This window comes from Xiphophorus maculatus, chromosome 23 (assembly GCF_002775205.1).
Source record: "Xiphophorus maculatus strain JP 163 A chromosome 23, X_maculatus-5.0-male, whole genome shotgun sequence".
Taxonomy (NCBI): Eukaryota; Metazoa; Chordata; class Actinopteri; order Cyprinodontiformes; family Poeciliidae; genus Xiphophorus; species Xiphophorus maculatus.
In genome coordinates, this window is record NC_036465.1 from 15,296,278 (window position 1) to 15,421,884 (window position 125,607).

Consider the following 125,607-nt stretch of genomic DNA (forward strand, 5'->3'; position numbering starts at 1 on the left):
GATGTTCCTAGTGGCCATGTCATATGAACTTAAGTGCCCGTTTTTCTAACACCACCCATTGTGTTGCTTTCATTTAAGCTGATGTCAGAAACATCATACTATAATACCCAGATTTTTAACTTACTTTCAGAAATTACAGCTTCTCCCACAATTGTTAGGTATTCAAAGAAGAATACCTAACAATTTATTTTTTTGAATTGTTTTTCCCAGTTTGTCAGTAATAAAAAAACTGAAAAATAAACTAATAATACCACTTTTTGGAGATTTCCACTTCTTATCAAGGACAAATTATCATTTAAATTTTAGTCTCACAATAAATATAGACGCGTTTTTAATTCCAGGAGAAAGTCATCTGCTGGTGTTGGTCAGTTGTGCTGTATCAAATCCGTGACTTGCACCCTTTTCAGACTGCCCACAATATTAATACCTGCTTTCATGGCCAAAGAATCAAATTTGCTTAATTTACCACTGACCTGGAATCCATGAAGTACAGTCAACTCCCTCCTATTTGTGGATTTTTCCCTGGGACTTAGCTTCAAATTATTCACAAAAAAATCCATAATTTTTTGTAAAGAATAACTAAAATATTGAATGAAGCTAGGGTGACCTGAAATATTGAGTTGCAATTGACATGTTATTGGCTGGCGTTTGTAAAGCAGCCAATCCAAGAGGGTCATTTATTTTCATTGGCACTGATTGGCTGTACCCCCAGGAGTAGAAATAAGGAAGACTGTAGATATCACAAAGTACCTTAAAACACACAACATAAACATTTTATTGACAGCCCACTGTACTTGAAGACTTCCTTTAAATGAAATAAAGTGGCATCAGAGTTAAAGAACCCATTTTCCATGTCCCTCAAAGATGCTTCACACCTCATGTGGTCACACCTCGGCAAAGCCACGGCATGGGCTTCACGTTGCAGTGATGCAGTAATTCTGCTTGGGAGACTCACAGATTGAGGAAGCAGCAATTAGAAGGTTTTATTTGAAAGTGCTTTAGCGCTCGGATGCCAGTAGAAGACGTGCAGGCTGAGAATTGCCATCAGCTTGAATGGACAGTTTAGGGTCGGGATTAGGGTCTTTGTCCTGCCGGGGGCCCGGACACTGGTGGTGGAGTGGAAAGAAGAAGGGGAGGCTGAAGAAGCCTGGGAGGACGAGGGTGGAGACGGGTCGAAGCACGGCTGGGAAGCAGGTTGATCCATGGAAGATGAGTCTTATAGAGGGATTCTTGATCTACGATAGGCTGAGGTGGAGAGACGACCTGGTAATGGTGGTAGCAGCGGAGATGTGTAACGTAGTGATTGGATGATGCAGGTAAAGCTAAAGATTCTCCCAGTTTGAATTTACACCTTATCTTAATTTCATGCAAAAGAAATCCCGACCAATTGTTGAGTGCATATACTGTCTGGTACAGTATGTGAAAATATGTTTCAATAGGCCGACATTTTTATATTTAAAAACAAAACTTTAATAGATTCTGTGTAATTAATATTTCTAAAAAAACCGGACTTGTGGGTTTTCAATAATAAAAATGTACAAAAATTAACACTTCGAATATACACCTGTATAACTTTTAATAGTTACATTTTTTATCTGAATTGCTGAAACAAATAAAGTTGTTCATGGTGTTCTCATTTTCTGTCTGAGTAGTGTTCTGTTATATTTCCAGTTTTAAAGAGTATCTATGAGAAATAGGCATCATTTATTTTTATTAAAAGTTGCTTTACATGTAAACCTGTAAAACATGGAGTAACATATGAATTACAAAAAGCTTTAGCTTAATCTGGTTCGTTGGTATTTTTAGAGGCTCCCAATAATTTTTATGTTTCTAATAACAAATGTACTGAAATTTGAGATTGTGCAACTGTGCAATGAAGATTCATTTATTCTAAGATTTTTCACAGTTTCAAGAAATGAGTAGGGCACTGTATGTCATTTCCCATGTAAATAATTTTTCTAATTTTTATTGAAAAATGTACTCCTTATGTTATTCGTTTTATAGTTTTTATTTAAAATTACTTGAGCTTCTCTGGAAACTTTCCCAGCTCAAGTTTTCCCAGCCAGTTAGTTCACTCGAGTATTTATGTACACTTCCAGTTGTGGATAGAAAATTTCATGTTGTTCTTAGATGCAGTCACTCAACGGTTGTGCCAGATAACTGCTTCTCCTAATTTTAACCATATCTGAAATAACCCTCTCGCCGATCTCCTCTCTACACACTGGTGCTCTACGAGCAAACAGCGTGCAAGAGGCAGGAACAGAGGAAGTTGCCGCGCTGCTTTGTGGTAGACGAACAGGGTGTGGTACAGACGCTTGGACGTGTGCATGCTCATATTTAAAACCTACGGCTTTACAACGCTGCATATCAAGACAGCTTGGGGTTTGTTTTGTCCCCCCTCAAAAAAACACTGTGAGGATCTTCCACAAAAACAAGAGTGACTTCTTATGTGTATGCGGAAATGGAGCTTTATTGCTGTATGTACTTTGTGATAAAAGAGAGCAATTCCCAACATACAGTATGTAATATTAACTCGGAGAAGTGTAGTATTTCTTTAGAGTTTGAACTTTAACTGTTTTTTTTACAAAAGAATCATACATAAAAATAGTTATTGTTGAACTCCGATATCAAGGAGTGTGTTATATGATAGACTTATACCTGTGGTAACTTACAATCATTCTTTAACGCATAAGTTCAGATTTTGATGAGTGACTATTTTCCTAACTGTCCTTCTAATGCAAGTGCCTGCTGAGCTCTGAGCGTGTGTGACCCTTTATAAACTGAGATTAGGGCCCGCATCACTTTTGAAGACGGGTGTCACCTTTTTGCTTTCTGAACCAAAACTCCTGTGATGTCATGTAAACAGCAGGGTTCTCCTTAAAGCTGTTTTCCACTCAACAACTGTTCAACAGTGACTGTTTATGGTCCCATAATAGCCAAACAGTAAATGTGGCCTTTATGCTTGTAAATGCAGTTTTCCTTGACAACAAGTTCCTACACTGATATGAGGACAAATTTGATGGGAGCCTTTATTATTCATTTCCTTATCTGGATTAAATCTGAAGCAGGTTAGAGCGAGAACTGCTGGAAAACAACTCTAACAAAAGATTAAAGCAACTTTAATCTTTAAACTGCCTTACAGAAGTTATTCATACCGTAGCTCATTCACATTTTTTTTCTTTAGCAACCACAAATTTCAATTTATTTTAGTGTGATTGTGCTAGACCAAAACAAAGTTTTGCATAATGGTGAAAAAACAATGCATGGTTGTCACGGTTTTTGAAAACAAAAATCATACACGTGTGGCTTGCACATGTATGCACTAATTTTTATTGACTAAAATTTAGCTGGTTTTTGGTTATAAAACATCACAGGTTTTGAATGTCTCACTGAGACAATCTTCAATCCATCACCTGGAAATTGGTAGAACATGATCCAGCAGTAAACCTACCTAGACATGGCCTTCCACCTAATTTATCGGACCTGGGAACGAGAGCAACAATCAGGAGAGCAGCCAAAGCGGGCATGATAACTCTGAACGAGCTGCAGAGTCACAGATCACATGAGACAATCCGTTACCATGACAACTATTAGTCAGGCGCTTTAGAAATCTAGCCATTGTGGAAAAGTGACAGGAAAAAAATGTCTACTGGAAGATGTTTGCAGTTTGCCACACATAATTTATTAGGCAAAGCAAAACATAAAAGAAGATGAGACCAAGGTTTAAAGTTTTCACCTTAATGCAAAACACTACTGTATGCTTCGCAGAACAATAACACCACAAACAAACATGATGGTGGCAGTATCATGCTGTGGAGACCGAGAAGGGAATTAGAATTGGTTGGAATCTTAATTGACATAAACACATGGCAACAGTGGAAAAATAAAAAAAATGTTTCAGGAAGCAACAAACTTGCAGAGCAGAAGTTTACTTTCAAGTACCACAGCAACCCTAAATATAGAGTCAGAGCTATGATCGAAAGATTTAGATCAAAGCTTATTTGTATGGCCCAATGCTATTCTAAGCTGCTGTGATGAACCCGCATAAAGATCACAACATATCTTATATCTGTTCCATTCTGAAGGCTGTATAAGAGATGCTATATTTGGCAGAAAAGTAGCACTGAACTGCAACCTGGACACAATCCCCTCCATAAAACACGATGCATTAGGAATACTTTTTTGTAATAATGACCAAGCTGTCGGAACAATGGATGGAGATAAATGCAGGGCAATTCTCAGGAAAAACATTAAATATTAGAGGCTGCAAAAGTTGTGAAACTGGGGAGGATGTTTCCTTTTCACCAGAACGATGGATTTAGTATGCAGCTAGAGCTACAATGAGATGACTAAGATGAAAATACATTAATATTCATGCAAAGTCCTGAATTAAATTCAATTAAGAATCTGTCGCAAGACTTGATAATTACTGTTACTAAATACTTTTCATCCAGTCTGACTAAGCTTGAGCTTAGTCAGAAGAGGTTGGACTTTTCAATCCGTAAATGTGCTGAGCTGGCACAGACACACCCCAAAAGACTTGCTGCTGTAATTGTAATGGAAAAGTGGTTCTGCAAAGTATTAACACAGAAAGACTAAGTGCAAATGCACACCACACTTTTCAGATTTTTTACTGTTATTTTTTTTCTATTGAAATGCATTTTTATCTTACACTTCATAATTGTGCACTACTTTGTGTTGTCGCATTATTTAAAATCCCACTAACATACTTTGAAGTACGAAGTCGCAACATTATAAAGTTTAAGGTGTAATAACCCCTTTTCAAGGCATTGTATGGGAAATAAAGTGCACCATTAAGGACATAAATTGATTTTTTTGCATGTTTTTATAACCAAATCCTCTCTGTCACTGCTTTGTGGCTTATAGCTCCGGCTGGGTAAAAGGATATGTGGGAATGGGTGTGTTTCCTAGCCTTAGGTGTGGCAGCCAGTGAGAACAGACGCGAGATGAGTCACAGCCCATAACAACAATGAAAACATGGCAACTCAAACTGCAGTAAGGCCTAAAATCAGAGGATTAAACGGGGATGGACCGTTGGAGGTATGACTGGTGGCGTGCATGCGCAAGAGTATGATTATTGTCTCCCGCAGGATAAAGGAAGTTGCATCTCTGTGGCCTGAGCAAAGCAGAGACTTGGCACAGCACCTGGACCTGATGACTATTTTGATTTGATCAAAACTCCTTAAGCAACAGTTTGGCATTTCCTGTAGGTGCAGCACATACGGATATGGGCTGACACATTAGATTGTGAAAAGCAAGTTAATTAATACACGAAGAACTGATTCAATCTGGTGTGGTGGAATCGGCTTCTAGGCTTTAACCACTTAAATTAGAAATAATAAGTAGTTGACTGTTTGTATGTATGAGAAAAAATTATCTTGTGTTATAAAATGTCACAATCTTCAACTAAAATTCCTTCCTAAATTCAGACAATGAAAGCAGTGTACTGAGCTAAAAGGCTTGCTTGTGTGAGTCACTGAGATAATTTGAAAGAACACGAGATCCAGTGGAAGAATTTATTTCAAAACATATTTAAGAAAGTAAGTCAATAGTAGATCCTCCTTTTTTTTTCTTCTTTCTTATTTTTTCATGATCTCTCTGTATGTTTGAGATATGTTTCTGGGTGAACTGATGACATCTGTAAAAACTTGTCTCATAAATTTGGAATGATAAACTGACACATGTCTTTGCCACCTCTCCTCAAAAATGAATGCAATGCAGAGACTGAAAAAAACTGTCACTGGCTTCCCTTTTATTCTGTCTGCAGCACATATTACTGTGTCGTTAAGATATACAGCAAAAATGAAAGAGGAGAAAGTGCTTTAAAAGATACTGAGAGCATTCCTCAACACTGGATACGTTTGCAGTTTTAGACATTCCATTAAATATTGAAATAGACTTTTCTTCTAGAAAAAAAACATTTATAATGCTTCTCCGTGTGTTTCTTTTTTACATTGTGTAACATTGTTTATTTTATGTTGAGTGTTTGTCAGGCCAATGTGGAGGACAGTCAAAGAGGCCTTGTTGTGTTGAAGAAATGTCAAAGGGTATTTTCTACAGTAGCTCTCATGTGTTTGATTAATGAATGGACTATTGTGGTTTTTTTAAAGCCACAGATCAAGTACTAATCCATTTCTGTATATGGTCTTGCTACTTTTTCCAATGCAAATAACACTAAATGTAGTTTTTATTATTTTTCCTTTTATCACTGTTAGTGCCTATTGAGTTTCCATTTTGCACTGCATTGTGTTCCCTGAGGACACGGCTCATGAAAGCAAGAAATGAAAACCACAAAAGGAAATGGTCTCCACATTTATGGGCTGTGGACTGTGAAAAAACAGAAGTATATTTTAGAAGAATGTTGTAAATTTTCATGTTTCCCCCCCCCCTATGTGTTTTAAACTGTTAATCTCATCAAATAACTAACTAAACAGATTGTTGTTTTCCTCTACAGAACTCCATCTGTTTCTGTTTTATATCATGTCCTGAAATGACTTTCGTTGCAAATTGGCACCAAATAAATAAACTGAATTGAAACTAGATGTAACTGCTCAAGCTAAAACTTTTTTTTGTTTTGTTTTCAGTGTGACTGTGTAGCTTCAGTATAGCGTATTACATTGTTTATGCACATATAAAATTATTACTTTTACCTGGCATCATTGTGCAGGAAACTACATAGTTTTGTACTGTTGTCAGTGTACAAGGAGCATAATCTGTGGTGGATTTATGGTGTAATATTTTCAAACATAAAGCTACGAAGCTCATGACTGCTGATTTATACATTATATTGACTTTACAATTTGTGAAAACTCTCTGTAGAACCTGGACAAGTCACCAATTCTTCACAGTGGAACATAGAACAGCCAACCATGCTCAGACACTCACACCTAAGAGCAATTTGTAGTGACCAATTAATTTAACAGGCTTGTAATGGGACTGTGAGAGAAACAAGAGTACCCAGTGAGCAAACCCAAAAAAGACCTCAGGCAGAATTAGAACCTTGGGAATAGCACAAAAAAAAATCCACCATGAAGAGCAAAATTGTGGCGTTTTACAGCAATTTAGTTTTGTCTTAAAGGAAAGAGGGGAGACTCAGACAAATTGACATAATGATTTTCTTTAAGTATGTTACGTCATTAAAAAAAATAGACTTTGCCCTCTTCCTGCTGACATCAAAACAATAATTCATTTGTTTTCACAGTCACTAAAAAGATAGTTAAGGTAAATCAAAAAGAAGAACTGGCCTGTTCTGTGACATTCTTATACTGAAACCTGGAAGATATATATAATTATAAAACAACAGTAAGATAATAACAAAGCTCTTATTTCTGCATAGTGAACATCCATGTCACCTGATGTCATATGGGTTCATATGGACCGAGGCTATGTGACAAGAATAGTAACAAACAACTGGGTGGAGCACAAACATGAACATTTTAAAGTGATTTGTTTCTTTTTAAAAACACTATGAACATGATGAGTTTGTTGTTATGAATTTTGTACATGACTAAGTCAATCTGTGAGATTATTATGATGATGATCAGACTTGTCTAAGCTGCAAGAAGTTCAGCTTAATCATTTCTACTTGAGAATATAATTGATTATCCTTAAACCATTATGGATGAAAACACAGATACCGAGGATGAAGCAAACGATGAGGATAACGATCCTAAACTGGTACAAATTTGTTTAGATTCATTTTGTCTAAGTTCTGTGCATGCTACATGTTTCAGTCTGTGTGGTGATCTTTTTGGCAGTTGTAACAGATGATGCATCAGTTTTGCAAGCAGGATTATATAATTTGTACTTAAAAATGTAATCAAATAACTCCAGGTTGCCCTCGACTTCCATCATGGGGTTTCACTCCATACAGCTCAAGAGTTTTGCAGCAACAGTTCAGAATAGAAGTAAACCTACTGAAGAACAAACAAAAATGAATGAAACACAAAACACAAAGAGTAGAACTTTTGTGTTTTGCTGTTTGCAAACACAAAAGTTCACAAACAGTGCAAAAACACATAATGCATACATCTAAAAAGTGCAACACCTTAACACCTCTGTGATGTCCAGTGACGTAGAAATACAGATGTCAGTGTGTTGGATGGGTAAACTCTACACATTAGTTAAATATTGACAATTCAATAAAATTAAAGACTGACTCTGGTATTTTCTATTGTGGTTGAACTACAAAAGCAAGAAATTTACGTCTTCTTAAAAAAAAAGACAATCGTTTTGACATATAATCAAACTAAATGTTTCCTGTTTGAAGTCAAATAGGATTTTTTAAAATTATATTTGCTAAATGTCAGAAAGGAAAAGACAATGTTGTCTTTCTTTAACCACGACACTCAGAAGGAGTGCAGCAAATATTGCGGTCAGACAGCTGGGACGCGGGGGGTTGTCCTGTTAAACTGTCAGTTTCTGATACCAAACAAAAAGGAATGTGTAAAAGTGCATGCCGGATGTTCACAGAGTAAAAATCTTGTGGGGTTCAAACGACCCCCATGTCTTAAGATTGCGGGAGGGTTAAAAATTTAATTTAACTTGGGCTCCCAAGCTCCTAGCAAAACTTTGCTAGAATTTTGTCCCATTCCTCCTGACAGAACCGGTTTATAGGGAACCCACAGTTTTTTTTCTCAAATGTAATGATGATCCCTGCAAAATATTTTAACAGTACTTTTATCAACCTACAGAACATGTCCTTAAAAATTAAGGTATTTGTGCCTAAGTGCATTTGAAACTATGATATATTGTTTTATGTTGCTTTTGAAGTATTGGTTTCTTTTTCACCGTTTGTCATTTCACCTCATGTCAGCGCAGATCTCTTTTCGCTGTGGATAACAAGAGTCTCTTAGTTGCTATAACCAACATCTTTCGCTCCAAGACATGTGCAGCTCTAGGCCAACCTCACAGTGTTTAGCTGCATGGAATTGTTTAAACAGATGAACGTTACACCTTCAAGCATCTGGCAATTTTATGTTCCAGAACCGGATTAACGAGACTTGTGGTGATCAACAATTCATTTCCTGATACCTTGACATTTATTTTGTTTGAAGAGTGCCTTAAAATGCATCGTTGAGTGCAGCTCAATTTAACTTAGATAATGGTAATGATTGCATAGAAAGCTTACAATGGCATGACATCATCTTGACTCTTGACCAAATTGTTTATAGGCGTAGTAATAATAGTTTATGTAAACTTATGACTTTTGTTATCTAAATTAAGATAAATTATGTCTGATTTAACGTGATGAGGGATAAATTATTGTTTCATTTTTGCAGTTTAGGTCAATATCTGCTTTGAATTGAATGCAAAGTTTGTTTGACTTTAAAGCTAAATGTGACATATAAGTTTAAAGTATAACTCATTTTCCTGTCTAAATATATGTTGTTGTTTTTGTCCCAGTTTGATGCATCTTTACATCCATCCACCCTTTACGGAATCGCATTAAGCACTCTGGACAGGCTGCCAGTCTATCACAGGGCTCCTGATTTAATTTAACTAAATCTAATTAGCACTAATAAGTGAATTTTCTTCTTGTCAAATTAGGTAAACCATGTGGTAATGTCTCATGATCACCACATTAAAAAAAAAAAAATCCTGAAACATTTTTAACATTTTATCCCACATCATTTACAAGACTTCACACAACTCATGCCTCTGATTTTGTCAGAGTCCAGCACTGGAAGCTAGTGAGTAAGCAGACCACAAGCTGGAACTTGTCAAAACAAAGTGGACCTAAAGTAACCACCCAGAGCAGAGGGTATCCATGGTGAGATTACAACTCCAAAGCAACCCCAGGCTGTTAATGACAGCATGCAGTACTCAAGATACACTATCTCGCAACACACGGGTCACACTGCCTCATATTTGCCATCCCCATAGTAACTCGAATTTGTTTATCTGTGGAATTCCCCAGAGAACACGCTCCCTCGCATACTCATACACATGTATACAGAGTATGCGTGAACATATGCTTATGATTCAGAGAGGCAGGCTGTTCCTTTGGTACTTGAAAGAATGTGAGCGAAAAAAACGGGAATGAGAGGCAGATTGCATTGTGGTTTCCCCTTCAACTTGTGAGTCAAGCACACGAGGAAGGAACAGAAAAAGAGACTATTCTGGGATGGCTGCTATAGTAACATAATAAGCAAGAGGGCATGAATGTTTCCATAGCAAAGGGTTGCGTGCGTATGGATAAATATCACATGCCTCAAAGCAGTTTATAATAATGTAAAGAACCCTGCTCTGCTTTGTAGAGTTTGTAACTGTTTCAGGAAAGGATGATCTTCTCTTCTTACCGTGTTTTTATTCCCCCGTTAGATCTGATCAGTCATTTTGTGTCAGCACATAGCGATGGATGCAGGAACACCTTGCACAGGTTAGATCTTGCCATCAATACCACACTGTGTAGTCAGACTACTTTACTTATGGTTTTGTTAGCCAATCAGTATTGGATGTCATATAACAGTGTAATGATAACACATCATGTTTTAACTTGTGTTTTAGTAGCTTGTTTTGTCTTGCTCTCTTGCATGTAGTTTTTATTTTAATAATTAAAGATCAACTCCAATCAGATTTCTTTTTGGATGCTAAACAACTGTGCTCCCAGGGACAATATTCCTGAGCTGCTATTCTATATTGGTAATTTGCCCTGCAAACATCTAACAATAACTTAAGCTTTTTCCCATTTTGTCACGTTTCAACCACAAAAACGTCCTGTTTTGCTTTATTAAGATTTTGTGTGACAGACCAACACAAACTATAACATATTAATACCGTGGGAAGATATACTGTAGATGTATGGTTTTCAAATTGTTTAATAAATACATGCATGTATGTATTAATTGATGTGTGCATGCATACATGTCTGTAAACATACAGTATGTGACTCATTGAGATTAAAAAGCTCTTTCAGGAGAGACCTGACCAAAAATAAAAACCTCAAAAAGTGATGTGTGTTTGTATTTAACTTTTTCTTCTCAGACCCCTATATAAAACCCAGCACAATTATCTGTAGCCACTGTAGCCATTAACTGTATCAACTTAATTAGTAAATAGAGTCCATTAGTATGTGATTGGTGTGTGATTTAATTACAGGACAAATAGTTTTTCTGTGAAAGCTTCAGAGACTTATTGGGAAATATTAGTGACCATCGTGAATGATACAAGCAATACGTAATACAAGTCAGGGACAGGACTGTTTAAACGTGTAAAACAGGGTTAGGTTGCAAAATAGCAGCTTACAAAGCAGTGTTCAATTTGTCATCTGAAAGAAAAGGAAGATTGTAAATCTAGTAAGAGAGAAATTGAAAGTTCAGGCAAGGACAGCATTAATCAGAGAAGCAGCCCAGAGATTCACGGTAACTCTGGAGGAGCTGCAAAAACCTAAGATCAGGTGGGAGAATCTTTTGAAAGCAAAACTGTTAGCTGTGGACTCTGGCTAAGAGGAAGAAGTTGCAAAAAGAAAACATTTATTGAAAGAAAAATGTAAAAATGTTGCTTGCCAATGTAGGAGACACAGCAAAGAAGAATAATATAGCCAGATTCAGTCGAACACCTTGGTTTCTGTGGTAGAGCCTGATGAAAAGACCAATTGAGAATTTGTGGAAAGAATGTCATATTTCTGCTGATAGACCCTCCTTACCTAATCTGAATGAGACTGTGCTATTTTGCAAAAAGAATACAGGCAAACCCAAAAGGAATTGCAGATGTCATTGTGGCTAGATAAATTAACAAAGCATCAATATGAAAGTTGAATAAAAGTATACACATAATTTTTCAATTAATGCTTTTCCTTCTCAATCACAGTAGTTTGAGTTAGTTTGTCTCAAAAAACCAACCAGCATATTTGTTGCAATGTGATAACATGTGAAAAAGTTTGAGGAGTATGAATACTTTTGAAAGGCACAGTTTAAATTTGACATGTTTTCCTTCAGGAAAAAAATTCTACTGATCTGACAAGTAACAGATATAGATGTGTTTATGTTAGTGATTTCCTCACAGTCCATAGTTGTACTAACCTATTGATCAAAATGGGGGCGCTCATTCTTCTTGTGACCTTTCATCTGCTACACTTTGACTTAGGCAACTGTGTTCCTCAATTGCACATTCCAGTCATATTTAAAAATGTCTCAACACTGCCATTCTCTTGATGGGTGGGATGTAAAAGAGCAGCAAGTCAACACATGAAGTCAGGCTGGGGTACCTGTTTGCTCAGAAATGTCCTCCAGGTCTAAACTGCTTTTTCTCTGGAGCGATGCAGTGAGACATGGGTTTAAAGTCTAGCAGGGAAGGGAACCACCCCAGGTTTACCTGCGCTGCTTATGCTTTATAAAAAACAAAGGATTAACTTGTGTTGTAAAAGATATTTTAGATCAGACCACACCCAAACCACAACTGTGGACATTTAGGGATTCTTCGTTTAGTGTTTACCAATCCCACACTCGTGCATGCACATGTTGATGAATCATTTTTCTAATATATACGTTCACAGTTTTTCGGACAATCATCAACATTTCTTTTCTTTGGGTACGTCAGTGCATTTCTACAGTTTTGCTTTAGTTTGACAACATGCCCCACCTCTGGATTGTGGTAACATGAGCCAAATTCAACTCTGGGGTTTCAAGCCCAGCAGTGCAGGGGCTGTCTGTTTTCCCTCTGTGTTCCTCTCTTCCCTCATGTCACGCACTTTCCCCTCCACTCTTACAGTTGCAGTACTCTTCCAGCTGCAGGGAAATGGGAACTCTCAAGTAAATAACTTTTCAAGAAACAATTTTGATCGCAAAGACTGCCTCAGCTGATGCGCTTCACTTTTAGGTGTTATTGTAAAGCCGCTTGCTTTAAAGTTGCTTGTTGATAGTGCGCCATCCTCCTTTTCCCTGCCTTCTTCAGCTATTTCCCCTCTGTGGACTCACCTCTGACCTCCTTCATTCCATTCCAGTACCAAATTACTGTGCTATGTTTCTGAGCCATAGAAATATGAGCGCTCACACCCTTTAAATACACGGGAGGGAAGAAGCAGTCAAGGTCATTTTTCTTACAGTGCACGCAATGATGCATTTGTACTGACATTAATGTAGCATTCAAGTGGATGGCTTTATCTAGAATTCAATAAACTATGTAAAGTTTACATTATAAACATCTGTTCTGCTTATGGTTGCATCCTAGACATACTTTATGGATTCCCGTAAAGGCCTAGGTTGGGACTGTAAATGGGTTTCATGCTGTCTGATAGAGCAGGGGTAACCCAAGGTGCAGCCCAGGATACCCCTTCTTACAATAAAAATTGTAAGGTAAAACACAACGTAGCTCAATTTAGCTTTTAACAGAAACATTTTTTAATTTTTCTTTACTTTCATATTAAACACATCTATCCAGTGACATTTGCTCAGAAGTAGACTTTGGCACACCCAAATCTGCATTTCATTACTTTATTAAACTTTGCTAAAACAGCAAGCAAGAAAGAGTGACCTAAATCCTGTTCTTATTAGACTTTTTTATTGAGCCCAAAAAACTTTGCAAGCTGGATGTCTTTCTTTTAATGAGTCAAACATGCAAGATGCTAAGTTTTGTATCTTCAGCAATTTAATCAACCTTTTCCCATAAAAAACTGACTGTTTTATTTGTTTAATTAAAATATTGCTTACTTTGTTGTTGAGCAAGTAAAAAAAAACAGATTTTTTATTTCAATTATTTTTTACTTTTTCAGCAAATTTCAACCAAAACACAGATAGTGTCTCATACTCTCCTTTGTGCCTACTTTTTAAAAGAGCTCTGTCTCCTGTGGTTAATCTGCAATCCTGTCATTCCTATCAGGAAGATGCCCTGCGTTTTTGAAATAATTTAGCGCAAGTATGTTGAACTTTTGCAAAACATGTCAGAGTATGACTAAGCGGACTAGACGAGAACCGAGACTGGAAAACATAGTGGACTAACCCAGCTTGATATCCATGTTATAGCATTGAACTGTGCCTTCCAATCCCTTTCATGCCTCGTACATTTTCTCTTTTTGCTGTTGCGACTCATACACTTCAGTAGATTACTGGGATTTTATAGACCAACACAAAATTATGTTTAATTGGTCATTTGAAAACCACAGAATTGCAACCCCCTTTGCTCAGACACCCTTAAATAAAATCTACTGCAACTTCTAATTGTCTTCAGACATCCCCTAATAGTCAGTCTAGCTGTATCACTGTAAACATTTAAATCCAGCTTTTCTTTGAGGTTTGTTAGAGGAAACATAGTGAATAAACAGGACGACCATAAAGACAAAAGGAACACATCAGACATGTAATGGGTAAAGCAGTGGAGAAGTTTAAAGCAGGTTTAAATGTTAAAACAATATTCTATCTTTGGGAATCCCATCAAGTACTGTTTAGTCTGTCATCTGAAAATGGAAAGGGTATGGCACATCTGCAAATCTATCAAGACATTGCTGTCCACCTACGTGAATAGGCCGGGTAGGGAGAGCATTAATTAGATAAGCAGCCAGAAGGCCTGTGGCAACTCTGGACAACCTGCAGAGGCCCACAGCTCAGTTTGTCAACAACGATTACCTGTGCATCTCAAAACTAGGTGAGAGGGAAAAACAAAGCCAGAAGAAATCCCCTTTGTTAATTACCACATGCCATGCAGGGTACACAGCACAACAGAACCAAGATTGCACATTTTGGTCTACATGCAAAATGTGATTTATTGAGGAAAACAAATATTATCTGTGACCCAGAGCACACCAACCTACCAGTCAAAGATGGCAATGGCAGCATCTTGCTGTCACAATATTCGTCTTCAGATTTCCCCTTCCAGCAAATGTTCAGTGCTGAATACAAAGGCTTGCTATACTTTTCAATTTATTTTTATTACTGTTTAAAAGTCACGTGCTTTTCTTTCCACCTCATATTATATATTACTTTGTTTTGGTGTATTGCTAAAAGGTCTCAATATGAGAAAAAGGAACATGAGAACTTTCTGGTTCTGTATCTGATGACTGGCTAGACAAGAGTCAAATTGGCACATTCAACTCTTTATACATATTACGTTATAAAATGTAGAACACCTTTTTGTAGTTTTACCAAACTACAGGGTTCTTCTGGACTGTTAGATTTCAGCATCTGACAACCCAGTATTTCACCTCCCTGTCCCATCGGCTTCCTCCCCCTTTTCCAGATGCGTTTTTTACTAGCAGATGCTCAGCACATGCATACCATGCCTAAAGCTCCTACTGAGGACCGACAACCACACAGGGTCCTTGTGTGGTAAAACAATACAGCCTCTCTCTGTGTTCAGCACTCCTCACTGCTTCAACTACTTTTAAGAGCCCCCCCTTCCCTCCACCGTCTCTCCCATCTCTCCCTTCTTCATGAAAGAACGCAAAAAAGAAAAAAAAAAGTCCAGATCATAGTGGAAGGGTGTGCGGCTAGGAGAGAAACAAGCTCAGGGAAGGACGGCTGGCAGGAGTGGAAGAGAAAATGTTGCTGTTGGCAAAGGATTGTTTTATTGTTCTCGTGTTAGGCTTTCGTTCAGCCTTTTTAACTCCGAAGATCCTAAGTGCAAACAACCGCTGTAATCTCGAATGGACTTTATGTCTAGATTTAAAACGAAGCTTTAAAGTACATTGTTTCAGCTTTCATCAATTTCAAATCTAATTCACAATAAAAATGTTTCATAACAAAGACCCACGAGCAGATGAAGGGTTACCCAGCTCCATTGTTGTAACTGCTGCAATACTCTGCTTCAAGACAAAGTTATTTGCTCAAGTTACAGCCCTGCTCCATTCTGATCCACAGGATGGGTGAGTCATGTGTTCAAGGACTTGGGCGCTTCACTGTTGTGGGAACATTTCCATTTTCTGATTTCCATGAAGCCACAGAACAAACTAAAATGGCCTCCCTGACTCAATATTGCAGAGGGAGATGGTTGCGCTGCTAAAATACGCTTAGTAAGTTGGAAAAAATGACATCTGACTCACTCGAAGATGAGAGTCCTCCCTTGGGCATCTGGGGTGTGTGTGTGTGTGTGTGTGTGTGTGTGTGGATAATGTGAATCAGGCTGAAAGCCCCCAAACCCACCCAAAGGTTTAAAAGCTTTGTAATTTAACGCATGATAGACTAAATTACTACTGGTTGTCTTCTGTTTCAAAGAACATTTCAAAACAGTCGTTGCAAATATCAAATGGCCTCTAAAGTGAAGTTCATTGTTTATCCTCTTCCAGGTGCTCCATTTTACCTGCGGCTATGTACGACAAACAAAGAGGCACCATACAGAAGTACACAGCAGGTGTGGGAACGGAAACCGGCACATTATCAAAACTTTTATTTGTTTCTTGGGTGTGTCTAATGAAGCCAAGTACTTTTCGTGACCAGTAATAACTGACTGACAACATTCATATGCATCTGGAAGCTTTACAAAAGATAAAAAACAACTTATGGTTTAAGTTTTGCATTCATGCTCTGAAACAAACTGTATTTATGGAAAACGAATTGGGCATGATCTTACCCCCTTTAGAGGTAGTGCCTCTTCCTCTTATGAGGCCCCAGCTTGCAGAAGTAGGTTCTGAAACAATATATTTCAACATTTTAATAAGGGTGTGGTCAATGTTTTTTTTTTTTTCATATTTGACTTTCAAATAAAAAAAACCTTCTGAAACAAGCTATTGAATCTACTTATCAATTTTTAAAGATATTGTAAAGTGGAACCTTTACTACAATGTCTCAGATGTCTTTGTTTAGGTCTACTAGACGCTTATTGACTAGAGATGGTTTTAATTTACTCCTACTTTTACTGTTACACCATGTACAAATGTCTTGTGCAAAAATAATTGTGGGCATCTGACTAAACTAGTGTAAAACTGTGGTCCCAGTAAGTCCTTAACTTGTTTATCACTTCTAAAACCTAATAAAGAACCGGTTTAAAGTAGAATACGTGACCTCATTACAAGCATTTTCTGTTGATCTCATTGGAACAGGTTCTAAATTTCAGCCTTTGTCTGCCCTCTAGAGGCTTGAAAAAAAAGTACAGTACAAAATTTTGTACTGTAATTTTGTACTAAATTTGTAATTTTGTACAAAATTACAGAACAAAAAGCAAAATTTTTAAAAGGTCTGTTATACTTATTACAGATTTGATTTAAAATGGACAACAGTTGTAATTCTTTTGTTCTTAATTTAATTTTGTATGCGTTTGTGTGGCATCTTTGGGATACAGAAGTTTAAAAATGAACGTTTCATAAAGCCCTGAGGCTTTTTTGAGAAATACTTGAAGTTTATGCAAACTGTCTAAATTAACATGGTCAAAAATTATTTTTGTTCTGGATTAGGTAAAGATCTGAGAAGGGTCCTGGGCATTAAAAGTGTGCTTGTTTTCATTATTATGCCACATATATTTCTGACCTGGTGCTCCATCTCAGTGGGAAAAAAAACCCCCTTATCACTAAGTTTCTCCTAAAACACTGGGTATAGCTGCTCTTGGATAATGTTTTCTTCTCTTTCTTTACATGTTTTTTTATGCAAAACTGAGAGCAAACAAGAGGTGTCAGAATGCACCACTATCACCTTGACACAGGACTGATGCTAGTGCTCAAGGAGAAATATTCTTCTCCAAATACTCAACGCCTTGCCACCCTGACCTCAGTTACAGTCAGTCAAACGTGTTTTAAATTTTCTGAACCTGGAAGAAGTCTGCTCTTGTGAAATGACCATCAATCCAAATGGCACATTAGTTTACCCTTTTATTAACTGGCAGAATATTTGTTTTAATTCAGAAAGTAATTGCTTTAGTACTTGGTATCTGGGCTAAACATTTTAAGTGCATTTCCAGTGTTTCTCAATACGTTGTAACTTTGGCCCAAACAGAAGTGGTGTAATCAGACTTTTTCAACTCTACCTACATTTGGATAAGAATTGTCCAACACCACAAAAAAACAACAAAAAAACAAAGTGCTTAATTTTGCCAGAAACAAGCTAGAAGAACGCATGACTTCTTGCATCGCTGGGACAGTGAATACATTTTCTGTTCTTGCAAAGCATTATATCAGTGAGTAAAACGTTACCAGACACCTAAATATCTGCTAAAAATAAAAACATAAAATGAGTTTCAAATGAAGCCATAATATGCAGGTTAAAGGTTGACACACATTATGAATGACAACTAAATACAAATAGCTACAGCAATTTATTTCTGCTTAACTGTCAGCACAGGTGACCAACTCTATAAGTCATAACAAATTCAGTTTCTGAATTAATGAGTAAAAAAAGAAATACCTTTCCACCTTAAGTTTATTGGCACCATGATGCTTTTCTTTGAAGAAACTTTGCTGCTCCAAGTTCCTGATTCTGTAAATACCTTGAAGTGGCAAAATTATACATATATCTGCATTTTTGTAGACATGTCTTATTTCCTTTGCAAATTCATGCATGCAAGTTTACCACATAGTGCAAGAAGCAAGTTGACTCAAAGGGTCAATCAACATGAGTGAAAACCAGAGAGCAAGAATGGTTCAAGGAGGTGCCAGTTTATATTATTGTGTTTCTATGCATCAAGTTTTCCGTCACTGACAGGGGCCGAGTTTATCCCCTTTGTTCTTTTCTTTCCTGGATTTGTGTGTGTGGTTAACTGTGAAGCATATAAAGGATTATGTACAACTTTATTCCAGGGCTCTGCTTCTCTGATTTCCAGAGTCAGAGCCTTCAAATAAAGCCTTTTATAAGACAAAGATTGATCTTTCATTTCTTAAGTTTCTCTACCCTTTGTTAAAGACGTTTTCCACGATAGGTTTATGTGGGCTCAACCTTGACTAACAGCAGTCAAGTAGGATTTAAGAAAAAATAAAAAAATGTTTGTCCTGTTAAGGAAAGATTGGTTAAAATACAGGCCTGAAGTATGCTCTGCGCCCCAGAGCTAAAACTGCAAAAATGTTCAGATAATTACACAATAACTGCATTTTTTTAAGCCCTCTTCATAGAGGCCAATACTCAATATAAATTGCTACAAACAAAAGCTAACGCGATAGTGTTACTGAAAAAGTTTTATCATTTGGGCTTGACAGCTCTAAATATTTCCTAATCAGTGAAGTAATATCCAATTATTTTTTTAACATGGGTAACAGATCACTGCACAGGTATGTTTATGGATTAATTAAACACTCCTCTAAAATGTATCAAAATGTAAACACCAAACCAAAAATCCAAATTTTAGTAGTGAAGTTGTAAATCACAGAAGTCAAATTCTCCACGACATTGAGGAAAATGCTTTATTTTGCAAGTCAAAACAACAGAAAAACCAGTTTGGGGGCCATTGAGAATTCACTCGTCTTCAAACACTGTCATTTTGCAGCAAAGTAAGCACATGTGGCTGAAAGTCCATTATTTTTAAGTGTTGAGAGCAGGAGCACAAAGTGCTTTAGTTCCACTGCCTCCATGTCCTTTTACTTGAAGATCTTGCCCTGGTTGAAAGCTTTACCCACATGCTTGAAATCTCCTTCCCAGGCAAAGTACTCCTTAACCATGGTCTTACACTCCTCACTTTCTGGATCCAACTTCCTCCAGTCATATGATTCATAGTCAATTTGCCAGTCTGGACACAGCTAAGAGAAAAAGGAAAAAAAGTTAAAGTAGGAACTCTTGGGTTGTACAAGATAAGCCTTTCTGAAAAAAGAAAAGCAAAACCACTTTATATTCACGTATGAAACATTTAAAACAAAAACAGGTTTTTGCAGTCCAACACAATTGGTACACAGTATAGGCAAAAACTCTGCTGCGGTGGCACAAGAGACGCAATGATCAGGCTTTTAGCCAAACCATTAAAATTTGGACAGATTAAATTATTTTGAGCAAGATTATATTATGTTATACATTATAAATAAAACAATCATGAAGGCTAGTACTGTTGAATCTTTGTGTAATAAAATTTGGTGCATCAATGAGTTTATTAGTGACGATAAGGAAGATGGCAAAGAATAATTACGTATGAAGAGCAACGCTCTCAAAACTGTTGAAAGGGCTTTTAAACTAAAGTGATGACATTTTATTAACTAAAGTCCATTTCTAAACTGTTTAAAACTTTAAACTTCAGTCAAGCTGGTCCAGAAGCTGGCTAAGATAAAAGCATATCTACACTCAGGGGTCAAACAACCTTTACAATTCAAACCATTTCTACCCAGGATATAACCATTTCCATAATAGCACTTTTTAAAAAGCTAAAATTTCACTCCTATTGTTTGTAAAAAGAAATTTGACTTTTGGAAAGAATTAATTTCTTTTTAAATGGAAGATCCCGTATTGATAGAAAATGGCCTGCAATCAAATAAGGTCTTCTATCATTGATGTCATTTCTATGACGATTTAACACGAAAAACTCTCCTATTGATTAGAGGATGTGACCACAGCATGAACCAGCCTTTCACTCACTGATCAGAGTCGACTGGGATGAATATGGTCTTTATTTTATTTTCCCCTGTCAGATTAAGACTTGGTGCCATGACAGGACACTGCCTTGCCCATTGGCAGGGGAATTTTTTTTAAAAACTAAATGTGACATTTACAGGGAAGCACAGTAGAGAATAGGAGTATTTTATTACATTAAGTATGAGCTTATAACATGCCTTTGAGTGTTTATTCAAGTTACTTTTGAAAAGTCTGATTTCACCAAAGATCAGTGGTATTTTCCTCTGTTCATAAGCTTCTGTGGTTACCAAGCATTTTTGTTTTGTTTTTCTGTTTACATGCATTTGGAAAATGTCCATTCCAAGCAAGCTCAACATTGCGTTACCAAGTTAAGCATTAAAACTAAAGAGCAACAAAAATCAGTAGCCAAGACGAGATTGATATGCTGAGATAAATTATAAAAAGTTAAGTTTTTGTTGAAACTCTAACTGAAGCATTAAGAAATGAAAGTTTATGTTTATTATACTTACAGTGAAGGCCAGTTCTTGGCCTCTGAAGACCCAGATGCCAGAGATACTGCTGTCGTTGTTGGTGCCGAACAAAATAACGCTGGCAAAGGCATTCTTTCTCAGTTTGTCCAGGCGTTGGAACATGCCTGGAAAAGCCAGAGAGGCATTTGTAACATGCAAGGTGTTTTATCACAACATTGTTTAGTCTTTGCTACAAAGAGATGAAATCTGTCCATCTGCCTGATTAAAGACCATAAGGAACAAGACTGACTACTTGTTGGAAAATCCAATCCAGTTAAACTTCTGCCAGCCTAGATTTGGTTACAACTAAAGCGTCTTTGTTAATCCCAATAGAACGCAGTGTAAGGTGTGGTTCGCTGTGACCACAGCATGAACCAGCCTTTCACTCACTGATCAGAGTAGACTGGGATGAATATGGTCTTTGCTTTATATTCCCCTGTCAGATTAAGACTTGATGCCATGATAGGGCACTGCCTTGCCCAATGACAGGGGTGGGGAAGCTTTTAGCTCCCGTTACTGAAGTTTCTGTTCATTTCGCATCTGAATTCCTACAACTATTTATCCTTGTCCTGTTTGTTTCAGTTATCTAGGCCAGATGACGACTATGCAAAATCTCAAAACCACCTCGGATGAACTGCACAATCTAAAATTCCATCATGGGAATTTTCTTTAAAAACCATCTTCATAAAGCCATTATACTAAATTTCAGGTTTTCTTTATCATGGTTGATCACTGCAAAACAATCAATCTGGAAGCATGTAGAAAGCTGCAGTCTAGAACTTGTTGCACAGCATGCTGAAGGTGGGGAATGAGCATTTTACATTTAAAAACTAAATGGGGAAAAAAAACCTATATCACTTAGTTCCATGGTTTTTCAGCAACGTCTCAAAAAAATTATATTGTACTTCTAATTCAATGACACCAGTAGAAAAAAAAAACAATCCAGTGGTTTAACAGGACTTTGCTGCAAAGTGTTGACAGTCTTAACTATAGACATTTTTCAGAGTCCAACATTCTTCCACTTGATAGGCAAGTAGCGGCTCTGCAAGTCAAACCATAACATGCAATGACATTCAGTCATTGCTAAAACTACATTTAAAAATTAAGAATATGAAAAAAAAACATGAAATAAAATAAAATCCAATATCTATAACTTCTAGACTCTTACATTCACAGCAGTTATTTACAAAGTCAACAAAAGCGTTCTTCCAAATGAGATGGCAAACATTCAAAAACAATCCTTTGAAATGAGCCACTCCTGCTGAGTCTCACCTGTGATAAGATTGCAGCTCTTGAAGGTAAGTGTCAGCTCCTCGGGGTATTTGTACTGAGCATGCCAGATTGAGTAGCCCTCTCTGTCAAAGTTCTCCCAGAAGTGAGGAAGCGCTACCGTCATGGTGTCCTCGTTGGAATACTTCCTCTTGAATTCGTCCATGACAAATGCGCTGCAAGAAAGACGACAGAAATTAGGTGTGCTTTCAGTGCACACAGCTGGAGGAAACAATGTTTTTTTTAATCAACAGTAGCAGAAAACAGTTCAGTCAGAACTAGAAAACACATTTAGGTATGAATGTATAAAAGCTGCTGTTTTCCCACTCCAAGATCTAAGCTTAAGTCAAGATGACTTCTCTGGGACGGTGGAACATTCTGAAACTAAACATTTTAAATCTACTGAAGACATTTTTATAGACTGGCTTTTAGTGCATGTTGACCTAAACATTTTTGGCTCAACAGCCTTAGTCACTTCAGCCATTTTATTGTCTTTTCTAAATCATCTTGTATTTTATTGCATCAGCAAGCACTATTCAAATAAACTTGCTTAACACAGAGGCTTTTGTTGTAAATGTATTCCGTAACTAAATACATTTATGTTTGACAGATATGGAAAATGTTTGCTGGCTGTAACAAACAACATAAGAGTATAAGTCCATAAGAGTAAACATGGACTCTTATTGTCTTGATTGTATATGTTTACAATCAAGTTGAAATTGAGATTCAAGGTCTTTGTGACCACAGCATGAACCAGCCTTTCACTCACTGATCAGAGATGACTGGGATGAATATGGTCTTTAGTTTATCTCCCCCTGTCAGATTAAGACTTGGTGCCATAGCAGGACACTGACTTGCCCAATGACAGGGGAGCAGCCATTTTCCCCATCTGGATTAATTACTCTTACTTCCATGAACCACTACAACTTCTTTCCAAAATCCTGACTTCACTTTATACGTTAAACACCGTGATTAAACCTTCAGTTTGCCAGCAAACATTCAGTTTGTCAGCTGTAACAAAATCCCCATTTTACGTGTCAACTGAGTCATTCCTCTGGATATCTACCTCTTTGGCAGGTGTGCGAAGGGGTCCTTGGCTTTGGGTTCGGCAGCCAAAACAGCATCACAGTCGTCCATTTCTTCTTCTGGAGCAGGCTTCTTCTCCTCCTTTTTCTTTTCTTTCTTCTCCTGGGGTTTGGCTGCCTCTTTTCCAGCCTTTTCTTTTTTGGCTGGGGTTTCTTTCTTGGGCTGCATCTCAGAAAACTTCTTGGCTAGAAGAAGAGAAAAATAGCTCCCAAGTCACATAAAAAAAAAAAAAAAAAAAAAACAATTCTCTGGCTGAATGTAGATGAACCTTGAAATGTTTATGAAAGTATTCATGCATTTCCCAGAGTGCTTGTGTTTGCAGATGTGTTTGATTTACATGGAGCATAAATCAAAATCTCCAGACAGTTAAACAAATGATGAATTTAACAAATGATATCTCATTGCTTTTTCTTAGGATCCCCTCTTGTCTCTTTGCTAACTCACCATCAAACTGGGCCATCTTTTCACACAGCTTGACTTCTCCGAGAACAGCCTTGAACTGAGGCTGGTTGACGCAGGTGACAAACCAGCGGGTCACGTTGGGATAAGGCTGACGGAAGGACGGCTCCAACACCTGCAGAGCACATGTAAAATTAAATTGGATCAATCAGGGTAGTAAGAAATGGCAACGACCCTAGTGTGTACTTATGGAAATCCGTGACAGGCTTGTGTATAGCAAACCTGCTTGAAGAGCCAAACCATGGAGCAGGCCACAGTAATGTCCGCCAGGCTCACTCTCTCTCCCACGAGGAAAGTGCGTGTGGTCAGGTGTTGGTTCAGCACCGTCAGGATCTTCTTCACGTCCTCCTTGGCCTGCTCTGTGGCCTGAACACACGTACGAAACATTTACTGTGCATGATCACAAGGTTCTATACCTACTAGGTACCAACAAACAACTAGGTCACTTCTTTGACCAATTTAATGTTGAGCTGCGCACCTGCTTGTTGAACTGCATGATTCCTAGAGTGGGGAAGACCCATGCACTGGCTGGAGGGATGATCTCTGAATCAGCAAAGCTCACCCACTGCAGAACCTGGGCAGCAGCCTGAGGAGTGGCGCCACGCAGGGCATCATTGCTCACTGCAATGACACGGCAAAACAATCATGTTCAAATTAAAGAGGCTCATGAATTATTTTAAATATTACTTTGTCTATTCTGGTCTTTCAACACATGAGCTCCTTAATGTAGGGCTTGTAAAGTTTAAACATATACAATACACAACTTGATTTAGTGGCAAAGTAAAGCTTGGTGTGGAGTGATAAAAGACATTATGATCATAAAAAGTAAAAGTTGTGGTTAATAATATCTACAAATGGTCAATTTCATGTCTTCCCAATATTGTGGAGCCACGTTTGTTGTATTTCTTCCTTTACTCTACTTTAGCTGCTAAGTGAATACTGTTTCAAATTTTATTAATGCAAACTAGAAATACTTAAGAAATTCTTTTTGCAATGTTTCAGTGCAACATCATATAACAATATTTAAATCCAAGTTAAAAGCATGACACTTACAGTAGTGAGCAATGGCATTACTCTCAAACAGACAGAAGCCGTCATCACCCTGGAAGGCAGGTACCTAAAGACAGAGACAATTTATTTTTGAAAATTAAATGGTTTTGAACATGTTATACATCACAACTGTAGTCAAGATTATTACAGCTACCTTGCCTTTATGGGGACAGCATGCCTCACCCAATTTCAATGATTTAATCAGCAAAAGTATGACCATGCAGTTAATGAAATGTCAAGAAGACATTGTGTGTGACATGTTTGAACACCAGAGGTCACGCCGACATAAAAGATGAAAAGGCATCAGCGAAATTCTTTCTACTAACTGGTTTTACTCACCTTGCCTAAAGGGAAGTTGTTGATGAAAGCAGGGGAACGGTTTGTCTGTCCAAAGGTGAAGGCAGGAGGGTTGCTGGCCACCTTGAGGCAAGCGCCACTGTACTGGGCAGCAATCTGGGCCTTGAATGCCCTCCAGTTGTCTGGGTATGTGTACAGAGTCTAAAAAAAGACCAGGATACAAGAACATTTATTTATACACAGAATTTAAAAGAAACATTTACACAAGTAATCCATTAACATTTATTTCTCCTAGAAAACAATTTAGCTTTGTATCATTTTCATTGCAAGCAATATATGGTCAGGCTCTATTATGCTTTAGCATTTAAAGTTCACTGATTAGAAGCTTTAGCAAAGAGGCTCAAATTGTCAACCAAAAACCAAGTGGTGAGCAGAAACCAAGCTGTTGGTGCCTTCACTCAATGAATGAAGGCATCCACTCTGTGAGCTCATCATTCATTTAAAGATGACAATGCAAAGAAACGCAGTTCAAATAGAAAACAGATTTTTAGGTGCTAAAATGAAAACCGGCAGTGAGTGTATTAAAAACTATAGATCAACTATCCATATTCAAGAGGCTTATAGCATAATTTAAACATTATCAACCTATACATTCCCCCATAAAAGCTAAACTCCCAGTTCACAAAATTCACGGGCCAAACATAGCACTGAATAGTTTCTGTACCAAACTTAAAGTAATTATCTGGAAACCCACAAACGCGATTCAAATGATCTCGAGCAGTTAAGGTAACGTGGCACAACCCAGGGCCAGCACTTTCAGTGCTTCGTTGGGGTAGCAAAAGCTAGCCACATACAGAAAACTGTATTAAACTCTTGGGAAATAAAACACTCATCACCAAGCAAATAGCGGCGTAACGTTGTTATCTGAAAAACATGCGCTGTAAACGCGACGATGGCTCCGATTTTGGTCTGATTGTGACAGTGAATTTTAAAGCCAGCTCCATTGCTAACAGCTCTCCATCTTACTCACCCCTGCCGCCATCTTCAGGACGAGAGAAAGAAAGAACGCCGGCGCGCTCCACCCACGTATTTACGGACACGAGACGTGCGCGCCCCTGAAAATTCCGCGTTCACACATCGAGCCATGTCACAGCATTGATTGATTGAAAATCCTATCTTTAAAGTTTGCCACGTTTACAAACGTTATCTTAACATGGGATACCTCCATCAAAATAGTTATTTTAAAAAAGAGCTAATATAGTGAGATGCAGACAATTATACAAAGATATAAGAATGAATAAAATACTTTATTGCAGTCCACATACAAAAAAACAAGATAAAACAATTTCTACATGAACTAAAGTAATCGTTTCCTGTGGGCTACTCTAACATTAATTAACAAGATGTGTTAATCTTGACAGCACTATCCGTTTGAGTTCTTACATGACTTATAATAAACAGCATATATAGGGTGCAAAGAGAAAACAAAAAACTGATTAGGGTGCTTCAACAGCTGTCACCATACATACAAGAGTAAAAATAAATATATACAAAAGAAGATTGATGCAGAAAAATATCCATATGACACACCACTCTGAAGCTGTAATCAGCTCACAAGACCTGAGAAGGAAGAAAAAAATGTTACCTTACTGTCTAAATGCAAAAAAACAAACAATTTCAAGTACAGAACTTTTCTTAAAATAATGGTTTGAAAACCAAATTAGCTTGAAAAAAATCTACATATACAAAATAAGACATATGTTTAATTCAAATGCATTTATTATGTGCACACTAATGAGCACACCGACAACTGGTCTGATCAAAACACTCACCCAGATAGTCATCCATGAGAGATCCAATTGCGAACTGAAAAACAAATGTATTTTTAAGCATCAATAAGACTGAAGCAGGACCGCATGACATTTCTTGTTTGATTTTTCATAAATGCCAAAAAACTAAATATGTCTAATGACAATAATGCGTAATGACGGGGCAGCAGCTTGGCTAAATAAAACAGTTTAATTGGCTGTGCAGAATAACAACCAAGTCACTTTGGTAAGATCATGAGCTATATGCAAATAACTGAACAGAGGCTGATCTAATATTTCCCTCATTCAACCTAAATAGGCCTTTAACAAACGTCTTGCACAGAATAATATTAACTATATGGATCACAACAAATTGGCCTTGTACTACAGCAGCCAAACTGAGCTGTAAAAATTAAAAGTTAAAGAATACATGGATAAATTGTTAATACAAATGTTACTTTATTGTGAAATAAAAAGGTAACGTTCTCAAATCCAACCACAGTTTCATAAATAAAAAAAACCACTTACAATGTCATTCTTGTCAACCCTTGTGCCCACAATTTTCAGCCGGATCTCATCATCTTGCTGAATTACAATGTCCTTTGAAAAAAGAGATTACAGTAGCTGTGTCAAAGAACAAAATAACACCAGATATTTGAAAGCAGAATTATCTTTTTTCTACTTAATTTTATTACTTTTTATGTAATTGCTATAAAAAACAAGAAAACTTTTTTTAAAATAATGGCAGGGATTCAGAAAAAGCAATAAAATTTAAAAATATTCCCACCTCATCAACAGTCTTATAGCAAGGAGGATTAGAATTGGGGTCAAACTCCATTTCCGAAGGAATGGACTGCAAAAGAGAAATTTATATTACATACATCTACCAAACAATACAAACTCTAAATTAGCATGTGTAAAGCAATAAATTAAGTACAGCAGGTTAAAACTGACTTACATGGCGAGAGATGAAGCAAGACATGGGACCAATTTCTGTGAATAGCCCAACCTGCAATAAACAGTAACACTCATCATTTAAAGGAAGGCTAATAAGAGTAAACAACAAAAGTAGTGATGGAGAAGTAATAGTAACATCTGACATTGACTTAGAACCTCATCTTACAGATAAAAATAATTACCAACCATTATTTTTATCTGTCAGAAACAATATACTATTGTTTATGACCAGTTAAATTAGCAAATAGAAAAAAGGTGGATTTAAAGATGCCACTGATATTTCAGTGGGAATCACTGTTTTGAGATACTTGGTACTGTTTAAGAGTTCAAAATGTGTCTACAAGCTACTACAGGAAACTTTTCGGTGGTTTCTGTGTGGTTGCAGCCAGACAAAAAAAAGGGCATTTCCTTTTAAAATAGCTTTAATCTGTTGCTTCATATATGCACAGCATCTCAAGTTCAAATTTGTCCCAAGGATTTCAGTCAAAGGCATGTGGGTTCCTAGAATAAAGAATAAACTATACATGTCCTGCCAAGCGTCACATGACTTCTAAATAGAGACAAATCTGACAAAAATATAAAGATCATGAATCACAAAATGTTCCAAAAATAAATTGTTACAGGTACAGAGTAATACATTCTCCACTTGGATAAAAGTCTAACATTAACAAATTAAATGTGTTATGGCTTTATGGTGATTAATTCTCTAACTATTATTTTTGTGCCATCTGGATGAGGTCGATCTTTTCGTTTTTCTGTTTTTTTTTCATCTAGTTTTTGAACATTGACTCGCATATATTATAGTTTTGCCCAACTCCTACTGTATTATATTTATTTAATATTTTAACTAAAAACAATAAAATCAGGACATAAACCTACACTAAACCTCACCTTGTTAACCTGAGTGACCACAGCATCCACCACTTCTCCCTTGAATGGACGGAAGACAATGGCCTTGTACTTCACGGGATACAGAACGAAGCCTCTGCTTGGCTGGATTACACCCGCCCCGATGTTGTCAATAGTGGTGACTGCAATGACAAAGCCATACCTGGAAGACACAACGAGGAAAAAAAAACAAAACAGATGTACAGCTTGTAAATGCAATCACAACTTGTCAATATTATCAACAATATTTCTGTCAGCAACATAATACATCAATCGTCTATACCTGCTTATGTGTCTGCACTATGTAGTCAGAAACATTGTCTCTATGCTGTTTTACATTGAATAAATATTTTAAGAAAGATTTACACCCACATTTTGTTGAGTCATTTTGTGCCTGTGTATGTGCAAACTTGCAGTTGATCAAAAAAAACTTACATTAAACCTGTTTAATGTCCAAATTGAGTTCCACTAATGACAATGACTGAACAATTTAATATTCATTCTTGTTTATTTCTAAATACATAAATACAATAATAATCTTTATTCACTTATCTTTCAGGAGATAGCACTTTTTATACATAATTCATATCATAAAGTGATTATATTTGTTTACATTTTATTTTGAGATAAACAATAAGTGACCATAAAAAGTTCAAAATTTGTCGGTGAATTAGAAAATGTATCGACAGATTAACCATAATAAAACTCATTATAAGGAAAAATACGCTACTACTTAGTAAAATATCTAAATAAAAAGGTGGGAAAAAAATCAAAAACAAATAAATATGTAATTTTGTTGTACATTAAAAAGACCAACACAAAGCCACACATGAATGCAGGATAATAACCAGAGATACCTTAATAAAATTAGGCGGTTAAATGTTACGGACAGATCTGAATTCACTCACTTGCCAGTACATGTTCCCTCCACTTCAGTAAAAAGTTTCTGCTTCACAGTGTTCAGCAGGTTGGGTCCAAAATACCTCGGGTGTAGTAAGATTTCATGTTCCAAAGAAATCTGTAAGCACCAACACAAACGTGAGTCGCGACCAGAAAAAAAAAAGTTGAAGTTTGAGGATGCAAACCGTCATGGCCACGTTCGTAAAACGATGCAAAACAAAACACTAATAAACCAGTCCAACCTACTTCCTAAGAATAACATAGACATACTTACATGGTAAAACATGTCTGTATTAATGTCTGCCTTAATACAGACAATACCTTTTATTGGCCGAACCGCTTCTCCTGAACAGTACTGAATGGAGCGGAAAATCTCCACAGTAAAGTCACTTCCGGGTCAATGACAAACGAGTCATGAGCGCCGCAGTAGTAATGTCAGCTCGGGCCATAGCCTGCCACCTGGGGGTGAGACTGAATTAGTGCAAGAGGCGTTAAAAACAGCAGGCGTGACTCAGTGCTGTGCGTTGATTGGTTGGTCTGACTGGACTCACAAGATCTGATATAGAAACGAAGCAAAAACAACGCATTTAGAAAAAAAAGGCACAGTTATTTTCACCGCCACAGATGTTCTGTATAACATTATCTTTAACCCACACTGACACATAAGTTTAAGTCTAAGCTGGGATCCCTTTTAACCAAACTGAGTTTTTACCTAAAGGAAGTAATAACCCATCTAGTCATCTTTTCAGCTGACCGACATGGCTAGGAACATCTTCTCGAAGTTGCTTCGTGTTCCTACGTCCATGCAACTTGTAAGTAGTTGAATACATTTTTGACTCTTGAGTGGTTTTGTGTTGCTGAGCTGCCTCTCTCCACACAGGCGTGTCTCCGAACGGGAAGCTTGTTGCAGGAAAAGGCAGCTGCTGTTAAGGTTCCAGGCAGCAGACGGTCCAGCAGTAACTCTCCTCCGGACAAAATCAGCCGCTATCCTATTCCCTACAAGAAGGACTTACCTTATGATATAGTGGAGCTAATGGAAGAAGTGAAGTCGAAGGTAAATACAAGAAAGTAAAAGTTTTTGGTAGGCGTTTTACTTCCATTTGACTTTTTAACCTTTGACATTTTTTGCAGGGAGGCTTTTTACCCAATGTCTTCAAAGTACTTTCTCACAGGCCTGCAGAGTTCAGAGCTTTCTTCTCATACTACAATGAATTGATGAACAAGGAAACAGGTTGGTGTTTATTTTCTACATGAGGGGAAGTTATATTTCATTTGAATTCAACAAGTAACACTCACTTTTGACTGCTAGGATTTTATGTTATAGATTTTTTAAAAAGTAGAGCATAAATATGAAGTAAAAGGAATAATTTAAGTGTGGCATCAGTATGTGTTTGGCCCCCTTTTAATCAGATACCACTAGATAAAACCCAGTGTATCCATATAGTTTGTCAAGGTTCTGTAGGAAAGACGGAAGAAGTCAGAAAATGGGAATTAGTGAAAATTAAGGTTAGCTTGAGCAGCAATTTTCTGTTTTGTTTGTAATTTGCATATAAGCACTGGACTTCATAGCCATTTGAAAGCACAACTTGGAAATGGTGTCTTACTACATCATTCAATCCTGTTATTTTTGGTCAGATCACAGAATGTTGTGCAAGAAACCAACACCATAATATCTTGCATAAAATGGGGAGGGAGTTAGAGTAATAGAATTAATGGCATCAATTCTTGTTTTTCTTGAAGTCTCTTCATTTTACGAGTTATATTGCTACTTGTAAGTCCTAGCTGGGGTTACAATGTGTTCACAGTAGTGAACACTGCAAAATCACATTTTGGGAACAAATATCTAAATCTTTAAAAGAAGAAGGATTTTGAAACTGTGTTTTTCCTCAACAAAATTCCTGAAACTCTCCCTCAGGGGGACTTTTAGTGACGTCCCCAAAATTTCAAAAATACAATAACGCAACGCAAGGCGACTTGTCTAAACCTAAAGTTGGATGTCCATTAAGTTCACCTTTTCAGACATCCAGCATCTAAAATTAAATGTTTAACAGCTACTGTTTGTGCTGCATAGCTCCAGGTGATGCCTGCTTGTTTTTTTTTTCACATACATTTTGTCCCTGTTTTTTCTTTTTCCAGGCAGGTTAACCAAGGCAGACCGTGAGCTAATCGTGGTTGCCACCAGCAGTCATAACAAATGTCTTTACTGTGTGGTGTCCCATAGTGCTCTGCACCGTATCTACTCGAAGAACCCTACTCTTTCTGATCAGGTATCATCATTTTTTGTGCTGTACTTTATGAAAGTATAGTCAGAGCAGTCAAAAGGCAGGTGTTAGTTTTGAATTCAACCACACCATTTGTCATTGTTTCTTGTAAAAAGATAAAAATCTCAGTTTGTTTTTTTTTAAATTTTCATAAAATATTTTGCTGGGATTGAACGAAACAAGGTTTTCTCCACCGATAATATATTTTCAGAAGAAAGATTTACAGCCTTAGAAGGTATAAAATTAAAAAACTGGGTCAGGAGTTAAGGACAAAAAGTGAAGGAAATGACTGAATTCTGCCAGTGACTCAAGAACTTAGCAGAGCTCTAAAAATATTGGTATACTTTGATTTCTTCCCATCTTGTCATGTCACAGTAATAAACTTAATAGTATTTTATTAGAATTTTGGATAAATTAACAAAGTAGTAAGTAATTGTGATACATGGTTTTCAAAGATTGGCTTAAACTAAAATCTGTGTAAATACACTCGATCCACATTTTTTAAATTCATAAAAAATGCAAGTCATTTATCTGTTTCTTTCCTCTTCACCATATATTGCCTTATGCTATGTTGGTCTAACATAGAAGTCCTAGTAAAATACTGTGAAGTTTCTCTTTGTTAGTTGAGAAGATCTGAAAAGTCTACATTAATTTTTAGTTTCGGAAAACCCTTTTTTTTTAAAAAAGCTTTTTATCCCGTTTCAGGTAGTTGCTAATTACAAACTTGCGGAGCTCACACCTCGGGAGCATGCCATGCTGGACTTTGCGATGGCCGTGTGTCGCTGTGACACCATCACAGATGAGCACTTTCGGTCTTTGGAGGAAGTCGGCTTTGACCGCGAGGACGCCTGGGATATTGCGGCCATCGCTGCTTTCTTTGCCATGTCCAACCGACTCGCCCATCTTACAGACATGAGGCCCAACAAGGAGTTTTTTAACATGGCCCGTGTTCCCCGGGACAAGAACAAGGCAGAAGATAACTAGCGGAGAAGGAAAGTTGTGTTACATGCAGTCTTTTCTAAAGCAAAAGTTATGTGTGATGCAACACATTCATAATACAGCCAGAAATCTCTCAGATCTATTTTTGGCTTCTTGTCTCTCTTATGTTTTTTGTTCAGTGTTGTGAAAGGAGAGAAACTACCTAAAGTGAAGACAACATGAGAGGAGTTAAAGGAATGTTGACTTTCAATTGTCATTGATTGGATGTAAATCTTTAATGTCTGTAAAAAAAACTTTATCTGCAATGTGTTTTCATGAAATAACAGATATTTTCATAAGGAAGCTCCATGTTGGAACTACCTTAAGCACAAAAAAGAAAGAGGGTAATCAGAAATATCCTGCATATGTGAATTTATTTACCTCTAAAACCTTTCAGCACTAAGAAGACAAAAAAGCACAAATATAAGGTAATGTGTGATTCGTGTTTGTATTTTGTTGGGAGAGTTATATATATATATATATATATATATATATATATATAGATATCACTTAAATTTAAATATTTTTCTGCTGTTTGCTTGTAGTGGGTAGGTTCTTTATATTAGGAGTTTTCCTTGCTTTATTTTCCTGTTAAGAGGTTCTGTTTGCACATGATTAGAATATCAGAATAAAAGATGGAGGTCTGTTGCCAATGAATTGTATCTCTTTATGTTTAAAGTCTGGGATGCAAAATGACTGAAAGCTCTGAAAATACTTTTATTGAATACACTGCCTGTTTTTTTTTTTTTTTAGTATTTGTCACCTGGTCAATAAAAGTACAAAAATGTTACTGTTGTTGACAAACTTCTTAGAGCTCTCTTTTGATTTGATTGGATTTTTAATGAACTGGAAACCATCCTTGATATGAAAAGATAGAAAATTAGCTTCAGCTCTTTGTACATGTAAAATGACAAAAACAAAAATGTTAAAAGTTTGTTTTTTTTCCCCACAGATTGCACAGCTACAATCCTGTTATGTAGTTTGTCACCTCCAGAGGGCAGTATATTCCTGCATATATTAGGATGTGCAGCTAAAATGTGAATATATTCATATATTTAAATAGGATAATTAATGAAACGCAGTGTAACATACCATTACAAAAAGATGAGAAAGCGCTTTCTGTCTTTTATTCCTGATCTTGGTTCTATGTTACATTTTGTTTTTCCCAAATCTTTAAAAATCAACACAGAATTTACCTCATCGCTGTGGTGAATGTTAGTTTGTGAATATGTAGGGACTAGATGTGATCTCTTGAGAATAACTGCAAACATTCCACAGGATCACACATTATAAATATTTTCTAACCAATCTGAGTGTCATTCCGAGTTTAAAACGAGTCTAAATTATTTGTTTTTCCACACAGACAGGATGATATACTATATCCCTGAAATTTATTTTAATATTTCACAAATAACTCTCTTCTTATACAGCTGTCCTGTACTTGTTGTTTTGATGTTTAAATGCATTACAGATGCATCAGTCACTCACAACCTCCACGTCTCCTCACACTGCAAAAACAAGACAACAGGCTCCTGGAGAGCAGCTGATGACCTGCAGCTGTTCTGCATCTCTCTCGTAACTCTGCATAGAATAGAATATGCAAATTACTTACATTAATAGACAAATCAATGTGGTTTTATATCCATGCTTACCTGAGAAGTGGAGGCAAGGGGGGGGGGATGCAGTGTCGTTATTCTCCTCAGGGTATTAAAACAAGTCATGAAACATGAAACTAATGGTGCATGACAAAGAGCAGAAAGATAGAGCCAGAGCGAGAAATGATACCCCCGCTATAAAATCTAGTTTCCTTATCAGATGATTTCTAATTAGAGTGGCTGTGTTGGTCCATGTTTCAGGCATGAAGAAACCACAAAAAGTTATAGATTTAAATATAACATGGCAGACCTCTAGTCTCAGATTAGACAAGAAAGTAATAGAATAATATGTACAGTTACTGATTGTGTCGAAATGCTGATATAATTTTCTTTTAGACTTTCCTGTTACAATACATGAATCTTGTACAGTTATGCGACTTGACTACAGCGATGGATCACGATTTGCACTTGCAGTGTCCCTTTTATTAGAAAAATCTTTAACATTTTATCAGAAGCACTTAAAAATATGTGATCTTTATGCACAGAGAGGAAGACAGATCGTGCCGCAGAGCATCTTCCTCAACGATACATCAGAGGAGACCCTCACAGCTTGGAGAGAGGTTTCCTGTGGGTGTTCATGAAAACATTTTTGCTTTCATTTAGCACAACTTTGAATCCTGTCAGACAAGTCATTTATATTTTACACAACCAGAGGAGACAGGAGGGATGTCCAAATAAAAAAAGTATTAAAATTTAATAAGAATAAACCAGAAGGGGGAAAGTCTTGTTCATGTTGCTAGAATTTTCTGGTGTCCTTGAAGGCAGAGATTCCTTGAAATTTAAAGTCCTCAACTGGTGCAAATCTGTGCTCCATATCTGCAAAGGTGCATGGGATTACTGGTGGAGTGTGTGCAGTGATAAGATATCATGTTAACAAAAATAATATTTATGCACAGCCTTGCTGCAGCAGGACGAAATTATGTTCATATCAAGGGAAACATGCAAAACAATGGCATTAAGTTGCCAAGAAGGTGACATGATTGCCTTTTATGCAGCTATTGTCTTACAGTGATATATTTACTAACAGTGTATATTTGTTCATTAATGTGGACAATCCCTGTTTTGAAATAAAATTAAACATATCTGTGAAAGTTGGTAGGGTATGAATATCAGCGAGGTACCATGTTATACTGGATTTATAAAAAAGGCACATATTTTCTGGCAGTGCATGAATTTTGAGCTGTGTATCCTTTTACTGTATTAAAATGACTTGTCAAAGGTAACAGCTTGGGTGTACTTTGTTTACATTAGATGACACGCAGCCAGACTGTGAATGTTCTGTTAAAGACAGTGATGGACTTCTAAGCTGATGAACCATAAGCCAAATATCAGTGGAAATGCGAGGAAAAAACATAAGCTCTTTAAGATGGAGTGATGTTCAGATAAATTGTAACAAAGTACAGTCAGTTTTGTAGTTTGTTTTATTGCACAACTGTGTGAGGTATGTGGTTTGTTAATAGCATCAGGGCGAAGACACATGTAATGAAGGAACTGAGAAATGTATGAAACACAAGGAAAGACACACAGAAACCAGGGCTGTGCATCATGACAAACTGAGTTTCTTCTGGTGATTAGTTTTTACAATCTGGTTGTCCGACTCTGACTACATCAGCAACATAAATATCAGGATGATTGTCAAGTGTGACAATTTTCTTGAGCAAAAATATTTTGTCACCAACCAGGATGGCTCCTCTACAGCTAGCATTCACAAACTCCTTATGGCTGTACCTCCCAGGGATAAGTTGAAATGTTTCAGATTAGACTGTTTCAAACTCATAATCCAAATGGACTTTTACTCAGATTACTTTGTGTTTGGGGATTATGCACCAGGCTTTGCCATGTGTCGACTGGGTGAAGAGAGATTGCTGCTCACAGTTTCCGTTTGTACAATTTGTATCTGTGTTTCATGATGGGAACTAAACTGCTGATTAGTGCAAACAGTTTGTGTTCGACCTGAAGCTTTTTCTTTGAGCACACCAAAAATGTGCCATCCTTCCCAGTTTTCTCAGTCTCCAGGCGTCGGAATATGGTTTAATCTGAGCGTTTTCTTTTAAATCTGCTTTCTGTGGAGTCGTCCTTGAAACTTGGCAAGATAGTCACTTGGCAACTGAGCTCATTTGTTGGGGTGTGACTTGAATATGAACATAAATATTAGCTGTTATATTTTTGAAAGGGGATTCACATTGTCTCACATGTAAAACTTTCAAACTGCAGACGGAGCTGTGTAAAGAATTATCTGCACTGTCAGGACAGCCAGAAGGCGAACAGAAGGAGAAAAGATTGACAAATTGCGAGGATTATTTTCAACCTAAGCCAGCGCTGCGCTCTCTCATTTTGAGGTTCATTCTTACAGGCTGCTTCATTTTTAACCCAAAAAAATTAATCACGGCTTACTATAATAACAAAAGTGACATGAAATTAATAAGTTGATAGCTTTAATGCTCAGAGCACTTGTTTCTCAAATCTTACAGTAAAATTCGGCTTGCAACATTTCCATAACTTTGAACCAAGAGAGAATCACGACAATGGTTCATTGAATGCATAATATTCAGTGTCCTATATTGATGTCATAAGGCCAGCAGTACAGTAAAAACCTTTATCCATTACTTTATGATCACAAAATAGCAAAGTATATGTTAAAGATCTGATGTCACAAGTTCACAATACCATATGGAGTCCCTTGACAAAATATTTGTCACCTTGATGTCTCAAAATCATCAAACGCATTTTAAGGTGAGAAAAGATATGATAAAAAAACTGAAAAAGGAGTTTAGTAGATTTAATTTAATTAGTCACCCTGGGCAATATGTCATCACTGCAAGAGAACTTGTTTCAAAGTTTAGATTAGATAAATCATTAGTGCACTAGAAGTTTAATTGAAGGTAATTATTCATGACCGTGATTATATTTTTTAAATAAGGAAGGGATGTTTTTGGGTCAGTAACAGTTTCATCCCAAAACTAGTCATTTTTATGATCGATGACTTTAAAAACAGGGCAATGATCAGTTTTATAATGATTGAACACAGCATTAATAGTTCAGACAGCCAGAATACAAAAACAATATTTTCCTTTCTACCAAGCCGCGTAGAAATGGTGGAAAATAACAAGCAGAATGCGCAGAGTCAGCTTCTGGAGTTAATGTCCCAAAAATGGATATAAGAGACCGCACAAATGTTCAAACTGAACTGCTAGATGAATCACTTTGATCTACTGTATGCAGAAAATTCTGGAAAGATGTGATTTAAACTGCAGATTGAATCAAAGAGTTTAACAACAGCTTTTTTAATTTACATGGATTTAAGGTTGAATTTTGCTTTGCATCAGGTCAGTTTAATTTACAAAAATATTTTTCATTTTTCACCAGTAGGTGTCATTACGTCAACCTACTTCTATCATTCAAGTCCCTTTGCTACGCTTTGTGTCCTGTGTTTCTCTTCTATTTCACTCCGCTCTTCTTTTGGCTCAGACTTCTTTATTGTGGCTAATTTCCATGTGGCTCTTCCACAGTACCTGTTCCAGTTTATAGAAAGTAGAGCAAAAAGACTGATATGAAATCACTTTAACATGCGAACACAAACTGTTTTGGCCAAACTAAAAAAAAAAATCTAAACAACACGGTTCATGCAAGGGTTTCTCTGTCACAACATACGAGGAATGAATGCTGCAAGTCATTGAGTCAATGAAATCTGTTGGACGTCTTTAGGTCAAAAACTTTTTAACCAATTAGAATAACAAACTGAACTTGATCAGACTGAATTTCCTTTTTTTGTAAAGTTCCTCGAGACAACATTTATTTTGAAAATGTGCTATATAGATAAACTGAACTTAACTGAATTAATTTGAACTGCTAACGTCATGAATCTTGCTCTGATGCAGCATCTGTGAAATTATGATCTACACACATCAGTTGTTGTGAGGGCACGCTGGTAATTAAGCAGATGTGCACTGATATTACCAACTGGGGTAAAAACAAAAAGACTCACGCAAACATCTTTATGTACTTGCCAAACAGCTAACACATTGCTTAAGAAAGTTAAAAAAATAAAATAAAATAAAAATTTAGCAAAGAAAGTATGTACACTTTGGGGGTAGATGACTTCACCAAAGTGAGTAACTAGCTTAATCCAAGATCACAGCCAGGAAATGCTGGTGTTTTTGTCCTTATTCCATCTGTATTGTTTTTTCAAATTTCTACTACTTTCCCTGAGAGATACTCTGCAGAACAATATTACTGGCTTCCAGTTCATGCTTGCTTAAATCTGAAAAACAAAAAACAGACCAAAGAAACATTTCGCTGCTACTGAGCGAAAGGTTTTTCGAGGTTATTATGGCTTAGAGACCATTATTTACTTCTTTTGTTAAGACTCAGTTACATAAAGGGAAATAAATATTTGATCCTCTGGTGATGCTTATTTAGTTTTCTCCTTTATAAAGAAAATAAAAGATATAAATTATTCATTGTAGCCTTTTATGTAGAGAAACAAGATATTCAGAAAATAATCCTTGACATGAACGTTAAAAACTGAGTCGCATGCCACTGTGGGAAACCAGAATTTGATCCTGAAGCATGGAAATCTCTGTTTGTAAAATCTCTATTTGCAGACACGGCACAAAGACATTTCTGTATTTGAGTTCGCGCAGGTTTTCCTACATCTCAGAAGGAATTTTGGCCCACTCTTCTTGATAAAAACTCAACAAAGTTTTATATTTCCTGGTAATCATATTCCAAAGCTTCACCTCCCTTCACAGATTTCCTGCAGATCTGAAGTCTGGAGACTATATGATGTTTCCTGTTATGTTCTTTTCTAGGGTACAGCAAAAATGTTCGTGGGTCAATTTGACCCGGGCAGTGTTTAATCATGCAATAGTGTCAGAAACCAAAAAATTCCTCCAAAACATTTTTTTATCTGATTATTAACTCCAATAATAACAATTTCAATCAATATTTGTGCAATGATGTTTTATTATTTCTCAGAAATTAAGGATCAATGACGACAACCTGCTCATTTACTCATTTGAACATTAAAAATGGAATTTATATTTTTAATGTGCACTGAAAAAAACCTAGACAAAAAAAAAACTATAATTTCGTTGAAATTGATCTTTGGTAAATTTTTTTATATTACACTTTTTTTTTTCAATGGTTGATCTTTATAATTAAACTTGAAGCACACATAATGTTCAGGGTCAAATTGACCCACTGATTAAAATCAAGATAAATGAGTCATGCAGAGAGTATTTATGTTTCCCTCCACATCTGCTGAGTGTCCACTCAGTGTGGGTGGAGTTTGTCCACGGGAACAGAAAAGATTCCCGTCTAAAGTTGTATGAACACCTGCTTTCTCGCAGTTTCCTAGTGAAGTAAAGAGAGTAGTGAGAAAGTGGGCTTGTGTGTGTCGGCGTGTGCATGTAGGTGTGTGGTGTGTTGTGTTTGTGTGTGTGTGGTGAAATATGGTTCATAGCTGCAAGGAAACATACAGAATTGGACATTTTAAAATCTTTTTTTGCACTTTAACCTGACTGCCGGGTCAAATTGACCCGAACAGTATCGATGTAAAAAGTAGACCTAGGGGTTGGTGCAAATTAGTAAATGAATACATTTTCAATTTATATGTAGAGTGCACCTATTAAAACAAATAGACAAAGTTTCATTCAAAAAAAATAATTTCAACTATTTTTTTTTACAATTTTTAAACTTTAAAATGGGTCAATTTGATCTAGAACATAACAGGAGGGTTAATGCAATTTTACTTCATTAACTTGGTGGTAAATTTTGATGTCTTTGTCTTGATGGAAGAAATGATTCTTGTCTGCGATTTTATGGCACATTTTCTTCTCTTGGTCTCTCAATGCAGTTAAGTCCTTCTTTGCCTCTAGCAGAAAACCAGCCCCAAAGAGTAATGTTTCTTTAATTCTTAAGTTTCACAATCAGCATTCCTCCTCCACCAAACATGGTGGGTGAAGACAAAGGGTTCAATTTTTCTCTCATCTGACCACAGCACTTTTTCCCACGTGTCTCTGACTCATTTAGATGTCTAATAAAAAGCTGGCATGCCAGTGCTTTTGTCTTGCTCATGATATTGGAATGAAATAAATTATTGTAGGACAAGTATGCTTTCTATACACACACACACGCACGCAATTTAAAGAATTTGTACTAATCCAAATTCTGGTCTGTTCTGGTCACTGAAATACTTTTCGACTTATTGGTGTAAAAAGTTTATGATTTAAAAGAAAAAGTGACAAAAGGACAGAAAGTTGCTAACGTTTCTGTTTTCTTTTAGACCAGACAGGTGGCCAGAGCACCTTTCAGAGTTGTTTCTTCTCTCCATCCTCAGGGAATAGTCAGACTGCTGGACTGATTGGGGTTGGAATGAGAAAATGTGAAGTGGGAGCAAGAGAGGTTGTAATGACCTCAGGTGACATGCAGCATCTCTGTTTTGGGAATGCAATAAGATTTAGCTGCCAAATCCCTCCCTCCCACCAACAATAAGCACATGCAGTTTCGGTCTCCTATAGAATACCTGCCACTCACAAACATATACGAACGGAGAGCTTTATTTTTCTTTTGAAAATAACGCTGGGCCAGCAGTTCTGCAGACAGAGGTCAATGCTATTTTGAGCTTCATTTTGAACTTTTAAACAGATTTTTATACTTTCTTGCCTTTTCCTTGTTTTCTCCTGCCACGTCAGTCACCCACCTACGTGGTTTGCATATAAGCAGTATTCACCTACATCAATCATGAACCTTCACAAATAATATTTCAATCAGAATTGCTTGAAAAAAAGGTAATGTTTGTTTTGGCTTATAACTTTTTGATCCACAAGAAGGAATATTTCATCTGCGTGCTGAGCTCAGCAGTTTGCCAAATAAAATCTGGTGTCACTCAAAACCCTACTGTGCCTTGTTACTGTGTGAAAATGGCTATGTTGGCAGTGTAAAAGTACTTTTCATTAACCTTTAAACATAAGGCACTCTGACACTTAGATTTAAACTCAGTACTGTCTGGCTCCATTTCCTAATGAGATAGAACTGCAAAAACAAACACAGCCATGGCTTCATCGTCAGGTGAGATGTTTTCATTAATGGTCTCTTGGTTGGAAAATTTAAAGCAGCCTCACCTAGTAGCATGAGTTCTTGCTTCCTGCTGGAAGTTTTTAAATGAATACTACAATATGTCAAACTGGTGATACTCATGTGTACTTATTTGTTTTTGTCAGTGATTTATTCACTTATTTATCATTTATCCACCAACAGCAAGTGTTTTTAATGATGTACAGTGGAAAAAAATAAGTATTTGATACAATACTGGTTTTTCATGTTTCCCTCCTAATAAAAAATGAAGAAGTCTGTAATACTTCTTATGGAGCCACTCCTGAGTTGCTCTGGAAGTGTTTCACGTCATTTTCATGCCAGAAGCTCCACAACCCATCTTCAAAACTCTTACTGAGGAAAGAAGGTTGTAACCTGTAACCCAAAATGTAGCGATGGCCCATCTATCCTCTCCTCAATATGGTGCAGTTGTTCTGTCCACTCTGCAGCAATGAGGTTCAGCAAGTTGTTACTCATAATGTGGCCAATGTTTGCATAATTGGATTTTAATGGACTTGAGAAGTTTCTGTGTCAACTCTTGCACTATTTCTTGGTATTTTGCATAATATAAATGCAAATCAACCCCTTGTAATTGTAAGTGTGCGGAAACATGTGCCTTTAATGTATTTCTCTGAATAAACAGTACCAAAGGTTAATTGTTTTTGATACTTGTTTATGCAAGACAGGGATTCTCCTCATTTGTTTTAGAGTATATATACAGTATGTGTGGCTGAGGTACTACTAATGCTGTGGGACGTTGTTTTTCATATTTCAAATGTGGAGACAGACTTTCTTTATTTGGGAAAAGAACAAAGTCCATAATTTAACTAGAGCAATTTGGACTATTTTTCTACACATTGTGTGATCAAAAACAAAAGCTGTTACTAAACAAAAGATATTTATTAACAATTTATTTATTTTATGTAAAATAACTTCAAGCTATACCGAATATTGTATCTCTAACCTTTGCAGTTGATGTCTAGTTTTCAGTTGTATTTGAATTAGTTTCAATATTGAAGATTACAGTGTCATGAGGGAATGGGCTATGTTTAGAAGAACATGGTTGTGCTCCACAAGAAAATGTTGGCTTGTAAAAAATAATTTTTAAGACGTTGTATTGCCTGAAGTCTGGGTCTTGCTGATAGAGGCTCATCCACTGTTGTGAAGATGTTTTTCTTGGTTATGTAAGAAATAAATCAAACCATATTTCCTAGAACAAAACTGGAGAAAATGATGGCCTACATTAATGTTCTTTTGGTTTTTGTTTAGTTGTTTGGGCCTTCTTAACCTCTCCCTATCCTGAGCCACTATTTCACTTTCCTGACTGCAGAGTAGTTGTCAAATTTCTTCTTCTCTTCCAAATTCCCTTTTGTCAGTGATGAAACAATCCAGTTTCTTTCGGCTGTTGCAATCAGCATGTCTCTGAATATTGGCTAAAATTGTCTAATGTTACTAGCAAAGTTCATACCATTAATACTACTTTAAATACAATGATGACATGATTTTAATACTTGCAGTAGGGGAGCAATCCATCTATTGACTCTCTTTATGTATTAGTATTTATCATATTGTACATGTAGCACACATTCACCCAGAGCCTGTTATAGACAGAATAAATACCCTTTATTACCGCAGTGATGAATCCATGGTTAGAATGACAGAGATGAACAGAACAAGGATCGCAACCACAACTGAAACTACAGGGTGGAGATGGATGCAAGCACATTTACAAACTTCACTCATTTTTACTTTCTCAGCTGAATTTGCAAAACAGATAAATCATTGAAACTCCAGAAAGTTCTTTCTGTATGTACAATATGGTACAATAAGAGAGTGGTTAGTTTTCTGTCTACTGTTAAGCCCTAAGCTATACTGTGTGTTGGATTTAATGTTCAAAAGTTAGATTGCTCTTCATGTCCAGAGACCATTTAAAAGGCTTGGTAAGTCATGTGTATCCCCATATCATAACGTTACAGATAAATCACACTCAGAGAAACATTGAAAGGGATAAATGCACACTGCTCTGCTAAGCAAAACAGTAGTTTTATAAAAATTACTCTGAAATCCTGAGAGCCACATTTATTGGCACCCTGTTAAAAATGTGTAAAAAAACACATTAAAAAGACATATTTTTAATTCCTGTAGCCTAATCTCACATTGAATAAATGTAGAAAAATACAAGCTCTAATTTGTTTAAGAAATTGCCTACAATTGTCTACATCCATGATTGTCTAAAATCCAAAACCCTTTGAAATTAAATGTAAGTGACACATTTTTATATTCACAAGTTACTTTTTCTGTTAATTTGAACTTCTATCAACTTCTCATTATTAATCCATGACTTTTTGCCTCTCTTGATATGAAATGACAGGCGGTCATTTCTTTCAGCCACTGTCCACGACATTGGATAATGAGGCATATTTATGTTGCCTCCATGCACAATGAGTAGGATGATGAGGGAAGTAAAAAATCCACAGCTCAGTGCTGCAGCAAAGAGATACATTTATGTTGTCAACCACACTGCAACCATCAAACCATATCTGCTGTATGTGCTAACAGATTGTTTGGGGTTCAGAAAAAGCTTTTTCTATACGACCAACACAAACATAAAAATGTAGGGATTGTTAAGCTAAGCTAGGGTTAAAATTAAGGAAAGTCCTGGGAACATTGCTTAGAACTCATAGTATCATAAATGATCAATTTATTTAAGGCTTTTTACACATAATAATTCACCATGGGTGCCAATAAATGTGAAGGCCCTGAATGCATTTTGCTGCGAGACTCTCAATTATTTCTAATTGCAGAAATAAACCAAACAAAAAACTTTACTTAGGACTTTTACTTTAAAAGCCAAAAGAGTCCCATTAGATACCAGTATATTGTTTGTGTTTTAAAGACCATTTCCCATTGGATATCTTTTAAAGCAAATTTATCAACCAAGTTGGATTAAGATCGTCATTATGCATCCTTTCAATAATTTAATTGTATTTATAGATGCTTTTTTTTTCTGCACAGATATGATGATTTCTGTTTTGAACACAATATAAATATCATTCTGAAGTGAAATTATTAGATTCCACTACCTATTTATGAAAATGCATTATCACAGTTAGTTTCAGTGGTTAAATTAAAAACTTGCTGAATTGACTGATTTTATATTGTGCCTTTCAAGTCAAGCACACAAATATATAGAGAGTACAGACACATTCATCTATTCAAACTCACACATTTATACACCAATACATGGATCAGGAGGCAACTTAGGGTTAAGTACCTTGCCCTGGAGCACATCAACATTATGACAAGAGGAATCTGAAATCAAACATGCAACCTTTCGATTAAAAGATGACTGCTCTACCACTGAGCCACAGTCACACTAGTGTGCTCACTTGTTATGATACCTTACTTTGGGAAACAATTGTATAACTTTACTAGATTTAAGACAAATGTTTGTGCATCCTGTGTAACGGCTAAACATTTGTATTACTAATGAACATTGTCAGAGTGGTCTTATGATATAATATCTATGTTTTGGCATTGCCTGTTGAGGGAGCTAAGTCTGACGCAAAACCCAAAGTGGAAAAGTCTACAGCTATTTGATTACCCAAATTAAAACAATACAACATTCACAGTGATCTGATTTTGGTAGTTTCCTTTGTTTCCACTCAATTTCTTTGGTCTTCTTTTCTATCCTGTTATAGCCTTGTAAAAATCTGCCCATCATTCTACACTGAATCCTCTGATATGGACAAATGGTTGCTTTAAAGAGGGAGTAGGAATGCCAATTCATCTGATTAGCAAGGCAATATATCGATATATTGAAGATATAGCTTCAATATATTTGAAGCTACTGCCATCTTTTTGTAAGTTGTTGATGACATTAAAATCGAGAACGCAAAAATTGCTTAAAAATAATATTTCCATGTATCAACATTGCATTTAAGATTTACATAATTTGCAAACAGCTGAATTTTATGTCTTAATCTCACATACATACTAAGTTTTTTATTACAGGCTTGTAATTAGTTTATATCTTCTCATAAGTTTAAGTGTTTACATTATTTAACAATTGCTTATTATGATATGATTTATTTACAAAGTTGCTGAAGAAAATATTTTTCTAATGAGACACTACAAGCCCATCTCAAAACAAATGGCTGCCAAGTAGGTGGGTCGGGGAATACACTTCTCCCTGTCTCTGATTTCCTTTCCAAATCTCTCTTTAAAGTCTGATTATTTACACCTCCTTCCTTCTCTGTCTTTCAGCAGCTGGTTATGTGAAGTCCTTGGAAACAGCCTCAATGAAGTTAGGAGCTGACATGAGGATGGTGAAAGTGCAAATGATGGAGAAGAGAGAGAAGGCCACCAGACACAGTCGGTCCACTACGGCAGCTGCAAACTTCCACTCACTGCAGATTGCCTCAGCTTCGTCCTGGTCCCGAAACCTCTGTGCAATGTATGACACCTCCTCCAAGATGCGCAAGATCTCAGGTGGGGGGATGCCAACTCCCATTCCAAGACTTCCAACACCACAAACTCCCCCCGGCGGCTCAGTCTCGTCACCCATAGATCCATGAGTGCGTCCGCCCAACGTGACTCCAGAGTCGCTGGAAGGTGGGCAGTGTGGACTCTCCATGGGATGGTAACTCCCAAAGTAGAGACTCATGGAACCATTGGAAGTGCCTGTTGTGCAGGGTGGGCATGATGCCTGTGACAGAGGCACTGTGAGGCTTGGCATTGTGCCCATCTCAATGGAGCTGGTGCTGGAGTGATGCTGGGAGGTATGGCGATACTTGTACTGTGGCCTCTTGCGCTCCTCACCAGGTTGTTTCATACGGAGGAACCAGGCACACCAGTTCAACAGAACCACACGAACCTGAGAAGAGACAGACTGTATCAGCATTTTTTATGTCATTGATATTCTAGTGCATGATTTAGCAGATATGGTTTGCTCCACTCACTCACCCACTTGGGCATCTTGCCCCCATGAGGGTCATGATGATGAAACTGCAGGACTATGACAGTCACCACCACAGACATTCCCACAATCATCATTGTGCTGGCAAAGTACTGAGCTGTTGGGTAGAAAAACAATGCTACTAACTTTTACTGCAAACTGTATAGTAAAGTATTTCCCAATTCTGGCTCGCTCTTGTAACATACCACTCTGGAGAGTTCAGATACTTTATTCTTCAACACACGAGTTAAGTGTTACATTTTAAAAGAGGCTTTTGCAGATCTTGATACCAGACGCCTGAATAGATTTACTCCACTGAATTAATTACTGAATTTGGTGATGACGTTACAGTTCACCTTAAACAAAAATTAAGGTGAAATTTTACATTATAGATAAAAGATGTACATAACCCTAACCACAACATTGCCTGAATGCATTTGTCAGTCTAGACTTAAGCATTTTACTGTAGAAAGTTGTGTATTTTCTGAGCCAGAACTGAAGTGCAGAGTTTTTTTTACCAGAACCCAAGGGCATTATGTACTTGGGCAGCAGTCCTGAATTAGAAGCAGACCTGTCCATGATAATTATTTAATCTAGGCTTAAATTTAGGTTTCAGGCCAACCTTTACTTTAGTAAACTAAATAAATGTTATGGAAAGGTCATGCTGTTTCCATTGTTGACAACAAATATTGAATGCATGAGGCACTTTTTTTTTTACCCAAAACATTTAACATATGATCAACTAAAGGATAGGTCTTCTCGAACATCCTGAGTCAGTCACACTGACTCTGCTTTACATATTTGTTTTATGACTACAACTTCTTATTCTTACCTCTAGCTCATGCTTACAGTCAAATTCTTGCCGCGTTGAAACAAAGTATAATGAAGAGGTGAATAGTTTAAAAGCTTTGGACAGAACTACAGAAATATACCAAGAAATACCAAAGACAAAATTTTTCTTTTTTCCTTAAATTTTGCATGATGCTTTTCATTCTGTATTTACGCAGATATAAAAACGTTGTATGCACACGCAAATACATAAAATGAAACCCACCGATAAGCGGTACAGAGTCAGATGTGGCAGGCATAATCTCTGCTACCAGAAGCATGAAGACAGTGAGCGAAAGCAGCACAGTGATGCCTGTGTGACAAAGACAGAGAGACACAAGGGAAGAGAACAAGATCACAGCAGCTGAATATGTGATCGGGGTCACCGGTGTGTGAAAGTCTTCCTGTAATTACATATTAATGTAATCGATTTTCATGACAACAGTCATTTGTCAGTTTGTGGCTGCTTGATGTGCCCAAGGTTGCTTAAAAAACCCCAGAAACACTAACATTATGTTTATGCTGATGGTTTTCAGAGAAGTAATTTTACAGAGAAATGACCACCATTACTTATAATAATAATAATAATAATAATAATAATAATAATAATAATAATAATAATAATAATCTTTATGACTTCATGTTGAACATATGTTCACAATGTTTACACTGGACAAGCTAACTGGTAAATCTTCATTTGTAAGTTGCTTTGGATAAAAATGTCTGCCAAATGCACCAACATAAACATTATCTGATATGTTCACTGCATCTAAAATATGGTTCATTTGTGATTCCAGCAGTCTCCTCTCACCCACCCAGAGAAATCTTTTCTCCAGAATCTGCTGGCAACAGGAAGACCAGTAAAGCCAAACCAGAGATCAGCACACAGGGAATGAGCAGATTTAGTCCATAATAAAGAGTCCTGCGGCGCATGGTGACTGTGAAGGTCACATCAGGATAGGGCTCCTTACAGCACTCGTAATACAGCTCATTACGCTTGGCTGGCACACCTGTGGGAGAAGCACATCCACAGAGATAACGGTGTCTTTTACAGCTATAATAAAGTCATTTAGGTTAAAGATTTTGAAAATAAAAATTTAATCTAAATGTGGTAGAAAGGCCAGCAGAAACTTAGAAACGGAGATCTAAACTAAAATGCATAACTTGTCACTTTTGCAGAAGCCTAAGTAGGTAGTACCGTTATGTTTAATGTAATGTACCAGTTTAAATTGGTGGAAAAAAAATATAACAGACATATACTGTATGAAAGTGCAGCTAACCATTAACCTCAACATACATGACTTTGGTACATGTGATAAAACACGAGAGTTTGGATTAAATTAAAAAGCTTTCAGAGAGCATGTATTTTAGTAGGTCTAGTGTTATGGATTGAACCAACAATCTGAAGGTTCAAATGCCAATGATCCGCCTGCTATCCAGCATTTTCCATACTAGGAGTTAATCCTTTCTATTGATCTACACCTTAAGGTTATTATTGATACAGTAATGGATGTCTACCCAGAGATAATGTTATATTCCTATAAATAATGACCCTCCGTAATGACCTACAGCTCAAATTCTCACCTAATTGGATCATTTTTAAGGACACACTGAGATATTGGCTGGTGAAAGGAATCTTCTGAATCATTGCTGTCCTAATTGGTGAGCAAACAGTCTGAAACGAAAGATTTTATGTTTACTCTCATCAGTGAAAGCAACTCAAGCTATGTATTAGCTAGATGCATCAGCAAAACCATGCTTTAATGGGAAAGACTCAAAATTAGCTTTTCCAGTATCAGTGAGGTATTTAAAAAATTGAGCCAGAGAAAGAACAGAAGCTGTGCAATACTGGCTGCTCTGTGCATGAAACAGCTTATTCAAATATAAATAAATAATGATCAATCACAGACAGGCATCCTTCAGTATAGATACAAGTTAGTTATTTAAAAATTCAACATTTCTCCCAGTAAATCTGAGATTTTTCCTTTCAAATGTTGTATTCAATGCAGCTCTAAGTTATTTTTGAATGGATCATGTAAAAAGAAATCCATTATTGGTAAACATATTAAGTGTGCAGAAAAGTTTAAAAGCCATAATCTGTCATGTAAAGGAGCTATGTAGGTGTTTCCTTTGCAAAAACACCTTTGTTCAATTTTACTGTAACAGTAAGTATTCAGTGAAGCACAATAGTGTTTAACCTGGCCATGTTACTAAATTCTTGTTTTATTATATGTAAACAATTAATTTTGAACCTAGTTAAATGTGCAGTTTACCCAGGAAGAATGAAAATCATGTTCTTATTTACAGTTCATAAAACTAAATCTGAACAAGCTTAAATTGTATTATATCAATTTTGGCAAAATGAGAAACAAAATTTTTTTTTTTACATTGACACTCTTTTTGCCCCTTTGGATAAAAAAACTGAAACTTTATATGTCAGTATAAGAATACAGGCTGTGCACTTGTGAAAAGAGAAAGAAGAAACTATATAATTTATGGTCAATATGGAAAACCCCTCCCTCAGATCACTGAGCTGAATCTTATTTCCTTGACCCTGAAAACTTTCAAGTGAAGAACTCTGAGTCTGTCAGTGATGTAAACTTTATCCTGTCCTTATTTCAACTTTGTATTAAAAAGTTATAGACAGAAAAAAAGAAGTGGCTGAATCATTTCGTTTTTGATGGAAGAACTCTCTCACCTTCAGCGCAAACTCTTGAGATGGGCAGTGCAGAGCTCACATATGGTGTTGTTACATGCCTGCCTGAGTGTCACAAAATCCCATTGCATACCATCTGGCCCCGTCTGACACCCATTTCCTGCTAATTGTTACAACAGGGGGTCTTGACACAAGGACCATCTTCTGAATTGTCCAGGGTGGGAAAAAAAACATCATGGAAAAAAACCAAACAGTCCTAAACCCCCAGCACTAACACATTTTTGTGATGAATACTAGATATGTGTTATTTTGATTTTGAATTAAATAGCTCTCCACAGTCCACACTCTCCTAAGTGTGGGCTTAGATTTGGACACTTTGAATAGTGTCCAAATCTTCCAACTATTTCTCCTTCTTCATTGCATTATGTTGAATGATCTCCACTTCCCTCGCCGCCTCTCTACATACTGAGAACGTGATGCAGTTTTTTCTCCTTTTAAGTATGTCCTGGTAGAAGTCTGTTGTTCTTCCTGAGCAGTGAGGCTATAGTAACGCGCTTCTTAATTTCGGAATTTCAACAAAGGATGTACCAAATGTGTTTTAGTTACAAATTTTTAAAGACCCAGTTTTTTATGTTAAGTGACAGAATTATTCAATCAAATGCTATAAATTTTATTTTATATGTTACTTTTATTTCAGTAGGCAGTAGGTAAACACATTATGTAATTACACACAGATATCATCATATCTGTGTGGATAATTTTCCACTTAGAACAACATTTATTGATTTTATTTATATCAGACAAATAACAAAAAAAACACTTTTAATACAGAAATGTAAACCTGATCAAAAATATGCTTAATATTTGAATAAAGGTTGTTGTTTTCAAAACATACTTTTAAGCTGAAGAACGATCCTCACTGGAATGCATATTCTAATTTACAGACTGTGACTGTGCAGTGGGACTGATCTACATTTATTCTTTTTGAAGTCTTTCACGTAGCATTTTGATTGCTGTTGATTTTTATTTAATTACAAGGCTTTGACCTTTGTAAGAGTTTAGACAATTTTTAAAATTATATCTCCCCACTGCTCAGCTCCAGTGATGTAGCAAACATCGATGCCCACTTACCCACGAGGTCCCACTCTCCGTTGGGTATGTAAGTGGATGTGTCCACATCAAGCATCTGCAAGTCCAGTAGCCAGCCGTTGTGAGTCCATGAGCCGAACTTCAAGTCACACTTCTGCACGTCAAAGGGGAACCAACGCACATCGATGTAACAAGTGCTCTTCAAGATGCCCGGGGGAATGTACTGACAGTGACCAGAAGCATTCACCAGGACATTGGTGTGAAATGTGGCATCAAAGCGCTCATCCGCACTGGAAAGAGGACAGAAGGGACCTTTGTAAATTTCCTGTTAGCTAATGTTCAAGGTGAAGTTCAACATATTTATCCCTGCAAAAACAAGACATGCCAGTCATCCGTTATAAATAACAGATGTTTGTGCTTTGGAACAGATATTTGAAAACTCCAAAGTAATTTCTGTTCAAATTAAACAAACATATAATTATTTACTCAGTGAAATCCCCTGTAACCAAATCAGCAAAACCAGATGCAGAAAAGTTCCCCAAACAGCTGCTGAAACAGTAAAGGTTTAAAACGGATCTGGTCTCATTTGCACAATTTTAAAACATGAGTCAAAATGAATTATTTACCAGAACATCTAAAGCGTCTAAATTGTATTGATCTTAAATTAGCAAGTAAACATTCTGGGTTATGCAGTCACATTGGAAAAAGCCTTCACGTACCCTCTGCTCTGGTACTCTGGTTAAACTCTAATTTAGCTTTAATGAGTTGTTCTGCTGCTGCTGGTGAGAGTTTGAACCCTGAAGAACCAAAGAAAAACTCTGAACTCCACAGTCCACAGACTAGAAAACACTTGCAAATATTTCTAAATTAATTCACATTTCTACTTTAAGACAATAATGTCACAAGGAAAAAAAGCAGTGCTGGAGTATTTTATTCCATATTAATATTTTTCATATATTTGGGTACACTACTATGCTGAAAATAAATATTCCAACTCACTGTTAATTCCTTATCAAGCAACTTCTAAAAATAACATTATGAATAAAGAATGCTTTGAATGGGCAAAATAAAAAGGGCAAATGTCTATATTAAGACAGTAAAACTATAACGGTAAACAAGATTATTCAAAATTAGTAACAATATTGATTTGGATACTATCATTAAAAACTGCTGCATATTTGCCAATGGCTGTATGAAGACATTCAAATCTGACACTATTTTTTTTTGTGTGTTTTAAAAGTCTAAACTCTGCTTCTCTTGTCATTCACATTGATTAGACGTATCTTTTTTTATCTGCAGTGTGTTGTGTTCATAAAGAGACTGCAGTTAGTGGGATTCTCATGCGGAAACAATATAAAATGTCAATTTCAGTTTCTCAGATGACTGACGAGAAACATTGAACTTTTACACATTTTAATCTTTGAGATTTTTTATTTCCGTTCAAGACCCTTGGGTTTCGGCACAAAGTGCTTTTATGCAATGTACACATAACAGGTGTTAGAAATGCAAATGGACAAGTGATATCCCTGAGAGAGTGGGGAGCCCAAAACCCCCCACAGACACAGTCACTGGAGAAAGAGCACTGTGAAAACCTCAGCGTGGAGCAAGAGGGAACCAGAAGCTGATCCACAGTGACAATGGTGGTAGTGATGGTATCCTGCACTGTGGGACATGAGTCACCAAACTCCTCTCTCACTCACTCAACACTTACTGCTATCCACACATACACACACGCACACACACACACACACACACACGGTATGACGTCTGGAAAACCAAAAAGGTAAAATCATAACAGCCTTTTAAATTGAAAACACACTTTCCAACATTTCTGTGATCCAGTGCGGCTCAGATGGTTTTACAGAGACCATAAAGTGTCTTAATTCAGTATAAAGACTGAATTACATTACTGACCAGTTAATAATAATAATAATAATAATAATAATAATAATAATAATAATAATAATAATAATAATAATAATAATAATAATAATAATAATAGCTTTTTTAATGAGCTTTCTAAGCATATTTTATCATATGTATAGGCTTGTATATAAGGGCTGTAATGATTCCCCGAATGATTCAAGTACTTTGATTATTAAATTTCTCGAGGAAAATTTATTTGCCTTCATTTATGTTTTATTATTTAGCGCACCTTGCTCCGGCAGGGGTATTATTTGCGTTGCGCAGCGCTCTCAGTTCCACCTGAGTTGTTGATGAAAGCTAAGTGTTAGCAGCATAACATCCAATTTTCAAGTTCGGCCAATGGGGATTTTATTGATTGATAATAATGTTCGGGTTTTTATCGTTTTTCGAGGGATCTATATGAAAGATGATGCTACGAATATCTTTGAAAGTTGTCTCTTCTGTCATATTTCTTAATCATATAAGCCCTAAAATGGTGAGTTTTATTTCGCAGATGAATTGAAATAAATACGGTTTTGACACCTTTATTGAGACATATGAGTCGAACTTTTTACAGTCAGTGTCTGATGCAATTCCCCGCTTTTTCCTTTAACACCATAATAGCTTAACACATTACAAAACAGAGGCCCATTATGTAGAAAATGTTATATCACCCTTAACTGTCCAGTCTGTTAACATAGGAGAGGATGCATTATAATTTCTGAGACTGCCAATATCTGCATGCTCTGTCTATTTCCCCCAAATATTGTGCTATTGGTATGAAACTTATACCAGAAGCTCAGAGAATACATGTGTTATGAAGAATACATGTGTTATAACTCTATTTCTCCATGTTAGAAATGCAAAAATGTTCTTTGCATTTTTGGCAAAGCACATTATTAGCCTGCCGATATCTGCATGCCCTGTCTATTTCCTCCAAATATTATCCTATTGATATGAAACTCATAGGGAATGCACATATTGGCAGGCTAATAATTTGCTTTGCCAAAAAATGCATCTCAGAGTTAACATGTTACATTGTTACAGGTTAATTTTATAAACTACAGAAAAGTAACTGTCAGGGATTCTCAAATATGAAAAATTGGGCTGATGTTGATATCCAATAGTGATACTGCTGTTATGTTAGATTTATCAATATTTTATTTGATCAATTTTTAATCCGATTACTCAATTAATCGTAAGAATACTCGATAGAATACTCGATTACAAAAATATTTGTTTACAGAGTTTAAAAACGTTACACGTGGGGCAGATTACCAAACTAATTTAATTTACATAATTTCTATTATAGTAATACATACTAATATAAACCTTCCTATTTAATGATGTATCTGTTTGAAAAAAGTATCTGTGACCGTTATTTTCTTATTAAGGTTATTTATCTTTTATGTTTTGAAAATATTTTGGGTTTTTTTAATTAAAAATGGCAAAAAGAGACAAAAAAAGAGGGTTTATTTCTCCCTGGAAGCTTTCAGCTTTTCATAGTTGAGAGCACCTTGAGGTCAGTGCCTCCAATTCAAGGCTGCGGCGTTGTCAGAACCATCCATCCATACATGTTACGTCATAACCCAAAAACTAAACGGTCCTCTGGGAAACATGATGTCAGGCATTCTGTTTGACAGCCTTAAAGTGACAAAGTTCACTAGCTGCAAGAACAAACTGCATAAACATTGAGCTAAATGTTTCCAACTTAAAGTAGGATATTTTTAATCCTGTAGATACAGATCCGTAGAGCTGAACGGTTTAGTTTTATCTTAGAATCACAGAGAAAGAACAGGAAGGGGGAAAAATAATGATTAGTCAGGGTAAAGATCTGTAAAGGTAAATGACCCACTTTGTTCTTACAGAAATCCAGGAGTGCTCATGCTATGATTAAAACATGAGCATCAACTTGTGTATGTATCACAACTTCTCGTGTCTACTGCAAAGCTTTTAGATACATCCATCCATCCATGCAAACTTCATGCAGAAAAATCTGAGGGCAAGATTCAAACCCAGGATCTTCCTACATCAAGACGACAGAGCAACAACTGTGGTGACAACAGCCTGCTTATATAGTCAGACATAAACTCAGTTCTTCTTTTTGGTGCTATAAAAAGCACATTCCTTACCAACAACAAGCGTTTTTGATAAAAGAAAACAAATTGAAACAGCTACCTAAAAATTTGTGAGCCTTATGCCAAACCTTTCTGTCACCTGAACAGAAATAATCTATATGCTCTACCAGAGCTTGACGTCCTTCATGTGCCTCATCGATCTCCAGTCAAGTAAACCATCGACCACTGACATTGAAAAAGGACATGAGCAGCTTGCATGACTGTTTTAGAAGCTTATACTGTACTTTGTATGCAAGTGTTTACTCCTGATTCACACAGGCATTCACAAACAACTGTCCAAGCATGGACTCCTGGACATCAGGAGCCAATGTGAAGTTCACCGTTAGATCTATTAAATGTAGTTGACAGATCTGCCAATAAAACCCAGAGTTACCTTTTTCTTGATTCATAACAGAATCTCAAAATAAAGGCTGTTCAAATCTGTCTTATAATATCACATTTGCATCATTCAGTCGGGAAAGAAAAATTAAATATCTTCCATTCTACTTATCAAACTGAGTCATTCTGGCATCAGACACAGTAATTACTGAACTGGAACTTTCTGTTTGCTAATCATAAAGCAGAAAAGATGCAAACATGGTGATTAGCAACATATTTTCCCCAGGCAGTATGTATAGACTTGTGGTGATTAGCCATATGATTTCTCCAGGCGGTACATGGACACAATGTGAATGGTAAATACATGACTCAACAAATGCATTGGAACATTCCTTGCATTAAACATTATTGTGTTACTCATAATAACTGCTGTCACGTCAGGACAAAATAGCCAAAAATGCATCAAAAACATTATTTCCGTCTCATTCTGCTTTTAACTAAAACAAAAGGCCTTTCTTGGGTCTTTATTGGGATTGATTCTGAAGTTGTACTAAATAAGCTAAAGTAAAATTCCTTTGTCTGGGGTTTCCCTAATTAAATTAAATTGTTTACTCTTTGTAAATGCAGTACAATGTAAAGCATGAGTGCAAAAATCCTGTCCTACCATTCTTCAATTTTTAGATGCATCCCTTCTCCAACAAACCTGAATCAAATGAACTGCTCGTTATCAGCATTCATTCTGTGCATTGAGAAAATTTAGATATTTGATTCAGGATTGATGGAGCAGAGATGCATCTAAATGTTGTAAGATAGTAGCTCTTGCGAACTGGACTGGGGCACCCCTGATTTAAGGCATGTTAAAAAGCTTAAGGATTATTCACAAATACCCATGCCTTCAGAACTTTCCAGTCACAAGTTTGCATGTATGCAAACATAAATATTGTAATGCCTCGGCACTAGCTGGCAATAACACTTACATCAAAAATTCAGGCAAAGAACGTCTAGAGTATGACTAAGTTTTCTGTAAGAAGAAAAGGAGGAAAGAAAAAATACTGTGCATCCAAACTATTTGGATAATTTTGAGTTGTTTTCAATTTAGTACCACTATCTACACACAGTTATGGTTCTGGAGTCTTTTCCATGTCAGTAACCTGACTGGTAAATAAAGGACCTGTTTTCAGGTTCACTGAAAGCTATTACACAAACAAACTTGACCACAGAGTTAATAGATCAGTTTTCAATCAATTTTCTGCAACAATTAGTTAAAAATGTATAAACACATTTTTAAAGAGCATCCTTAAAGTTCTACAATGCAATTTTAAATAGACATTTGTTATCACTTTGACTGTATACAAAATGGACCAGGGTTAATTTGCAACTTTTTTGCGAGAAAATGCAAGAACTATTCCGATGTAACACAATATTTATTGAGAGGGAAATGCAAACAAATTGTGAGGGAATACAAAAGAAAAAATCTCCCATGTCCCCTCTGGATAATGAAAACTATTAGCAGAAAATGACACACATGTAGAAAATGTTGTTTAGTTGTGGCTAATAGCTAAGAGAGCAACTGTAAATTCGATCTACTGGAACACATCAAAAAGATGGAAGAATTCCCACTCAGGGAAGACATTTTTAATCTTTTTTCCCTTATAACAGTTTTGTGTATAGTAAATAGTTTTGCTAAATATGAGCAAAACAATTTTTTTGCTAATAGTAGTGAGAGCATAGTGTGTGTATGCTTTCACTAGTTCAAAATCATCATCACACATTGTAATCACTTTAAATGCACTTCCTGAATTGATCTCCAAACTGAGCTCTATGAACATCATTAATTTCAAATTAAAACCAGATCAATGAGTAAACTGATTGTGAGTTCCCATCTGAGCAGCATAACAACAATGAGTACATCAGTCTGTTGTTCAACACAGTCACACTCCTTGTTATTAGTTGCATTCACTGTGTAATGATGTGTGGTGTGTTATTACCTCCCATAATTGCATTATAAATCATTTGTATACAAGGAGCAGGTAATTAATTTGTTGCATGCAAAAAGCTACTTCCACATTTCTGTTTATGTTTATAACCAGATTTTAAGTATGAGAAGAGTTTATAGTGAGCTTTTGTCAACAGCCCATATAAATGCTGAAAACAAAAAATGTTAATTTTCTACTAATGGGAAGCTGTGACCTCGCTAATTTGACTGTAAACTAAATATCTGCCTATTACCTCAGTTCCAAGCAGCCATTTGGGCCAAGAGTTTTAGCCAAAACCAGTACCAGAACCTTCAGAGCCAAACTGAAACTGTGCCTGTGGGATGAGTTCATATTTTCCAAATGTGAAACGAAAAATGTCTGACAAATCCAAGACTGACTGAAGTAAAAGAACTATTTATCTGGACTGACTAACAAATACGCATTTTGGAAGCGACAGTTAAGGGGTTAAATCAATCAATAGTTTTAAAGGCGAGTCACGATGTCAGTAAGCTGCTTACACGCATTACATAAACACATGGCAACCAGTTGTTCCTAGTCAACATTATGATTATCACCTTTCAAATCTAGACTCTGTCATGAGTATGTCTTTACATACTTACAGTATATAAAAATTTTACTTAATTAAACTCACTGCAATGATTATGAGCAACATAAAAAGAAGATCTGCTTCCATTTACTGAGAAGGACAAATAGCACCTGAACATTTCCTGAAGTTTGATTTGTTCTTTTCACATATCTAAGAAGTTAGCAGAGTAACAACACAACAGAAGCCATCTGTCAAACAAGAAAGGTTGACCACAAGAGGAGAGCAACAGTAAAATACTGACACTTTGATAGGCTCAGTTAGATGAAATTATTTATAAAGGTCAGAAACAATAAAATATGGTGGAAAACGCAGATTGAAAAGAGTGAATTATAGTGAAAGGGTGATTCATGAAAGAGAGGAGAGACAAAAATAAATTGTGATGAAAAGAGAGATGGTGAAGGAGGATGGGCAGAGTGGGAAAGTGAAGGCTCATGGTGAAAGGCAGGGATGGGACAAGAGAGGGGTGTAAGCAGAGAGATTATGTAGGTAATCCTCATAGGTCTAAAAGCTTTGCTTCTAAATGTGGGTTAATACGCCCCAACCTTTGTGTTTTTTCATGTGATGTGCATGAAGAAGTGTGTTTGTTTGGGGGAGATGCAGACATGGAGAGACTAATCTAAGGGTTCTTTCATTCATTCAGCAACATCAATGAGGACCACCTGCAGTGAACTCTCTTTCAGCTTTAAATGGTTTCTTCAACTTGAATCATCTTTAGTCATACAATTTCCACTCAGCTAATGCCAAACGCTTCATTTTCTCCCAGGCATAAACTATGTGGGAAATACTATTAGCTCTTTTGGAGGAAAATGACCTCACCTGACGAAAAGCACCAACATGATCAGAATCTCAAAGTGAAGGGAAAACTCAGCATCAGAATAAGGGTGTTTACCTCAGATAATACAGTATGAATCTATTCCTTCCTTCTTTCCTTCCTTTCTTTTTTCCTTCCTTCCTCCCTCTGTCCATCTATAACTCCCTAATGATTCTAATGCAGTAAATGGATAGTTTTCATTATTCTGGTTTTGATATCTAGCAATAGTAATATTCACTACTAGCTTATTCAAAAGGAATAAAAATAAATAAATCATGCATAAAGAATATTTGTAATCTGTATTATCCAACCTGGCAAGAGGACCTTAAAATTTTTTCATTTAATTTATTTAATTCAATTTATTTAAATTATTGCTTGTTTTCGTTCTTATTGTCTTTCCCTTTTTAAGCTACATTAGACTAATTGTCTATATCACTAAAGCACTGTCCAATTTGCATGTAATTTACATAAATGTAAATTTTCTACAGGTTCTTAAACTTATTTCTCAGTGGGTTTGATACGATTATTTATCGCGTCAGATCTAAACTATTCACATAATGTTAATGTTTGCTTACCAAATACTTGCAGAAACCGCCAAAGAAGAAAGCTCACAAAAATATCGCATCCAGAAAGTGATGCTTTTCAAAGATATTGTGAAAAGTTAACAATTCAGTGTTTCTGGATTCTTATTGAATCCTGAGTAACTGCTTTGATCATCACTTTGGCCAATCCTCTGAATTTTATGAATTTGTTAAGTAATTTCTGCGACAATTAATTAGTCCTCAAGACAAGACACAGCATTAAACGGTGGACAACTTACAACTGACCTCATCAAATAATTCCTCTCCTACTTAACAGCTGAACATCACAGATTTAATGAATAAACACTAAACAAACTTCACACGCCCTGAGTGTGTATAGGAAGAGGTCACAAGGTCATCATGACATGGCGCAGGACTTAACAACTCATTTCAGATACTAAAAATAGGACATGTAAATGTAAATAAATCATAGTAAAAAGCTAACAGATCTTTTTGATATGAAGGCTCTCACAATTTTTTGATAACTAATGTTTCTGCACCAAAGTGGTTCTTAATTATTCTATTTTTTGGGAGGCAATGGGGAACTCTATAACGATGAACATCTAGGTTTCACATATCTCACATTTTCAATGAGTTTTGCATTGTACTTCACAATTACAGCTGAGCTGTTTTGCCAACCAGAGGGTGATGAAAAGTGGAGCAAGTGCTCCTGACATCACACTTCATTGGCCTTTTCTAATTCATTACCAAACAAACATAATAGTAAATAACTCTAATCACATTTTTGTACACTGAAACAAATAAATCTTGAAGAAAAAAGTTGCCAGTTTATTTGCTGTAGAGTACTGTCAAAATGCGTCATTTGGAGTATTTTGTTTGGCATAAGAAAAAAAAAAGAGAAAATATATACATGGGTCAAGAAAGCGTGGTCCTGACCTGTTGTAAAGAAGAATGTCAGGGGTCCAGATCTGGTCAGAAGGGAATCTCAGGTTCTGGACACCTGGGTAATTCTCTGGATTCCAGCTTAAGTAGACGTCTGTCCAGTACTGAGAAAAACAGAACAACTTTCACCAGAGGCAGAGAGGAAACAATATTATTAAATGTTTTTAAAAAATTAAAACATATTTGAAAGAACACAGTTAGATTTCACTAACACAATCTTCATGACTTGACACTCTTCATACTAGCAACATGATCACACAAAGCTCTTCAAAATTATTGAGTCATAAAATGTAATTGAAGCACATTCAGATGTTGATAATGTGTCCCTAAGAAACTTTGACTCACCAGCTGGAGCCACGCATTGGTCATTAACACTTGGTTTTTCTCATCCTGGAGATGGGAATAAAAGCAAAAAAACAGAAAAGGAAAAGAAAATAGATGATGTGGTGTACAGCAAAAAAAATGCCGTCAGTAAGTCAACACATAGTTTCTTCAGTTCTCTCAAAGACAAACTGTTGACATGGCTGCTCTGTTTCTGGGCATTGCAATGAGCATTGCTGATCCCAAAGGATCTAAGCAGTAATGATGAACTGGAGCAGTTATCTCCACAGTAGCTAAATAATAGAAAAGCAATATTCCAAGGATAACACAAGCTTCACACATGAAAAGCACAATGCTTATGTCACTTATGAATAGAGTTAAAAACATGCATCCATCCCTTTGGCACATAAAAGCTTTACATTTTCACTGTTTTCAGCATTTTTGCAGGATACAACATCAGTCCTAGGAATGCAATGTTTTCCAGTTTGTTGTGTTTTTAGTAGCCGTTGCCTAAATGGATAGTTTAGTTCAGGCTGTGAACTAAGTTAATAATTTACACATGGTAGATATATCTCTCATATCTTTACTTTTCATATATCCAGATTCCTAGTGGCAACATCATGCTGTGGGGATGTTTTTCAGCAATAAAAAAATGTTTTTTCAATAATAAAAATATTAAATTCCTAAAAATGTTCACTTTAGATTCACATTACGAAGCTGATCTCTACTCTAAACTGGCCAAACATCGCTTCACATACACACACACAATCAGTTTTCCTCACCACGTCTATAATCTGCAGCAGCGTGAGGCCGAGCTCCACCAGGATAGGAGCTGAATCATTAACAACAGGTCTCTCTAATCGATTGTAGTTCGCCAGCAGCTCCTTGTACAGCTTCCTCTGGTGTTCCCCCTGCAAGGAACCTGCGGAAATAAAAGAAAAAAGAAGTGTGGTTGGAATTTTTGCATCCATTGCATTTTCAAAACAAACTAATTTATTTCAATAGCGCAACAAACAGTGTTATGACTACTGACTCTTCGGTTATGGACATTCCTTAATTAACTAATTCCTAAACCAATGACCCATACCCAGATCAACAATGGTTTAGGCTGTGATTGTTTTTCTAAACTCTTCAGTGTTTTGGCTTGAATTCTGTCTCTGATTTCCTTAAAAAGCTCTCCTGCTTAATTCTAATCCAGAAAAGTGATTTAATGGGTCTTTAACCTTTTATCCTTTGCTGTCATCTGCCTCCAGATGGATTATAAATTACTTGGTGAATTTTCAAACAAGCTGCCACTTACTCTACCTCATCACTTAATCTATAAAGACTGTGCCAGGATGGGTTTTGATGTTCTGTTCCTGAACGTCCAAGGTTGGTTTGCAGGGACGAGGTCTGTATGTGTTGAGGCAGAAGTTTTGTTGAATAATGAATAAATAAACACATGCTGACATTTGCACTAATATTTGCTGACTGTAGCACCTACATGTGCACACAGAGTGGCAGTACTAAGAGTTGATATAATCTTACAATCTGTGGTGATCAGGATGATGTGTTTGTTGGCTTGCCTCTCATCACCCCAACAGATCCTTTTTTGCATAACTTTCCATATGTATTTAGCACCATGACAGACACACACACTCACACTGCTTTCTTTTATACAATGCACTATGTGTCAGAACTCTTAATTAATTCAAGGCTCCCAGACAGTACTGGAAAAGTTTTTAATTTGTTTTTATTGTTTTCCAGTAACCAAAGCTGCATTTGACATTGCTTATGTGTGAAAATATGGTCTAACACAAGGTTGGGTGTAATGCACTATGTGTTGTTTTTTTTTTCTTCAAAGAATAAGAAGCTTGTGATTAAGGAACTGGTTCTAATGTGCTGTTGCCAAAGGGCCACAAGTCTTTGAGTTCAGTCTTATGGCAAGAAAATAGACTTGCATAACTTTGGCATTCCTATGCATTTTAATACCGCTTAAAAAAAACTTTTGGGTGTATAATGTGTAATTGACAGGCAGACAACAGCGGCTCTTGATATTAAAATTACAGTGCTTCCTGCATACACACATCCAGTGAGGATTCTGTTCATAAATGGTGGGTGGGAGGAACCAGCCAATCAAAAATAAACAGGATATCATAGACAGATAACAAGTATGAATGGGAAATATGGGCAAAGAAATGAAAACATAGCAGTGAAGCTGTGGAGAAAAATGTGAAGAGACATGTGCCTTTGGTCTGCGTGGTGCTGATTGGTCCATTAAGATCGTAATGAGGAGAATTATAGCAGAATAGAGCCTAAGGTCAGAGACAGAGGAGCTATGAAAGGCTGCTGAGCACAACAAAACCTCTCTGGAAGCTCTTATGAAGCTACTAGGTGTACTGTGAAAGATGGATTAAGACAGTTCACGCAGAAAGATATTTTTGCAGCATTTTTCTTGGTCTGCCAGTAAACACGGTTGGGTTTACAATAGTGGACAAGTCCTTAAGGCAGTTTCTCATTTTAATTCTGGAAAGACAAAACACAATTACAAGCTCTCAGCAGAAGGAGCAGTCATAAATTTGCCCATAAACGCAGAATAAGATGTTCAAAGACACATGTACACAAATTCTAATGTCGCCTCATCAACAGTTGCCATCCTGCCAACATCACTCCTGCACCTCTGTTGTGTTTTATTACTGTGATGTGTGAACTGGGGCAAGGAGAAAAAAACTAAACTAATAAAGTCAGTGGAGAAGAATTGAAAACTTAGTCTCTGGAGCTGCTTGTATCATAAAACTGTGTTCAATGGGAATTAAATAATTGGATAAATTCAACCACGACAGCAACTTTAATTCAAAAACAAAACGTGTGCACCGGAAGCTCAGGATGAAGGAAAAGATCTAGGAGTATTATTTTTAATAAACACACTAATGAAGCAAATATAAGAAATTGGCCAAATCACACAGAAATCCATGAAGAAACAATCAGCCACAATACTTAAAAGTCTCATGAAGTGCGGTGTAGAGGTGGTGAGGCAGACGCTGTAGACCCAGGATACGATAAATGAATGATTTTAATAATGAATGTCCATAATAACACAGTTCAACATGGTCCAATACAACGGGCAGCACGACCGAGCGGAAACCAGGGCTCGACGCCGGTAGCAACCGTTACACAAATGGATGAGACGACGGACTGAGTACAAAGACGACAGACTGGAAGTCAAATGAGACGAGGACCCGACAAAGACACAGACACACAGGTGACACTAAATACACAGGAGGTAATCAGGGAACGAGAAACACCTGGGAGTAATCAAGGGGAAGACAGGACAACACAGGAAACTCAAACACAGAAAAACACGGAACATGAGAAAAAGAGACAGAAGAACGGAAATATTTCTTATTCTGAGAATTTTTCATGCATTTTTTGTTTAATTGTATCTAACATAAAACATGAACACCCCCTCACATGCGTGTGTTTACCAAACCAATTGAGCCTAATAAAACGCAACAAGCTAAACTCAATAAAGATATCATTTTAACTACAAGATTTACAGTGAAACATAATAGATCCAATGCATGCCAAAATCTGGTGCGTACTTTACCATTGATTTAAAATCATTCAGAAACCATGTTAAGATTCTTAATATATTAAGGCCATCTCAGGAAAAACAATCTTTAAGTCAAATTGTTCCCACACGTTGAGCGTAGAGCCATGACTAACTACAGCACAGCTGCTCAGGCACACGTTGTAAATGTGCAGAAATGAGCTCTGGTACTTTTATCTAAATTAAATCTGTCTATTTTAATAAAAAAATCTACTTTTTAAAATTTAAAAAAAGTCTTGAAAAGTTGTTTTTTTTTAAATGAAATATTAACATAGCAGAACCTTATTTTTTGCCTGATTGTTTTGGACCCATCACTGAAACGTCTGGGTCAGACAAGTAATTTTAAACAGTTTAGTTTGCTCTTTGCTCAGCTAAATGAAAAATTTCAATAGTGGCTGCTGATATCAATATAGCTGTGAGAAGCCAAAGCTGTACCCAATATTATAATTCAATTAACAGTCCAGTCCAGTGTTGGGGGCAAAGTAAAAAACAAGACTTAGAGTTCTTCTGTGTTTCTCCAGAGAAAACTAACAGAAACAAGTAATTCAGCTTCTGTGGTCAAGTTTTTCTTAACAACTGAGGCTCCAAAAAGACCAAACAAGGGAAATGATCTCCATACATTTTGAATGAAAACTAGACAATGTTTCATATAATCTCTATATCATCTTTTATTGTGATAGCACTCAAACTTAAATAACAAAGTGCAACATGTGGAGATGTCAAAGTGCAACGCCTTCTTTCCAAAGTTTGTATTCTAAGGATAAGATCATCTGTCCAGCTATGCTCCTCTCTTTTCATCTACAACTTTCTAAAGCTTTCTAAAAGCTTTAAGACTCAAAATAAACAGCTTAGAAAAGCACAGAAATAATTTATCTTTTAAAGACAATAATGCATCGTCTGTAAAAGAAGGGGGAGAAAATCTGGAAAATGTTGTGACTGACAGCCAAACTACAATTCCCTTCCTATTTTGTTATTATTGAAATATTTTAATTAGTTGATAAAGTCACTTTGCTTAAACCTTGAGTGTAACTTTATCCCTGACCTGTTTTCATAATGTTGTTTGTTCTCTGTTGTTCTCTAATAAACCTGTATATATGATGAGATTAAAAGCAGGTGTACTCAATGACTAATTAGGAGACTTAAAATGACATTGGTTAGAATAAAGTCTTTTGAATTCATATGCACACAACACTTTTTAAATTTTTATTTGTGAAAAATTTTGAAATCCGTGCATCCTTTTGCTTTCACTTCACAATTATGGGCACCGTTAGAATGAGTAAGAAGGACTGACAGCTGTGTTCAAAGTGAGATACAGATGGCAGCAGCAACCTTTCAAGAGAAAAGGCATTAAATCTATATCATAAAACTTTGATCTATTACCATCTGAAGTAAGAAAAAGCACATCAACGAGAAGACTGGTGGATGGATGGATGGATGGATGGATGGATGGATGGATGGATGGATTGATGGATGGATGGATGGATGGATGGATTGAAAAAGATCCTTACCTGATTCAAAACTCTTGTTTATATGATTATACGAAACATATACTAAGGGATACTAATAATCTTTAGAATCTTTAAAGTGAAAATCAATTGTGGGTTATCCCCATCATTTCTCTGTTCTATTTCTGTCAAGCTTCCCATCTCTCACCATCAGTTTTTTATACCATCTTTATTGCCACTAACCCTCACTCGCCATGAACAGTAAATCCCTCTTTCTTCTTTTTATTTTTACAGCATCCCTCCCTCTGTCTCAGTGTTTCTTATTGTCCTTGCACACACTTTTATGTCTGCTCTTCAAACTTTTGCCCTTATTTGCAATTGATGGGAGCATTCTACTGATGATTTACGGTATGGGGCAAAAATAATTACCAAAAATATCACAGCTAGAGCTTGTAGGAAAAAATAAAAAGGTGTAAGACACTATCAAAAAATTGTCTTATCCTATTTGAAAGCTAAAACTACATTCTTTTAGGGCGGCATCTGCGTATGCACTGACTTCTATCAGTCACACTCACAAGGAAACAGATACGGAGATATCCGGCTTGGTGATTTGGGCCAATTTGAATATTCTTTACTGGGTCAGTGCATTCAGATGAGGCTTCTAAACATGCTCATCAGGCAGCCTGGGGGACTTTTTTCCTCTCTTTTTCTCTCACACCACATCATAGATAAACACCCAAACAAACAAAAAAAAAAATAGGAATGCTATTTTAGGGAGAGCACTAAATGACCATCAGGGTGTTTTTGTGAACCCTGAGGCACCCAGCTGTACCCATCCAGTCAGAGCTGCTTACCTACACAATTACAGGATGTTCTTTTCTTTCTTTCAGTACAGGTGATGCGGTACGTTCATTTGAGCAAAGTAATTTATTATATAAACCTAAATAAACCAATATTTTCCTTATGCTTTGGGTAAATTAAAAGATTGCCACCAGATTTCTAATGCGGATAAATGCTTAAAAAGCTGCCGAGCAGAAATAACGGAGTTGTTTTGATTACATAACATCAATATTTTCCATTCCTATTTGAGATATTCAGCAACTGCTAATCCATATTTAACGAAACCATTAATGATATAGAGATTACATCTTTTTAAAGATCTTTTAAGTAGGTTGACTGGTTCTCATGCAAATCACAGTGATTGCTGCCTCTCTGGACTTGATATTTTCTTTAAAATTCACAATCTACAGTTGTTATTCAGTAACTCTTTAGTTAAACAATGTGGGATTTTTAGATGCATATGCATTGGTGTTTACTTGATAACATCTGCATCTGCTTCACAATAGCTCTTATAAAGCTGACAAAGCAGTTCAACAGGCTCTAAACTATGTTACATTTCATTTAGTTATTGCAGGATACAGGTGGTGAACAATGAATGGCTAAAAATATGGATATCCATGGTTTTGATTCCTATGGAAACCATATCAGTCTATATGCCACATGAAATTATGTCCAGGATTTACATGCATGCACCTCCTTTCCACACTACTGGGGTTAAGAAAATTTAACAGATGTCTTATTGTACTTTGAGTCACATGTCCATGCTGAACACATGGTAAAAAATATGAAGCCTGCCATAACTCTCCAGCTGGTCAATGAGGAAGGCTGCTACATCTACAAGATCAGACTGATTTTTCTTTATACAATAATTGTACAATATAATTATCCTTTTATAACATTATAGTGTTCAAAAATAATTTTCCCGTGATAAACAAAAAGAAAAGCAGCAATGACTACACTGGTCACTATCAAAACTAAAACTAAATTTCCCGTGTTTATTCAATAATTTTTGCTTAGGCGATCCACCACTGCTTACATCTGTTTTAAAAACAAAATCTGCGCCATGGCAACAAGACATACAGCAACAGCAGTAACATGATTTTTTTGTCATTTAGTGCATTGATGCATGTTTTCAAACCCAAAAGAAGCTTTTAGCTTAGCAATATTTGAACCAATTTGTATCCATTTGGGGGATGTTACCACCACTGGACAACAAGAGACCTAAAGTGATTTTGTATGCCCTATGCATTGTTTACTGTAAGCAAATTGATTGACTCTAATAAATCGTATCTACCATCAGAAGAACGGTAAATATAACAGTTACTTTGATTTTTTTCAGGCCTCAAGCATTTTAATTGTCTCCATAGTTCAATGAATGCTATGAAATGGAAGTAGGAAGGGATGAAACGGGGACCTAAGATGGAAAATAATCATGAATAATAATGATAATCTTTAGGACTTAACGTTTTTCTTAGCTACTTTGGTTTTGCATATTCAGTTTTTCCTTACTTTGGCTTTCTAATGTGTTTAGTCTAATTGTACTATTTTTCTTTTGTTTGTATTTTAGCCTTTTTGAGTTCTAAAAGAACCTAATGTGTCATGTATTATTATTCTTAGAGGAGTACACTTTAGTGTTATTTTCTCATTTGTAATCATTCTCTCTTAGCTCCTGTGCTGCCAAATACTCTGCAGCCAGGAATTACATGGTTACCGAGGCTCAAAATAAATTCACCTAAATTCAAAGGAACAAACATAAACACAATACAGATGAAATGACTAAGGGCTTTGGAAAATTGGAGAACTGAATTGCTTTCAAGGAAACACATTTGCACTCTCATTCAGCTCAAAATCTAATGTGCTTTCAGAAGTCTTCCTTTTTAGGTTTGACCTCGGAAAAGAACATTGGAGACCAGAGAGGAATTTCACATCTTTAAAAGTCGCTTGATGAATATCAGGAATAAATGCAAAAGTCAAATCTTTTATACAGTTTGGAACGTGTAAGTATTCTGATCTCCAAACAATCTGAAACACAGGAGTTATTGAGGGGAGACCCTGATGCAGCATAAAAAGTCAACACTGACAGACGTTCCTCCCTGACAGCCTTTGTTGTTGATGCTCCAACAAATGCCATATGACAAGATATAACAAATATAAAAGTGGTATTGATGTGGGTATAGAAAACAGGGAAGAGTAGGTAACATGCAAACTGCAGATAGTGATGTAAAATGATAAATGCACATGTTGTCACCTACCAACATGTCTACCACATGTGTAATACCACATTATGATTATAAGTTAAAGTACACGCTTTAAGATATTTGTAATTTTAAGTTACTAAATAACCAATCAAGATCCAGTCAGTGTACTAAAATGAATAAAAGGTCGTCCTTTTGGTTTTTTAAAAAATTTTCAAAATATGTTATTTTTTAGATTATTACAAAGGTAACGTTGACACTTTGCACCAAAGGTGTTTTTCAACCTTCAACCTAGACTTTGTCATTCATATATCCTTTACAGGTAATGATATATTCTTATTGACTTTGTTGGCTACAGCTTTATAGACACAACTCCAGTACTGCACTATCCTCTAGCTGAATCAGTGAAGTACTGGGTAGTGCTGAGTGTCTTTCACATCTTTCACATCTGTGATACCGCCATGCAAATTTTGACTATACAGCTCAACGTTTAAAATGAAAGTCTGAGCCAGTGAACATACACTAGAAAGGGACACATTACATCCAATCTAATATACATTTAAAGATGCATATTTGGATAAAAGCTAATAAATGTGAGTTTAATTCTCAACTTTCCAAAACACAAAAGGCCAACGCCTTGGGAGGATTAAAGAAATGAAACTAAAGCTACAATATGTCATTCTTTACTCTTTTCTATCTGTCCTTCAGATTGTAAAGCACCTTAATTATTGCTAACAGACGTTTTAGCATTGAAATGTCAATGGGATTGGAGCAGACATATAAAATTTGTGGATGTGTGTAACTCTACAGTTTTTATGATAGCAGGAAACAAGTGTCTTACAAAAAGTAAAGAATCAAGAGAAAAGAAAAGTGTTTCCTTTTCATTTTAGCATTCTCGTTATCTGTTGTAGACAGATTAAGGTCTACAATAATTTAGAGGCCATGTTCTAGCACCTCATTATTTCAGTCATAATCATTTGGAAGAGGGATGAGTTTGTTGGGGGAAAACAGCAACAGATGTTCAGATGGTAACCCAGGTGGTTCGCCCATTACCCAAACCGTTTTAAAAAATACAGCAAGAGACACAGAAAGAAAAGCAGCCTTAAAGTTCTGGATGCCTGAAGTCGAGTTCAATGGACAAACTGAGTGGAACCACACAATCATAGTAGTGATGATTCAAAGTTTGGCTGTGTCATCAAACGTGATTTGAAATCTGGAATGTTTGGCATAGGATTTGTTAACCTTGTGCACTTTAAAAAGCAAAATATTAGAGATGCACCAGTTAATCAGGAGACACAGTATATTCCCTGTTCATAAGCTATGATCTGTTATTGACAATCCATTGATTCTTACCACCATTTTTCTGAACACATCAGCCTTTTTTATGTCTTATATCTCTTTGAAATCAAATCAGAAACAGTCAGACCTCAGAAATCAGCATCAAGTAGGTAAAAGCCTGACTGAGGCATCTAAAAGTTATAATACCTACACTAAAGCCTAACATACTTTAGCATATTTGCTGTCAGACAAATAGTTAGTGTACTTCTAACATGTTTGAAGATTAATATATGTAAATTTTTTATTTTATCTACTCTGTCCCTGCGGAGTAGAGCAGGATGGAGCCCATCACCAGGCCATCACAGGGCAGCACAGAGACACAAAGAGCAGAGAACATGCACTCTGAGCTGAGGGCAGTTCAGTGACCTTCACCTTGGGTGTGTGAGTAAAATGCATATTTTGTGTACCAGAGTATAACTGGTTTAGCTTCATAATTGGAACCAGGTTACTTAAAAAAATCTAAATACATATTAAATTGATTAAAATAAAAATGCAACAAAATAATACAATAAAAATTACTGATCACTAAGATGGTTAGTTTTATAGATTATTATTTCTTTCATGAATATTTAAATCCAAATAAAGTTTCAAAATTGATTTACTAATTTACAATTAATATGAAAACGTTGACTGTAAACTGAGTCATGATCATACATTTCCCTTTTCTATGAGGCAATAAAAAAGTTTAAGTCTTCTCTAACACTCATAAACTAGGACAAAATAGTGTGTAATGTTTCTTAGAAATAAAAAAGATGTAAAGTCAGTAAAGACAAGAAAAGAAAATGATTGGATATATAGAGATGGATATATGACGTAATAAATAAAGATAGGTAAAGAAGATCACAGTGCTAGAAACAATAACGAACATTAATTTAGAATGAGAAAGTTTATCTGACTAACATGATTCAATGGGGCACACTGTATGTTACTCTGCTAGAAAATGTGTTTAACATGCATACACACATTGTTACCATTTTTGTTTAAATAATCTGAGAAGCAAAAGATAACTCTATCAACTTACAATTTCCAACACAAGTTCAGGGATAAGAATGGATCAGAAAATAGGCTTTTAATGGAGTTTGAGCTAAATAAACTTCTATAGAAGAATTTATGTTTTGTTTTAGAAATATCTAAAATGTCGATTTAATCCTAATCTAGAGATTTTTTGTGGGGCAGCTCTGAGCCTACGTAGACCACATCATCAGATTGATCATTATCTCCGGTCATCAATGGTTTCTGCATTGCAGCTTCCCAATGGATGCTATTTCTGTCTATTCTCTTTCTTATTACTGAGTCATGAATAATGACCTTAACTCAGGAAGGCCTGTGGAGCTTAAGATGTTGTTATGGGTTCTTTCTGTGACCTTCTGGATGATTGGTTGATGCGCTTTTAGAGTCATTTTGGTAGTTTGGCCATCCAGGGAAGATTTACCACTGTTTCATGTTCTCTTCTTGTCTGAATACTGCCTCTCACTCTGGTTTGCGTTAGTCATAAAATCTAAAAAAAAAAATGTTTCTGCAACCCTTTCCAAATGGATCATTTTCAGTCTTTGACTTTATTTCTTAGCATCTCTTTAATTTCTTAAGATTGGTGCATAATGTGAACCATTTTTAGATCTTTTACTCTACTTGATGTTATTAGACAGGTTCTATTTAAGCATTTGTTGCTTCTAGATGTCTGGCATTAAAGTGTGGAGTTATCACATTCCCCAAAAATATGGCTAACGACAGCTGATTCTTAAGTTAACATAATTTAACCCTCTATGGCATGGCGTTGCCCTCAGGCAACAAACCACATAGCTGTACCTCACATTGCTCCTTTATTTTATTTTTTGGGGGGCATGATTTTTGACATATTTTTGTCCAAAAAATAGTTCTTTTATGAATATAGTTTTTGTTTGATTTGTATTTCATTTCTCATAATCAGTGTAGACAATCTTGGTGTTCTAGACCAATGTTACCCTGAGGCAACAAACCCAAATCTGGTTCCAGGAGGTGTCAGAGTCCGATTTTATGATTGACATGTAATTAGGGACCACCAAGCTCCCAAAGAATGCAGGAAAATATTTCTTCCCCACAAAAATAAAAAGTCATGCCATAGAGGGTTAACATTTTACTTATTCACTTAGAACAGGGTTAGTTTGGACAGCATTTTTTATTTACTTATCTGACACCTAAGCATGCTTTTGGTTCTTATAGCTTTGTCAGTTTTGTAAAGACGAACACATAACCCCCAATTTGCAATATTTGTGAAACTTTAATGTCGATTAATGTACTCACTTGAAAGTTACCTCCAGGTATGCAACAGAAATGACAGGAAGGCCTGTTGTCATGGGTTTAAATGTGATCTGTATCTATTTATTTTGTATATTCTCTCCCCTCCATCTTCCTTCCCACAGATTGGCCACTGACTGGTTGTAACAAGGTGAGATATGAGCATTGGAAGGTGTGAGGACTGGTCAATATATAATTTTGTGGGTGCATGTCACACTCACACATTAAGTTTGCAGGTGGAAATTTAATAAACCTCTCTACTACAAAGTGGAAAGAAAACAGCCCAGATGTTGTGGATGAGGATGCTGCTGCTGCTGCTGCTGCTGCTGCTGCTGCTGCTGCTGCTGCTGCTGATGATGATGATGGAATGGAGCTGAATTACAAACCCATGCATGCACATCAATTTACACATGAACTAACCAAAGCCAAATGTGCAGAAGGTATATGTATGTAATCAGATGTGTGCACAGGGTTTGAAAATAACTACTTGTGATAATTATTTGCCCTTGTATAAATTAGTTAAGACCAAACTGATTCAAACTGTCCTTGTAGGGATTCAGAAAGCATGCAATAGGAAACTAAACCATATTTTTTTTAGTTAAGTTGATAACTCCTTAGTGAACGCATCACAACATAAAAAGAAGCTGCTAAAATATCAAATTCTAGTCAAACTTGTATCATTCCAATTAATAAAACATTATCTTGGGTTTGAATTAAAACTCATACAACGCTATTTAACCTAAAATAATCCAAAGTGACTATAATTCAAACCTACCTTTAAAAAGCATGGCAGTACAAATATAAAATCCAACCGAACAGGGACCCCAAAACTTGTGGCACCGCATTCTGACGCTGTTCACTGAACTCCGCTGCCCGGCTGTGGGCTCTCCGTGTCGGATCCTCGAGGATGGCGCTGCGGCTCTCCGGTGGAATGAACGAGAGGCAGAAAAGAGACAAAGAGGAGGAGGAATGAAGAGAGTGTGAGGAGGGGGGGAAAGGGCTGACAGACGGCAGAGTGGAGTTCAGAATGGCGCCGTCACGCAACACCAGGTACAGATTCACTCACACACACAAGCTGGTTAGCAGTCTGTCTCTTTGCAATTGCGCTTTTGTGAAAAACACGCAGAACTTTGAAGTGAAGAGAGACAAATAGATTTACGTTACTCTTAGTGATTGCACTCACTTTTTTTACAGAGAAAAAAATATTTGAAGCTTTGCTTTGATTATTATAATTATTATTTTTGTAATTAGTTTACAGTTAATGAAAGTTCAGTCTCATAAGACCATTCAAATAGATTTCTAAAATGAATTTATAAAGAAGATTACTGTTGCTGTTGTGTTTTGTCTAAAGATATTAATGGAAAGTTGAGTGGAGGGAAAAAAAAGTAAAACCCATTAAAGAGATGGAGATCTTTAAAGGCTTGGGCTGCAACTGGAAACAGTTCCCCTTTCAGATTGAAGTAAGTTTTATAATACTTTTGGAAATAAAGGTCCCAGAAGCTGGAGAAAGTGTAGAAAGGCACAGAATCTAAGTTCATTTTTAAATTAAATTTTTTAATCCATTCTTTGAACATGCCTCTGTTTTCAAAATTATTTATCACATTTGGCAAAGCTGCCTAGGATCCTGACCACCTAAAAACTTTAACTTAAATTGCTCCACATCTGCCGGACCCATTTTTTAATGGGGTAATTCTCTGTATTTCCTTTGCACCACCGATAATGTAAACTCTAAAAGATTAAGACATTTTACAGTTTTCTTTTGATTTTACACTATTATTGCACTGAGAGGTGCCATGAAACATGCTAGACATAGAAACATATAAATTACCTTAATGGTCTTAAACATGTGGATTTTCTATGTAGTTCCAGCTGAAGAGAGCCCCCAACGTTTCCTTTCAGTTCCTTGTAAAGGTCTATATTGTCAACGTAACAAAGGAGCTCACTAGAAACAAGTACACAACCTCATACTCAGAATATTTAGATGTGCAACAGAATAAATTATTCACCTGCAGTACATCGGAAAATCTTTTTAAGGTCAGAAAGACAATGACAACTTACAGAGACATCTGAGCAAAGACTGGAACCTGTCACATTCTGTCTGGAGTACAATGACACTCCAACAGAGAGAGTCTAGTGTTTTATCTGCACATTAAATTTAATGAAGGAACAGTTAAAACCTTTGTTTGTCATAAAATAGTAGCTATAAAATGTAAAATATTAGTCAAAGTTGTTCTCAGTGCACGATGGAACTCTGCATGCAATGGCTGCAGCTTTTCACTGATATTGTTTATGGTGTTCATGGACAGGATCTTAAGAAGAAGAGGGGAAGAGGATGGTGTCTTTTTGGGAAACTCATATTTTTATAGATGATGTGGTTCTGTTGGCGTATTAAAAATCTGAAATTCAGCTCGCATTGGAGAAGTCAGCAACTGAGGAGCCCCTGGTTGAGAATCAGTTCATATAAGGTTGAGCTTATGTTTCTCAAGTAAAAAAATCCTCCATCTAGGTAGAGGATAAGCCTCTACCTAGATGGAGGATTTTTATTACTGATGGAGCAGCAAATGGATAGACAGAAAATAAGAGGCCTTCTCTGCAGCGTTATTCTGTGTTGGGTTGATGGAGTTGAGCCAATATGTCTGTATTTATGTCTTATTCCTCCAATTTTTATAAGAAATTAACATAAGCAAAAGAACTTAAGCTCAGATGTGGATGAAATAGGCTGATTGAACTCAAACTTTATTCACTAAACTTTCTCATTAAAAAAAACAACAAAGTCTAGCTGTAGCAGTTTGTGGTCATAAAGCTGCCAGGTGCCTCCTTATGAAGGTTTTCCACCAAGTGGAGACTCTGGAGACTCAGAACTTGCTGGAGTGAACACTGATGGGAAGAAATGTCTGGGTTGCCCACCTAGAACTTTTACCTCTGCTTCTCTATCTCGAACAAGCTCAAGACGACGTATGGATGGACAGATGGATGGGTGTATGGACATTTTATATAGTCTAAATATTTCCTAGTGTTTACTTGTTCTTCACCAAGGTTTGTTTAAATTATGAGATATTTCAACCAAAAGGTGTTGTCCATCACATTTCTACTCTTTATTTATTTGCTTTTTCCCCTTAAACAAAAACCGATCAGTAGAACATTTTAGTCATATTAAATAATATGTTGCATGTATTTTGTTTTGACTGAAGCATGTGGTATATATATATATTTAGAAAACAAATCAAATGACAATTTTCCTGTCAAAAACAAATCAAAGTGTGTTGAGTGAAAAGGTCAGACTTGATATCAGGTTGGTGCTGCCGACCTTTAACTGGTGGTGCTCAGCAGCCTGGAACCAGGAGAGAACAGATTGTGCAGCTCTCTGCAGTTTGTTTCTTGACTAATTGGCTTCATTGTGCTTGTTAATTAATCAAAACAACCTCCATTCTGCAATGAAAACAAATGTAGTTTACATAGTAACAGCATATGCTCAACACAGTCTGAAATAAGCCCAATTAAAACAGCAAAGGACCATTTCATGTACACTTAGCGTGTTGGTAAACAAATAGTATGTAATGAGTTTATTACGGTGAGGTACGAGTGCTGCAGCACTCAATGGCTTTACTGCAGAGACGTGCTATAATTATTTTGGCACCACATACAGTACAGAATAATTATTTGCCATTAAGAGTAAAACACTTACTTATAATAGTTACTCTTATTGTTATTTATTTCATCAAAAAGCTGAATGAACTAAAAGTGTGTGAAAGATTATTTTGACAGTTCATTTTAAAAAATAGCTCCTGTTGATTCGTATTAAAAAATAACAGAAAAGGAAAAAAGGAGAGAGAGAGAAATCCATTGTCCATAAGTTCTGTGTAATGGGCAGAATTAGCGTCTCCAGTTCATAAAGCAAGCAGCTATCACCAGCCGACCCTGCTTGTCGCACAGCTGTCGACAGTTTTTCTATAATCGTGCCATGTGTCTCTTTGCAATTTCCCACTTCCTGGTGTTACAATGAGGTTCATCAACTGCATTTTTGTTGTACTTGTCTCCTTTTTGTGCCAAGCTGGCTCATAATCAAGTGACCTATTTATTCCAGTCCATAAATAATTTCAGATGAAAATAGGGCCCCACAGGCAGGGAGCAAGAATACTAACTATTCTTCCAAATGTTCTGTCTATTTGTCTCCATGTTGTTACTCTTCCCAGCAGAAAAAAGGAGTTTTATTTAAAATGATGTGTTGAGTCTGTGGTATCTAATTAATTCATATCCATTTTGTCTTACCTTACTTATTTATGATTGAGGAAACTGTATCGGAGGGCATGTGTTTAACTAACTTCAATTCGTGCATAATTTCACTCCAGACTGTAGATCTCCTAGACACATAGTGAGCTCAGCCAGTAATCATCTTCATATTTTCCAAAACATCTGTTGACTTAAAAAAAAAAATCCAAAAGGAGTTGTTATACCTACCTCTATATTGAGTGGAAAGACAGAGACGTTTGGAGGCTAAAGTAGCAGCTGCGAGATGTTTGTAACAACTCGGTCTCTTGTGCATTATTTAGTCATTTAATGTTATGAGTTAAAAAATAAACAGCTACCTAAGGAGCCCAGAGTATTTGGCACCACATGTTGTCATTACACAAGTCCTCTATTCAATCCCAAACCACATCTGTCTCTCTTCCTCCATAACTAAGCAATCAACATTTTTTGGCTGTGTGAGTAAGTCATAGTAAATAGATGAAAAAAATATGCACACATAACTACAGCAGGCAAAGTCAACACTGAAAGTCATATATAACCTAGTCATGAATTAAACAAGAGACCTACCTGCAAGGCATTGCTGCAAAAAATTGCATTACCATGTTGTAAAACTTCAAAGGATTTAAAACATCTTACTCTTTTCAATTTAATTGCATTGATATATCTGCTTACTTTTATTTTCTTTTCGCTGTCAAAACTTGGGTTAAGCCTCTTTTTCTATGGGCACAATTTGTGTTTGAGACCCTGCCTGTCACTCTTTCTTTTAAGACACAATGTTCTGAAAAAACAAACTGTTTTGATTACATCTAAAGGCCAGCAAGGACATTTTGAAGTGATCAAGTGAAAGGAGCCCAAGTATAGAAAGATCAAATCTTTTCAAACACGTTTGCATAATATCAAGAACTTAACAACCTTGGTCACAAGAGACTGCTGTTAGTTTCTCTGACCCCTTTTATTTTAGTTTTGAACTATTGTTCTTTTCTCTTTTTGTGGTTTATGTATTTCAAAATGTTATTTGTATTTCACTCGTATTTCCATACTTTGTGGTTTTCCTTAAAAGGTTGCTATGTAAATATTCATTGGCTGAGAGAGATCAAGCATATCAAATCAACATAAACATTTAAAAAAGCTATACAGCAATACATTTCTTTTTAAAACATTTACACTTATGCATTTCTTTAGCCACGTTATCAGCTACATATGCAAAACCAATATTTTAGAGTGGAAGCTGCAAACCATGCGAGGTTCTCTGCAGTGACTCTGGATACATGCCTTATTTTAGAGTCACTGGAAGTCTTTACTCTTTGACTGCTCTGTATGTGACTTTATCCCCAGAGGAAGGAGTGGCAAACAAATCCTTTGTGTTAAAAAAAGTATTTCTGCTCAAAGCCAGATGAAGAATAAAAACATCTCACTCTCTGCAGTGTTTGTTTGGCCCCAAGCAAACTCATAACTGATGAGGCTCTATGGCCTCACTGCTTGTTTAAAGCACATGGTAATTAAAAAGAAAAATAGCACCAAGAACTGCCTTAGAGAGAATTCCCCCCTTGTTTGTGTGAGCACAGGTGGAGAGTTTTATGGGCGGTTTTTGTCAGTTTTTATTTTTATGAATTGAAACAAATCTTGTCAGCAGTAAAATATTCATAAGACAAAGCAACAATAAATGTGTTGAGAGTTGCAGTGCATCCAGAAAGAATTCACAGCACTTCACTTTTTCCAAAGATTTTGGTTAAAAATTGTCAGAAATTAATACCATTCTTTAAAAATCTACGTATGAATACCTCATTTTGACAATGTGAAAAAGTATTTTTGACAATATGTATTGAAATTAGAGAACCAAGAAGTTACATTCACATAACTAATCACGGCCTTTGCTTTGTAACATGTTGATCCATCTTTGGCAGGAATTACAGAATCAGGTCTTTTTGAATACGATGCCCCAAGATTAGCACACCCATTTTTAGGCAGCTTTACCTTTCCAAGCAGTAAAAATGTTTCTGGGGTCTTCCTCAGATTTGTCTCAGAGGTCTAAAGATAATTCCCTTGATTTCATGCTTTGTGTTTGACCTCTGATCTGCATTGTCAATCGTGGGACCGTATATAAATAGTTGAGTGCCTTTCCAAATCAAGTCCAATCAACAGAATTAACCACAAGTGGAATCCGTTTAAGGTGTCAAAACATATCAAGGTTAATTTTTGGAAACAGCTCAATACTGAGCTTCATTAGAGGCTGTGAAGACATAAATGTGATTCTTGGTTTCCACTTTTAATAAATTTGTAAATATTTCAAAAACCCATTTACCCATTGCTGTGATGAGGTATTTGTAGAATATTTGTGGAAAGACATAAATTTAGTACAATTTGGAATAAGCTGTAACATAACAAAATGTTGAAAAAGTGGTACGCTGTTTATACTGTCTGGATGTAAAGTAAAAACGGAGATGATGCAACTTGTTTCTCCAAGTTTTAGATAACCAGCTTATTAATTTTGTTGCAGTAAAGCAGGTCAGAGGCAGGATTAATAAAATATAAATAAAACATATGTATAAATAACGTATTAACCAATATGAAGCCCACATTCTGTCAACTTGCTCAATTGAAGCAGAAAATGTGTGACATTGCTTGTTTGTTTGTTAAAGTGGTGAGAACAGATGTGAATGTGGGGGCAAAACTCACTGTTGATGCCCTTTATAAGTAAAGTATTCTGTTAATGTTCTTCTTTGTGTATGTTGTTTTTTAAACCATAAAAAAACAAGTAGATGCAATGATTGACAGCTGTATGTTTATGTCATGTTTGTGAGAATGTATGCAAGAAGTGCTGTAAAAGCAAACAGCAGATGTTAGCCTATATGTTGGTTCTATTTCTATCTCTGAAAAATAGATGACAGAATAACTATTTTAAGCTTTCTGCATATTATTGTAAGATGATTTATTTTTTATATATATATAACAATTTCATTTGAAATGAGGACATTTCATTTAAAGATAGTAAAAAAAAAAAAGATGATTTTTGTTTTTACTATCAAAGACCCAATCACATCTCTCCATGTTTCTAAATTAAATATTTGTTTAAAAAACATACACTCGTCCCAGCAGGGTGCATATGTGTGCAGGTATTTGATAGAATGAGGTCAGAAGAGTTTGAGTTCTAGTTTGAGTTGCTACCTTTGATGTGTGAAAGACACCAACGTGTGTTTGTGCATTTCTCTGTGTCTGTTTGCATATAACATTTCCTGAAACATGTACATATTTGACATTTTTTTGGCAGTAAAGTTGGAAAAACAAACATAAAAAAAACAAACGAAAATGGCTTTACTACTGTCAAATCCAAGTGAAGATTTCACAAGTGATGTACTGTAGTTCTCCTTCCTAGTGGAACCACATCAAATTAGTGCAACTTTATGGGTTAACTTTAGCAATCTGGTCTAACCAAATGAGAAAAAAGTCCTTTAGTTTAGTTTAGTTAGTTATGTATTCATTTTTTTTATATTCACAATATTTACATTGAAATATCTCTCACTTGAGTCCTTTTTTTAATTTTCTGTCCTATTTTAAAGTGTGGCTATTATTATGTCACGTCATATTTATACCTGAGTCATAGGAAAACATTGATTATTATTAAGGGAATCTTCAGACACTTTGATTTATCTAATTTATAAATTGAGAAATGTTTCAGTTACTTTACCTCAGATGTTTAAGGCTTTTTTTTTACATGCATACAATTCGGGTTGTTGTGGTTTTGTATTTTTAAACCTTTTCATCCAGTTAATATCTGTACAAAGTAGATTTCATCCTATTCATTATGGCACTAGTCCCATCTTCCTGGAAATGATGCCTCATCTCAACAATAATATCACCCAAAAGCCTTAGACTGGCACATTGGTCTTCCAGAGACGGCGTCTCCTGTGTCCTCTCACTGCAAGTCTGCAAATTTGTTAGTCTGTGCAGGTACTGACTCTGTTTTTTTTAATGGAATGTCAGTGAAAGGTCAAATCTCTCACACATACTTTAAAATTAACTGTGGAAAAGGTCAACGATGCCGTTACAGGTGAGGAAAGTGACACAGTCAGACAGTTTGGAAAACACAAGCAGATCTGCAGAAAGAGATCTGAGAGTTTAGTGACTGTGTGGGTGGAAGAACTGGGAATCTTCAAAGAACAACTCTGGTAAATATTACACCACCCCAGGTCATTATATGCACATTTAACCTTGCTTAGGTTCCTATTTAGCTTGATTTAATATTCAGTTTTGCTCTGTCCTCTGTTTACCACTATTACAAGTATGAATTAACTCTGATGGCAACTTCAGTTTTCCTGTGGCAGTGTTTGTGCAGCTGCAACAGTAATTTCAAAATGCTGCAAATATAACATGATGCAAATGATTCACATGAAATCTTTGGCTCGTTCTTTAAAGTCTTTGGAGCCTTATCTCAACAAGACGTATTGCTGAGATCTCCTGGGACTTACGTTGATATTTATTTTAAGTCTTGGCCTTTGATTTGAACACAAATTTTACCTTCCCCCTTCATGTGTTAAGCCTATATTATGCAGTTTAACCTCTTATTTTGGATTTCTGTGTCTTGAGTCTCCGTGTTGTCCTGTCTACCCCTTGATTGTTCCCAGGTGTGTCTCGTTCCCTGATTACCCTCTGTGTATTTAACCCCACCTGTGTTCCTCGTCTGGTCCTTGACTAATCTGTAAGTCTATTTTATTCTGTCAGTTGTCTTCTTGTCGGTTTCCAGTTACTACCAGTGTGAGTTGTTGACTTTGCTCATCTGTGCTGTCTGGCTTGTTGAAGAGTTCACCATTAAATTATCATAGCCTTATCTGCAACCTGGGGCTACCTCATTTGCCTTACCACCTCATTCTGCAATTCATGACAGTTTTAGCTTTAACTAAAACATACATGGATGTAAACTTCAACATAATGCTACCACTAACAAATCCTGGATAGTGAGTGAAGCAAATTTGCAACAGCAATGTTAAAATTAAAGCATTATGACCAACTATAGGAAGATTAAAAGAGTTGGAAATAAGAATATGGTCAAGTGGTAAACAAAAACTGAACCATTTTTTCAGACATACACAACGTTTTAGCAGATTATGTATCCTAAAAGTTTGTAAAGCAAACTGGCCAAATCCCTGCAAACAGTTTGTATCTGTCCTGTTTAGCTTGACAATCACCCCAACTAGTGGAGACATGAGTGAAGTGCACAAAAGAGACCAAAACTAAACGCGCTTCTGTGCAGCACTGAACAGAAGTGCATAAAAGGAAGCTTCAGAAAGTTGAAAATGTTGACTGCTGTTTTTGGAGGAACTAACCAAATACACAATGATGTCTGTACATGCACATTTTTGTGAGCTGTGAGCAGATTTTCTGCACAAATGCAAATAAAAAAACCCACTTGATTAATGTATCCTTTTGTAGAAAGTGCTGAAAATGTGAGTTTGCTTTTGCTAACGCTTCTATGAGGGGCCGTTTAGGACAAAATTTACGTTTTGTCTCTCACACACTACCAAAAAGTCTCGCATACTCCAAAAAAGTAGCCACGCACACTCCAAAAAATTACGTTTTGTCTCTCACACACTACCAAAAAGTCTCGCATACTCCAAAAAAGTAGCCACGCACACTCCAAAAAATTACGTTTTGTCTCTCACACACTACCAAAAACTCACGCATACTCAAAAAAATAGCCACGCACACTCAAAAATTACTCACGCACATTCAAAAAATACTTAAATTGCGTATACACACACTACTAAAATGTCACACACACACACACACAAACGTTAACTTTCTCGCTCACATACACTACTACCAGCTCGCTCACATACACTACTACCAGCTCGCGCACATACACACAAACGTTAACTTTCTCGCTCACATACAGACGTTTATCTCTCACATACACAAGACTAAAGTTGAACACACACACAGTACTAAGACTCGTTTTATGTATGTGTGAGAGCGACACTTTTTATGAATGTGTGAGAGTTGTCACGGAAGAGGCGGGGCATAATTTTTGGATCAAACTGCGCATGCGTAGATCCTAAACTATAAGTTTCGATTGTTGACTCACTGTATGTTCTATTACTTAGTATATTTGTGCTTTTAAATATATATAGAACGTTTAACTTTCTTGTAGATTAAATGTGCTATAGAATGGCAGCTGCCTGACCAATTCTCTCTCGTTTCGAATTAGAGTTAGCCATGTTCGGTATAGCAAACTCTTTCTTCTTCGGCACTAGTTGGCGCCGGTTCATAATTCCTGTAATACTGGCACCCAGTGGACAGATTGTACTACAGCAATTTTGCTATTTTTAATCAATCAATCAGATTCATTTATTTCTATAGCACATTTAATCTACAAGAAAGTTAAACGTTCTATATATATTTAAAAGCACAAATATACTAAGTAATAGAACATACAGTGAGTCAACAATCGAAACTTATAGTTTAGGATCTACGCATGCGCAGTTTGATCCAAAAATTATGCCCCGCCTCTTCCGTGACAACTCTCACACATTCAAAAAAAGTCTCGCTCTCACACATTCAAAAAGAGTCTGGCTCTCACACATTCATAAAAAGTGTCGCTCTCACACATTCATAAAAAGTCTCGCTCTCACACATACATAAAACGAGTCTTAGTACTGTGTGTGTGTTCAACTTTAGTCTTGTGTATGTGAGAGATAAACGTCTGTATGTGAGCGAGAAAGTTAACGTTTGTGTGTATGTGAGCGAGCTGGTAGTAGTGTATGTGAGCGAGCTGATAGTAGTGTATGTGAGCGAGAAAGTTAACGTTTGTGTGTGTGTGACATTTTAGTAGTGTGTGTATACGCAATTTGAGTATTTTTTGAATGTGCGTGAGTAATTTTTGAGTGTGCGTGGCTATTTTTTTGAGTATGCGTGAGTTTTTGGTAGTGTGTGAGAGACAAAACGTAATTTTTTGGAGTGTGCGTGGCTACATTTTTGGAGTATGCGAGACTTTTTGGTAGTGTGTGAGAGACAAAACGTAATTTTTTGGAGTGTGCGTGGCTATTTTTTTGGAGTATGCGAGACTTTTTGGTAGTGTGTGAGAGACAAAACGTAATTTTTTGGAGTGTGCGTGGCTACTTTTTTGGAGTATGCGAGACTTTTTGGTAGTGTGTGAGAGACAAAACGTAAATTTTGTCCTAAACGGCCCCTCATACGCTTCCTCCAGCCAGCAACACCTTTCTGCTGGATCTCACAGCCTGACTTGTTCCTGTAAGTCTCCAAAGTGTTTATTTGTGTCTCTGCCTGCAAGGCCTGAGCGATCACTGGCAACATATGAGTGCTGACTTTGGGTGAGAGACTGTGGCTGATGCTTGAGTCCTTTCATTCCTTTCTCATTGCTGCTAAAAATCAGTGAAAGAAACTCCTGTTTCCTCCAACATGCTGACAAGCTCTTAGCTCAGAAAGCAGACATTCAGCTGCCAGCTTCATACTCAGCCTGCAGGTAAAATTCACTCTCTGCCACGTTCTAGACAGTTTGTTTATTTAGAAAGTCAGAAATATTTGTTGAATTTCGTTTATTTTTGTTCTGCTATGATTTGTATTTAATATTTGTTAGTCATGAAGAATGTGATCCTGTTGGCGATTTTAAGTGGTAAGTGATTTTTTTTTCTTTGTTGATTTTATGTAATAAAGTTGCATAGAGCTTGAGCTTTAGAGCTCAAACTTCATTTCAACACACTCAAACTGTTAAGCAATTCAGCTCTGAATGAATTTAGATTCATGCAACATTTAGTATTTCTGCACCTTGAGCTTTTGCAAATTATGTTCAGCCACATTTAGTTTTTTTCTATTTTACCAGGAAACTCTCATTGAGATTAAAAATCTCTTTTGCGAGAGAATCCTGGTCATGACTGGCAGCAGCACGCAGAGATTTTATTGGAATCTTTAGTGTGTGGTTGACTAAAGTTCAGTAGTACATACTTATAAAGTGGAAGAAATTTACAAATAATTATGAAAAGCATAACACTATGTGGATCCAAGTTTTGCTTCATTTGCAGCCAAAGCAAATGAAGCATAAAGAAAGATCTTTTTCTGAACTCAGCAATATTTAGATGGAGTGCATCTGTTAACAGCAGTTTTCAAGTCTTGCCACCAATTAAGATTTAGCTCTGGTCTGTCATTGGACCATTCTAACATCTAGCTTTGCTTTTATTCAAACCACTCCATTGTAGATATTCATATTGTGATCATTGTGCTGTGAATCTTCATTCAAGACAGAACTGTTTTGCAGCCTCTTGTATGTTTTCTTGCAAGATTCTTCCATATTTAGCATCATCTCTTTTCCTATTGAATCATTTTCCCTGTCCCTGATTTTTAAAGAAAACATCCTCAAAACATGTCATGTTTCACAATGGGAATGGTAGGTTCAGGGTAAACTCTCTGATTTCAGTGCTAGTTTCCCATCACATGCAGTGTCTTGCATGAAGGCCTGAAATGTTTGTTTTTGATCTCTCCATGAAATAAGCACCTTGTCTAAAGTGGATTTCTTATAGCTTTCTTACAGTGAAAGTTTTTTTTTACCAGCTTTACAAGTTCCACAGCTAAGCTTTATAATGTTAGGTTTCCCTCACCTGAGCTGGGAATCTCTACAGCTCTCCCAGAGTTACCGTAAATCTTTGGCAGCATCTCTGATTAATGCTCAAATTATGGTACGCTTGCAGTTGTGCCATACTTTTAATTTTTTAACGCTAAATTGAACTGTGCTTTGTGAGATATTGAAAGATTGAGAAGTTGTTTCCTAACCTAACCCTGCTTTAAATTTCTCCACACATTAACAGCTGGGTTTTGCTGAAAGTTGATGATATAGGGATAGACAGTTCAATTAGGTGACCAGTAATGAATCATGCGTTTTGTATGCCCTTTCCTTTGATTAAAATGCAAAAATTCAATTCTGTGTCAACATAATTTGTAGCTGCGCCGCCTTAAAGCATTAGGGTTACTCTTCCTATTCTCAGCAGCTGGGACCGATGCCTACTGAGCAAGGGGATGACAACTCCCCATTATCTGCTCATGCATTAAAACAACAGGGCACAACTGCCAGCTATGTAAATATCTTTCAATCTGGTTCTCGCTCGCTCCCTTTCCTAATGCTGCACTGGCAACTGACCATATAGTCCATATCAAATATTGCCACAGATGGTGACTTCTTCTACTTTACTTGATTTTACTTGCAGGGATATTAAAGTAAAGGAGATGTCAACAAATGCAAGCCACGCTTTTATTTTTGATTATTTTCCATTTTTTATTTGTAAAATATTATTTTGAATTCATGTTTTGTTCTGATTCCACTACGAATTTATAAATGACTTTTTGTTTATCTGCTGCTTAAAATTCCAATTTCACATTCAAATTGAGATCAACACACATTTAACAATCTCTGCATTCTCTATGAAGCCTGGTTTAATGCTTGTTGCAGAACAACCTTGATTCTTTTAATGTTACAGAACAGATTCGTCAAAGAAAATCAAACATATTTCTTGTAATTTGCTGCTTTTTTATTGGTAATATATTTACCCTCTTTTATTTCAAGAGCAGTAATCTGCTGTTGTTTTCAGGGGTGTTCGCTGCTCCGTTTATTAATGAGGAGGTGGCTAAGAAGTTCATCAGATTGAAGAGACAGGCGGGATACTGGGATCCACACCACTCCCAGAACATGTGGGGTTTCACCATCCAGGAACAGGTAACTCTGCAGAGTCGATGGTACAAAATTCAGTCAAAGCAACTCGAAATATCTCCTGCTCAGTTAAAATTGGGATATTAAAACTGTACTTCTACTTGTACAGCAGTTTAGCCAGAGTTGTGGTTTTTTACAGTTGCAGTACAAACAAACTTGAATGTCTTTGGTCTTTAGGCCAGCGAACACTGGACGGCAGTTCGAGACAGCGCTCAATACTACATGGACATGAGCCACCTGATGTTTGACCGCTCTGTGGCTGAGTGAGTCAACCTTCACAATTACATCTCTGCTACATTTTTATGGAAAACAATGAATGAAGTCCACAAGTTTTGTTGACAGTTTCAAGGATCATCTGAGAATATTTTATTTAGATCAGCTTTTTCAATTTGCAGCTTATAATAAAGTCAAAGTGATTGTTAACCTTTTTTAAACGCTTCTTTAAATTCATTAATTTTCTTTCTTTAATCTGGGTGTGTTGCAGTGAAAATACCAGGCAGTTAATGGAGATGCTGCGAAATGCACAAGCTCACCTGGACAGCCAGACTGCCCGACACACATAGACAACAAGATAGAGGAACTTCATGATGTGGACACATTATCACAACTTTTTAAAGGCAGGATTTTGATCCTACTGGGAGTTATAGATCGTAGTGCAGAGAGTGCTTTACAGTTTAGTTTGTAGAAGATCTATTTCTTACTTTTTTTAAACAGGAAATGAGTTTTACAACTTTTTCACTGAGATGTAGCCAAAATATTTAAAATGAATTTTACTTTTCATCTAATAAAACTTTGAGAGCAAACTACCCTGTCCTTTTTCATTTATTTTCCACAGTGTTCTAAAAAAAGATATTTACAAATTAAATACACACAAAACGGCAATGGAAATTAATGGCATTATAATTTAAAAAATGCCTTTATTACACATATCAATACAGAGTAACCTTTTTATTGTTTTCTTTAAATAAAGTCTTAAATGTAGTCTTTTTCTACATTGTTCTTGGTGTTTATATATTCTTTTACCTGTTAAGTTTTTTAGAAAACATTTGTATGTTGTGTTCTGATTTACCACTGGGTGGCGATATCAGCATCAAAAATGTATTTTCTTCAGGAGTTGCCAATTATCATCTCTGATTTCTTTATTGCAGCGCCTACGTTTATAGCCTTAGATTTTACTACATGATTTATTGAAAACAAATTAGATACAAATCTATCAAACAGAACAAAGGCCAAAAATGCCATTAAGTACAGCAACTAAAGACTCAGTTTATTTAAAGCTTTTAGTGGAATGCATTATGCAGCAAGTCAAAACAGAACTCTATGGGAACTTTACTTATATTTTAAATGAGCTTACTTTTAGAGAGCATAAAATACAGTTAAAACAAGAGTTCTAATTTTCCACTAAGATAAAACTCAAGGTTTTGGTAATGAACATATATGGTAGTTAAATTATTCTGCTAGAAACTAGGATAAACAAGAAGACATGTTTTGGTGTTAATTGGCTTTCAGTGCCAAGAATTTAAGAATCTGATTTTCTGGGAATCTTAATTGGCTGTTTTCAACTTGATAAAGAGATGTTATGCAGGTTGTAAACATAGAAAAACAAACATCCAAACAGAAATAATTTGAGCAAGTGATTTAAATGCATAAATCCAGCTTTTACACTATATGCATATCTTTTTTCTGTTTTGCTCTCTAGATTCCAGTTTATTAAATATCAGCATTCATTCAATGGTAAAGAGTGAGCGTATGTGACCTACCATTTGTGAAGAAATAAATGCACTAAACTGCCCTCAAAACAAAAAACCTCCCTCATCGCTTTGTGAAACGTTATTTTGTGCACTTGAAACATAACAATATATAAATGTGGTCAGAGGATTTTATAGTCTTTGAACGTTTCTTCTTCTTGCTCAGCTGTAACTTTTTATAAATTCTGGAGTGAAGACCTTCAGCTGCCACAGATAAAGATGGTGATGTTTACTGGTGTAGAGGCGGCTCCTCGGTTGCAGTTGGAGGAGGGATTTTCAGGAACATCTGCAAGGCTGGAGTGAAGATGAGGATGGTGCCCAGAATTGAGACAGTAAGAAAAGCCCAGAGGAAGATTCGGTCTAACACCTGGGCAACAAACTTCCAGTCTTGAACCACCTGTGAAAAGCAGAAATAAGACATAAAATAGGGGAAAAAACAATAGAGTGAAATTAGTGATATCTATACGCACCTCACGAATGAAGTGCTCTTTACGGATGTGTCTGCTGATGTACCGCACAGAGTAGATGGCTTTCTCCAACATGGTGGCCCAGGCTTCTTCCTCCTTCCCATCAGAAGCTGCCTGTCCACATGCTCCGCTGCTCGTCTTCCAACCTCCCCTCCGACTTCCAGAGCGAGGCTTCAGTTCAGGACTTTCCGGAGCCAGTTCCGGGTAGTGGTACCGGTCCGTGTGTCCTCGCATGCAAAGCAGTCTGGGCAGTTTCTGCAGGAAAAGACTGCGAACCCATGGCGACATTGGGTGATAGGTGGCTGAGGAGCGGTGGTGCACATTGATGACGAAGACGGTGACGATAATCGAAAGGGTGACGAAGATCATGATGAAGAGCAAATATTCTCCGATGAGAGGGATTACCTTGGAGGAGGAGGGGATGATCTCCTCTATGACTAAAAGGAACACAGTGAGGGACACTAGGACAGAGGTGGAGAGTGACAGCTTCTCTCCTTCATCCGAGGGAAGGTAAAACACAAGGACAGTAAGAAAGGACAAACCCAAACAGGGAATGATGAGAAAGAGCGTGTAGAACAATGGCAATCTCTTCAGAATGAAGGAGTAGGTGATGAATGGGTAGGAATACAAGCCATCCTTCCTGTTTCCTTTGGCTCCAGTAGCACTGAGAATCTCCCACTCTCCGTTGTCGAAGAAGTCTTTCCGATCAACGTGGTTGTCCATCAGGACCAGGTCCACCATGTTGCCATCATAGGTCCACGACCCAAACTTCATGGAGCAGTTCTGCCGGTCAAAGGGGAAAAAAGTGACGTCCATGGTGCAGGCAGACTTGTAACTGGCAGGTGGCGTCCAGGTGATGGCACCGTTGTGCTTTACGATAGCTTTGGTCATCAGGGAGCCCTCAAAGCGTCCATCAGCGCTGAAGAAACGTAAAGTCAAAATCAGGAATAGTTTGTTTTTCCAACAAAATTACAGTACTTTGTGTTACTAATTTAGTGGTTAAACCTCCATCATATTGTATTTTTCAACAGTGTAATAAAAATAGAGAAGTGAAAACTGAATGCCATCATGGCATGCTATTCAATGTCACAGCAATGATTTTTACTGTGTGCCATCAAGCTTTTGTACATTTTAAATAAAATAAGCATCATATAAATATTTGTAGTGTAATTTTCATACTGATATGGAATCCAAGAATTAAACTCACAGGAGGTTTAAACTAAAACTTTCATTAACTTCTTGGAGCAGATATCTGTGTTGCAGTAGTGGTAATTGCTTAGTAATAAGAAGGAATGAGCTTTTATTTTTGTTGCATTACTTTTATACAAATCCTCTACGCCATATTTGGCTTTTCATCTTCACTAATCAATTACAATATGATTTGCTGGTGCTTGAGTAGAATTGCTGTATCATTCAATTACCACCAGGTGGGGCTGAAGGGTAAAGACAGGGTGGCACAAATGGAGGGAACAGTTAGATGGAGTGAGGGATGTCAGTACGTCATACTTCTCATATAGGACAATGTCTGGGAGCCAGATATTTTCTGAGGGAACTCGGATGGAGGTGATTCCACCATATTTATCTGGATTCCATCGCAGCTTGTTATCAATCCACTCCTGTCGAGATAGACACAAAATACGTCATAACGCTGGGAACCTTGCAGAACATTACACAACTCTGATAACTGATTGTTTATTTCAGGAGGGTAAATGGTGGGTAAAATAATGACTGCATCTTACCTGAGTCAACCAAACGTTTGTTGTCATAAGCTGGTTTTTCTCATCCTAAAATAAAGGAAAAAACAAGCAAACAATCTAAATATTGATTCACCAGAAAAACAATAAAAATGATAAAAGGCGATAAAAAAAAATGATTAAAAAAAGATTTTAAAAAAGTAAGAGAGGGCTAGTGGAATAAGACACAACATATAAAAAGCCCATATATTTTAACTTCAATAAGGAAAAACAACAGTTAAGTAACACTACAAGTGATTATTTTATTTGTTAATTTATGTGACACATTCAGATCATTTGCGAAATAATTAGCTCTGAAGAAAATATAGGACATCTGCAGAGCTTGGAAAATTAGTCTAATTTCATATGTACATCTTATATTATTTTTAATAAATCTAAATAACATAATGGATTGTGCATTAATATAGTAAAACTGTCATAATGACTTGTATAAAACTCAATATCCTTTCAGTATATAGATTTGTGTCGGGTATTTGTGCATATTTAGGTAATTGATCTAGCTAAAAAAAAATTCTACATACTTATTTATGTACTTTGTTGTTGTCCCCTGTTTAGCTATTATTGTTGCATAAAAGAAATCACTTCCCTTCTGGAAAAGAACCTAATTAACTAAAGTATATTAGCTGTGGACCAAACCAACCCAATGCAAATAGTAAACAAAGGACATCAGGAAATGACATATCAGATGTAGCTTGTTTTCACATCAGCAAAGGCAGGTTTAAAATGAAGGGGAAAGGTTGTGGAGGGATAAGTGTTGCATTTGAAGGAGATGTATCCAAACCTGCAGCAGATCATCCAGTCCAAGCCTCAGCTGTCAAAGTGGGTTGGATGTTTTGGTGATCACACAGACCAGATGTGAACCATAATCTAATACTGAGCCATGCAGCAGCCCAGGGAGACTCTGGGGACATAAACAGTGAAGCAAAGCTGCTGTGTTTACTGTTGGCTCTCCTGCCATTTCTCTCGCCAAGCCTGGTTCAGCAGCAGAACAGCCTTGAGAGGTTTTATTCACTCATAGTTGTTTCCAGTGCAAAGCCCAAGAATAGTAAGCTATATTTAAAATGATTTAGATAAATATTTCAAGCAAAGAAGAGTGCTTCCTCCATCAGCATTCTCAGTTTTCTCTTCTGAAACACCTAAATCATCTCAACCTATTACAGATAGATGCTAAAATATTTAAAGAACACCACAGTAAGAGACTATGAAGCGCAACATTTATTTTAAAACCATGTAGAGCTTCAATGGTCTGTTTGAATTCGGCACCGCGGGTAGAGATATTGTTGAACCAAAAGGTCAAAAATTTCAATTACTGTTTTCATTTGTGCTTTGATTCATTTTACACATGTATTTTTGAATGTATTTTCTTGGCTAAGTAAGTATTTCTTATTAACATACAAGTGAGTAGAACTTACAGCTACCTGTGAAAAATATTCTCTTTATCAAAATCAACAATTTGTGGCCCACACAATGATAGTTTCTTAAAATAATCATAGTGCTCGTTCACACATAAATATTTTGTTGCCATAAAACCTATTCTTAAATTTGACCATGAAAGATTATATACTTATGTACTCATTTACTGTACATTTATTGATAAATAACAGTGTCTCTAGAGTAAGTATTTCTGTTATTTAAAATTAGTAATTTCCTCCTTGCTTCAGTAATGTTGCACTGCTGGGCTGTAAAATTTAGTCTATTCTTTTAGCATTGAAAATAAAATGTTCATGTTTAATTTAATTTGACTTTGATGGTAAGACAGAAGTGCAGGCGCATTAACACCAAACTATGGCCATGTTTGCTTGAATTAAGATCACTTTACATTTTTTCCATTACAAGTAATATTCTGTATCTGCAGTTTGTTTCAGTAGCATGCGAAAATCTGGCATTATAGGAAAATTGTTCTTTCTGTTTAATTCCTCAAATAATAACTTGACCACTTGGGGACATTCAGGGAATATAAACATTTAATTTCTAGATTGTTGAAATTGTCAATATAAAAATGTGACACAACAGAAAAAGCAAGTATAAAGAAAACGAATACTAAATCCTTCCACAATTCTCATCCCAGTACACATGTACTATTCAACCCTAGTGAGTATTGAAGTTGATCCATAGCTCAATGACATGAAAAATCTTAATGGTCTACATATTGTCCATTTCCTTATGTTTAGACCCACTATTTTTAATATGGCAGTATGTATTGCAAGACGTGAAAACAGTGTGACAGCAGCTTGAGGATTCGATTTAGCCTCAAAGACTCTTGAAACATATGGAGGACAGGGTTTACTGTCCAGATTTCTGTTGCTTTAAGTGAAAGTTATTTCTGCAGAAATAACTCAGTTTTTCCCCGGTTTTCCATAAATGTCTAAGTTTCATGATCTATTGTTGTAACACGATCAAAAATGTATTTTATTCAAATAACTAATTACTAAGGTTAGCTAAAATATCCAAACATATTTCCTTAAACTGTTATCAAGTCCAATCAACCAAATTAATCATTTACACAATACAGACTATGAGCAACACTCATAAAATAAGCTTGGTTTTTACAGTTTGTATTACAAAACTAGAATTCTGCTAAGTTTGTCAAAGAAAGGACCGATTAAACGCTGGCTTTGTGCTGGAGTATTTAAGGTTTGTCTTGCAAAGGGTGAAAAATAATTTAGTTCAGACTTATAATTTAAGACACCAGATTAGACCTTAAAAAAGACTTTGCAGATATGGAGTTTGATATGTACTTAAAAAAATATTTATCTTGCTATTTTGTGAAAAACCCCAACTTACATAGAGTAACTTTCAAACATTAAAAAAAAGTTTATATTTATTAACAAGTTGATGTGATGCTTGTGTGAATATTTTTGCTTCAATTAAAACTACATTCCTGTGTGAAATTATCATATTTATTCCATGAAATTAAATTACAGTATTGGCGTTAAATAATTTTCAATTCAGGTCATTTTTAAGCCAGTATTAGACACAAACCAATGTTTTTCTCTATTTCATATTCTTGAAGATTAATTTGGAAAACATCTAGTGTGTGAGAAACGTTCCTTTTTCCCACTTTAGATTAGACTGAGACAAAAATTAATGAGCCGCTTAAATGTAAGAGGATGCAAACAAACAATGTGTTCATGTAGTTGGAGTCATCTCACCACATCAACCAGCTGAGAGATCTTGAGTCCAAAGCGAACTTTGACGGTGTCGTTGGCTCGCTGGATGGGCCTGACCCAGCGCTGATATCCCTGGAAAAGGTTCTTAAGCAGAGCGTCCTCTGTCTCCGCCAAGGAGACAAACTTACTGGCAGAGGAAACTAAAACAAAGAAAATATTGATATGTTTTTTCAACTATCTTGAGAAAGGGGTTTTCACTATCTAACGAACCTCTGAACTTGAGAGGTGGATACATGTTGACACATTTTAAATGCTAAATCTTTGGAGAAATCCAAATTAACTTTGCCTCGTGATGTTTTCCCAATGTGACACAGAAGAGCTTTTAACAAAATCTCCACAAATGTGAAGAACACGGAGCTGCAATGACATGTTTACAGATATGATTTCTCTAGAAATCTTTATGAATTGAAGTTCAAGGAAATCAGAGTAAGCATGTTTGCTAGAGTACATTAGGCAATTAGAACTGTGCATAATGTATGAGGATAATATAATTGTGTTCAGAAAATGGATAGTCAGCATATCGGTCAGTAATAGGAGGTCTCTGGAGGAACAGAATCTGTAACACTGATATGAGACAGCTCCAACATCCGACACTGGAGAAATCAGAGGGAGGTAAATGGAAATCCTAAGGAGAAGACGGAGCATTTTCACCTCTCACTGGCTTACATCTAACTTTCGTCATCTGGTGGCACTTATGGGTAAATGTCTATGAGGTCTAAACTGTGCAGCATTTGTTCCCATGAGCACATGCTGCACATTCAAGGGCAGTTGCAGGAGGCACTGACACTGAAATTGGACTCTTGTGTTCTTGTTTAACTGATGAACAAACAACTTTAACAGAGGTCATCATATTGATGTGCAGCGCTCTTTTGAAGCGAACCACATGCAGGATGCAGTAAAGATGGGCAATACAAACTTTAACAAATCTTACAATCTATTTTTTCTGCTGAAAATACACATTTGTTATTTCTGTTGCAATTTTTATTCTTTAACACTTCTACTTCATAATCATCATTATATTTTTAGAACCAAATATGCAAAAACAACAACAACAAAAAAAACCCGATTAATTTCAGTGAATAAAGACCTGCGATTAAAGTTACATTTTCAACTTTCTGATAGCCTTGAAAACAACAAATGTTATAAGTAAACTGCTTTTTTGTTATACAATGTCTGTCATTTTAAAATTGTAACTTTCGTGTGAGATTGTGAAAACTTCGGTGCACCTATCTCGGAGGATCTTTGCCATGACGCTTAAAATAAATAAATACTATTTTCTTTTTACATGAGGCAATAACATGGCTAAAACTGAAACATTCACAAATACTGACATAAAGAGTTTCCTCACCGGCACCATGGCACACAGGACACACCGCCAGGAGAAGCAGGAGGAGGCGGACCACCAACTTCATTTTGTTTCCCAGTCCCGCTTGTAGTCCTCTGTTGTTGCTATTATTACTACGTCCCGTTAAGCGGAGGACAATGACTCGCCGAGGTCCCCATCAGCAGCGTGCGTAAAATCACCGCGCTCCTGCAGTTATCCAGCGGGCAGAGGCCCGGCTCGATTGTGCGTTTGCCTGTTTATTGCAACTCCTATCGAGGCGTTATAGGAAGCGGCACAGCGGGAAGTCTCTCTGGATGGAGAGGAGAAGGAGGAGGAGGAGGAAAAAAGAGGGAGGAGGGCGAGTGGTGCAGAGATGTGGAGTTTTAAAATGTCCTCTAAACCGCGGGACTCCCTGCTTTTGTGGAATGCTGCATAGGTCTGGGGTATTTTTAGCCTTTTAAAAACATAAACAAAAATCTAACACAAAATAATTTTCAAAAACAGGTGTGTTAGTGTGGTCGGGAATCTGCATTTTTAAACGATGTTCGATTCGTACACGTTCACAAGTCAAAGCGTATAAAGGATATTTATAGCCTTTCTCTGACTTTTTTTTAAAATGAAAACTTTAGCGACTAATGTGCTGTATTACAGTGATGATCTCAGCAAAAAACAAATAGAGTCATAGGCCATGTTCACAACACATGCAACTTAATACTTTTGGCTTTTTCACACAGAAACATTTATAAAGTTATAATCTTACCAGAAATCAGTTCACATGCTCTTGATATGTCATTTACTTCAGTGCATCATTGACTGGGGGACGCCACAAGGAAAAACTGAAAACTGAACACTTCTGTGTGGTGTGCAAAGTGAAAGTAATGTATGACAAGATAATAATACATCTCTTCAGCTACATCACTTGGAGTCTGATTTGCATATTATGATTTGGTATTAAATTAAAGGTGTATTTAATTTGTTTCAAGCATTGCTAAGTACTCAAAGCCATTTTGGCTTCATATATTTCACTTGTCCTAGTGAGGTCAGGAGGGGACAAGGGTGTAAAGAAAATGGATGGATGGATTTAGTTGAACTCATCAGATGTATAGATTGTTATGAACTAATGATTACTTCACACATAATTTGGATATTCTTAAAGTCTTCATCCTACTTGTGAAACTATAACAAAGATGAAATGCAATTGTTAATTTCAGTTCTTTACTCAAATAAGAAACAATTCAGAATATAAAAGCATCTAGATCAGTCAAGCACAAGAGATTCTTATTTGTAAGTTAGTTAAAGTTTGTTTTTAATTTATTCTCTCTTCTTTGTCTGAGAGGTGGCCATGTCTTTGGGTGTGTGTGTGGCAGCAAAAGTAGGGGCTCGCTCGGGTTGCCAACCAAGAATTTCCACTGTTAGCAAAGATCAACATTGTTACCCTACTGTTTTTTACTGTGGTGGTTTATTAATCTTATATTACACATAATTTTACTTTCTTCAGTGCCAACCTTTCTTCTAAGTACTGCAAAAGGTAGCCCTTGTATTATTTGTGGGAATTGTGCAACATTTGGACAACCAGGCATACCAAAGTTTAGTCATTTAAGTGAAGTTAATATAGGCATGCTGGCTGGTTTTTAATCAAGTGAATAAATCAACATTAGTAAAATATTAGGGACCATTTCAACTCCCAAAAGATAAAGCTACAGAATGCTAACGTATCACACAGCAGAATTTTGCTTTTCTTGTGTTGCAGAGATACTTGTTGAACTGTGATTTTCTATTAGCAGTCCTGTACTCTCCACTTTTTAATTTATCTTGCTCCTTCTGTTAACCTCTGCTCTGCCTAGTCTTGCTTTCACAAAAATAATGTAGTTGGATCCTAATCATCAAGCTCTAACAAGATTTTTCATCTGTTTTATCTGAAAATGAACTTGCTCCTAGACTTACTTTCTCAGAATACATTTTACTTCCTACTGTCTTTGGTTGAATATTAGGTATTCCTTATTTTAATTAGATTTTATAGATGTTAAAGTGCCATTATGGTGCCATTTGTCACTCGTCTTGTTGAACTACCGTCTGATTAATGTTACAGTTGGCAGGCTTTGCTTTGACTTGCTGGACATCGTTCTGAGGCCTTGTGCTGAGGCTGTGACAGGAGAGGGAATAAATCAAATGCAAGAACCTGTAATGATACCAAGCTATGTGTTCAGGTTTGATTAAGAATCTGCCATCGAGTAGTAAAAGAAGCAGTACGTTTTATAAAGAAAATCTTAATAAATAATTATTATTTACAGGACCGTTTTACCGTAGTAAAAGTTACTTTTTGTCTGTGTTTTGTTTTCACAATGTCTCTTTTCTATACTGTTGTATAGTTATATTTCCATTGTGATTGTTTGCACCATTCCCATAATTTCTTTATTGTTTCTAGCCATTACTCCATTAGTACTTCAGTCTATGCTCTCCTTCATCTGCAACACATTTAATTACTAATACTCACCAGTTCATTGCTCCAGTGATCATCTCTCCAAACTATACTGTCTCGTTTATCCATTGCTTGCTGGATTTTTCTCATGTTATCATTATGTTCCAGTTCTCTTGAGCCCCTTTGTGTGTGTGTTTTTTTGTGTGTTACTTTGGTTCTCAGTTTATGAAAGTAACCTACAAACTCAAATGATTTTGTGTACCCCTTGTCTGTGTTTGGGTCCTACATAAAAATGAAAAAGTAAATAGAACATGTAATAAATAAATAAAACCACACCAAGAAAGACTACACAAAAATGATTCTAATAAACTCAAAGCATAAAGGGCATAAAATGCCAGACAGAAGATATGTTTCAATGACAGTGATGAAATGAAATGGAAAAAGCAATATGTGTGAGGAAAAACAGAGTTTCAAGTTAATTAAAATTATTAACTGTGTTTTCCATCTTAGATTTTGAAAAAGCTTTTTAAACCATTGGTGTGGCCAACAACACATCTGATGAAGAAATGTGGGAAGTGATATCTTCACTGTGCGACACTTGCTGATTCTAGGCGGGTGCAGGTTGATAGAGCTGGATGAATTTACTTGTTTAGCTGGATCCCTGCATGTTTGGTATTTTCTAATAAAACTAATAAGCAAAATGCTGCAAGGCAGTTACACACACACACACTCTCCAGTTAATGAGAGCCCAAATTTCACATACATTAGACTGGAGCTGTGAAGTTTGAACATAGTGTGCTCATTTTGCAGCTGGGCTTCATTAAAAGGATATCTAGACAAAATCATCAGTATTTACTGAAAACCTCGGGCAGATAAAACAAAAGTGCCGCAGTATTGTTCTGACATTTATGAGGGTGAATGCTGACCTTTCCCTAATACGATTCACTAAAACACATGCAGTCTGTTGATAACCAGGCACGGAAAACACATTTTCTTTTCTTTCCTAGTTTTTTTCTCCCATATTCCTGTAAATAAAAGATGTAAATACAATTTCTTTTCTCACTCTCTCTTCCTCTGCAGAGCTCCTAGTTTCTCCTTCCCTTTGGGTGGGAATGACAGGGATAACAGGAGGCTGATTATCACAATGAAATTATCCTAATTTTCTGCTTCACTTGGAGCCGTGGGGCGGGCAGCTGCTGCCTCAGAGATCGTCCTGTCTGCCTCGTCCCTAATCATTCAAAAACATAAATTCTCGCTGACTGCAAACCTGCCAGTCCTTTTTAGTTAACTGTGGACAGATAGGTGTGGGTGTTTTAGTTGGTGTATACCATCTGCACAGTTATGTGGGAATCAAATCCTGCTTTTAGTGCGTCTTGTTTCCTTTTTATGCCTCTGTTTTGGGATGTTTTTGTTTTCTCAGCTTCCGTTGCGCCCATAATTAAAGGCTGCATAATTTCACAGAAACATTTAATTGATAAGAGGAAACAGCCATGTCTTCTCAGGCCTGGGGGTTTAATCTTAATCAGTTTGTTATTTCAAGGAGTTTTCTTTTTCTTTTTAAGAAAAGCTGCTGATAAGTAAGAGAGGAGTTTCCAGAGCAAAGGAAATTTAAATCTCATGCATACTTCAAAGCCAAACTCTGAGTCAGTAGTTTCACATCTGCCAATAAAATGATCCTAGATAAGCTTTTACACCAGAGAAATTCCCAAAAGAGATATAAGATGACTTAAGGAGATGTTTTTCAAATCTGATCCAAAAATCACCCATTCCTCAACAACGCTTCAGCGCAGTTATTTTACACTTTAATTCGCCCATGTACCAGAGAATTACAGACTAATGCAAGAGCACATGAATTTTTAACTGCAAAATGGTAAGAAAGTGAGAATTTTGATAAATACTCACTGAACGATCACTGAGATTCAGTTTAAATCTGGATCTTCCAATCTTGACCTGGAAAAATCTAGCAGGAAAATGTTCCCTATTCTTCCTCCCCACCAGCACAGACTGCTATTGACTTGAAACATGACACCTCAGTTCAGCTGCCTCAAACTGGTTTTCCTTCTGATTTTATCTGACTGATCTGATAAAAAAGATAATTGATGGAAAGTAATGCCCATAGGACATTGTAGCAGTATAGTGTCTCAGAAGAACAGTAATCATGTCTGCAACATATAAAACCCTAGAATGCTACTTCTCTACTTGCATATATGAGTATTTGAACTCATAACATTTGTGTCATATCACACAGGCATATTGTTGAGTCCATTTCTATTTCTGGAATAACAAGGATTTACACATAACACAAATCTTAAAATATTAGAGTAAATGATTTGAAGGAATTATCTAGGAAAGGTTATCTGAAATGAGAAAGATGTGACTGCATGTGTTATGACTAAGAGAAAGCATTTTGTACTTGGATCTATGATAGTTTTAACATAGTTTTTGATTTGGGGAATTTGGCAATGTGTGGGTGTCTTCATTTTATTTTTATAACTTCCAAATACCTCAGTTTGTAAATGTTGGACTTTCTCAGCTCACGGTCTGAAGTAGACGATTCCTAATTACTCAGGTCATTCCTCAACTTCCATCATCAGGGTAATAATTACTGGGTTTAATCATGCTTAAATATGGAACATCATCCAGACAGTTAAATGTTAATGTATTTATGTAATGCATAGAAGAAATGAAATCAGGATTTCCATGCTTTAGGGTCATTTACAATTGTATTACCATATCCCACTAGGAAATATTTAGAGCTGTCAGGACCAATGTGGCTTTTAAAATACCATGTACATCTTTCTGAAAATACTTTATTAACCAAAATTGATTAAGAAACAACAACAAATGCAGTGATAGTGTGTTTAAAAGAGAGATAAATACCCAAAACTAAGAGGTAAATGTGTCATAAGCTCTTAATTCCAGCTGTAAAAGAAGGAATGAACCGAGGCACTTAAAGTACTTTGACTTGCAAAAGTATTCATATGTTTTTTAATATTTTCACAAATTCTAATATGGTCTATAGAAATTTTATGTTATAGATAATCTTATGTTATAGAATAACACAAAGTAGAACTTATGTATAAATTGTAAGAAAAATGATAGACTACTTCCAAGATTGTTTTTTTAAATTAAAAATAAGAAAGCTAAGATGGGATTGATATACGTTTATCCCTTTAATCTGATACCACTAAATAAAATCCAATGTCACCACTAACTTTTCAGGTATGTTTCTCCACCTTCATGTTATTTAACATTAATATTTTCTAATAAACTTTTGAGATTTATTCTGACATTGGAAATGGGTGGATGCTGATAAGCTGAGGTGAATTTTGAAGGTATTTGGATGCGTTGGGTTTTTAAGGGGTATCGGATGAAAGAGGGCTGCGCAGAAGCACACCCATATGTGGAACGTGAAAACAGAAATAAAAACACAACTTTTCTAATTAACCTGCTGAACCAGTCACCCCACGGTGTATAAATACTTTTACAAGACACTCTAGTTGGTGTCTTTCTCAGAGGAGAAAGTGACTTATTTGTTAATGTATGCAAACAAGCTATGTTTGTACATTTATTGTCTCTTTCTGTGTACGTGTGTTTATTCAAGTCTGAAAAACATTAATTTTATATATATATATATATATATATATATATATATATATATATATATATATATATATATATATATATATCAATCTGAACATTGAGCCTCTTTGGATACATATTCTAATTTATTGAATATAAGTATTTTTTGAATAATAACTTTTAACTTTAAACTTAATACCTTTTAAATTTAAATTCAAATTATTTGCTGTTACAATCTTTTAAACCACATGATGTGAAACTGAATAACTAAAATAAAAATTATAGATTATTTTTTGATACGGCTGACTACAGAAACCTACACATTTCCCTTTTGTTGTTGTTGATGGAGGCAAAAGTTTTGCTAGTAAATGTTCTCGTTGTTTTTGGGTGTTCCACAGTTTGTTGACATGACATTTCAGGTTTTTGGTCTTTTCTGTGCCTGCAGCTGTCATTTAAGGTGCTGAGATGGTGAAAGTGCGTGATGCAGCAATTGCTGTCCGAGGTGCTGAATCCTTCACAGCTTCCTCCTAATAAAAGTGTGACTCGAGTGCTGCTTGCCTCTGCACTTTCACACGTCCTGTCACACCTTCCAGCAAAAAAAAGGAAGAAAGGGAGAGAAACCTCATTCTGAAAGACCCTCTCAAGCAGTTTTTCACAATAAAGCTGAGAAATCCAACTGATGTTTAATAATACATAAAAGCTTCAGCAGATACGATCTAAACATAAAAAACAACATTTTACCACCATTAAGTCCACTTCAGGTGGATTTTACATGACATTGTGAAAAGAAAATGTCTAAAGTAAACAACTTCAGTCACAACTATTTCTTTTGATTTACTTTGTATACTTTATGCAGAAAATTACTTTAAAGCCCCCAGGCATATTCGTCCATGCAGTCCTCTTTGTTGATTTGCATTAGAAAATGCACACATTCTTCTATGCATCTTTGCCTTGTGTGGATATTTACAATCATGGTATATACACAGTTGTGACATACATACACTAACAAATGCAATAAAGGAATACTGAGAACAGGATATTTAAAGTGCCACAAGCCAGAGTTGTACCCAAATAGAAAAATTATGTTTACTTAAACTGTTACAGTAAGTTTTAGTTTTTTATCTGACTTTGCTTTTAAGCTGGACAATTATTCTGACTGTCAATGCAATTTTAATCAACTTCTATGTAAATAACAACTTCACTACAACATTACGATTTTATAAAGGTTCTTGACAGATATTCCAAGTTAATCTGAATTTCTATGAATAATTAGTAACACCAAAGTGAAAGTATGTAGGTTAGAGTTAACGTTTAGAGAAATCCACTGCAAAAATGAGGCCACATTAGGATCCAGTTCAATAAAACCAATAGTATAAAATGTATATTTTTAGTAATTAAACTTTGATTAATATATGTACCTAAAATAAAAGCTAAAACTTTTTATCAATTTCTTGACCAAGAAAACTCAAGAAGCTATTGTTATTGTTCCAGATCAATGGTTCTTCACCACATCTATAAATATTAACCAAGGATAAAATTAGAAACTTGCTCTCTATGGGTACGTGTGGACAGTGATCTAGTGCAAGTAGTAGCTAGTTTTGAGAAGTAGAATACCCTTTATCTGTGCATGCATGTGTTTTGAAGGCTCCCATTGGAATGAATTATTTAGCTCCGAGTCTCCTTTGCTTATCCACGGTCCACTGACTGCAAGCATATACCATTCTGTACCCAGTGGCTGAAAAGAGCAGCCTAGCTCACCATCCGCCTCTCTGCGGTGCAGTGACCCTGTCTCATCCTGTAATTCAACCACGAGTGTCTTTAACATGTGCACAGGTTAAAAAAAACTTTCAAGTAAAGGGCAAGAAGTATGAGGAAAGAGACAGATATAAAGAGAAGCTGTACAGTAAGGAACTGTCCTCGGTCCAGGAAGGTCTGCCATCCGTGAGCTGGATTCCAACAGTCAAGAGTTAGCTGCAACGAATCATGTAAAATATTCATCCATGTGATGGTCTCAATAATGTATAATCCCTGAATTTATCACCCAGAGCTGAGCAGCACTCTGATATGACCTGACTGCCACCAAGCACTTGAAGTACAATGAATCAAAGATCTGCCTGCTTTGAAAATATGAAAGGAAAACCATTTCGAATTCAGATTAAGTGGCCCAAGCTGCCTTGAAGTTGCTGATTTCTGAGTCTTTCTTCTGTTCTGTTGCTGAAATCAAAGTAAAAAAGTTGTCATGAAGCAATAGGAGGGTTAATCATCAGAAGAGGGATAAAAGAGCATAGCAATGTCCCGCTTGTTTACTTTTTCACTCTCTATGTTATTAGTTTGAGAGGCATTGCAGTGACTAGAGCCTGTTAGTGTTCCACGCATCAAACAGCTACAGTCCAAATATAGATTGAAAAGCCAGTGGATCTTTAATTGACATCCTCAATCTGTCACAGGCAGCAGATGATGTGACTGTCAGGCTGAAGACTGAGACAGATTGGTTACTCTGTGTGTCTGTACCACAGCTCCCCCTTCATCTCCATATTCAGCCTCCATCCATCCCTTAATCCAACTTCAGTGAGACTCATGCTACCAGGCACACACAGGAACTCGCATGCTTTAGCTCTGTCACCATCTCAACCCGCTTGATTACTCTTACATCTTCCGGAGACACGTGCACCCTTTTTTGTTCTCCTCTCCAACAAACACATGTGCAGGAACACATATGTGCATGCTCACTGACTCAAGTAGGGATTAAACTGAACTGTTGGGCATGAGATGGGCTACTCAAAGCCACAGTGACTCTATTTTACTGAGATGTTGAGCTGTGGCTACTCTAAACATTGAACACATTCGTGTGTACATACCTGTTAGAGATGACAGCCACATTTAGTCTCACGAGTGACCTTTAAATGTCTGTAGTTGAAGAATAAAGCATCTTCTGGATGCACAATAGTTCATTTGATTGTGTGTCTCTTATATGCCACAATTAACTTACCTCTTTTCTTTCTTTTCTGGAAACACTTCCACAGAAGTTCCTACAATAATCATTTGAATATGCTAATTTACATTACATTCTGAAAATATGTTTGTTACGACAGATACATAATTTCAAACTCAATGAGTAAGTGTTTAAATATGTCACAATTTCTACATTGATAAAACAAAGCAGACACTTCAGGCACAGCGTGGTGCGCGAGTTACAGTGCAACCCATGTATCAAGGCCTTATTCCTCAACACGACCGTCACAGATTCGATGACCTTTGCCCTATGTTCTTCCTCTCTACCCGCTTTACTGTCTCACATATGTTAAAGGCCACAAGAGCCTAAAAACAAAAAAAACTTTAAAAATAAAAAGACAAAGTGATTCTAGTTTGGAAATTCAGAAGAAAATTTTTATGAGGGAGTCCAGCTTGCAGGTACTGAGATCAAATATGTTATAAAGAAAACTTCTACGAATCAAAAACACCTTGCAACCATCTGCAGAAGAAGATTGAAAACTATAATATTTCATATTAAGTTGGTCGTATGTTTCTTTCTGTCTGAAGATATTTTGGGCATAGACCTGGAAAAAAAAGCGCCACAGCAGATTCACAAAACAAAAGATTCAGCAGCTTTACGAGCTGTACATGCTATTTGAATATAACAAAAAAGATTGAAAAAACAGGAAATACAATAATGAAAACCAAAAACATAAAATGTTACTGATTATAATAATTTGTATTAAACATTTTTACTGTTTCAAGTCATTTTACAGGTTTAATTGTACATTTTGTGGTTAAAAGTGCCTCCATACATTGCAAACTCCTGTCCTGAATTCATTTCCTGTGCATATAAATATACTGGAAAACATGTCATCGTTAAAGGCTAAAGGCCAGCATGCACTATGCTTTTGTTTTTCTCTACAAGGAAAACATAGATAAACAGGTCATTATCTTCTACCAGAAAACATATCTATGTCATTATCATATCTAGAAGAGAGCATTTTGTGCTATAATTCCCAACTCAGTGTCATCATTGGACCAGATTGTGTCCAATCCAGATTGTGACTAAACTGGCCTACAACAACTAACTACTGCAAAGTAATTCAGAAGAAGTAATTTTCTTCTTCGTCTTTTTGCTGAAATGTGTTACCAAAGAGTTCTTGGAAACTGATATCTAAGCTGCTGCTCCGAGGAGTGACAGTGGAAAGATGCCTCCAGTGGGAGCTCAAAGTAAAACACTGGAGAGGTAAAGAATAAACAGGAGGGAGATGACGAGAAAACCAGGCTTCAGAAAATATGTGATACTGGGAAGGAGACAAGATACCAGCATTGCTATAGAATTGAACTTGCAGCTGAAAGGGCAAATAGATGAGGAATAAAGAGATGTGTTTCAGTCTAGGGAAATCTACAGAAGAGAGCTAAATAGGATGGTTGATGATGGCACCCCAGACACAGAGAGAGGAAGTGACAAATGCCTAAAAAAGGGAACAACAATGGTCTTGTGCTTGATTTGACACTGCTAAATGCAGTGTATTTTCTAGAGTAACTCAAGTAAGGTGTAAAGAAATTGTCAGTAAGACAAGTAAAGCGGGGGTTGGGGGGAAAGAGAGGCAAGACAAGTTCTTCATTTTAGGAAGCTTATAAGTGGCTGGAGGAAAAGTCCCAGAGTTCCCAGCACACACACTGTCACAAAAACCCACAGGAAAATCCTGTCGATGACCATGGCAACGTACTTCCAGTCATCCTCCACCTGAAGAGAGAACAGAAAGGACATTATGCAATGTGTGGAAACTAGAATCTTAAAGCAAGTGCAGTCAAGAAAAAAGTTTACTTCCAAAAAACATGTGAGGTAAATTCAAAAAACTACCTCAAGGTTAATAAAAGGCTTGCGGAGAAAGTGTTGGCAACAGAAAATATCAAATACAAAAAATATTTGTGGAATATCTTTACTTTTTAGGTTGTTTGTTAGTTGGAAAGCGTTTTAGAGCCAAGCACATTTTCCTGGTGCTATATCTGGTCTTTCAGGTGTGCAAAATAAGATTATGATTATCCAGTGACCATAATGCTATTATGCATTTTGAGGAAGCAGTTTAACTATTCTTCAAGCCTCGAAGAAAGATGCGCGTTGCTGAGGAAGGATGGAGGCAACGCAACAAAGATATCAGGACTATCCAGAATGTGAGGACGACTTGCACAAAACCCTGCTTCTGGAACAAACAAGCAGCTTTAAAGTCCAAATATAGCAGAGGGAAAATGCTTTCTACAGTGTTTACAAAGAAAAGTATAATTTTACTAACCACGCAGAAGTAACACACACTTTTGTATGAACAGGCATTTGCTGTCCAAACTGTGAGAACAAAACTTTGTCTCTTAAATGTGAAGATTCTTGGTCCCAAAACAATATAAAAAAGATTAAGGACATTAAATCAGTGCATTTGTGAATTCATATACTGCAAGTTTCAATGATAACAGTTCAGTTTATTGGATAACAATATAGCAAAAGGAGAGATTTTATTAATTTACTTGTATGTGATAGATTAGGTGATTAGTTTTTTTCTTTTCAGTGCTGAAAGTTCAACGCTTGTTTTTTCTATCTACACTTGTTTTCTTACATGAAATCTGTGCAGCATCACTTTAAAGCATCAACTTTCAGTCATCGCCCAGAGGCCTGTTCCCACTCCACACAACTTAACAGGCAGCCACTGCATACTAATTTTACGGCATTATTAGGTCTTCTCCAGAGAGAAATTTTGAATCTAATTTGGATTAGAAACTTAATACTAATATAAATAATCAACACACATGCCGAACTAAATGCTTGCTTATGTACCTCCTTGGCTTTGTTGCGTGTCCTCATGTTCTCTGCGATGTATTTCACGCTCTCAATGGCCTGCTTGATCTCCGGCGACACCACAGAAAAAGCAACGACCGCACTGACAGGCGACGAGGCGTTCAAAGGCCTCGGCGCTTTTGGTGGCTCTGACTCTGGAGGCCCCTGAGCCGGGTTTGCCTGGGGAGGAGGTGGAGGAACCATCGGTGGAGGAACAGGAGTTGGCACCTCCTTGCCTCTGTAGGGACACCTCCTAGTCATGTCGCGGTTAAGGTCACGGGTCACGTCGCCATACTCCACACAGTTCATGGAGCCACCAGCTGAAGACGTCCCACCTGCCCCTGAGCCACTATCCAGCGGTGGGCATGCCACGCCTCCAGTTATGCCTCCAACACTTCCAGAGCTGCTTCCTCCTCCTATGCTGGTCTTTCTCTTTTTAATACCTCCGCCGGTGACTCCTCCTCCTGTCGCTCCTGTAATTCTGGCGGGTGATGAGCAGCCCTGGTCAATCGGCCGTCTCATCAGCATCACTCTGGGCAGCACCCCGAGGAACACCATCCTCACCCACTCCGGCATCGTGTGAGTCATTGGAGTACGGTAGTGCACATTCAGCACAAAGACAGTAATGACAATACTCAGAGTTACAAAAATCATGGTAAAGAGAAGATACTCTCCAATCAGCGGGATGACGAGCGACGTGGAGGGGATGGTTTCAGTGATGACCAGCAGGAACACAGTGAGGGAGAGCAGGACGGAGATGCACAGGGTGACCTTCTCCCCGCAGTCTGACGGGAGATAGAAAACCAGCACCGTGAGGAAGGAGATGAGGAGGCAAGGGATAATGAGGTTAATTGTGTAGAAAAGAGGCAGGCGACGGATGTAGAAGGAGTAGGTGATGTCTGGGTAGATTTCTTCACAGCAGTTATACTTAATGTCATGTTTGTATCCAGGTGCATCAATAATCTCCCACTCCCCACTTTCCCAGAAGTCTTTCAGGTTCACCTGGAAAATATACATTTAAAAAGAAGCTCTATATTAGAAATGTGGCAATATTTAACAATTCAAGAGCATTTTTGTGTTACATATGTGTCGGAAATAAACAAATATTGATACAATAGAAAGTGTCATGTCAAATTTGCTGAATAACAACAAAATCTCTCCATGTGTCAACACAAAATCAAACTCAATCGGTTCCAATAGACAAGAAATTTTCTCTGTTATTGATCTGCATCATTAACATCTTCGTAAGGTAGACACTTATTATTTTCTAACAGTGTAAAAGCTGAATTGTACAGCAATATTATTTCATGTTTGTACAATTTAATATTATGTAATAGATTGTAAAATCAATATTTTAAAGAATGTTTTGGTAGAATGTGATAAATATGTATATTATGTATAACATGAGATGCTTCTGTAATAACATGAAAAGTATATTGTTAAAGCAACAGAAGTTGTATGTTATAACCTGGTATAGCTCTATTTTTCACTTACATGGGTGGGATTTTTCCATTTATACAATCACATGAGCTACATTTTTAATGCTAGTAGAAAAATATTGACTAAAAAGTATGTATAAAAACATAATAGAATATATATACTATATATCCAAGATTTTTTTTTCTTTTTTAATTTCTGACCTTTGAGCCAATGAGCACCAAGTCGATCTTCGCTTTGTCATAGGTCCAGGACCCAAACTTCATCGAGCAGTTCTGGTAGTCAAAGGGGAAGTAAGTGATGTCCATTGGGCAGGAGGATTTGAATATAGCTGGGGGGACCCAAGTGATGGTGCCATCAAACTTCAGCAAAGCTTTGGTCTTGTCCTCTACAAGGAAGTCACCAACAGCACTGTGGGAGAACATTTCTAATGTTATGACATTTCCTCTAAACGTCAGAGGATTTTGAGCCAACAACTCACATTGTAGCAAACATAAGTAAGAAAAAATACCATCCAGTCTCAAACAAAAAATGTGCAATACTTAACGTCTGTTTTTATTCTGATGTTTTTTATTGGTCTGTATTTAAGACTTATTTTTATAGCAGAATTTCAAACAGACATGATTTAACAAAAAAGTATACCTCCTATCATCTGTTTATCAAAACATACTTGTTGTATAAGACAATATCCGGTCTCCAGATTTTGTTGGATGGAACTCGTATGTACTCGATGCCATCGAATTCAACAGGGGTCCATCTCAGTTTATAGTCGTTCCAAACCTGAAGGATAGTAAAACAGAAACACTTGACATTAGGGCTGTGTAAGTTTTTCTATTCTACAATATTTATCGATATTTTATTTCCTCAGAACATATCGATTTTTCATCCGTACATTAAATCCTACTTTGAGTTTTATGTCAAATACACATGAATTAAATGACAGCTATCACATGTGACATTTTTTACCCAGCTGCACATGTACATAAAAAATGACCTATAATGAAACAACCTGTAACAATTAATTAAATAATGAAATGAAATAGATAAATTGCATTATATATGTGAATAAGACAAAAAAGGTTCCTTTTCTCCATAACCAAATACACAAAGTCACACAATTAACATTTAAACAAAGCAAACCTATAACAAAAACAACATTTATTACACCAGTATTAAACCATCAGTTCAATTAATTCAATCCAAGTCTATGGAACAGCCACAAAATGTCACCAAAATCACTCTGTCCCTCTAAAATCTTTCAGAAAATCTTAAAAATGTATCAAATTGTATTGTGAGCAGAATGCCACATATCGCATTGTATCGTGAGATTAGTGTATCGCTACAGCCCTACTTGACATGCTGATGAAACTCAAACAGCACAATACATTGCAAATAAAAAACACAGCAGCACTTACATGTCTCAGCCACAGGTTAGTTTCCATAATTTGATTCACCTCATCCTATAGAAAGAATATAAATGCTGAACAAATAATTTATGATAGATAAAAGAGCCGATGGATGGATGATTCTGTGTTCTCACCACTTTAACAAGCTGTGATATGGACACTTCAAACTCCACCGTAACTGGATCAGACACATTCTCCACAGGTCGGATGAACTGGTTGTATCTTCGGAACAACCTTCGGAATAATCTGTCCTCTGCCTTGGATGAGAAGCAGCCTGGAAAAAACAGAGGGAGACGACGTTGAAAAAAATTAATAGAAGATTAGCAAAAATGGCAAAAAAAAAACTGCCACTTTACATTGACTGAGTTAAACTGGGGCTTTGTGGAGCTGTCTTTGATTATCAGTGCAAGTAAATTAAACTTGACACTAATACTGCAGAAAGGTCACCCCTCCAAACAGATTTATTTTCAGAGTCTGCAAACAGAAAGTTATTATAGGGAGTCAAAGATTAATGTTTTTCTCACATCAAGGCTATATGTCCCAATATGAGACAGTAACAAACAAGCAGAAGCTGATGAAAATTTTATACAAATATGGTGGTTGATGATGTTGAAGTCCTTATAAAATCTCTATATTTCTTTGTCTTCTGATGTTATTTTAAGAGTTAAATAAAAACAAATACAACAGAAACACAAGATTGTTTTATTTATCACAAACTAAAATAGTCGTCTCTGTCAGAGACAGTGAAATGTCAACCATATTGACGGTATCTCCTCGTAAAACTCTGACTAAAAGTTAACAAAACTTCCTTACAGAAAATCTTTACCATAATCTTAATGTATTTTTAATGATAAGTTCAGGGCATGGACCAGGACCAACTAAAGAAGGAGTGCAATGAAATCCAAATATTTAGCTGTAATGTATAAGGTGAAACAAACCTTTCCATTAAATCAGACTAGTATTGTTTATAGGATAAATAAAATCCTTCTTGTTTCCTTTAAACTTTACTTCATCACTTTTTTCATCGTCATTTGAAAATTCAGAAGCAAAAGCTTACTTACTCTAAGACTAACAGGCCTTTAAACAACTTGGCAAAGTCCTGATGAGGATGTCTGTTTCAATGCCAAAAGAAAGCAAAAAGACCTATAGAGAGTGTTTTTACAACGAAATGACCTGAAAGGCCAGTCAGGACGGAAAAAGCCAAAAACAACATAAAAAAAACAACAGATTACAGCAAACAAATACATCCAGGAACAAAGACTGTGATTTTTAAAGACATTTCCTGTGTTCTGTTAAAATTATATTTTTTTTATCCATCATGACCAAGGAATAACACCGGTGCAAACTGATGATGCCATCATAAGGGAAACAATGTGATATGAGAAATACTGAAGAAACATCTCAATAAAAGCCAGGAAGGTGAGGCTTAGGGACAAATGGCTCCTCCAATGGACAATGACCCTTACTGTTCCACCAAATTATTTTCAAAGTAGCTAAAGAACCAAAAGGTAGTTTTGATGAGTCCATTTTAAAAAACGTGATTTCAGTTAGATAGAACTTTTGGTCCAAGCTCAAAAGTTGTGCCAAGAAACCTGACTCAGAAGCTTGCAGAAGGGTAGCAAAAATGTTTGAATGAATCTGTAGTTTAATAGGTAATTCCTAAAAATCTACTAAATATATGCAAAACTACTATTCTCACATTTAGAAAATTTTAAAAATGGTAACCCGAACTGACCTAAAAATGAAATGTTTAATCTGATTTAATGTCCGAGAGTGAGAATGGAAACAATTGTCTTTTCACCCCATGTATGCAAATATCTTTTTTCAAATGTACTGTATGTAATAATATCATTGGAAAGTCAGAGCATAAGTTGAGCTCCATGAAGTCTTCAGCAGCCTTTTCTTACTCAGTCAAATCAGATCGATTCCAGTTTATTCCTATAGCATAATACCCATACTTTCTCAAGACATTTTAATAACAAGCGATAAAACATGAAATGAGAAGGAGACGGTAAAGAGGCCAGTGCAGGTGGGGAATGTTTCTTCTCTTAGCAGCCAAGGTGCTGAGCTTGCTGCTTTTGGTAAATAAAGGTTATAAAGAGTCTGTGTGAAAAACACAACATTCTACAAGAGAGATTCCTTGTTTGTTACTCAAAATTTCTCAACAAAACCACTGAAAATACCTTATCTTTACTTCATCTTCCTCTTGAAACAGTCAGTCAGTAAAATCTATGATTTACTATACTGCAGTAATGACAATAGTCATACACTCTAACCATTCGTGTCCAAACTGCAGCTGTTTCAGTTTATTTTAGGAGAAACTGAACAGCTTGTACGCTATAACAAATAGATCCTTTTATTTGCAGTAGCTACTTGTGCATTAGAACATATTGACCATGTTAGGACTTATGATAATTTATGAAATTCAAATGATAGGTTAATAATGACTTTATTTAAAATCTGACAAAAACCTAAGCAAGTATAAAAATTGAGCTCAATTAACGTAGTTCTTATTTTAAGCTTTGCCAAACAGTCTCTTCTACTGTTATGTGTTTGCATTTAAAACCTTGGCAGAAAAAGGTCTGTTCTCTCTCTTTTCTTGCAGGATGTTGACAGAACATTTCGCTGCTGAGCTGCCCATCTCTATCAGTAGAGGATTTCAATCAACGCAGGAAAAACAGCCTCTGCAGAGGTGTGTAAGGAAGACTGAGCCGAAGATCAGATTGTGAAGAACTGCCACACATAATGCTTGTGGTGGCACACAGACGTCTGTCTGAGCAGAAAATGTCGCCTCACTTGGGACAGCATGCAGTCACGCCACTGGAGAAAAGTTATAAACACTGGAGACAGGTTTGCTAAGGCTTCTCTGACCTCCAACTTTTACTTTAAGATAATCTGATCTAATCACCTTTTATAATATGTTCATTACTCCTTGGTTATGTTCTCTAAACTCAACACTGAATACCAGCTGTTTACCTTTTTTGTGTCTTTGAACAACACAATCGCTGATGCGTGTAAGAAACAAACACGTTGAAAATCTAAACCTAAATTTCACATCACAGCTTTCAAGTCAAGTAGAGATGTGCATATTATTGAAGGCTTTCACAACATGAAACCATCAAAAAAACAGGCTCTTTATTCGCTGCGTGAGTCAGTTAAGAGATTAACTTTTTTAAATAAAAAAGATAAGGAGGACAGATTTGATTTGCAGAGATATAAACAGTCACCAAAGGAGATTTTTATACAACTAAATAAAACATAAATATATCATTGAGTCCATTTATGCTCCACAAATCAAAAAAAGCTTCATTTTAATATTCTCATTTACCTATTGTGCTTTTTTCTGCACAATTTTATATTGTGCATCATGTTTCATACTAATATACTGAAAGTTCTTCAGCTTGTACTATTAGTTTTTTAAGAAAGTATTAGCTATAATTAAAAATAAAAGTCTTAAATGTCAACTAAGTAAAGGTGTAGCCAGATTTTTTTAACATCAATACAATTGCAGTTAAGATCTTTTGTCATGAATAGTATAAAATATAACAAAAACAGTCTTTTTTGTGTAGTTGGCTTATTGGTTGGTGTCTTATTCCCAGCAGTGTTGGGTTTATTATTCTTCTCATATGGCTGATGTTTACCAAAGCATTCTCAGATAAAACTGGGTTGTCTGAAGAAGTTCACTTTAATCAAATCTGTACAATGTTAGAGGAACCTTTGTATTGAAATAAATGTAATATCCGCTGTTCATACAGTAAAGTCGTAAGCATGTCTAATGAGAGTATCGTGATGAACATCTTCCAGACATCCTGAATCAGTTCAATTGTTCATGTTCTCAAAAACTGACTGACTTGCCGGAGCAGGAAAAGTCCATTAAGAGATGAGCTTGTGTAAATCTGCAGGGATCTAGCTGGGTCTGATAACAACAACACTGCAGCTCTGATGTTACAACAAGCCTCAGCTCACCTCAGGGGGGGCAGTTTCATTATGATGTCTGAGCAAACCAAATAATAAGATCACATGACTGCAGGCAATATGCAGTCCAACATAAAGGACGAAAGTAGAACCCAATGGTTCTGCATCAAACAGCAGAATTTGCAGTAGCTGTTTGATATCACTAATTTAACAAGCAAATTTTATCTGGTGTAAAATTTGATTTGATTTTCATTCAACAAAGGAGTTTGTTTGTGATAAGTAATGAGACAGGCATCTTTTAAAGGGCTAATAAAACAATGTAAAAGGAGCATCAGTTTTGAAAATAAGTATATCTATTTAAGTGATTTTTCCTTCTCAAAAATCTAAAATAATTTCTGACCTGGTTTTTGAATGCATCCATGATGATTTATCTTGGTGATGAACTCCAAGTCTTTGAAGTTGAAAGGGCATCACCCTAATTTTAACATTTTCAAAGCACTTAAAAAATAAGAATTCAATGCACAAGTTTGAAGTTATGGTGGATCTTCCTTTAGTCACACCCAAGATTACATTTATCAAACAAGCGTCAGATATAATTCTGGCAGAATCTTCACTTTTCTTGGCCGAGTTTGTAAAGCTTGTGTAGCTGGAGCCATATTTTTAATCATAAAATGTAACTTTTCAGAAACCCTTCAGAAATAAGTTACTTCAAAAGCCTGGGCGTGCCGTGGTGGCATAGCGGTTAGCGCAACCCGTATTTGGAGGCCTTGAGTCCTCGACGCGGCCGTTCGACTCCCGGACCCGACGACATTTGCCGCATGTCTTCCCCCCTCTCCTTCCCCGTTTCCTGTCAGCCCACTATCATATAAGGGACACTAGAGCCCACAAAAGACCACCTGGAGGGGTAAAAAAAAAGAAAAAAAAGCCAAAATTGTTATGAGATGCCCGCAATAATCACCTTTCTGACTGGCACTGCAGCTCTTTGTAGACCACTACTTTCAGCAAACCTTGTGTAATAGATGTATTAGTCACTAATTTTAAAAACTGAAAAATAAAAATTGTTTGAACAAAGGGAACTAAAACCACTAACATCTCATTACTGTGCTGCTGTAAAGTCTATAAGTTTCCTCAGGTCACTGACTGAGGCGAGCTGCTCCTTAAAACCTTAATAAAATGACGTTTCTCTGGAGACACTTGTGTAACTTCAGCTCTTGGTACCTTAAAAACTGCCCACTGCTTGCTGATTTGCTGCTGCGCCAGAACCTTGGTAAAGCCTGTAATTGGCTGAGGGAAATCCAGGGCAATTATAATCAGTCAATTAATTGGACCTTTTGTTCTTTGTTGCATAGAAAAAGTTAAATAAATCCTCTCTTGGAACAGTAACTCCCCTAATTCCCTGTACTTGTTTTTTTTTTTTTTTCATGGACAATCTTAAGTATTCTAGGCTTAAGAGTGTTAAATATAACCTCTTCTCTCCTTTACCCTTCAGATGATCGTGTGTAACCTCTCCTGCTTGCAACATGTCCATGATATGTAAAGTAAGGCGTAAGTGTGTGCAGTGGGTAATTCAAAACCAAGCATTTGAAACCTGCTCATGCATGAATAAATACATGTGTAGTCTAAGAGCCCTCTAAGTAATCAAAGAATAAGCTAAACTAATGAGAAAATAAGGCAGAGTCCTTTTTACCCTGCTACTCTAAGCATTTAGCATGTGGAGAAAAGTGAATTTTCAAAAATGCAGACAGAGCATCTTCATAGCGATGCAACAATGCTTATAACATGATTATTTTTTGACATGTTCAACAAAAAGTGTACAGAATCGTAACTGAGCATGAGATCAAATTCAGTGAACCACAGTACCAGATAAATAAAAACAATTAATTTCACAAGTAAACAACATTAGCAAGGCAGAAAACGCTGCAATGTTGTATAAATAATCAGTGTTTTGAATTTAGACTTACCGTACTTGAAAATACTTGGCTTGTGCTATTTTATAGTGTGAAATATTTTATAACATCAGTTGAGTCTTTTAAAACGGTAAGAGATTGAAATTTAATATGTATGTCACAATAATTTTAATATGTAAATTGTTCTATTATTCTTTGGCACCTCAGGTGTCATGAAGAGTGTTAGTTGTTTCTTACATAATTTAAACTGAAGCTGTCTGATGTTAGTTAGCTCACTGTAGGTATTGTAGGTGATGTTACACTGAAACACAAAATTACATTTTATGCTGACGCTTTATGACTTTCACAATATTCTGTCGGTGATTAGTGAGCTACGTTATTAATTTATTAATTTTGCAGGAGGCAGACTGTCAAACATTTCTTTGTCATAATCATCCTTATCTTCACTTTTAACAGCTCAGATTTCAACACTTTATCATTTTGATCAGAACTGTTTTTGTTTCTGTTGATGAAAATCACATGAAATTAGCCTGAGTCACATTTCAAATGACAAAACCTTCTGAGTTTTTCTTGTTTTCCTTCCCCGTCTTTATGATGTCAAATTGAAAAGTCTTGGTTCTGGCACGGATGGAGCCAAACCAAACAATCAAGCATTTATCTTTAAGGAAAAGCAACACTGATTGAGACTTAGCAAGTGAGTGTGTTAGTTTCTCTTGTGGCTTCAGGAGGAGCGAGCTGCAGAAAGGCCCACGGCCTGTGGGAGACTCTTTGATCAGACATGCGCTTAACAGGATGAGCCTGGGAGCCTGTGGTGGACAGTCTGAAGGAACTAATTACCCTCCAAAAATACACCACTGACAGAGAGTGAGAGTAAATGGAGAGGAGATACAACGAGAGAGGGAGGCAGTGGCATGAGGAGATAGGAGGAGAAAATTGACAGCAGAAACATGCAGAGAACAGCCAGATAGCATGGGTCTCCTCTCCAGGGGATTTGATGGCCTGACTTTGACACGCTCAGTGACGCAAAAGAGGGTCCACAGTGATTACTGCATTAGCCATGACCATGCAAATGAGCGCGAGCTGCAGTACGAAACTCTTCATATAGGAGAGCTTGATGAATATGTGGCCAAGTGAATTGTATGATTGTGAGCACAGCTGCCTTTTAATGCCATTATTCCTGCAATTCAACTGTTCATCCTGTGGAATGCTTTTAAAAGGAAAATATATATATATATATATATATTTTCTTTAATTTATTTTAAAACATCTTTATTGACATTTTTGCAGATATTTTTCTCAACCTGTGTTGTTTTTAACATAAAGGATTAGATAGTAACTCTGTGAACTGATCCAGTCAATTTAAACTCTGAAAAAAATAACATAATTATCCTTTTTTTTAAATTACTGTTTTTCAGATAATGGCTGTAATTTGAGTTTAAAATGTGCTTTCCTAGCACTGATTCTCAAGTTTGTAATTGTTTTATTTTTCTGGAAGGACAAGAAGAAGAAATCAGCACTGTCATTTATAAAGACTGACAGCTCATCTGTTTTGCAAATAAAAGAAAGGGTAGACATATTGTAAAATTCAACTGTTTATGTTAACCTTAAAACTTTGAGACATTATGAAGCGGGTAAGCCAAATTAAGTAGATTTTTTCAGTAACGTGCCAGAAGCCTGTTTCAAATATTTAACCCTCAGCTACAGAGCCACAGAAATACCAGCGGGGAATCAGTACATCTCATATGTGTCTTCGAGAGACGATGGATCAGGCTTATCCATCACATCTGTCAGTCACACTGACTGAATCAGGACTCACGGAAGATGTTGAGAACATGTGTCTCAAAGTCACAGAAAATACAAAAGTTTGCTCCTGTTTTTAGATCTTCAGGGATGAAGATGTCTTTGTTGTATAATCCTTTCAATGTCTCTGAAATTCTTTCTTTTCCTATTTTTTCCACTTTGCTGTACACATGTCGAGAGTCTCCTCCTGAATAGAACACAATACACCCACAAACTTTAATTTGCTTTGAGTTTTGAATTTAATATCCATGAATTCTTAAATGATACTCCTTCAAAATCCAGTTCATCTGCCTCCAAATTGCTTAATTGTTAAATAGACTCCCACCTGTGCATTTTGCAAAGAAGAATAGGCAAAATATGCAGTCAGTCTATGTGCAAAGCCAGTGGATCTTTAGCTCAGAATATTGTGGTGATTTATTCATTTTAGTCTTTTGCTGTTTTTTTATGATAGTTATTATGTTTCATCACAGAGACAAAAATATCACAGGGTTCATATGCAGACTCAGGATTTTGTGATCCTGTTTCACTTGATTGCATCAAATTTATTTATTTTTTTTACTTTTCCAAGTGCTTGGAAGCCTTAGATCTTTTGAGTCAAAGAAAAGAAAAAGATCATCCATAGATCTGTTGTTCTTCAACTTTATGTTACTCATTACCATTTCTGCTCCCTTTTAACATTTCCTTCATTTTCCATCAGTTGCTTCATTTATCAATCTGCCAACCACTTCTAAGAGTGAGACATTTGGTTTCTTGAGAGCAGAATGTAATTATGATCTTATCACAAGAGGACAAGCTTTGTTACACAAAGATTAAATAACACAAATTACCACATTATCTTAGAAAATGTACTTATAATATCAGGCTAATAAGATAATTAGCTTGTGATTTTGAGATATGAGAATTTAAACATCGCTATTCTCTGAACTCAACAGGAGTTCTCACAACCATCATAAGAACAATATATATATATATATATATATATATATATATATATATATATATATATATATATATATATATATATATATATATATATATATATATATATATGTATGTGTGTGGGGGGGGGAGTGTGTGTGTGTGTGTGTTAGTGTTAAGTGTTTAGTTGCAAATGCAAATTTCACACGGGTGAAGATATTTTTGAACCAAATATTTATGTGAATACTGAGAAAACTGAAGACAGTTTAAACAAAACTCCTTTAAAAAATTTGATCTATATCTTTCTGAATTAAAGATTAAAGAGTACATAGAATTTGTCAGGTTAGTCAAGTCAGGAAAAGACTGAAGATGCAAAAGGATGAGAGTTTCACCATTTTTGGTTTTTTAACCAAGAGCTGAAATTTAAACAATGATTTTCTGCAGGAATAAATTCACAGACAGCAAGATTGATATGCAAAGAAAGTAACTGTTTTTAACTGGCTATTTAAGGAACAGAAGCTGAAAAGTTTGGCCTCTCTTCCATCTAAGGCATCTCATTTAGAAAAAAAACCCCTCTTTCTTTTTACTTTCTTTACTGCCATACTGCCATCCTGAAATGTACCCCATGCAATTCCCAGCATAAAAGAGCAGGGTGTCCCAGGGGATTTTGACAGTCTTGAAGAAGATGTGAGTTTGGGTCTTTAAATCTGAGGACACCATGATGTTTAAGCATAGGAAGGTGGAAAAAATCGTTTTCCTGCGATGGCGGCACACCATGTGTGCACCAGCGTTTGGTTGCAATAATCACATGACAATCGTGTTAAGAGGATCCTCAAGCTGCCTCACAGCTACACACTAGCATACACACACACATACACGCAGGTTGCCTGTCAGGCTTTAATGCAACTATATTGCTTCTGGGAGCGAAACCAGAGAGCTTTTCTGTAGTGCACAGCAAAGCTCAGATGAGCATTTAAGTCTTTGGAGCCAATATAGCAGGTGATAGTGGGACGTGAGTAGACAACCCTATACAAGAATGCTTTGATAAGCGTTACAGAGCTAACAAAACTATACGTCTGATTCTTGAACTGCAACCAAGGCAGCAGATACAAAGCATTCACTTCTAATGAGTTGTGTTTTTTTTTTAATTATCAGCAACCTGCAGCTCCTGCTCTCTGGGGCCCAGCTAGTTCGGAGGAGGCAGATCCTCTTTGCACTGTTAACATGCAGCCACAGCCTATTAAAATGCACAGTGAAGTGAGATAAGGGGTCAAGCAGAAACTACAATGCGGATTAGATGAGGAAAAATGCAGGCGTGGCTGAACATCTCCCTCAGCTATTTTGTGCTGGAGATGATGCAGGCGAGAAGCTGCAGGGAAATGCATTATGTAGTCTATCTCTAATCACTCCCTTTCAGACCTGAAGGAACCCATCCTGTCCTAGAATATGCAGATGCACACCGCCAATCTATCCCACGGGCTGAAACTTTGTTTTGAATGTCATATTTCCAACAAACACCTCCGTATTTAACGAGTCTCTTAGTCCCTTCCTCTGAGCTACTTCAGTCAGATTCTATTTTTAAATAAAATACCCCCAATCCCATGAACCGCGGATCAGCATCTCCTCTGTTTTGAGGACAAATCACCAGATCCTGGATAGAATGAGACAATACCTTTTGAAGCCCACAAATCACATCCCCACTGGGAGTGAATGTGTATACAGTATGTATGTCAGTGGATATTTTGAAGTAATTCCTCCGAATGTACAGTTGCTATTGAAAATGACACAATAGAGGTTTATGAGTAAAAGGACAAAGCAACAACACAATATACTATTTGTTTCTTTTTTTCCATTAAAGTGCCAAATTAAAAACTTCTACTGAGAAAAACTATATTTAATCTCTCCTGAGCAAAATCTATTCTCCTCAGAGAACACTGACATGGTCACACTTTCAAGGCATTGCTTTCTTCTGAGATTCTCTAAGTTCAAGGACAAAGCTGCAGCAAATCTGTAATGCTAAGGAGAATGACAGAAGAGTATGAAAGAGGAAGTCGGGAGAGTTTATCCCACAGATTTTGTAAAGGAAACCAATCCTCCTTTCAACTACATCTCTGTGTCAGGTTACAGGATGTGAGAAGACACTGACTTTCACACAGCAGACATGGCATGATCACACAGAAGCACTTAATGCTGCTCCCAATGGGAGATCTGCAGGAACCACATCTGGAACAGACTTGCAGCCGCATGCAGGGCTTTGAAGCTAAAAAATTACACTGACATTGACACTCAGTACATCATGTGTGAAACTGAAAAAAATAACACATCTGTCCCGTTCTGAAAATCCACAATCAGCCCATATGATCTGTGGAGTTGTTGTCATGTATATAGCAAACAGAATAGCATAAAGTAAAACATGATATGTACAAAGTAAAAACTCAGCCTGCAGCCTAAAGTTTCTCTAATTTGTGCATCAAAGGCAGTTAATGATTTTTCAGGAAACACCAGCTAATTTATTGATGGTTTATTCTCACATCCTACATAAAATTACTCTTGACATTTTCATATAGGGCCTTTCATTTGGCTTGGCAATGCAATGTCCTTTTTTTCTGCCAAGGTTAAAAAGTCCTATAAAAAAGTAATCAGAAAATGTAGTACCATAATTTCGCACTCAAATGTTTGAAAAAATCCAACCATTATTTCATTACCTTTATTCAAGATAAATCATAAATTAAGAAATTATTATTTTTATTTACTAAATTGCAACATTTTGCACTAATTGTTCTCACTCCTAACAATTCCTGTGAAATCAATATAAAAGAAGAATCTTTAATTTTATCTGTAGTTACCTTTTCAAAATTATGAAAGCAATTCCTATTAAGTTATCATTTTTAGTTCTCTAGCAAAATAAAACTACATTTCTATTTAATGCCCATGCTGTGTTCATAATGTCCTTCACTTTTAGAAAGTTCCCAAGACAACAGAACCACATCATTACAGACGAACCACCATACTCATCATTTGGTGCTTTTATGGTTTTCTTTGCTCCAAGCGTTTGCCAAATGAATTGCTTGTACTAAAAATGTTAGTCTTGGTCTTGTTTCACTAAAGAAAAGTTCAAGTTGAACGAAACCCAACAAGTTTATGTTTGTGATAGTAGCATGTTTTGTTTCTCCTTCTGGGGAGACTCTGATGAAACATGTTGGAGTGTAACATCTGATTAGCGTTATAGAGTCTTTGTGACTCTAAAACATTATTTTGTTCTGACATCTGGATATTATTTCTTATTTCCCTTGACAACTCACTGAATGTCTAGGAAAATATGATCAAGTATAGGTGAGAAATTGTTTTCTTGTAACCAATACAAAAGAAACAACATACAGTTCTGTGAAATATTTGCTGTTTACAGATTTCTTCAGGTTTTATCTTTTCGGTCGTACCTAAATGTTTCTAATCAAGCATAGTAGAAAAAAAAAACACACGTCAAATGAGTGAAAACAACCTATGAAAACCAACATTGCCCTATGTAAGAAATGTAAAAATATGTGATACAGCTGTTGAAGGATGAAAGCAGGGAAGCTGAGGAAGAGAAACTAATTAAGACAAAGGGAGCTGAACTAAGGCTCAAGAGGAACTACAAATCAAGAGCAAAATAATAACACACATCTAAGAGAAATAAATACAAATGTACAAAGAACAAAACACAATAAGAGACTAAAGGAATTAACTAAAATGGCCATCTTTCCAACATTGAAACAATAACTGAATAAGGAAAGACTTATCAAACATAAACAAAAAACAAGAAAATGATCAAAACACAAAAGAAAACCTAAACTCAGGTAAGGATCGTGACACCATTGAGTTTTTGCAAAAATTGCAAATGAGTGTTTTATCTCTTTGGAAAACTTGACCCAGTTGTTCTTTCAGAATTTTCAGTCATTTTAATTCAGCATTGCTGTAGAATATTAAAAATAAACAGCCTGTTTAAAGTCATTCATAAAGTCATAAAGTATATTAATAAGTTTTAAACCAGCGTGAATGTTTTCTCTGAGAAGTTTTGACATGCTGGCCTCTCCTGGGAAGGCTCTCCACTGTTCCATATTTTTTCTCCATTTGTGTGAAGATTCTCACTGTGGTCTGTTGGTGTCTTAATGCTTTGAAAATGGCTTTGTAACCCCTTCCTGACAGACAAGTCAAGGCACCTGCCTTCATTTGTTTGCATGTTCTATTGTCGTGTTCGACAATAAATGTGTTCGGAGCAAACCGAACACATCCAGAATGAGGTTGTGGTGACGTTTAAAACAGGAGTAAAACAACACATTGTGTGTACATCTTATAAAGATGTGAATGTCTCTTTTTCAGTCAGCAGCAATTGAAGAAGTTCAATCATTGCTTTGCTTTGGGGTAACTGCAGGGACACAGAGTCCATGTGAAAAAAATCTTCAAACAGAACAGCTATGAATCATATAATAATAAAAAGAATAATAATAAATTTTGTTAGAAAAAGAATCACATGATGCTATTTTTTCCAGCAGGGTCAAGGAAGCTTATAAGAGTTGAGGGAAATATTTATGTAATATAAGGCAGTCTAGGAATAAAACATATTGGAGGTTTAAGAAGACCTGAGTCTGAGATGGAAACTCACCTTCCAGCAGAACAAAGACCCTAAACAAAAAGCCAGAGCAACAATAGAACAGTTATAGTCACAAATAATGGTATATCAAAATGGCCCAGTCAAAGTTCAGTCCTACCAAATGGGAAGACTTGAAAAATGATGTCTATAAACCCTTTTCATGCAATGTGTCTGATCTTTTTTTAACCAAAGGAAAAGCTGGTTAAAACATACTGTATCTTGCAGCTGTAAATGTTGCAAAAGGTGATTTTAAAAAGTATCGACTAAAAAGACCTGAATGTTCATCCACACTGTATTTTATGTGCAACACAATTTTGTTCATTTATCAAATGAAACACAATGAGGTTAGTGTTTAAAAATGTGTCCAGAGGACATGAATAGTTTTGCAAGGCATGTCCCTATAAAACTGCTATAAAGACTAGCCTCCAGCAGGACAGATATTAAGATATAAAACAGTCATCATTTTGGACATGGACGTTTGTCTTATGTGAAAGCAATAAATGTTTAAGTAACAATATATTCGTCATCTTGATGTTCACCTCTTTTGGTAGACTACTCCCAGTTCCAGTTTCATTTTAGACCTTATGTATGAGCTTTCAAGAGCTCTTAGAGAAACACCACATAAACAAACCTGGAGCTGCCAGGTTTCATGATTTTATTTAAAAATACAAAATAATACCTGCATGCTTTCTAAACGGGACAGAACATCTTATATTAAAATGAGAACCTGTCCTCGTTGTGTTGCTTCTGCGCTCCTGAACTCCCAGGGGAATTTCAGGGTGACTTACTTGCTTCAGAGCTATTTGTCATCGTCAGAATGCCTCCATGTAGAAATGCAGTACAACTTGGCTCATGAGCTGAAGTTAACTTTTGCCAAAAAAGAAAACATTCCAACTTATTTATCCATGTATGCTTATTCAGAGTAAAATAAAAACATTCATTTTTTGCGTAAGAGCGCAGAAGAGTTAACTTGTTACGTTTTTTACAAAGTAAGATTTAAAAAAAATTAGGCGAGTATGTAATAAAAGTGAGATAAACAGCAATACTTGTTTGCGTCTCGATCGGATAAGGAGCTCAGTCTCTTCTTACCTTGCGCTGCGAGGAGCACCAACAGCAGGAAGGCTGGTAGTTTGCCGAAGAAATTCATCGAAACATCTGAGCCTGGCGATGCCTTAATTGGATAGAATTAGTTCTCGGACAGCGGGTTTCAGTCCATTTACCAGCAGCGGTCTGTGAAGCCTGAAGATTCCGCTTTTGCGTTCCTTTACGCGTAGAGGATGGTGCGCTGCGCCGACATGGACAACTTCTCCTCGTCCCGCCTCCCCTCCACCGTGCCCAGCTCCTGCTCACAGCACACCCTCCCTCTCATCCTGTGGGTAAACTTGGCGACCTGACTCACAGCGAGTCAGAGACGAGGAAATAATGAAATTATTTTTCATATATACAGCTTAAGGCTCGTCTGGAGGGCTGTCCTAAAGGCAATGATTATACTGCATTTGTGTGTTCAATGCACAACAGATGTGCTTTTTACATAAGAATTTCAAAAAGGAAACAAAATATTAATAATGACTGAAAGTATTACAATGACTGAGTACCTGCACAACGAAATGATCCCGTGTTTTCACCATCGAGCTGCGTTTGGCCCATTTAGTCACTTAATTGATTTTGTAGGCACAACAATGCTGAGGCGGCATAAAGCATTAGCTGCTCCATAACAGAATTTAAAAGGGTTGCAGAGTCTGCTCATCTCATATAATGGAAAGCTATTGATGTGCATCATGAAATAGCAGTGAAAATATTGAGGCAAGTCCAGATTAAATACTGGCTCATCTTTGAAGGGAAGCTGACAGTGCAATGGACAGAAGTAAACATCAGGACTCTTAATGTACAATGTGCTTTCATGTTTTGGCAGAAAAATCAGCATCATCATAGTTTTTCCCATTGAACTTCTTCACATTTTTTGACAGCAAACCTATGTGTTTAATTTTTTACATGTAGACTAACCCAAATATTGGAAGGAAAATGATGGTGTTTTTGCAAACAAGCATTTGATTTATTCTCTTTGCCCTAAATAAAATGTAGGAAACTGAGAGGCTTTAGGAGGAACACAATTAGTAAAGAACGTCATGTCGGACGGTCACAGGTCGGACCATCTGTCTGTATCATGATGTGGCGAGGTTTTTCTTCAGCATCCACGGCGAAGCTGGTTTTAGTTGACTGGACGACAGAAGGAAAGAATTGAAGATTGATGTATACAGAAGCTCAGATGTTTAAGACAATATTCATAAGGTCAGCAGCTGTAACTGTAGTGAAAGGTGGTTCAGATGGGAAGAACACAAAATTATGATGCAATTACCACATTTTCAGAATAAAATTGTCCTGAAAAGATTTGTACAACTTTGCCTTTGTCTATAACATAAAATCTCAATAAATGATATTCATGGTCTCATTACATTGCAAAGCACTGCTTAGGACACATTTAATCAGTCAGTGAAACCCTCAATTAATTTACTTCACTTGATTTTGTTTTCTGTTTTCACAGAAAACAGAAACTTATATGTTTGTGTGATGAACAAGTCCATTGCCTGTACAAAGCAGTGTGAATCAGTTCAATTGATTAGCAACTCTGACAAAAAGTGTTTATTTTTCTATCACCCTGTTTGAGAGAGAAGTTGTACATTTGTAGCTGTGAGTGTCTGAAACAGGCATTGGCTTTGGAAGCTGTACGTGTTTACAGTCAAGAAGCAAAGAAGAAATTGAACTAGTCACCGCACAAAATATTTTTTATGAGTTTCTGAAGAAAAAATCCATTGCAGCATGAAAAAAAAAACCCAGGAAAATGCAAGGCACAAAACATAGAAGGTGTAATCAGTAAAATTAAAGAGAGAAAGACATCTAGCAGCTGACTGTGGAGTGTAAAAAAGGTCAATGATGTTAGAAATAGCAGGAGACAAGAAG

At 36.4% G+C, this 125,607-nt stretch overlaps 6 protein-coding genes across 7 annotated transcripts; 1 reads left to right on the top strand and 5 right to left on the bottom strand.

Annotated features, from left to right (window-relative positions):
• Nucleotides 1–19,255: 19,255 nt before the first annotated feature.
• eef1g (eukaryotic translation elongation factor 1 gamma) lies at nucleotides 19,256–26,216 on the bottom strand. Its single transcript, XM_005809803.2, has 10 exons — nucleotides 26,127–26,216; nucleotides 25,139–25,297; nucleotides 24,803–24,866; nucleotides 24,228–24,370; nucleotides 23,972–24,115; nucleotides 23,735–23,864; nucleotides 23,271–23,475; nucleotides 22,208–22,380; nucleotides 20,936–21,060; nucleotides 19,256–19,606 (listed from the first exon to the last, which is right to left on the bottom strand). The coding sequence occupies exons 1-10, from the start codon at nucleotides 26,136–26,138 to the stop codon at nucleotides 19,448–19,450; spliced, it is 1,314 nt and encodes a 437-aa protein (XP_005809860.1). The 5' UTR covers nucleotides 26,139–26,216; the 3' UTR covers nucleotides 19,256–19,447.
• Nucleotides 26,217–26,384: 168 nt separating this feature from the next.
• Nucleotides 26,385–30,040, bottom strand: polr2g (RNA polymerase II subunit G). The gene is made up of 8 exons (XM_023328581.1): nucleotides 29,924–30,040; nucleotides 29,658–29,767; nucleotides 28,753–28,912; nucleotides 27,863–27,913; nucleotides 27,692–27,757; nucleotides 27,433–27,504; nucleotides 26,929–26,962; nucleotides 26,385–26,716 (listed from the first exon to the last, which is right to left on the bottom strand). Exons 1-8 carry the CDS (start codon nucleotides 29,933–29,935, stop codon nucleotides 26,703–26,705), a joined length of 519 nt encoding a protein of 172 aa, XP_023184349.1. The 5' UTR covers nucleotides 29,936–30,040; the 3' UTR covers nucleotides 26,385–26,702.
• Nucleotides 30,041–30,196: 156 nt separating this feature from the next.
• LOC102221237 lies at nucleotides 30,197–33,541 on the top strand. The gene is made up of 5 exons (XM_005809828.2): nucleotides 30,197–30,461; nucleotides 30,530–30,703; nucleotides 30,781–30,880; nucleotides 31,786–31,916; nucleotides 32,616–33,541. Exons 1-5 carry the CDS (start codon nucleotides 30,408–30,410, stop codon nucleotides 32,892–32,894), a joined length of 738 nt encoding a protein of 245 aa, XP_005809885.1. The 5' UTR covers nucleotides 30,197–30,407; the 3' UTR covers nucleotides 32,895–33,541.
• Nucleotides 33,542–43,239: 9,698 nt separating this feature from the next.
• Nucleotides 43,240–73,448, bottom strand: LOC102220971 (neuronal acetylcholine receptor subunit alpha-7-like). Its single transcript, XM_014472806.2, has 9 exons — nucleotides 73,185–73,448; nucleotides 61,511–61,650; nucleotides 60,753–60,797; nucleotides 60,402–60,511; nucleotides 51,211–51,458; nucleotides 48,239–48,433; nucleotides 47,650–47,736; nucleotides 46,604–46,713; nucleotides 43,240–46,514 (listed from the first exon to the last, which is right to left on the bottom strand). Exons 1-9 carry the CDS (start codon nucleotides 73,252–73,254, stop codon nucleotides 45,912–45,914), a joined length of 1,608 nt encoding a protein of 535 aa, XP_014328292.1. The 5' UTR covers nucleotides 73,255–73,448; the 3' UTR covers nucleotides 43,240–45,911.
• Nucleotides 73,449–87,256: 13,808 nt separating this feature from the next.
• Nucleotides 87,257–95,186, bottom strand: LOC102220709 (neuronal acetylcholine receptor subunit non-alpha-2-like). Of its 2 annotated transcripts, none has more exons than XM_014472807.2 (6): nucleotides 94,854–95,186; nucleotides 93,488–93,645; nucleotides 90,321–90,365; nucleotides 90,088–90,197; nucleotides 88,585–89,500; nucleotides 87,257–88,511 (listed from the first exon to the last, which is right to left on the bottom strand). In XM_014472807.2, the coding sequence occupies exons 1-6, from the start codon at nucleotides 94,915–94,917 to the stop codon at nucleotides 88,344–88,346; spliced, it is 1,461 nt and encodes a 486-aa protein (XP_014328293.1). In that variant the 5' UTR covers nucleotides 94,918–95,186; the 3' UTR covers nucleotides 87,257–88,343. The 2 variants fall into 2 exon arrangements, with proteins under 2 accessions (XP_014328293.1, XP_023184791.1); XM_023329023.1 differs by lacking the exon at nucleotides 94,854–95,186 and adding an exon at nucleotides 91,117–91,236 and having other exon boundaries at nucleotides 93,488–93,567.
• Nucleotides 95,187–104,189: 9,003 nt separating this feature from the next.
• Nucleotides 104,190–123,987, bottom strand: LOC102220447 (neuronal acetylcholine receptor subunit alpha-3-like). The gene is made up of 7 exons (XM_005809825.2): nucleotides 123,739–123,987; nucleotides 109,614–109,753; nucleotides 109,489–109,533; nucleotides 108,744–108,853; nucleotides 108,277–108,484; nucleotides 106,637–107,638; nucleotides 104,190–105,556 (listed from the first exon to the last, which is right to left on the bottom strand). Exons 1-7 carry the CDS (start codon nucleotides 123,794–123,796, stop codon nucleotides 105,431–105,433), a joined length of 1,689 nt encoding a protein of 562 aa, XP_005809882.1. The 5' UTR covers nucleotides 123,797–123,987; the 3' UTR covers nucleotides 104,190–105,430.
• Nucleotides 123,988–125,607: the final 1,620 nt, after the last annotated feature.

What these genes read in the sequence shown, in the direction of transcription:
- eef1g (XM_005809803.2), bottom strand. An exon ending in ACAACTTCCCTTTAGGCAAG is followed by an intron (nt 24,867 to 25,138) that starts GTGAGTAAAACC and finishes CTCTGTCTTTAG; the next exon opens with GTACCTGCCTTCCAGGGTGA. An exon ending in TGGTTTGGCTCTTCAAGCAG is followed by an intron (nt 23,865 to 23,971) that starts GTTTGCTATACA and finishes TGTGCTCTGCAG; the next exon opens with GTGTTGGAGCCGTCCTTCCG.
- polr2g (XM_023328581.1), bottom strand. An exon ending in GCTATAAGACTGTTGATGAG is followed by an intron (nt 27,505 to 27,691) that starts GTGGGAATATTT and finishes CTTTTTTCAAAG; the next exon opens with GACATTGTAATTCAGCAAGA. An exon ending in GGGTTGACAAGAATGACATT is followed by an intron (nt 26,963 to 27,432) that starts GTAAGTGGTTTT and finishes TTTGTTTTTCAG; the next exon opens with TTCGCAATTGGATCTCTCAT.
- LOC102221237 (XM_005809828.2), top strand. Translation starts at nt 30,408, where the DNA reads ATGGCTAGGAACATCTTCTCGAAGTTGCTTCGTGTTCCTACGTCCATG. An exon ending in TTCCTACGTCCATGCAACTT is followed by an intron (nt 30,462 to 30,529) that starts GTAAGTAGTTGA and finishes CTCTCCACACAG; the next exon opens with GCGTGTCTCCGAACGGGAAG. An exon ending in ACCCTACTCTTTCTGATCAG is followed by an intron (nt 31,917 to 32,615) that starts GTATCATCATTT and finishes ATCCCGTTTCAG; the next exon opens with GTAGTTGCTAATTACAAACT.
- LOC102220971 (XM_014472806.2), bottom strand. Translation starts at nt 73,254, where the DNA reads ATGCGGTGCCACAAGTTTTGGGGTCCCTGTTCGGTTGGATTTTATATT. An exon ending in TACTGCCATGCTTTTTAAAG is followed by an intron (nt 61,651 to 73,184) that starts GTAGGTTTGAAT and finishes TTATTTCCGCAG; the next exon opens with GTTCCTTGCAGGGGGAACAC. An exon ending in GGGGCAAGATGCCCAAGTGG is followed by an intron (nt 46,515 to 46,603) that starts GTGAGTGAGTGG and finishes GTCTCTTCTCAG; the next exon opens with GTTCGTGTGGTTCTGTTGAA.
- LOC102220709 (XM_014472807.2), bottom strand. Translation starts at nt 94,917, where the DNA reads ATGAAGTTGGTGGTCCGCCTCCTCCTGCTTCTCCTGGCGGTGTGTCCT. An exon ending in TCTCTCAGCTGGTTGATGTG is followed by an intron (nt 90,366 to 93,487) that starts GTGAGATGACTC and finishes CCTTTATTTTAG; the next exon opens with GATGAGAAAAACCAGCTTAT. An exon ending in CAAACGTTTGGTTGACTCAG is followed by an intron (nt 90,198 to 90,320) that starts GTAAGATGCAGT and finishes CTATCTCGACAG; the next exon opens with GAGTGGATTGATAACAAGCT.
- LOC102220447 (XM_005809825.2), bottom strand. Translation starts at nt 123,796, where the DNA reads ATGAATTTCTTCGGCAAACTACCAGCCTTCCTGCTGTTGGTGCTCCTC. An exon ending in GATATTGTCTTATACAACAA is followed by an intron (nt 108,485 to 108,743) that starts GTATGTTTTGAT and finishes GTTCTCCCACAG; the next exon opens with TGCTGTTGGTGACTTCCTTG. An exon ending in CACGCAACAAAGCCAAGGAG is followed by an intron (nt 105,557 to 106,636) that starts GTACATAAGCAA and finishes TTCTCTCTTCAG; the next exon opens with GTGGAGGATGACTGGAAGTA.